General features: G+C 50.2%; 3 protein-coding genes and 1 long non-coding RNA gene across 13 annotated transcripts; 2 read left to right on the top strand and 2 right to left on the bottom strand.

Moving 5' to 3' along the window:
• Window positions 1-47672: 47672 nt before the first annotated feature.
• Window positions 47673-48511, bottom strand: LOC146295757 (uncharacterized). The gene is made up of 3 exons (XR_014753326.1): window positions 48483-48511; window positions 48217-48359; window positions 47673-47960 (listed from the first exon to the last, which is right to left on the bottom strand). It is a non-coding gene; the product is annotated as an uncharacterized LOC146295757 (long non-coding RNA).
• A 947-nt stretch (window positions 48512-49458) lies between these two features.
• eomesa (eomesodermin homolog a) lies at window positions 49459-53139 on the top strand. Its single transcript, XM_084696872.1, has 6 exons — window positions 49459-50165; window positions 50562-50716; window positions 51213-51334; window positions 51586-51744; window positions 51889-51950; window positions 52381-53139. The coding sequence occupies exons 1-6, from the start codon at window positions 49459-49461 to the stop codon at window positions 53132-53134; spliced, it is 1959 nt and encodes a 652-aa protein (XP_084552998.1). The 3' UTR covers window positions 53135-53139.
• Window positions 53140-60613: 7474 nt separating this feature from the next.
• Window positions 60614-102642, top strand: LOC146295755 (sodium bicarbonate cotransporter 3-like). Of its 10 annotated transcripts, none has more exons than XM_084696866.1 (26): window positions 60614-60747; window positions 76089-76170; window positions 78716-78859; window positions 79279-79417; window positions 79598-79758; window positions 80243-80431; window positions 82220-82591; window positions 85695-85810; window positions 87192-87349; window positions 89222-89309; window positions 89493-89639; window positions 90128-90234; window positions 92528-92702; window positions 93304-93437; window positions 93883-94128; window positions 94333-94438; window positions 94747-94908; window positions 95062-95175; window positions 95482-95643; window positions 95937-96188; window positions 96362-96430; window positions 96567-96740; window positions 97007-97144; window positions 97651-97787; window positions 99213-99320; window positions 100179-102642. In XM_084696866.1, exons 1-26 carry the CDS (start codon window positions 60688-60690, stop codon window positions 100261-100263), a joined length of 3825 nt encoding a protein of 1274 aa, XP_084552992.1. In that variant the 5' UTR covers window positions 60614-60687; the 3' UTR covers window positions 100264-102642. The 10 variants fall into 10 exon arrangements, with proteins under 10 accessions (XP_084552992.1, XP_084552993.1, XP_084552991.1 ...); XM_084696867.1 differs by lacking the exon at window positions 60614-60747 and adding an exon at window positions 68195-68400; XM_084696865.1 differs by lacking the exon at window positions 60614-60747 and adding an exon at window positions 75186-75976 and having other exon boundaries at window positions 80243-80392.
• Window positions 102643-102732: 90 nt separating this feature from the next.
• herpud2 (HERPUD family member 2) lies at window positions 102733-108361 on the bottom strand. The gene is made up of 9 exons (XM_084696874.1): window positions 108148-108361; window positions 107250-107537; window positions 106059-106136; window positions 105472-105588; window positions 105145-105290; window positions 104678-104803; window positions 104233-104529; window positions 104001-104112; window positions 102733-103654 (listed from the first exon to the last, which is right to left on the bottom strand). The coding sequence occupies exons 2-9, from the start codon at window positions 107388-107390 to the stop codon at window positions 103484-103486; spliced, it is 1188 nt and encodes a 395-aa protein (XP_084553000.1). The 5' UTR covers window positions 107391-107537; window positions 108148-108361; the 3' UTR covers window positions 102733-103483.
• Between the last annotated feature and the right edge of the window lie 34300 nt (window positions 108362-142661).

Below are 142661 nucleotides of genomic sequence, written 5' to 3'. Positions count from 1 at the left end.
AGAGGCGTCTGTGGAGGGCGAGAGCTCTTGGAGGAGGTGTGGACCCCCTGGCTTCTTCTCTGGGCCTCCCTATCCAGCACAGACAACAGCAAGTGGCCAAAATGAACTGAAACATTAGCAGAAACGCTTGGGTAAAAACAGGAACAGAGATGAACAGACAGAGGGAGAGAGAGACAGGGAGAGAGAGAGAGAAATATATGTAACTTGGAAGTTCTGTTCAATGTGATCTGAGGATTGCCGTAGCCTTGTGGGGATCCTCTCTGTTTCTCATCACACTTTTAAAGACAACCGCACACGTTGAGAGAACACTTTCTAATCACCGCACGCCGTACACGTTGAGAGAACACTTTCCAAAATCACCGCACACGTTGAGAAAACACTTTCTAATCACCGCACGGCGCTCACGGAACAAACCCCGCGTAGGGACAGCAATCGCACCATCCCCTCCGCAGCATCCCCCGGGAAGGTGTAGTCTTGAGGATGTGCTGGGGAGAAGGAGAGCGATCCGGGGGAGGTGGCAGACGGCCCTCCAGGCCTAAGGAGCCTCTTCCTCAGGGACACCTGGGTGCTTCAGATCAATACCCAGACCTCCTCACGGCGGCCCTGCAGCCCCTGTCCCCCGGCCCTCTGAGCGACCCCCGTCCTCTCCATGCCTCCCTCCCTGCCTCCCTCTCTCCCTCCATCCCTTCTTGCCTCCTTCTCTCCCTCCCTGCTTCCCTCTCTTCCTCTCTCCCTCCCTGCCTCCCTCTCTCCCTGCCTCCCTCTCTCCCTCCCTGCCTCCCTCTCTCCCTGCCTCCCTCTCTGCCTCTCCCTCCCTGCCTCCCTCTCTCCCTGCCTCCCTCTATTCCTCCCTCCCTCCCTGCCTGCCTCCCTCCCTGCCTCCCTCCCTGCCTCCCTCTATTCCTCCCTCTCTCCCTCCCTGCCTCCCTCCCTCCCTCCCTGCCTCTCTCGCTCCCTCTCTCCCTCCCTGCCTCTCTCCCTGCCTCCCTCAGAGTAGAGGAGCAGGGTGGCGTGTGTATCTTCCTGTGGTGTTGAAGAGGCCAGACAAGGAGTGCGGTGGAAGCATCTGCTTCTTACCGGAGGGGTGAAAGGGTTTTTGTGGGTTGTTTTTTTTTTACTGCTGAGGTTTAAGTGTGTCGCATCAAACCCCTGTTTAGTTTAGTGGCAGTTGGCATGTGAAGGTATTTAAAGCTTGACGACGACGAGGGTGTAATGACGACACGCTGGCGACAGAGACTCCTTCTCCTCCAGCCGGGCCCTCTAAACACCTCATCAGTCGCCACACCTACGATCAGCAAGATTTGTGTGTCTTCTCAAATCCCCCAGGCGTGGGTCAACACCGGAGGAGGAGGAGGAGAAAACCAAGGAGAGGAGAGAGGCAGCTGGAGGGGTCCTGGATGGAAGATTAGGGTGAGTGCAGAGGGGGGGGGGGAGAGAAAAGAGGCGCACAGAAAGCGACAGAATCCCAGCAGGGGGCAACCCACAGCTTGGAGGGTCCCAGTCCAGTTGGAGGTGATGGTTGTGTTGTGTGCCTGAGTTTGTGTGTGTGTGTGTGTGTGTGTGTGCCTCACTCAGCCTGATGTTTGTCTTTGTGCATACACTACATGCCTGTCTGTTTATTTACGTGTGTGTGCTGAATATGCAGTGTGTGTATTATTGTGTACTTCTTTGTGTGGTTATGTAAGCTTTTGTGTCTGAGCGTGTGTGTGTGTGCCCCTGTGGATGGAGCGTGTGTGTGTGATTAAAAGCTAGCCTGATTGGTGGAGAGGGAAGGGTGGGTGTGAGAGGCATTGATTGGCCCCAACTGGTCCCAGTGCTGTTGGTAGAACTTTGGCTCAGTCTCCCTGAAAAGAATCATTAGAATGTGACAAAACTGCCGGGGGCCAAACTGGCCTCGCACAATGATCAATCCAGCAGGCTGGATTGAAAAGGGGAAGAGAGGGGGGAGGGGGGGGGGGACACAGGGAGCGGGGGAGAAGGTTGCATCAGGAGACCATACAAGCACCCCTGCTGCTTTAATTACTGCCATGTCCGCCTCCCTATTATTAGCAGGTCTGTGGTGTGCTGGCTGCTGTGGGGCCCTGCTCAATGCTGCAGAGGAGAAAAGGAGACGAGAGAGAGGAAAGGATATAGAGAGGGAGAGAGGGAAGGATGATGGAAGGGGAGAGAGAGAGAGAGAGAGAGACAAACCGGGGTGCTCATTAGCGAATGGTAATCGGCGGGCGAGAGGTTGGGTACTCACCTCACAAAACGCCACATGTCAATTTGTCCCCTTCCATTCATGGCCTCGGGTCATTCTCCCCGCGCCCTCGCGCTCCCTTGTTCAGGAGAAGAGGGCGGAGCCTCGTGGGGGAAAACACTGAGGGGAGAGGTAAACAGTCAGGCACGTCAAGGGGCTCCTGTTTCAGGGCTGCAGGCAGGGTCATGGGGGGGGGGGTAACGGGTCAGCTTGGCCCCACATTAAACCATCACGCTTCAATCGGACTTTAGTGGTCGGAGTTCTCGCTGCTGATGGACTACAGGCTTGAGGGGACTGGAGGGACATGGAAAGAGAATCATGACACTCTGGTCTTCTACAGTGCAGGCTTTCACTTCCAAACGCTTGAAATAAATCCTGAAATATGGAACAGAAACTTTGGAAGAATCGGTCAGGTGGTACTAGATCAACTGTTCAATCACCACTTTCAAGGTTTTAACTAGATCAAATGACCAAATCCAGATTTTTGGGGTTTGGCCGAAATACCGAATCCATTGGTTAAGATTCGGCCAAACCAAATACCGAAACCTCTTCTCCCATCCTCAGTCCATTAACACAGTATACACGTCAATGAAGTAAACAATGTCCACTGCAGGATATTCTATTTTTTTAAATGTTTTACCATATGCCTATCTCAAGATCCAATTAATATCCAAGATATTAGCCTTTTACATGTAGTCATTTAGCAGACGCTCTTATCCAGAGCTTTTAGATTTCTTGAATTTCTTTCAGATGTTTTACATGCAGATGTTTTAACAGCGGGGATGTTGTGTATTGTTTAGGGTCCTTGCCGCCACGAGACAAATCAGCATTGCAAATTGAACATGTAGCTCGACTTGAATCGCCTTCTTTTGACTGAAAGTACTGCCAAACAACACTTTTTCTGCTCACCATTTTCACTTTCATTTAGCCTACTGCATTGAATGGTCCACCTATGTAAACACCTTCCCGTAATCAACGGCGGCGTCTTTATGTCGACCAGCGTAGTGCAAGGTTCGAGTTCGGTGGAACATTTTTTGAAGGTTCGGCCGAAACCGAGCCCTGTCAAAAAGCCCAATATTCGGCCAAATCCAAAAGTGAATCCTGGATTCGGTGCATCCCTAGTTTCAACTATGGTTTCTGTGTTCCTTTGAAGCATCACTTCCTGTGTCCTAGAGCATCGCTTCCTGTGTCCTAGAGCATCGCTTCCTGTGTCTTAGAGCATCGCTTCCTGTGTCCTAGAGCAGCGCTTCCTGTGTCCTACAGCATCGCTTCCTGTGTCCTAGAGCATCGCTTCCTGTGTCCTACAGCATCGCTTCCTGTGTCCTACAGCATCACTTCCTGTGTCCTACAGCATCGCTTCCTGTGTCCTACAGCATCGCTTCCTGTGTCCTACGGCATCGCTTCCTGTGACCTACAGAGTTACTTCCTGTGTCCTACAGCATCGCTTCCTGTGTCCTACAGAGTTACTTCCTGTGTCTTACAGCCCACACTGCCTTACACCTGACAAATCAGCAGCTAGCGCATGCTTCAATGGAGACGGAATATTGAACGCACCCAAAGCCAATTCCATCTCAGCTGATTAGGAGGGGGAGGGGGGTTCCCTCTCTGTCTCATATTCAAAAGTCAAATCGGATCCCCCCCCTCCCCCCCAGTCCAGTGGTATTCCGTGCTCCGCCTCCATCTTACTGTGAGATGATCTTCGTCTTCCAGTGGATTAGAGGGAGAGTCATCACATGAGACAACAGCAGTCTGCCCTCCCTGGAGACTCCCTCTCCTCCAGCCTCGTCTGCCTCTCTGTCCATCCATCCATCTCTTGATACTGCATACACTTGATACATACATGCACTCCTCTCCCTCCCTCCCGGCTTCCCTGCCTGTCTGAGCCGCGAGGTACAGAAGCTGTAATCTAATCCATATTTCAATCAGAGGCATCGTGTCAAATGAAACACTCAATATTCCTCGGCTCTCGTCCGGTCCTCGTCATCATCGCCTGGTCCCTCAAGGCCAGTGTATTTGTTCAACAAGTCAAGTTATCCATACTCGCGCTACATAGCCGTGTTTGTGTACCTTGGTTCTCAAGCCATACTTGAACAGTTTAAGACCCCAAAAAGATACAAAACAAATCATATCAACAGATGGAATAACCTCTTATTTTTATATCACAGATGTTTTTTTGCTTTTTTAGTTTGTTTGTGTGGCGTGTTTGTGTGTTTGGCTGTCTGTTGTGGTTTAGGAAAGTCTTCTTAAACAGGAAGTTAGGTTACAGCCCACTTTCACAGCCCGGCAACAAGGCTTCATGCTCTGCTCACAGCCCGGCAACAAGGCTTCATGCTCTGCTCACAGCCCGGCAACAAGGCTTCATGCTCTGCTTTCAGAGCAGGCCCTTTCCTCTGCTCAGGGGATGGTATAGCTCTTCAACAGTCTACCAAATGTCTTAAAATAAATTCATACCATCTGTAAATTGTCTCAGTTTTTTTGTATATTTACTTTTGAAACTACATTACTTAAATCGTTCATACAATCTAAAAAAAAGCATTTGATTAATCTTGTTTTTTTTCTTCCTGTATTTACTTAAGAGATCAGATCTCTTAAATAGCTTGAACGCAAGTCAAGTCTCCATAAAAGTTGAGTAAAGCTATGGGGGTTCACAGGTTAGGTGGATGTGTCTGTGAGGTGGCACAAAGCTGCCCTTCCCAGACCACCTCATTAGAAGCAGGTAGAACGGTCTGGATCTGCATCTCTCACCGCCTTCACACCTCACTCTCCTCATTGCACAGCTGATAACAAGGTTTAATTAGCATGAAGCTGAAAGTGGTAAAATATGTCAGGAAGTACTTAGCCTGCCGGCTATTTAGCATATCTGAGTTTTACTGACTATCACTGTGAAATTTCCATTTGACCAATTATACGCAGTTCGCGTTCTTGTGGAGCTCACTCTCCCAGGCTGTCGACACCCCCTCGACCAGCCGCCCCCCTCCACCCCCCCCCCCTCCATCCCTCAGTCCACCAGGTCCACCTTCAGCAGAGTCGTGTCTGTAAATTGACCGAAGTGAGCGAGTGAGAAGATGAGGAGATGGATATGGAGGACTAGGTGTTACCAGACCCACACACACATACACACACACACCTGCCTCTACAGCCTAACCTTCCACACACTCATCCTACAGGCTCACACATGCCCACATGTCCAGCCATGATCCCCCACCACCATCCCCCCCTCTCTCTCCCACACTTAAGCCCAGCAGAGCAGCTCGGCCCTGGCTTAATAGGCTAACCATCAGGGGTGCTTCTGGGCCTGGGGGGGGGGGGGAGTGTGACCAGCACATCTTCCTCATCTGACATTTAAATCCACAGGTATCGCCGGCCTTCTCCTGGGCTGATGGGTAATAGGAAACTGCTGTCAGGTCCAGTGTTGTATTATCAAGCTGCTGCCATCCACAGCCTACCATTCTGTTATCTCTGGGTCTCTTTTGTATGTTACATGTGTCCTGTTTGCACACACAGTCAGGAAGTGGCACCCCTCACAGAGATCGCAGCTCAAGCTGAGTGTTAGCCACATAACTCAAGTCATGTCTGGAGTTTGTTTTTTCTTTTTTCTTTTTCACAGAAGCTAAAAGAGAAAGAGAGAACCTTACAGACCGATTATGACCCTTGTATTTAGCTGTACTGGAAGAGGCAGAATCTGGACTCTAATCTATGACGTCCGCAGGGAAAGGGATCGGGCTCGCTCATTCTGCCTCCTGCGTTGTGGCAGCACAGCCACAGTGCTTCAACTCTCTCCCCCATGTCTCCAACCCTGGCAGGCACACTTGGTTCAGCCTGCCAGGGAACCGGCTTGGAGTCTGGGGCATTGTAGGCCCAGGAGGCTGGTCTGGGCCCTGAAGGCTTGGTCAGGGGTTGGGAGGGGGTGGAGGGTGGATACGGGCCAGTCCTGGGCAGGGCCCGGTGCCAGGGTCTCCCAGCAGGGGGTTCCCCTTTCTGGGAGGCAGGGAGACCTCCCCCTGGGGGCCCAGCTTGGTGCTGGGGACGCTTGGTCAGTGCAAGACAAGTCCATCTGCCCTGCTAGCTCCGCTAACGCTAACCCCACCCCTCCCAACACAGCCACCCTCTCCGCCCTCCATCCTCCACCCACAAGACCGGTTTCCACCGTATGGAAATTTCCCCATGCCTGCCCGACCTGACACACTTGGTTCACCTTCAGCAGTGCTGGGTTGGTGAGGGGGGGCAGGCCTGCTGGGCGCCACCCTGCTGCAGGGCAGGCCTGGCTGGCTGAAGTCAATGGGGAGGGCAGGGGAGGAAATGGAAAACAAATGCACCCTCCGATGATGAGAAATTAATTTTGTTTCTTGAAAAACTGCAGACTGTGCAATGAATGTCTTTTCTTTTTTCTTCAACAAGAGATGTTTGTTTCTCATGCAGGGTCTCTTTCTATTCTTTGTAGTTGCTGGGCACGATGAAGTGAGAGAGAGTAAACACAAGACGCATGAACAGCGTGTCTTTGGTGTGGGATTGTGTGGGTGGGTGTCGAGGAGGGAGAGAGTTGGGGGTTTCCATGTCGACGAGTCAAGCTCTGTCGCATGGCCACCTTCAGAAAATAAAGTTTTCAGAAAAAAAAGAAAAAAAAAAACGTTCAGTTCATGTGAACCAGGCATTCTTAAGAACGTTCTTCATGCTGACTGCCTGATTGGCAACCAGGGCCTAACCCTAACCCAACCAGGGCCTAACCCTAACCCAACCAGGGCCTAACCCTAACCCAACCAGGGCCTAACCCTAACCCTAACCAGGGCCTAACCCTAAACCTAACCCTAACCCAACCAGGGCCTAACCCAACCAGGGCCTAACCCAACCAGGGCCTAACCCTAACCCAACCAGGGCCTAACCCAACCAGGGCCCTGGTGTTAGAGACCCCTGCATTCCCTCAAACCAGGAATAAAATAAACGTTAACGGTTTGTTTAGTAGGATGCTTAACCGTAGGACTGTTTAAAATAACATCTTCAGAGTGTTTCCCTTTTTATGGGTGGTGTTTTCTGTCAGTTGCGCTGAACCAGGGTATTATAATCTGTTCAGTCTCCGCTACACTGAAGTGTCAAACACAACTTCAGAGAAATGAGGAAGCCGAACTCTTAAAAGAGAAGTTCTGAGGAGGTTAGCGGAATTTGATCTTTTTATGGTTTCGTAACTGGTCTGCCAGGCCTTATATTTTAAAGTGCTAGCACCCCGTATTTGAACCCTCCTCACAAACCCTGTGGGTTACAGGTTAACTGTAAAAACACACAAACACTTGCTTCGAAACCATTGAAAGTGTTTCAAAATTGTCATTTAAGATTAAGGAAGGTTAGAGATTCTATAACAATAATCTTAAAATACACTAACCCACTAACGCCAGACAGAATGTGTTGTGCACACTTGCACACACACCAACAAACACACACCAACACACACACACACCAACACACAGGCACATGCTCGACATTCTGATTGAGGTCAGACAGAAAAGGAATGGCTAATTATTATGGTGAGAAAGTTGCAGCTCTTGGGTCAGTTGTACAGATCACATAAAATAAAATGTATTTGTATAGACCTTTTCACAAGCAATGTTAGTCAGGCAGACATGCAGGTAGACAGACGTGCAGACCAACAAAGAGGCAGACAGAGAGACACATACAGACACATGCAGGTAGACAGACGTGCAGACCATCAAAGAGGCAGGCAGACAGACATGCAGGTAGACAGACGTCCAGACCATCAAAGAGGCAGGCAGACAGACATGCAGGTAGACAGACGTGCAGACCAACAAAGAGGCAGACAGACAGACACATGCAGACAGACATGCAGGCTATTGTGTTTCCCAGGCTGCCGTTTCTCAATGTGCTGAATGAGGAGCAGTCGTGGCCTCTGCACAGCCCCAGCTGGCAGCCACTGATGGGATCTCAGGGAGTGTGTGTGTGTGTGTGTGTGTGTGTGGAGGGGTTAATAGGGGGCCCTTCAAGGCACATTCCCGTTCTCCGTCGTCTCCTGCCAGTGGCCATCACCGAGCGTCTGTGCCGCGCGCCCACGAGCGAGCTCATTAACGCCGGCAAATGAGATGGGCGTCCGTGTTCCCGGGCCAGGGCCATGCGGCTAAATGGCTGGCCTCAATGGGGCCTGCGTTCTGTAATCACCGCCGCTCTGTCCCACAATGGAGCCTTTATGGCCGCTGAAAGCGATTTCATTTCCCCGCGTTTGTCTGTTAGCGGGGTGTGTTGTTCGGATGCAGCGGCGAGAGGAGGCTGTCAATGGTCGAGCACGCTCGTGTGTTTGTGTGAGAGGACGGCAATTGGTTGGAAGATAATGGCTGCTCAAACACACCATTGAGCAAGTGTTGGTTAGACGGTTGTGTTTGATGCAAAGCTGGTGGGTGTTAACCTATGTGAAGACTCCGCACCACACATGATCCACGTGACCTAGAGATCCTCTCATCACACGCTCACGCAGACACACTCTCACATAGACACACATGTTCTCACACACACACACATCTATGTAAACACAGGCATCCAGGCACGCACACTTAATTCACACATGCACACGCATGTAAATACAAACCTGGTTAGACCCACACAGAAGAACGTTCACACAGCCTCGTCCTGTGTACCAAACATCAGGGTTCTGTCCAGATTAGTATGTGTCTGGTTGTGTGTGTGTGGTGTGTACGTGTGTGTGTGTGTGTGAGGGTGTCTGGTTGTGTGTGTGTGTGTGTGTGTCCCATCGCTGGGCTTGAGGCAGGAACAGGGCTGACGATTTATCTCTCTCGATCTTCCACTGTACCTGAGGTGTGAAAGCTGCTCTGTTCAGAACAAAAAGTACGACCAAGTCAAGAACCTTTATGATGCTGTTGTTTCCTCTGGGGGGTGTGTGTGTGGGGGGGGGGGGTTTGGGGGCGTATGCAGTATGGAGTATGGAACAGCCAACAGCTGTGCGCTGCATCTCTGTGGCCCTAAGCTAGGCTAGGCATGGCTCAAACCACCCTGCCTTTTCGATCTCCAAATTCTCTAATAACAAAACGAATGCCATGTTATCAAATGAACATCTGTATTTTTCATTGCGGATGTCGTGTCTGAATTTCTGCTCTTTTTTATTTTTTCGTGTTTGAGTGTGTCTGTTTTGTAGAGGGGAGGAGGGGGTGAGTTTGACAGTGACAAAAAAAAAGAAGGAGAATATTCTGGTCCCTGAGTAGCATTTGTTAGGCTTTTAATTAATGGGAGAGAAGCAGTCACACACTGATTGAGGTGTTGGCGCCACGTGTTTCCTCTGGTATAGAAGCGCTCCCTAAGCGCGGTGGGGGGAGACGGGGAGGGAGGGAGGGTGGGGGAGGTACTGTGATTTCTCTCTGTCTCCATAAATGTAAATTTTGTTTCTGTCTGCTTTCCCTGACGCAACTTTTTAGAAAAAGCGTCACCTGATATAACGTGGGGAAAAAAGGGTGAGGATTGAAAATTGTGCAAAATTTGTATATACAGATAAAAGTGTGGTTTAGTGGTGATAAACTTGCAAATAGGTCATAAAGGATTACATAATTACATCAAATAATTTTGTTTCGTTTTTTCAAGACGATAGAACTACACTGATCTTTTCCATTTATTTGATGGAAGCGGCCTCCTCCCTCTTTGTCCTGCTCAGCCCCGGCCTGTCAGGATTCAGAGTGTTTGGTGTGTAATGTACCAGAAGTGTCTGGAGCATAATACCAGCTCCCTCGTAAAGTCCGAGGTGCCACGTATGTCCTGAGGCTCTGCTCCTACCCATCCCACTGGACCTCCCTCCCTCCCCCAGGCCTGCTCCCTCCCTCCCCCAGGCCTGCTCCCTCCCTCCCCCAGGCTTGCTCCCTCCCTCCCCCAGGCTTGCTCCCTCCCTCCCCCAGGCCTGCTCCCTCCCTCCCCCAGGCCTGCTCCCTCCCTCCCCCAGGCCTGCTCCCTCCCTCCCCCAGGCCTACTCCCTCCCTCCCCCAGGCCTGCTCCCTCCCTCCCCCCAGGCCTGCTCCCTCCCTCCCCCAGGCCTGCTCCCTCCCTCCCCCAGGCCTACTCCCTCCCTCCCCCAGGCCTACTCCCTCCCTCCCCCAGGCCTGCTCCCTCCCTCCCCCCAGGCCTGCTCCCTCCCTCCCCCAGGCCTGCTCCCTCCCTCCCCCAGGCCTACTCCCTCCCTCCCCCAGGCCTGCTCCCTCCCTCCCCCCAGGCCTGCTCCCTCCCTCCCCCAGGCCTGCTCCCTCCCTCCCCCAGGCCTACTCCCTCACTCCCCCAGGCCTACTCCCTCCCTCCCCCAGGCCTGCTCCCTCCCTCCCCCCAGGCCTGCTCCCTCCCTCCCCCAGGCCTGCTCCCTCCCTCCCCCAGGCCTGCTCCCTCCCTCCCCCAGGCCTGCTTCCTCCCTCCCCCAGGCCTGCTCCCTCCATCCCCCAGGCCTGCTCCCTCCCTCCCCCAGGCCTGCTCCCTCCCTCCCCCAGGCCTGCTCCCTCCATCCCCCAGGCCTGCTCCCTCCCCCCTCTCCCTCTCCTGGCTGGTGCAGTTGACCCCCCCTCTCCCCAGGTGTCTGTAGAAGGAGCTCACCCACCCAGCACTAACGGAGTAGGGGCGGGCTCTGTTGCTCCGCGCCCCCCCCTCCTCCCTGCTTCTGTCCCAGTCCAGCCCTATCCCCAGTCCAGCCCTATCCCCAGCCCTAACCCCAGCCCTATCCCCAGTCTAGTCCTAACCCCAGCCCTAACCCCAACCCCAGCCCAGTCCTCCTCTATCAGCCAGCAACACAAAAATACCATAAAGTAAAAGAGACTTACAGAGAGAGACTGAGTGAAAAGGAGATGAGAGAGAGAGAGAGAGAGAGAGAGAGAGAGAGAGGGAGAGAGATGAAGAGAGATGAAGAGAGAGGGAGAGGTCTTAAGAGTGCGTCCAGGTCGGTGAGTGTGCCCGTGCATTCACAGGTCCAGGAGATTGGGAGGTGAGAAGCCAGGGTCAGGCTTCGACACGACTCCTCCACTCTCATTTGGAGATTCTCATTTTCGGTTCTGGATTCGAGGGTAAGAAATCGTACCTGTGAGAAGCCCTGAGGCAGAACAGGAAGATGTGTGGAAGAATCTGTTCACCCCTGCAGCCCCCGGGCCCAGCCTCAGCCTCAGCCCCAGCCCCAGCCTCAGCCTCAGCCTCAGTTTGTCTTTTCATGTTGGATTTTTTTTTTTTGTATCTTCTAAAAATGGTTATCGTTGTCTCTTTTCAGACTGAACTCATCAGAGCAGAAACACGTCAGCAACTCCATCCTGTAGCTGCAAGTCAGATGTCTAATGACCACACGCACATTCACTTAGTAACTACCATCCCCAGGTTCAGTTGTTACACTTTCCTCCCCTCTCTTAACCTCCCCTCACTTTCCCTCTCCTCCCCTCCCCACTCCTCCCCTCACTTTCCCTCTCCCACCCTCCCCTCCCCACTCCTCCCCACTCCTCCCCTCCCCTCCCACTCCTCCCCTCCCCACTTCTCCCCACTCCTCCCCTCTCCTCCCCTCCCCTCTCACTCCTCCCCTCCTCTCTCCTCCCCTCCCCACTCCTCCCCTCTCCTCCCCTCCCACTCCTCCCCTCTCCTCCCCTCCCCACTCCTCCCCTCCCCAGTCCTCCCCACTCCTCCCCTCCCCACTCCTCCTCTCTCCTCCCCTCCCCTCTCCTCCCCTCCCCACTCCTCCCCTCTCCTCCCCTCCCACTCCTCCCCTCTCCTCCCCTCCCCACTCCTCTCCTCCCCTCCCACTCCTCCCCTCCCCTCTCCTCTCCTCTCCTCTCCTCTCCCTCCCCTCCCACTCCTCCCCTCTCCTCCCCTCCCCTCTCCTCCCCTCCCCACTCCTCCCCTCCCCACTCCTCTCCTCCCCTCCCACTCCTCCCCTCTCCTACCCTCCCCTCTCCTCCCCTCCCCACTCCTCCCCTCTCCTCCCCTCCCACTCCTCCCCTCTCCTCCCCTCCCCTCTCCTCCCCTCCCCACTCCTCCCCTCCCCACTCCTCCCCTCTCCTCCCCTCCCCTTTTTTTTTTCTTCTAAAAATGGTTATCGTTGTCTCTTTTCAGACTGAACTCATCAGAGCAGAAACACGTCAGCAACTCCATCCTGTAGCTGCAAGCCAGATGTCTAATGACCACACTCCTCCCCTCTCCCCTCTCCTCTCCTCTCCTCTCCTCTCCTCCCCTCCCCTCCCCACTCCTCCCCTCCTCCCCTCCCCTCCCCTCTCCTCCCCTCCCCTCCCCTCTCCTCTCCTCCCCTCTCCTCCACTCTCCTCCCCTCTCCTTCCTCCAGTGCCCTGGGCAGTCAGGTTAGCCCGTCTGAGAGACAGTCATGACCTTTTCCTGTCAAGTCCTTGTCATCCCAACACACCGAGGTGACAAAGGCCCTGGGCCGGCTCTCGTTAGCTCAGGGTAGATCACACACACACACACTCACACACACATGCGTGCACATACGCATTCAAACACACACAAGCACATAGTCTCACACACAAACACAGTTATGTGTCACAATCATTCAGATAAAGTAGAGTAAACAGGTGAGTGTGTGACAGTGTATCATCTGGTTCATTACATTGTGACATCACTGTATGGATTCTAACAGGATGTCATGTGTGTTCTATGATTATAATGGTGAATCTCCAGTAGTCTTTGACTTGACGGCATTTATATAAAATCACTTCTCTTTCTTGTTTTTGATTTTCTCTTATTGTGATGGCGTGCGTACGTACTGTACAAAAGCTTGTTTCCCAACACCTCTCTAGGTACCAGGGGAATGTGTGTGTGTGTGTGTGTGTGTGAGAGAGAGACATCCTGATTCCTCTCAGCTCTCCTGCAGCAGGACTCAGTCAAGCAGACGGTCTTCCAGCCTCCTCAGAGAACACCTTGTACCCCCCCCCCCCCCCGCCCCCCCGCCCCCCCGCCCCACACGCAGACAGAGACACAGACAGACACACACACAGGCATTTATGGACACAAATCACACCCACCAACACAAAGGCAGGCACACACACACACACCCCACGTTGACCCCCCCACTCCTCCTCACACACACACACACCCCACGTTGCCCCCCCCACTCCTCCTCACACACACACACACCCCCCTGAGGATGGCAGTGGTAGTGAGCAGGATGTTGAGACCATACTTGTATTGTCAGAGGACCTGGGGCCACTTACCTCCACTTGAACATTTAGTGCCGTCAGGCTGGGTCCTGACAGAGAATAGCACTATAGGGTCACCCATGAATTGCTATTTCTAGTCCGGGGTAAACACTCTGCTTTGTAGGGATTAGCTGTCCCTGTGTGCGCCACTCTGGCTCAGTCTCTGGATTTGGTTTCTTTACTTTTGTTTTTCCATGAATGTTCGTCTGTGATTTGATTTTTATTCATCATCATCATCATCATCAAAAAAAAAAAAGTCTGGTGGAGATTTCCCAGAGACGTTGTGAGTGTTCATACTGTCTCGCAAAAGAGCGAAACGCTTCTGATGTTCTGATATCAGAAAGGAAAGAAGATGTTCTTTAAAGGCAGTTTTTTGTGAGATTGTGTGTGTCCTTGATGCCTACCCTTGACACATGATGCCTACCCTTCTCTTGTTCATGTTTGATACACAGTAAAGGTTTGGTACTGGTAGCCATTGAGTAAGCCCTATTTGAGACTGGCCAAACAACTGTCTGTGTGTGTTGTGTGTTGGTGTGTGTGTGTTGGTGTGTGTGTGTTGGTGTGTGTGTGTGGTTGCGTGCATTTTAATAAGAAGGTGTTGACTCTGATGTCCAAAGCTCACCTGTGGGGAATCCCTGTCACGGTGTGTGTGTGTGTGTGTGTGTGTGTGTGTGTGTGTCACATTGGGAAACACATATCTGTGCACCACAGTGCAACATCTGCCAGAGGCTGTGGCTGTTTATGACAGCCACTGTGTGATCTGGAGACGACACGGAGAGGAATCAGCACACTCTCTCTCTCACACACACAAACACACACACACACACTCATGTGTACACCTGCACCTTATCCTGCCTCCTCTGTGGTTGTTACAGTGTGTGTGTTTTTTCCGTTGTTGTGATCTTGTGAGAATCTGAGTCGTCGTGTGCATGGTGTACAGTGTGTGGTGTCTGTGTGTGTGTGACAGGGAAAGAGAGAGGGGGGGAGAGAGGGGGGAGAGAGAGGGAGAGAGAAAGGGGGGGAGAGAGAGAGGGGGGAGAGAGAGGGAGAGAGAGAGGGAGAGAGAGAGGGGGGAGAGAGAGGGGGGGGAGAGGGAGAGAGAGAGGGGGGGGAGAGAGAGGGGGGGGAGAAGAGGGAGAGAGAGAGGGAGGGAGGGAGAGAGAGGGGGGAGAGAGAGAGAGAAGAGAGAGAGAGAGAGAGCGAGGGGGGGGGGAGAGAGAGAGGGGGGGGAGAGAGAGAGTGTGTACATGTGTGTGTGCGTGGTGTGGATGTGCTGGGCCTCAGCAGGTTGATATTGCTGCTGCAGGCAGGGAGTCTGGCAGTGGAACTTCAATATGAGGAACAGTGGGAGCTGGCAGGGATGGGCTTAGCAGAGTTAAACCCTGACCAGCCCTGCGCGGTGACCAGCCAACACACACACACACACACACTAGTGTAGTCGGGCTGGCATCTCTCCTCCCTCCCTCTGGGTCGGGGGTCGTTGTGTCACCATGTTGCCTGTCAACTCAGGATCTACAAAATAACCCTTAATTCATTGACACGTTTGGTCACGTTCCACATTTCAGAGGTAGAATTGACCTGTTTCTCAACACTGTGTGATATATAACACGTAGTACATAATTATATAGTTTGTCTTCATTCAAAGATTTTTTTTTATTATAATATTGGGGGAAAATTACATTTTAATTAAATATTGATTTATCAGATTTGAAGGATAATCTGCCCTCCACTCCAAATAGTGTTTCTGTTTACAAGTGAAAGCTAACATCACCATTCTTCAATCTCTTTGCTTTCACATCTTTTCACCTATTTTACACACTGAGACCCCCTCCCTCCCCAACACACACACAGCCCTCGTTTACCTTCCATACGGATCTCTTTCTCTCCTCTCTCCCTCTCTCCCTCTCTCTCCTCCCTCTCCTCTCTCTCCTCTCTCTCTCCCTCTCTCTCTCCTCCCTCTCTCCCTCTCTCTCTGTTCTCTCCCAAGGTTGCCCCCCCCTCACTAGTCCAGGGCCACAATAATGACTTAACAGATGGGTTTGTTAGAAGTCTGCTAGAGAGTGTGGGAGGGCAGGACAGCCGGGGGAGAGGGGGGGAGAAAGTGGAAGTGAGGCAGGTATGGGGCAGGCAGAAAGGGAGGAATATATGGAGGCAGGGCAGGGAGGGGGGCAGGGCAGGGAGGCAGGGCAGGGAGAGGGGCAGGGCAGGGAGGCAGGGCAGGGAGGCAGGGCAGGGAGGGGGGCAGGGCAGGGAGGCAGGGCAGGGAGAGGGGCAGGGCAGGGAGGCAGGGCAGGGAGAGGGGCAGGGCAGGGAGGCAGGGCAGGGAGGGGGGCAGGGAGGCAGGGCAGGGCAGCCACCATCACATCCTCATCACAGCCCTGCGTGATCGTAGTGTTTGAGCCGTGTGTGGAGCCCCCCGTGACAGAGCCCCCCGTGACAGAGCCCCCGTGACAGGGCCCCCTGTGACAGGGCCCCCCGTGACAGAGCCCCCGTGACAGGGCTCCCGTGACAGAGCCCCCCGTGACAGAGCCCCCCATGACAGGGCCCCCGTGACAGAGCCCCCGTGACAGGGCCCCCGTGACAGAGCCCCCGTGACAGAGCCCCCCGTGACAGGGCCCCCCGTGACAGGGCCCCTCGTGACAGAGCCCCCCGTGACAGAGCCCCCGTGACAGAGCCCCCTTGACAGGGCCCCCGTGACAGAGCCCCCGTGACAGAGCCCCCTTGACAGAGCCCCCCGTGACAGAGCCCCCGTGACAGAGCCCCCCGTGACAGAGCCCCCGTGACAGAGCCCCCGTGACAGGGCCCCCCGTGACAGAGCCCCCGTGACAGGGCCCCCCGTGACAGAGCCCCGTGACAGAGCCCCCGTGACAGAGCCCCCCGTGACAGAGCCCCCGTGACAGAGCCCCCCGTGACAGAGCCCCCTTGACAGAGCCCCCCGTGACAGAGCCCCCGTGACAGAGCCCCCCGTGACAGAGCCCCCGTGACAGAGCCCCCCATGACAGAGCCCCCGTGACAGGGCCCCCCGTGACAGAGCCCCCGTGACAGTGCCCCCGTGACAGGGCCCCCCGTGACAGAGCCCCCCGTGACAGAGCCCCCGTGACAGTGCCCCCTGTGACAGGGCCCCCCGTGACAGAGCCCCCCGTGACAGAGCCCTCCTTGACAGGGCCCCCCGTGACAGAGCCCCGTGACAGAGCCCCCGTGACAGAGCCCCCCGTGACAGAGCCCCCGTGACAGAGCCCCCCGTGACAGAGCCCCCTTGACAGAGCCCCCGTGACAGAGCCCCCGTGACAGGGCCCCCTGTGACAGGCCCCCCCGTGACAGAGCCCCGTGACAGAGCCCCCCTTGACAGGGCCCCCCGTGACAGGGCCCCCCGTGGCAGGGCCCCCCGTGACAGAGCCCCGTCCATGGCTGCTGTGCTAATGAGCATGTGTTGGCCGCTTCGTCACCTGAGTGGCGCAGGACGTCATCTGCCGCTCTCCGAGCCTCCATTCAGAGGGCTGTTACCCTCGAGGGGGGGGGGGGCTGGGGGGATAATGGAGGGGGGTCGGGAGGCGGGACGGGGTGGTTTCTTGAGGGTGGGGTGGGGTCTTTTGTCCCTCTTACCCCAGGTGCCAGGGTTCGCTCGTTAGTGTGCCCCAGACTGTGTGTGTGTGTGTGTGTGCTCTGTGTGTGTGCGCTCTGTGTGTGTGTGTGCTCTGTGTGTGTGCGCTCTGTGTGTGTGTGTGTGCTCTGTGTGTGTGAGCTCGTGTGCGTGTCAGCGCCGAAGCAAAACCCCTACTGATCACAGAACAATATGTGATCCATCAGATCACACAGAGAGCTTGTTACTCAGAGTGACCCTCACTGCACCGCTCGTTAAATGTTGATGCTCAGTTCATCTCGACTGGTTGATTCACTGAACGAATCATTGGCAGGAACAGAGCAGGCTTTGTGTACTAAGTGAGGCCAATGAGGATGAAACAGAAATTTAATGATTTGTTTAAATCAAAACCAAATTGGCCTTGGGTAATCTGCAGTTAAATGACATTAGGAGTGGCATTAAGCAAAGAGCTGTGATTTTAAAGAGGACGTGACAGCGAGAAAGACTTCCTGATGCTGGAATTTTCAAGCTTTGATTACATCTTATACCTGGGTGTAGGTGTATCTGGATGGAGGTGTATCTGGGTGGGGGTGTATCTGGGTGTATGTGGGTGTGGATGTGGCTGCTGCAGTCTCCAGGCATGATGGCAGGCCTGGGGGGGTTAATCTAACACGTCTCCAGCCTGTTGGATGAGTCCTTCACGGTCTCTCACCTCCACAAACCTCAGCCAGGGATCCTCCTCTCCCCCTCTCTCCTCTCCCCCCTCTTTCCTCCCCCCCCCCCCCTCTTGTCCTCCCCTCCAGAGGACATCCAAGCCTGGACCTGGCCTCCCTGGTCAACTCTGCACACAGAGAGAGAGAGACAGAGAGAGAGACAGAGAGACAGAGAGAGAGAGACAGAGAGAGAGACAGAGAGAGAGAGAGAGAGAGAGAGAGAGAGAGACAGAGAGAGAGACAGAGAGAGAGAGAGAGAGAGAGAGAGAGAGAGAGAGAGAGAGAGACAGAGAGAGAGACAGAGAGAGAGACAGAGAGAGAGAGAGAGAGAGAGAGAGAGAGAGAGAGAGACAGAGAGAGAGACAGAGAGAGAGAGAGAGAGAGAGAGAGAGAGAGACAGAGAGAGAGACAGAGAGAGAGAGGGAGAGAGAGAGAGAGAGAGACAGAGAGAGAGACAGAGAGAGAGAGAGAGAGAGAGAGAGAGAGACAGAGAGAGAGACAGAGAGAGAGAGGGAGAGAGAGAGAGAGAGAGACAGAGAGAGAGACAGAGAGAGAGACAGAGAGAGAGAGAGAGAGAGACAGAGAGACAGAGAGAGAGAGAGACAGAGACACACAGAGAGAGAGAGAGAGAGACAGAGAGAGAGAGAGAGACAGAGAGAGAGAGAGATAGAGAGAGACAGAGAGACAGAGAGAGACAGTGAGAGGGAGAAGATGGGGGCAAGGGGGAGAAAGAGAAAGAAAGAGAACGGGGGGATAAATTGAGAGAACGAAAGGGGAGAGACAGAGTATGTGGTGGGGGAGAGAGAGGGGGAGAGAGAGAGGGGTCCAGCTCCCAGATCTCCTGGGGATCCTGGCTGGACTTCCAGAAAGCATTAGGTTCTCATGTTCTGTCTGTGTTCCAGGAGGGAACCCAGGGGATCCTGGTCACACTACAGCCCTCACAGTGGAGAATGTCTCTCTCTCTTTCTCTCTCTCTCTCTGTGTGTCTCTGTCTCTCTCTCTCTCTCTCTCTCTCTCTCTCTCTGTCTCTCTCTCTCTCTTTCTCTCTGTGTGTCTCTGTCTCTCTCTCTCTCTCTCTTTCTCTCTGTGTGTCTCTGTCTCTCCGCTCTGTCTTGATCTCTCCCTCGCTCTTTCTCTCTCTTTTAAGAAAGGAAATCAGATTTACCGTGTTCAGGGATTCTCTTCATGTTTAGAAAGTATGAGCCTGTCTGTGAGTTAGCCTCTCTGTGTGTGTGTGTGTGTGTGTGTGTGTGTGTCTCAGCTCATTTCCTGCAAAGGATAGCCTCCTCACACACTTCTCATCCATGTTCATAATCCTCTTACCCTGTCATTCTAACCCAGGGCAATGCTGTGTGTGTGTGTGTGTGTGTGTGTGTTGACACCCCACATCCCCACCTCACTTCACCCTGCGAGGCCTGGCCTCCGGCCGAGCTACCAAGACCCTCCTCCCCTCCTCCCCTCCTCCCCTCCTCCCCCTCCTCCCCTCCTCCCCTCCTCCCCTCCTCCCCTCCTCCCCCTCCTCCCCTCCTCCCCTCCTCCCCCTCCTCCCCTCCCCCTCCTCCCCTCCTCCCCTCCTCCCCTCCTCCCCTCCTCCCCCTCCTCCCCCTCTCCTCCCCCTCCTCCCCTCCTCCCCCTCCTCCCTCCCCTCCCCTCCTCCCCTCCTCCCCTCCCCTCCTCCCCCTCCTCCCCTCTTCCCCCTCTCTGTCTGAAGATGCTAGCCAGCCTGTGATCACTCTGCCCCGGCCAGGGGCGGATGAGGGGCCTGGGAGAGGAGGGGGAGGAGGGGGAGGAGGGGGAGGAGGGAGAGGAGGAGGGGGAGGAGGGGTAGGAGGAGGAGGAGGAGGAGGAGGAGGAGGAGGAGGGGGAGGGGGAGGAGGAGGAGGAGGAGGAGGAGCAGGAGGGGGAGGAGGAGGAGGAGGAGGAGGAGGAGGAGGAGGAGGAGGAGGAGGAGGAGGAGGAGGGGAGGAGGAGGAGGAGGGGGGTGGTCAGCGTCCTGGGGGAGGCTCCAGGTATCCTGACACTGACAAGATGATACATCCACCTTCTCCTCTTCCATCTCTTCCTCCTCCTCCCTGTCCTCTTCCTCCAAGCCCAGAGCGTCTCTCACAAACACTCACCATATCCACCTTTCGGCCCTCCTGACAAAAGGAGGTGGAGGGATGAAGATCACACTCCTCTCCTCCATCCCTCCTTCTCCTCAGCCGCGTACGACACACACGTTTACACCGAGGTCCAATCGCCCTGACAGCATTACCCCCCCCCTCCTTCCATGCCCCCTCCTCATCTACGTCAACCCCAAACCACTCCTTTCCTGTCCTTCTGTTTTCATACCTCCATCCATCCCTTTCCCTTTCTCTCCCTACTTCCCTCCATCCCTCCTTCATCCCTTCCCTTCTTTTCCTACCTCCCTCCCTCTCTGTCTCTCTCTCCCTCTCTCTGTCTGTCTCTCTCTCTCTCCCTCTCTCTCCCTCCCTCCGTCCCTCCCACCCCCTCAATGACAGTCTCCTGGTAATGGGGGTCTTTGTTGTTGTTGGCGCGGGCGCTGTGGTTTGTCAGGACGCATTTCCTGCGTGCAGACTGAGCGCATGCTGCTGCGTGGCAATCTGGCCTCACTTCTCAGGCAGCTAAACCCTTTGACACTGTGCTTTTTAATTAAAATTACATTATGATTAATCAGGCAGAAGTGGATGGGGGTGGGGGGTGGGGTGGGTCTGCCCTCCTCTTCGCCCCCCCGCCCCCCCCCCCCCCCCGCCCCCCCCAGTGTGTTGCAGGCAGGTTTGATTAGGGCCTGTGACGGACCCTGCTCACTGCCAGGCCGCTAAAGATGTGCTGGCAGATGCAGTGGCACAAGCAGCTTGGGCAACCCCAGGGGGGAGGGGGGAGGGGGGAGGGAGGGGGGAGGGGGGAGGGGGAGGGGGGAGGGGGGAGGAGGGGCAGAGAGAAAGGAAGTTAAGGGGGGAGGGGAGGGAGTGAAGGAGGTGGGTGAGACGGTAAGGGCAGGAGAGCAGAAGAGGAGGGAGAAAGAAAGAGAGAGGGAGGAAAGGAGAAAGTATGTCTGGGTGGGTGGGAGGAGAGGAGAATCGAGTCTGTAGAGGGGAAAGTCAAAGACAGAGAGAGGGAGGGAGGGAGGGAGGGAGGGAGGGAGGGAGGGAGGGAGGGCGAGGAACGAGAAGGAGGAAGAGTTAAGATGGAGAGAGAGAGTAATAAAAGAGACATAGGTCTCTCAGACAGAAACAACAGGCCCCCAGGTGACGGTATTGATCTGCAGGTCTGTTGTCTCAGAGACTGGAGAGATGGAAGGAGGGAGGAAAGGAAATGAAGATCAGTGGCTCTCTACATCAGAACAAGGCCCAAGGCAACAAGGCTGGGGGCGGGGGCCGGGGGGCATGTGCGGAGCAGGGAACAGAACAGGAGAGCACGGTGTAGCAACGTCTCTGGAGCTCTGGGTCACACTGAAACTAGCATGTTCTAAACATGTCTGGAGAGGAGGAGGAGAGGGAGGAAGGTAGGAGAGATGGAGGAGAGAGGAGGAGGAGAGGGAGGAAGGTAAGAGAGATGGAGGAGAGAGGAGAAAGGAGGAAGGTAGGAGAGATGGAGGAGAGAGGAGAGAGGAGGAAGGTAGGAGAGATGGAGGAGAGAGGAGAGAGGAGAGGGAGGAAGGTAGGAGAGATGGAGGACAGAGGAGAGAGGAGAGGGGAGGAAGGTAGGAGAGATGGAGGAGAGAGGAGAGGGGAGGAAGGTAGGAGAGATGGAGGAGAGAGGAGAGGGGAGGAAGGTAGGAGAGATGGAGGAGAGAGGAGACAGGAGACAGGAGAGGATCATACCAGGATGGCCTGTTGAGTGATTCAAGTCAGTCAGTACTGAAACAGCAACAATGACCACATCAGGCCATCACTATGAACCAGCACTGACCATGACTGGGTGTTCAAATATCATCTATATCTGTATTTTATATGGACAATTTGTAGTACAATGTATGCTTCATGTTTGGCTACCCGCAATGTTTGTGGATATCTCGGTGTTATGATCAGTGACCTATGCACTTTTGTAAAGCTCTCTCTTGGAAGTCGCTTTGGATAAAAGCGTCTGCTAAATGAATACATGTAAATGTAGTTTTTTCTGTTCTATTCCTCTGTCTGCAAACCTTGGGTGTGAGAATGGTGCTATGTAACTTCACAGTGATTCTGATTATTCTGATTATTGTTAGCATCATGGCTGGGCCTGCCTGTCAGCGTGTCCCAGATCAGAGCTGATGCTCCTGATCGGACAGGCCTCATTAGCCATCACGGGGTCAAACGCCTCTTAGCAGCTCACCTACCACACAATGACATGCATGGGAATGAGACTGACAAGGCTGGGGGGGGGTGGGAGCGAGGTGTAGGGGGTTATGGGTGTGTGTGGGGGGCTGGAGGTGGGGGATGGAGGGGGGGTTGGAAGAGCGGGGGGGTGGAGGAGGGGATGGTGGGGGTGGAGGAGGGGATGGTGGGGGTGGAGGAGGGGATGGGGGGGTGGAGGAGGGGATGGTGGGGGTGGAGGAGGGGATGGGGGGGTGGAGGAGGGGATGGTGGGGGTGGAGGAGGGGATGGTGGGGGTGGAGGAGGGGATGGGGGGGTGGAGGAGGGGATGGTGGGGGTGGAGGAGGGGATGGTGTCGTCTGTGAACAGGGTTAAGCAGGCGTTAGCGAGCATGTCGCCAACGCTCACAGGGATGCGATAGGGTGTGTCCTGATTGGAGGGGACAGGGTGTGTCCTGATTGGAGGGGAAATGAGGAAAGGTCAGAGATGGAGCGATGCACATGACCATGCCACTCAACCCTGAACCAAACCCTAAATTCAACCTTGAACTCAACCCTGAAGGGCCCATGTGAGGCCTGCCTTGTCGCACTGACAGAACAGCTGCTTTATCAGGAGGGAAAGGTGAGATAGTGTCTGAATTCGTCACGCAGCCTGTGTGTGTGTGCATGCGTGTGTGTGTGTGTGTGTGTACATGTGTATGTATGCACGCATGCATTTGTGTGTGTGTGTGGTGTGTTGGCATGGTGACCTAGGTCTCAGGGCACTCTAAAGCAGCTTGACCCATCGGTGAACCCTGTTGCCCAGACGATCCATACGTATCATATCCCCCCTCCCTCCCTCCCTCCCCTGTCTGGACTAATGCAGGGAGGCGTGAAACACCACGTAATGCTCAATCACAGCAGGGCAGGGCGGAGAGACATCAGGGGCGACAGCACTGGGCTGGGGGGACGGGGGGACGGGTGGAGAGGGTTGGTGGAGGGGGGGTGGAGGGGAGAAAGACCACACTACCCTTGGGGGGAGGAAAAGGGTGGGGGTGGAAGGAGGGAGGAAGTTAAAGCCAGGGGGAGGGTGGGGGAGGAAGGGTGAAGGGCTGGGGAGTTGATATGGTAGAGAGAGTGTTGGAGGGTGTTGCAGGGTGGAAGATGATCATGGTGGATTAGCCCTGAGCAGAGTGTTGTGTTGGAGGGTTTGCAAAGTGGAAAAACAGACCACATGAAGATATAGAGAGAGATGACAGAGAGAGCGAAGGAGAGAGAGAGAGAGATGAGAGAGAGAAAGCGAAAGAGAGAGATGAAAGAGAGAGAGAGCGAAGGACAGAGAGAGAGGCTGCAACAGACGGAAGCCACACACTTGTGAAGTTAGAGGTGTGAAGTAAAAGACTTGATCATGTTTTAAAGGCAGCTTTTGGGACTGCTGTTCAGAACACAAACTCAGTTAACCCTTTACCACCCGCAGACTTCAGAGTCACAATATGGACAAACTGCAATCGCAACTCGCCTTTTATCGTCTGTCACTTCCTGCGTGTTGCTTTTAATGTTCAAATGTTTCCTGAATGTGCTGTGCAGCGTGCTGCTGGTCTGTGACCAGTGAGCTCCTACTCAGAGCCTTCTCCATGCATGCCTGCATGCCTGCATGTCTGTCTGTCTGTCTGTCTGCTTCCTCCGTATGGCCCAGACCGCAGCTACGTGTGAGACAGTACTGCAGAAGCTTGGCAGCATCGTCCACATGATGCAACCGAGAAATTAAAGTCGAAAGTCAGCAAAAATAAAAAATAAAAAGGACTAAGATCCGTTTCCTCGCTGGCAGGGCGCTGGCTGTCCTTGGCCTTGCCCTCTCTGTGGAGCCCTGCCCAGCTCACAGGCCAAGCTGCCCAATGGTCCAGCTAATCATATGCAGCGCTGGGAAGGAAGCCTATGCCAGCTCATGCCTTCTTTACCGAGACAAGGCAGGGTGAGGCAGGGTGAGGCAGGGCCAGAGTCCAGACAAAGAGGAGCCGGACAGACTCTCCTGGCACCCCCCCCTCCTCTCCAACCTGATCTGATCTACTTCCCCCACCCCCCGCCTCCAAACTGATCTGCCCCCCCTTCACACACACACACACACCAGGTCGCTGACCTGTCCGGCTGTGTGGACAGAGAGCCTGCTGACCAACACAGACACACAGCAGGGGGGCTGTGTGTGTGTGTGTGTGTGTGTGTGTGTGTGTGTGTGTGTGTGTGTGTGCGCATGCAGCAAAGATGCTGTGGTGCTCTAAAGAGGACCTTTAGGTGCTAGGTCTTTGAGTAAACAGGAAGACATCATGAGTAAGTCTATCACATACTAACACCTTCACCCACACACAAGGAAATATATTTACATAGTACTCACACAACCGGTCAAACATACTCAACATGAACAAGGTTTTCCAACCACATGAGTGACTGTGTGTGTGTGGTGTGTGTGTGTGTGTGTGTCCCTCTGGCCCTTTGTGACCTTTGACACTTCTCTTTGTCACTTCTCACTTCAGGCTGAGGACCTCGGTCAATCTCCTGAAAACAACATCACACGCCACCCTCATCCCTCCCCCCACCATCCCTCCCTCCCTCTCCTGCTCCCTCCCTTCCTCATCCCTCCCTCCTGCCCTTATTTCTTCCTTCCTCATCCCTCCCTCATCCCTTCCTCCCTCATCCCTTCCTCATCCCTCACCTCTCCAGCGTAGCTGTGGCGAAATGCTTTAACAGCCAGCCACGCCGATGACTGCCATACCCCCCCTCTTCATCCCTGCAGCCCCATGAGGAGGGGGGGGGGGGGCAGAAACACACAGATCACTTCGACTCTCCTTTTTTTTTCTTCACACTCGTCGTCCCCGCGGGAGTGTCCCTCGGCTGGCCGGTCTCTCCTCTGAGCCTGGTCTCACCTCTGTGACATGGACGCCACCCTGGCTGTCGCCTCGCGTCACCCGCGCCTCGCAGAGGGGACCCGGAGCAACGTGACAGGGCCGGGGCAGAGGTGAGGACGGCAGAAAGCTTAAGACACACTGAGCTCCGAGGCAACTCCTGGATCGTGCCAGGGTGCCCTCTTCCTCCTCCCCCTCCTCTCCTGTTCCTCCCCCTCCTACTCTCTTTCTCCTCTCTTTCTCCTCTTCCTCCTCCCCCTCCTCTCCTTTTCTCTCCTCCTCTCCTCCTCTCCTCCTCTCTCCTCCTCCTCTCTCCTCCTCCTCCTCTCCTTTTCTCTCCTCCTCTCTCCTCCTCTCCTCCTCTCCTCCTCTCCTTTTCTCTCCTCCTCTCCTCCTCTCTCCTCCTCCTCTCCTTTTCTCTCCTCCTCTCCTCCTCTCCTCCTCTCCTTTTCTCTCCTCCTCTCTCCTCCTTTTCTCTCCTCCTCTCCTCCTCTCTCCTCCTCCTCTCCTCTCTCCTCCTCCTCTCCTCTCTCCTCCTGACATTTCCCAGTGTCCATGTAAACTTTTATGCTTTCTGAAACTCGTAACCTTTACATCAGGGGTAGGCAACCCTGGTCCTCGAGGGCCGCTGTCCTGCATGTTTTAGATGTTTCCCTGCTCCAGCACACCTGATTCAAATGAATGGTCCTTATCAAGCTCTGTGGAAGCAGGGTAACAACCCTTCATTTTAATGACATTGAAACACGATAACATTGGGACGTTACCGCAGCACTTATCTATGTAATCATCCAGCCTTTGGACATTTAACCTGACGAAGCAGTGATTTGTGAACATGCTAACTCTGCTGTACTCTTCCTGATGCAGAAAACACCTTCAGCAGAGCCTCTTGAAACTGACAGATGCCGTTTGGTGACTCACGAGTGTGGGAGTTGGGGAGGTGTGAGCAGGGATTCCTGTGCCCTCCTGCCTCTTCAGTCAGTCTTCTATCAGAACTGTGGTTTGCGTGGTCTCGGTTTAGAAACTCCTTTTTGTTCATTTGCAGAAGCGAAAGGCAATCACTGCTCAGATTATGTAGCTTGGTTTAGTCATTTTTGTTCTTCAGATGGTCCTCTGTTGGGGGGTTTTCTTGCTTCTAACAGAGACATGGCATTGCATGTCCAGAAATGATTAAACACAGGCCTGCCTTTTCCTGTAAAATGTCTGTCTTTCATGACAAATCAAGAACAAGAAAAGTATGCCTTACTTTGCGTTGTCCAAAATCATCACAATCACAAAACCAACAAGTGTGGTGACAGTTTGACCAGAGATCTACCAGAGAAGGTCACAGTGTTCCAGACTGAATCTTCGGTTCTCTTCTTCAGCAGGTCAATCTCTCCAGAGAGTAACATGAGCAGAGAGCAGCTGAACTAGGCGGTATGGATGACTTCTGGATGTTTAGAATTGTTTTTAAAGCTGACCTGTGCTGCAAACCTGTTTGGCCAATCACACACCATCCCCCTGAGGCGTCTAATCTGAGGACAGCAACATCCTCTTCCTCCTCTTCCTCATCCTCTTCTTCCTCCTCACCCTCTCCCTCTCCCTCTTACCCTACCTCATTTTTCTCCTCTCCTCCTCCTCTCCCTCATTCTCCCCTCGTCTCTCTCCTCCTCCTCCTCTCCTCCTCTCCCTCTCCCTCTTACCCTACCTCATTTTTCTCCTCCTCTCCCCCTCTCCCTCATTCTCCCCTCGTCCCTCTCCTCCTCCTCTTCCTCCTCTCCTCCTCCTGTCCTCCTCCTTCTCTTCTTCAGTTGGGATGATGAACTTGTGCCCCCTGCCTCTTGTTTGACCCCCTCTGTAGAGTGCCCCCCCCCCCCCCCTCGTTCCTTCCAGCTCTTCCAACAGACTGGCTCCCGCCTGGCCGCCCCTCGCCGTCTCAGCGAAGTGCGAAAATAAGATGGCATTGGATCTATTAACACATTGAGCTGAGTGTGAGGGGGGGCGGGGGGCTATCTGAGGCACTCTCCTAAGCCCCTGTGACCACCACGAGGTCTGCCCTGCCCTGGGGCCGGGGCTGGGGCTGGGGGTGAGGCTGAGGTTGGAGGTGGGGGGGGGGCTGAGGTTAGATAGGGGTGAGGCTGGGGCTGAGGTTGGGGGTGCGTTGATGGGAGTGGGTGGGGGTGAGGGGGGTTGGGGTGAAGGGGGGTGGGGGTGAGGGGGTTGGGGTGAAGGGGGGTGGGGGTGAGGGGGTTGGGGTGAAGGGGGGTGGGGGTGAGGGGGTTGGGGTGAAGGGGGGTGGGGGTGAGGGGGTTGGGGTGAAGGGGGGTGGGGGTGAGGGGGTTGGCTGCAGGCAATTATCTGTAGCTGAGAGCTTGTGAGAGGGGGTAAGTGGTGTTGGTGTTTGTGGTAGGGGGACGCTGTATGGGGCACGCTGGGACATGTTCCCCAGAACTCTCACCACCTCATCAACAGGACCTGCATCGATTGCTGGATTGATCCTCCTCACCCGTGTGATCGATAGATACCTGTCGAGACCTGCATGTCCTGGGACAGGATGCACGGTCCCCACCCGGCCTCCTGACTCCCACACTGAATTCAGGGAGGCCTTCTGAAGACAAGAACCACGTGCTAAAAAAAGGAAAGCGACAAGACAACTGTCGTGATTCGCGGAGAAGGAAGAAGGAAGATAGAAATTCACCGACACGCTTTCGGTCAGAACATATTTTTTACAGGAAAGGTAAAATGTAAACTGCAACACAAGCTGCAATGTCTCAGATAACCTTGTTCCAATGTTGTGATGACTTTACATGTGCTCGCAACCACAGGATTATGCTCAGCAACTTGTTGGCAACAGTGAGATGTGTCTGTCTGCTGCGTGTGTACCTCGGTGAGATTGCACTCCCACATTCCCACTAGATATTTAACTATAAAAAAAATGAAATATCTCAACTTTCCATCACGCTGTCACACACACCGTGACATAACAGCAAACCAAGACAGGCATCAACTGAGGACCGGAAACCAACAGCTTCTCTTTCTCATCACTTGCTTGGGGGTTTGCTTTTATAACTGTGTTAACAAACATACATTTATAAATAATTTAATCGTTTTTATCACAGGTTCAGTAGGTTGTCTTACATTTTTGGGAGTTACGTTTAAAATTGTACGCGTTAAAATGTTTTTTAAACGTTTGTTAATAAAATATGCTTGTTTTTGTTGTTAGCTTTAATTTAACAATAACAAAAATGCTTATTAACATTTTTTGTGAACATAAAGAGCAATACAGCCACTGATGCCCCTGCATGATTTTTGCATGTGAATTTCTCTGAATTCAACTGTAAAATATCTGTGTTTGAACGTTCCACCATTCTGTCACCCCCCCACTTCTACAGCATGTGGCCATTCCCTCGCTGGAGACACTACCCAAATGGATCAAGCAAGATATTTACAGGTGTGAAAAAATTACATTTTACTAATACAGTGCGAAATTCCTTACAGCTAAGATTGCCCCTACCAATCTGCCTGCTCAGTTCAAATAGTAACTGGAGCGAGAGAAAGAGAGAGGGAGAGAGAGAGAGAGAAAGAGAGGGAGAGAAAGAGAGAGAGAGAGAGAGAGAGAGAGAGAGAGAGAGAGAGAGAGAGAGAGAGAGAGAGGAAAAAAAATAGAAACTAGGAGCGAGTCGTCTTGTTTCTTGGCTCTGTTTATTGAGAGGAGACGAGGCGTGCTCAGCACAAGTCTTAAGAGAAAGTGATAAAATATACAGCGAGAAAAGATCTCAAAGTGTCGGAAATGAGAGCGTGGAGCAGCAGCGAGGGGCGGTGGAGGATGAACGTTCAAGATGACGGCAATCTGCTTGTCCGACTTCAGGGAGGAGAAGTCCCATAAGATCAGTCATCCGATACAGGCCCTCTGATACAGGCCCTCTGATACAGGCCGTCTGATACAGGCCCTCTGATACAGGCCGTCTGATACAGGCCCTCTGATACAGGCCGTCTGATACAGGCCGTCTGATACAGGCCCTCTGATACAGGCCGTCTGATACAGGCCGTCTGATACAGGCCCTCTGATACAGGCCGTCTGATACAGGCCCTCTGATACAGGCCCTCTGATACTGGCCCTCTGTTATAGGTGAAGGAGGCATGGTGGAGGGCTGGAGGAGCAGGGCTGGCAGTTAGAGGTTTGGGGGGAGGCGTGGAGGGGACCCATGTTCAGCACTAAACCCTGAACTAAAGAGATGGCGACAGAAGTGGTGGGAGGTAAAGAGGGGGAGGGAGAGAGGGGAGGGAGAGGGGGGGAAGTAAGGGGGGGAGAGTAGGGAGGGAGAGGGTACAGGACTGTTGGTACGAGACCAGACCACGTGGCCAGGCCTAGTGAGATGGCTCTGAGCCCAGACTGAAGGGCACAGGGCCGGACCTGGCTGCCAGGCGGTCCTGGGGATGGCAGCCTGGACAGGGTCGTCAGCCTGGGGCTAGCTGGCCCGCGCCAACGCCACACCCACCCCAGGTGATCTCAGACAGAAATATACGAGTACCTGCTACCAAAAGTGATTAAAAAAAAACATTTTTTAAACGGATTGGAAAAAAAAATTCTCGGCTGATTTAAACCAAACGCCAAAAAAAGGATTCCCAAATGAGAAATATTTGTCCTTTGTGAAGAAAACGTGTTGAACAGATTTGTAGCTAGCACGCCCTCCAGGAGCAGCTCTTAGAAACCTCTTTGAAAACTCTTCTTTCTCTCTTTCTTTCTCTCTTTCTGTCACCTCCAGCTGTATTTGTGCGTTTATTCCTCCTTTTCTTTCTTTATTTTATCTTTCCTTTCTTCCCTTCCTCTCCCAGCATTCAGGGTCCCTGTGGCCCAGCCCTGCCATGTGGTGACAGGGCGAGGATACCCCCTAATTAATGGACGCAATCTCGAAGCCCTCGACCAGCCTTACATCTCTTTTAATGAAGGGATTAGAGCGCCGCATTAAAATGTATTTAACCCGCAGCAGTAGTTCTGTTTCAATAAGTATTAAACAGCCCATTAAATGGAGTGGGGGGCTCAATTAGGGCAGACAAAGACTAACACGTTGAATGTGAACTGAGGGGGGGGGGGGGGGGGTAGGGGTATGCCGTTTCCATTTAGCATCTGCCTAAACAGCTCCTGGTGTGCTGGAGGAGAGAGAGGAGGAAGGGAGGGAGGGAGGGAGGGAGGGAGGGAGGGAGGGAGGGAGGGAGGGAGGGAGGGAGGGAGGGAGGGAGGGAGGGAGGGAGGGAGGGAGGGAGGGAGGGAGGGAGGGAGGGAGGGAGGGAGGGAGGGAGGGAGGGAGGGAGGGAGGGAGGGAGGGAGGGAGGATGCAGCCTGAGGCCATGGCACTGGGACAGCCATGGTTCTGACAGAGGTCAGCATGACCTGACAGAGGTCTTCCTCCTGCATCACACACCAGAGAGAGGTCTTCCTCCTGCATCACACACCAGAGAGAGGTCTTCCTCCTGCATCACACACCAGAGAGAGGTCTTCCTCCTGCATCACACACCAGAGAGAGGTCTTCCTCCTGCATCACACACCAGAGAGAGGTCTTCCTCCTGCATCACACACCAGAGAGAGGTCTTCCTCCTGCATCACACACCAGAGAGAGGTCTTCCTCCTGCATCACACACCAGAGAGAGGTCTTCCTCCTGCATCACACACCAGAGAGAGGTCTTCCTCCTGCATCACACACCAGAGAGAGGTCTTCCTCCTGCATCACACACCAGAGAGAGGTCTTCCTCCTGCATCACACACCAGAGAGAGGTCTTCCTCCTGCATCACACACCAGAGAGAGGTCTTCCTCCTGCATCACACACCAGAGAGAGGTCTTCCTCCTGCATCACACACCAGAGAGAGGTCTTCCTCCTGCATCACACACCAGAGAGAGGTCTTCCTCCTGCATCACACACCAGAGAGAGGTCTTCCTCCTGCATCACACACCAGAGAGAGGTCTTCCTCCTGCATCACACACCAGAGAGAGGTCTTCCTCCTGCATCACACACCAGAGAGAGGTCTTCCTCCTGCATCACACACCAGAGAGAGGTCTTCCTCCTGCATCACACACCAGAGAGAGGTCTTCCTCCTGCATCACACACCAGAGAGAGGTCTTCCTCCTGCATCACACACCAGAGAGAGGTCTTCCTCCTGCATCACACACCAGAGAGAGGTCTTCCTCCTGCATCACACACCAGAGAGAGGTCTTCCTCCTGCATCACACACCAGAGAGAGGTCTTCCTCCTGCATCACACACCAGAGAGAGGTCTTCCTCCTGCATCACACACCAGAGAGAGGTCTTCCTCCTGCATCACACACCAGAGAGAGGTCTTCCTCCTGCATCACACACCAGAGAGAGGTCTTCCTCCTGCATCACACACCAGAGAGAGGTCTTCCTCCTGCATCACACACCAGAGAGAGGTCTTCCTCCTGCATCACACACCAGAGAGAGGTCTTCCTCCTGCATCACACACCAGAGAGAGGTCTTCCTCCTGCATCACACACCAGAGAGAGGTCTTCCTCCTGCATCACACACCAGAGAGAGGTCTTCCTCCTGCATCACACACCAGAGAGAGGTCTTCCTCCTGCATCACACACCAGAGAGAGGTCTTCCTCCTGCATCACACACCAGAGAGAGGTCTTCCTCCTGCATCACACACCAGAGAGAGGTCTTCCTCCTGCATCACACACCAGAGAGAGGTCTTCCTCCTGCATCACACACCAGAGAGAGGTCTTCCTCCTGCATCACACACCAGAGAGAGGTCTTCCTCCTGCATCACACACCAGAGAGAGGTCTTCCTCCTGCATCACACACCAGAGAGAGGTCTTCCTCCTGCATCACACACCAGAGAGAGGTCTTCCTCCTGCATCACACACCAGAGAGAGGTCTTCCTCCTGCATCACACACCAGAGAGAGGTCTTCCTCCTGCATCACACACCAGAGAGAGGTCTTCCTCCTGCATCACACACCAGAGAGAGGTCTTCCTCCTGCATCACACACCAGAGAGAGGTCTTCCTCCTGCATCACACACCAGAGAGAGGTCTTCCTCCTGCATCACACACCAGAGAGAGGTCTTCCTCCTGCATCACACACCAGAGAGAGGTCTTCCTCCTGCATCACACACCAGAGAGAGGTCTTCCTCCTGCATCACACACCAGAGAGAGGTCTTCCTCCTGCATCACACACCAGAGAGAGGTCTTCCTCCTGCATCACACACCAGAGAGAGGTCTTCCTCCTGCATCACACACCAGAGAGAGGTCTTCCTCCTGCATCACACACCAGAGAGAGGTCTTCCTCCTGCATCACACACCAGAGAGAGGTCTTCCTCCTGCATCACACACCAGAGAGAGGTCTTCCTCCTGCATCACACACCAGAGAGAGGTCTTCCTCCTGCATCACACACCAGAGAGAGGTCTTCCTCCTGCATCACACACCAGAGAGAGGTCTTCCTCCTGCATAACACACCAGAGAGAGGTCTTCCTCTGCATCACACACCAGAGAGAGGTCTTCCTCCTGCATCACACACCAGAGAGAGGTCTTCCTCCTGCATCACACACCAGAGAGAGGTCTTCCTCCTGCATCACACACCAGAGAGAGGTCTTCCTCCTGCATCACACACCAGAGAGAGGTCTTCCTCCTGCATCACACACCAGAGAGAGGTCTTCCTCCTGCATCACACACCAGAGAGAGGTCTTCCTCCTGCATCACACACCAGAGAGAGGTCTTCCTCCTGCATCACACACCAGAGAGAGGTCTTCCTCCTGCATCACACACCAGAGAGAGGTCTTCCTCCTGCATCACACACCAGAGAGAGGTCTTCCTCCTGCATCACACACCAGAGAGAGGTCTTCCTCCTGCATCACACACCAGAGAGAGGTCTTCCTCCTGCATCACACACCAGAGAGAGGTCTTCCTCCTGCATCACACACCAGAGAGAGGTCTTCCTCCTGCATCACACACCAGAGAGAGGTCTTCCTCCTGCATCACACACCAGAGAGAGGTCTTCCTCCTGCATCACACACCAGAGAGAGGTCTTCCTCCTGCATCACACACCAGAGAGAGGTCTTCCTCCTGCATAACACACCAGAGAGAGGTCTTCCTCCTGCATAACACACCTCAGAGTCACTCTCAACATCTCTGATCCCTGATCGTTTTCACCTTAATGTTTTGAGGAAGAAAAAAAAAGAAAAGAAAATCCTCTTGAAACATGTCCACACCACATGGAAGTCTCAAAGTCTCCAGAAATCTCAAAATCTATTTTCTAAGTTGTTGGTTTCAGAAGAAGAAAAAACCAACAATAACAAAAAAAAACAACAATCCCTTCTCCGACGGCCATGCCAGAGCCCCCGCTGAACAATGCTGCTATTGTTCACTTGGAAAGCAAAACTGGCGTGGGTTTATCAATTTTCTCTTCTTTCGCCCACCGTACATTTGTTTGTGGCGTGGCGAGGGTCCATCTTGGGCCCAGCAGGTTGTCCGAGGCGCGTGGCAGATCCTAAATTAGCCCCAGTCAACGGCAGGCTCTCTCCTGCTCCTCCTCCAGAGGGCCTGGCTCCAAAAGCTGCAGCCCAGATAAACACCTTTGTCTCCCTCTGTGTGACGAGTCGGAACTACTCTCTCTCTTTCTCTTTCTCTTTCTGTCTTTCTCTCTTTCTTTTTCTCATTTATTTTCTCCTTCTCTCTCTCCTTCTCCCTTGAAACGATGGTCCAGCATAGAAGTACGTTCTGTAGTTATGCAGTTCTGTTGTATTGTTTGCTCACCCCTGAACGATAAATAGATTTCCTGTGTAACAGAGTCAGCGGTAGAGCAGGGCGTTAATTGGCCCCTTGACTACTGAGCTCTCTACCACGTTGAGTTGGAGGTGAAATACATTTCCCATCACATGCCATTACCCCCTCATGGGTACAGAATGTGGGGCAACAGTTTTCAGGGGCATGCCTCACAGCTGTGAGCCTGTCTCTGAGCGGGATCCGGGGAGACAGGAAGTCACAGGGACAGACAGGAAGTCACAGGGACAGACAGGAAGTCACAGAGACAGACAGGAAGTCACAGGGACAGACAGGAAGTCACAGAGACAGACAGGAAGTCACCGGGACAGACAGGAAGTAACAGGGACAGACAGGAAGTCACAGGGACAGACAGGAAGTCACAGAGACAGACAGGAAGTCACAGAGCCATACAAGCAGAACATGCCTCTCCTAAACGGACACCATGAAAGCACGACCACGAAGCTTCACTCCGGATTATCTGGGGAAAGCTTCAGCCTTGGGGGCCAGCTGACGCACGGAGAGCGACAGAGATCCGCTTTTACCCGGGATGAGAGTGACACCTAACAGGGGAACTGAATTAGAAGGGTTATGGTTCAGCAAACATTGCTCAGATGGCTGCGAGTCATAATTCCTGTCTGGTTTGCTAGTTCTTTGTCTGATCTACTCAACGCCACCCGGTTTGTTAACCATGGTCAGGGAGCACCAACACAACATTTCCAAATCACAGCTTCTGAGAAAATGTTTGCTTTTTTTGGCTGCTTTTCTTGGAGAAATAAAAAGGAATATTAGGACCCGACGGCCCTAATATTTACATGGCTGTTTCAACACACCAGTGTTGTAAACATGTCTGATCCTCCTTGTAGCTGTGAAGGGAAGGTTAGGGAGCCAACGCGAGCCCCTCCCCTCCGGCTACCGGGCACAGCGGCGCTCTCCAGGGAGCGCTGGCGTCCTGCCAGGACCGCGGTACACCCTCACCCCCCCACCCTCCCGTCGCCAGCGTACTTTGCACCCTGGTCTCGGCACGCGGAGGTGCCCCCAGCCTGTTGATCCTGTGAGAAGAGAGAGGGGGGAGGGCAGAGAGACAGCAATGTTCCAAGAGAGAAAAAGGTTGAAAGGGAGAGAGCACCCCTGTAGCATGTAGCCTGCTGCAGTGTCAGGGTTTACAGGTTCCACCACACTCACGTCACTGCTCACGTTTCTCTCTCTTTCTCCCTCTCTCTCTCTCTCTCTCTCTCTCTCTCTCTCTCTCTCTCTCTCTCTCTTTCTTTCTCCCTCTCTCTCTCTCTCTCTCTCTCTCTCTCTCTCTCTCCTCTCTCTCTCTCTCTCTCTCTCTCTCTCCCCTTCTCTCAGGCGTGGCATCATGACGTAGTGGACTGGTGTAAAGTGGATAAACCTAGTGACCTGGTTGCCAGGGTGTTGAAGGGGGAGGGAGGGAGAGGGAGGTTATAACTGTTACTGTTAACAAGCTAACCCAACTTGTCCTGACCCAGCTAGGGGAGGTGTGTGAGGGCTCTAGGAGCTAGCAGAGAAGGTGTGTGAGGGGTGAGGCCGGCTGGGAAGCCAGGCGACAGCTGACCAGTCAGGGAACCTTCTCCAGGTGTATCCAGGATGGAACACTGTGACCTTGCTGTGTACTGTGCACCTCCGGCAGTTGTCGAAAGGTCATAGGTCAACTCAGCCCCGCGCGTGCTTGGATCGCCACGCCGACAGATCCGCCGAGCGGCGTCGGAGGGCGAAGGAGCGAGGGGGGGGGGGGGGGGGGCGCTGGTGGTTGAACTCCGGCAAAGTTGAAGTGGCCAGAGCCAAGACGTAGGCCTCAGCTGCTCCGGAGAGGAGCCAATGCGTGGTGAAGGCCCTGCGAGCGCTGACTGGAGCCCCAGCCTGTTGGAGAGAGCTCGGAGAAAGTGCAGACAGCTTGGGAGGTGATAATGAATGCCGGGGACTGCTAACCAGACCCAGGCACAGCCTGGCAGACTCCTGCCCCTCCTGCCCGCGTGAAATGTGAAAGATCAACCGGTTGGGGAGACCAGACGGGGAACACACACACACACGTAAGTACAGTGCACACACACACACACACGGGCGTACATACATACATACAGACACAAGCGCATATGTACAGTACACACGTACATATGTGCAGCACAGACACACACAGTACACACACTACACACACAGTAAACACACTACGCACTACGCACATGCATGCTACACACACACACACACTGCACACACACTACACACACAGTACACAAACACACACACACGCTGTGGACTGGGTGACTCCTGGTGTCAGGTTCTGCCGTCTCCAGAACAGCCAAGGCGTGGAGCTTGACTTGGGATGATTCAGCCCCCCTGCTGGGCTGCTTATGACTCCTGCAGGTGTTGCTCTCCAGACTCCAGAAGGACTCAGATAATTAAAGGAACAGTTCGCTCGCCATCCCAAATGGGGACTCTGTGTTACAGACGTGGTGTGTCTTGATGTGAGCTTCGGTGTCGATCAGATGAGGCATTAAAGAACGTTGATGAAACTGTCTTGATGTCTCTGAGGCTCAACTCTTTTAAGTGACATATTTTTCTTTCTGGGGCTGAAGTGTGAGATCATGTGAGGTTTCTAAATAAAAATGTAACTTATAAAAAACACTAGTTATGGTGTGGGGGTGGGCGTTGATTGCTAGGATTTTTTTTTAAAACGATAATGACTTCAAATATATTTTTTTTAATAGGGGAATATGAATTCCAGATTCTGTTTGGTTCATCCTGACAGCAGCTATGGACTCTGGTCAGAATGAGACGCTGATAAGGATCCTGGTGAGACAATCAAACATCTAACATAACATCTCTGCAAGGTTTTGTCTGTTCTGACAATGTGCAAAGAAGCTATAAATGTGTTTCACCTCATACAGTATCCAGCTGCATACAATGAATCACATTAATATGAATATTCATGCTTGTTTCCGAGCAAACATGCTTTGCATATAGACTATCAAGACTGGGAAAGGAAGGTGATTTCAAGATGATATAACTGCTTTGCCATCTGTGAGTTTTTTACCATTACGTGCATTTATGCTATCGATGCTTTCAGATGGCATTTTGATGAGAACAAATGTGTGAAAACAAACTAAACTAAATACGTGTTTTGATTGGTTCACGTGTGTGGTGTTTTGATTGGTTCATGTGTGTGGAGAAAGTTTTTTAAAATTAATTCATAAAGTAGTACTTTATGATTGACTGAAAACTATTACAAGTCTTAATAATTTAGGTCACTGCATTTAGGTCACTGCGTTTACTGCTTTGCTAACAGTTCCTTGTTAGCAAGTTTCTGCTTTTCCCTGTTGGTCTTCAGGTACAAAATGTGATTTATTTGCCGCGGCTATCTCCCCTCTGAAACATGTATGGTATTCATGAGTAACTTGAACCTCATTACATGCTCTTTGCACGCTGTCTGTAGATGTATCTATTCATTAGCTTCAAAAGGGTGTCATGTGTATGAATTATGCTAACAGGAGCTAATTAGCAGATGCAAATGAGGTTTAGTCAAAAATTGTTCTGAACAGACAGAAGAGAAAACTCCATGGGATAGTTGTGGTGCGACAGCTCTCCAACAGCCCCCTCGCTGGGCACCAAATGTGATGGTTCACCCCTGCTGCTGGTCTTTACAGGAGAGCGGACCGAACCATAACCAGAGACACGGGGTGGGCCAGAACCCGCTTCTCTTGAACCCGGAACTCTCTTCTGGCTCGGCATCCATTTCCGTTTGTTGCAAACCGACGCAGCCACATTCCCACGCCGACCGGGAGCCAGCGAAACTGCGGAGCATCTTGTCCGTTGATCAAAGTTCTTGCCCACCCCCTTCTCTCACCCCTCTTCACCCCCTCCTCCTCCTCAGCCGTCCAACAAACGGAAAAATGTCACAACAAGCTGATGGATCGCCGGAATCCGGCGTTAGGAGGACTCACCAATATCAGCCTCCCACAGACTCCTGCCATTGTGACATCAGTGGCCCCAGGCTGTGCTGGAGCTGGCAGGGCCGGGGCGCAGGCCGTCTGGACACTGTAGGGAGGGCAGCCAGCAGAATGCTGCTGGGGCAGGGGCACACACTCCTCTTCCTGCTCAGGGAACCAGGGCTCTCTCTCTCTCTCTGTCTCTCTCTCTCTCTCTCTCTCTGTCTCTCTCTCTCTCTCTCTCCCTCTCTCCCTCTCTGTCTGTCTGTCTTCTTCTCTCTCTCTCTCTCGCTCTCTCTCTCTCTCTGTCTCTCTCTCTGTCTCTCTGTCTCTCTCTCTGTCTCTCTGTCTCTCTCTCTCTCTCTCTCTGTCTCTCTCTCCCTCTCTGTCTGTCTGTCTTCTTCTCTGTCTCTCTGTCTCTCCCTCTCTGTCTGTCTCTCTGTCTTTCTCTCTCTCTGTCTGTCTCGCTCTCTGTCTCTCTCCCTCTCTGTCTGTCTTCTTCTCTCTCTCTCTCTCTCTCTCTCTCTCTCTCTCTCTCTCTCTCTCTCTCTCTCTCTCTCTCTCCCTCTCTCCCTCTCTGTCTGTCTGTCTTCTTCTCTGTCTCTCTGTCTCTCTGTCTCTCTCTCTCTCCCTCTCTGTCTGTCTCTCTGTCTTTCTCTCTCTCTGTCTGTCTCGCTCTCTGTCTCTCTGTCTCTCTGTCTCTCTCTCTCCCTCTCTGTCTGTCTCTCTGTCTTTCTCTCTCTCTCTCTGTCTCTCTCTCTCTCTCTCTCTCTCTCTCTCTCTCTCTCTCTCTCTCTCTCTCTTTAAAGCCAGGCAGAGAGCACAGAGCGGAGCGGAGCTGGCATCGGTTAGTCATGTCTGACACTGCCCTTGCTCTGACCCTCAAGCTCTGTGGCTCTGCCAGGATCAGAGGGGTCAGTTGTGCTGGGGGGGCAGGAAGGAGGGGGGCAGAGGGGGCCGGGGAGTTTAGGTTTTTACATTTCAGGTAGAATAAAATGTCTCACACTGTCTGAATAACCGACCAACTGAATCACTTGGATGTGTTCAGTTGCATGTCCTGTTTACTTGGGACAGGTCGAAAACCTCTCGATCTGAATCATTGTGCGACTGAAGCTAGAAGTAGCCTCTTCCCTCCTTCACACACGCACACACACACACACACACCTCGTGGCAGCACTGACTCACGAGCACTGAGATAGGGGAGGGCACCATGTCCACAAGTCCCCCCTCAGCTCACGCCCCTCCTCCGTGCCCGCCCACATCAAACCACAGCTCAGCCCAAATGTCAAGCTCAGGGAGCTACTGGGCTCCAGCAGCCTAAACGATAGCTGCCGGTCGCAGACCACAGAGAGCTGCACCTCCAAACTGCAAACGTTTTGTTCTCTGCTGGTTTGTGTCTCCCAAGGGGGGCTGCTTCAGAGACGGTCACACGCACCAGACTCGCACAGACACCAGGCTGTTTCCATGCCTCTTTTTGTCTTTGGTTTTTTCGTCTCGTGGTTTTTTTTTACTTTCAGTTGGAGGTCTCCACAACAACACCTCCCACTCACATACACACACATACACACACACACGTATGCACACGCATGCATGCACACATTCACATACTTGCCTGGGGCTCCCCTTTTCCCCTCCTCCACACTGGAGGTGTGACTGCTAGGTTTGCTAGTGTGGAGGTGTGGAGGTTTGGTTCTCTGCACCCCAGTCAGAAGGAACCAGCCAGTCCTGTCAGCTTGTCAGCTTGTCCCTCTATGACTGGAAGGAAAGGGGAATAGTTTACCCAAGGAGGCCCACTCTCTCAGCCTCGACACGTTCATTTGAAAGTTTTTTTATTTAGTCGTTTTTTCATTTAGTCGTTTTTTCATTTAGTCGTTTTTTCATTTAGTCGTTTTTTCATTTAGTCGTTTTTTCATTTAGTCGTTTTTTCATTTAGTCGTTTTTTCATTTAGTCGTTTTTTCATTTAGTCGTTTTTTCATTTAGTCGTTTTTTCATTTAGTCGTTTTTTCATTTAGTCGTTTTTTCATTTAGTCGTTTTTTCATTTAGTCGTTTTTTCATTTAGTCATTTAGCAGACGCTCTTATCCAGAGCGACTTGCAGTAAGTACAGGGACATTCCCCTGAGGCGAGTAGGGTGAAGTGCCTTGCCCAAGGACACAACGTCATTTTGCATGACCGGGAAACAAACCGGCAACCTTACTAGCCTGATTCCCTAAACGCTCAGCCATTTGACCCGTTGTTTTTACAAATATGTCGGCATACAACAGATTGTTGAGACAGAATCCGAAGCATTAGAACCGGGTCTGTGTCCAATGAGGCCAGGCTGTCTAGCAAGGGCCAGAGCCATCACATAAACCTCTCGCAGGAAGTAGGCTCTCTCTCTCTTTCTCTCTCCCTCTCTCTCTCTCTCTCTTTGACAACCCTCTATCTTTCTCCACCTCTCTTTATCTCTCTCTCTCTCTCCTCACCCCTCCTCCCTCCTCTCCCTCCAGACAGACAGAATGTGGGCTCCATGTGTCTGGTCCACCATCACATCTGACCTGTTAGCACAGACGGACTCGCTAACCACCCGGCAGACCCTTCAACACAGCGAGGCTGCCTTCCCACAATTCCCCAGCGAGGTCCGGGGGCACTGTGGTGCCTGCCCCTCCTCACCACCGTCCAGGGGAGTCCAGCTAGCGTGTCTGTCTGCCTACCTGTCTGTCTGCCTACCTGTCTGTCTGCCTACCTGTCCCTCACACCTCTCCTACTGACCTGCTGTCTGTCAGCTCTGTCTTCGTCTTACTGGGACAGACCCTGTGGTGGAGAACACACTCTCCCTCTCCTCCCCCACCCTCTCCCTCTCCTTCCCCACCCTCTCCTCCCTCTCCCTCTCCTCCTCCACCCTCTCCCTCTCCTGCCCCACCCTCTCCCTCTCCTCCCCCACCCTCTCCCTCTCCTCCCCCACCCTCTCCCTCTCCTCCCCCACCCTCTCCTCCTCCACCCTCTCCCTCTCCTCTTCCTCCCCCACCCTCTCCCTCTCCTCCCCCATCCTCTCCCTCTCCTCCCCCACCCTCTCCTTCTCCTCCTCCTCCCCTACCGTCTCCCTCTCCTCCCCCACCCTCTCCTCCTCCGCCTCCTCCCCCACCCTCTCCCTCTCCTCCCCCACCCCTCTCCCTCTCCTCCCCCACCCTCTCCCTCTCCTCCCCCACCGTCTCCCTCTCCTCCTCCACCCTCTCCCTCTCCTCCCCCACCCTCTCCTTCTCCTCCTCCCCCACCGTCTCCCTCTCCTCCTCCACCCTCTCCCTCTCCACCCTCTCCACCCTCTCCCTCTCCTCCCCCACCCTCTCCTCCTCCGCCTCCTCCCCCACCCTCTCCCTCTCCTCCCCCACCCTCTCCCTCTCCTCCCCCACCGTCTCCCACTCCTCCTCCACCGTCTCCCTCTCCTCCTCCACCGTCTCCCTCTCCTCCTCCACCGTCTCCCTCTCCTCCTCCACCCTCTCCCTCTCCTCCCCCACCGTCTCCCTCTTCTCCTCCACCCTCTCCCTCTCCTCCCACAGCTCTCCAGGCCACCAGGGGAAGACCCAGGGGGAAGATGGGCAGGTCTCTTCACGAGGCTCCCCCGTGCGTGTGGGTCCCTGCTGTTCCGGAACATGCCAGACTCTGCGCTTTGGCTCCAGAGCCTCGAAAGCCCATCTGATGTGGGGTATCCATCTGACTAACCGCCCCCCCTGCCCCCCCTCCCCGGCCCCCCGGCCCCCCTCGGCCCCCCCCAGCCAGCCTGCTGGAGGGACAGTACAGCCCAGGATCATCCAGATTGTTGTAGACCATTTACATGTAAATACAGAGACAAGGCCTGCACCATCGGCTCAATATTGAAGGGTCCTGTAGCACACAGGTCCATGACTGTATGCATATATATGTGTTGTGTGTGTGTGGTGTGTGTGTGTGGTGTATGTGTGTGTGTGTGTGGCTCCATCCGGTACATCTAAATCAGGCAGCTGCCAAATTGCAGGGAATGTTTTAATACAGTAGCATTCTGTAGTCTCCTAATTGCATCTCAGCGGCACTGGATGCCTTCCTTCGTTACCATGGAGGCGAATCATTAGGTGGTGGATGATGGGCTGAAGGGAAGAGAGGACAGATTTGGGTTGTGACTGTATCAAAAACATTCCGAATGGATTTTTCAAGTGTGATCAGCGGTCCTGTGTGGTTAACACCTTCGCTTTGATTCACTTAGAACTGCGTCGGAAGGCCATGTCTCGCTTTCTGAGTGCCGTTCTCTCCCCTCCTACTCTTCTCTCCCCTCCTCTCCCCTCCTCTCCCCTCCTCCTCTCCCCTCCTCTCCCCTCCTCTCCCCTTCTCTCCCCTCCTCTCCCCTCCTCCTCTCCCCTCCTCTCCCCTCCTCCTCTCCCCTCCTCTCCCCTCCTCTCCCCTCCTCTCCCCTCCTCTGCCCTCCTCCTCTCCCCTCCTCTCCCCTCCTCCTCTCCCCTCCTCTCCCCTCCTCCTCTCCCCTCCTTTCCCCTCCTCTCCCCTTCTCTCCCCTCCTCTCCCCTCCTCTGCCCTCCTACTCTTCTCTCACCTCCTACTCTTCTCTCCCCTTCTCTCCCCTCCTTCTCTCCCCTCCTCTCCCCTCCTTCTCTCCCCTCCTCTCCCCTCCTTCTCTCCCCTCCTCTCCCCCCAGGGAGGGATGGAGGTCTCTGGGTAACTGGTGCAGCTCACCATGGGGTCATCCTTGAGCCATTAAACATGTCTACAGCCCTACATCTTTCCCTCCCTCCCTCCCTCTCTCCCTCTCTCCCTCTCTCCCTCTCTCCCTCTCTCCCTCTCTCCCTCCCTCCCTCCCTCCCTCCCTCCCTCCCTCCCTCCCTCCCTCCCTCCCTCCCTCCCTCCCTCCCTCCCTCCCTCCCTCCCTCCCTCCCTCTCTCCCTCTCTCTGTCTCTCTCTGTCTCTGTCTCTGTCTCTCTGCCTCCCTCCCCGCAGCATATGCCACAGCAGGCAGCGAGGGCTTTCCTGCTTGTTCCTCTAGAAGCTTTCATACCAGGAGAGAGAAGTGTTAAAACTCTACATTCTCACTTCTGACTCACTGATTTAAGCACACTGAGGCAGGCAGGCAGACAGGCAGGCAGACAGGCAGACGGGCAGGCAGGCAGGCAGGCAGGCAGACAGACAGACAGTTAGACAGACAGACAGACGGGCAGGCAGACGGGCAGGCAGACAGTCAGACGGGCAGGCAGACAGACAGACAGACAGACAGACACACAGTTAGACAAACAGACAGACACACAGTAAGACAAACAGACAGACAGACAGACAGACAGACAGACAGGCAGGCAGGCAGGCAGGCAGGCAGGCAGGCAGGCAGGCAGGCAGACAGACAGTTAGACAGACAGATAGACAGACAGGCAGACGAGCAGACCCCGTGATGGACAGGGGGATGGCCAGGAGCTGAACACTCCAGCGGTGTAAATCTGTTTGTGTTCTCTGTCTGAACAGAAGAGAAGAAAGGGCCTGAAATGCAGTTTCTGAGTCAGGGCTGACGATGTGATAAAAGCCCACCTTGTTGGTCCGTAATAGTGCTCGTGGGGTGAGGATGTACTCCCCTGTCTTGGTGAATGTGGCTCACTGAAGTGCAAGGCCGTTGTGTATCCTCCCTCCCTCCCCCCTTTCTCCTTCCCTCCCCTCTCCCTCCCCCAGCCAGAACAGTAGAAGGGCTTGATGCAGAGTCAATACAACTCTCCAACCCCCTCCACACACACACACACACAAACACACACACACCACTACCCTTCCGCCTCACGTTTCACGGAACACATCCATCCAGCCAACGCTGTCAAACTTTTAGCACCTGCCATTGGGCTCTGCCCGTGCTGTCGATTCCTCTGGCATTTCTGCGGGCCAGGATGGAGGGAGAAATGGGTCAACAAAGGTTGATGTTCTAGTGGGGATGAGGGTGACTTGAAGGCCAGGCTGCCAGAATACACTTTGATGTCATAAGCCACATGGTTTTTTTTTCTACCCATGATTCCTTAAGAGCGGGAGAGAGAGGATAGATGGCCAAAGGTGTTAAAACCAGGATTTTACCGGAACCTAGAAACTAGCCACGATTTCTTCAGGGTGAAAAGTCCTGCCTTAACATAAACAGATTTTTCGAACGTCAACATCCTTTTAGCTACAGAAAACAAAACCTCACCCAAACCAATCAACACCATCGTACGCCGTGAGTCTGTTGTTGGGGCCAGCCGTGGGACCCTACCTGTTACAGGTGTGTGTGTGTGAGGGGGGGGGGGGGGGGGCGGGGCAGACAAGGTAGCAGAGGGACACAGTCAGTTCACAGGCAAACATTTCGTTTCATCGCTTCATTTGATACACATATTATCTGCTTTCTGAGGGGTGCCAAAAAAAAAAAGTGAATTCTAAAAATCGAAATCCCGTCTACGAGAAACGCACAACCTTCACCGTGATCCGGCGCGTCACCTTGTCCTGGGTCACCCTTCCCTGGAGACTCAGACGACACCTCTGTAATCCAAAAATCATGTCACCTTGCCTCCGGGAATCTGCTCCAGTCTGCCTGCATGGTCCTCCTATCCCCATCTCCATACGTGGCCTCAGACTCCGTGGGCCTGCAGAATACGTGGCCACAGTGGATTAGCATTGCCCTCTGAAATACCCGCATCAGTGTATGAAGGCTACAGATGCATGATTTGATCATCAGACAGCCGCAGATACATGAAATAATCCTTCTCTCATATTAGGCACACACACACACGCATACACACACACATGCACACACACACGTAGACGGGTGTGCACGAGCACACACACACACATATTGAGAAGCTTATCTATTGAACCATGAGTAGCATTCCCTTGATATTATGCATTCAGGTGTGTGTGTGTGTGTGTGTGTGTGTGTGTGTGTGTGTGTGTGTGTGTGTGTGTGTGTGTGTGTGTGTGTGTGTGTGTGTGTGTGTGTGTGTGTGTATTGAGTATTCTCTGGGCTGCCTTGCTGGGCTAAGATGCATTGGGGAAAATTTCTATTACAAGATCATTTCACCACCAAAGTCGCATTTGAAATTACATACATAACAAATAGGAATCCTACATTATAAATGTAATCAAAAAATGCTATTGAAAAAAATGTATGTATTTCTCATGTTTTATGAAGGAACGAGGCAAGACATTTAAATCACCGCTGTTTCAAATAGGACAAAAGAAAAAGCTAAACATTGATGAAAGCAATATGCCCCCAAATCTAAATTCATGAAACGTGTCTCTATCTCTGAAGACAGCGGCGTGCCTGTAACATTAGACTGGCCTTGCGTGAAGAGTTTGCCTTTGATTCAATGTTTGTTATGCACGCATACTGGAAAATATACTGAGGGGGCATCCTTGATACATTTGCGAGATAAATTCTTTACAATAAAAATGCTCGGGAGGAAGATGATGATTTGCGGAGGAAGCCTGTGTTCGGGATGGCGCGCGGTGCCGTTGGTTCTTTTCCCAGCACCTTTCTCGCCAGGGGTCTTGGTTACAAACATCACTAATGAGACTTGCGTTATTAATCCTTGCAATGGGGTACATGAATTCACTCCCGAGCAAAGGCTTGAGCAGCCGGCTTGGTCCATAAAACCTGGAATGTATTCCTTTCATGTGCTCTGTTGATTATCTACTCTGACAACAATATGGTGGGACTTCCCTTCCCCTGTCGCGCAGACCTTGGCCTCGGGCCATTGAAGGTCATCTTAGACATACTTTGACTTTTATGGGTGGTCAAAGAACACGCTGACAGGTCAGAACGGCAGCTCCTTTACGAGTGGACCCAAACATCCACCTCATTTGGAATTAGTTTATTTATCGCTGCTTTGTAAATCACATTTATTTTGTTTTCTACTTTCAAACGGCATCCGCGGCTTTGTGGTCATTCTGGAAAACTAACAAACTCCAAGCCATGCCCATTAAAATTATAGCTTTGGCATTTTATTGTTTGTTTTATCGAGTTTTTTCTCGCCACATGCATGCAGTCATCTGTGAAACATAGCTGTAAAGTATAATGATCGGTTGTGAAATAATTCATGTAAATTTGAATTTTACTATATTCCTGAACTGGTTTCTGATGCTGGGTGCCATCTCGTGCGGTCAGGCAGCAATACTCGATCAATATTATAGTGTTTGACACAAGTATTACCTCTCAGTTGACATAATTACGTATAATTGCATAGATTTCTTATGCATTTATTTTAATTTACCGATTATACTCCGACTCATAAAGCGCACGGTATGGAGAGGTTAGATTAACGAGGTGTTGACAGCGTTCAGCTGAGAAATGGCGAGGCGTCCCTTTAATACCGAGACGCCGCTGCCGGCCGTGTTGAACTTGTCCCTCTCCCAGTGGCCTCGGAGCCGGGTTAGCTACCTTCCACCAAACCACACGAGCAGGGGGATCTGGAGGAAAATACCGCTGGATAGCTGCTCTGAAACGCTGTGACACTTTACTGTCACGTCTGGTCTGATTGTGGGAGTGTGACGTGACAGTCGCAGGGCGCGAGCTTGCCTGCTACACACCATCACTATATGCTTGTGATCAGAATGAGTCTGAATGATGTTTGGCCGCGTTTAAAGGTGTGTCTGCCCCGTTGGCTATATGTTCCCGCGCTGTGTCACATTACCAAAGTAAACCATCATTTCCAGATCCACAATAACACGGCAGATTAGTAGCCTTAATGTTGTGATTGTCCTGTCACTTCACCCCCACCCCCCCCACCCCAAAGTCTCGTGGGTTGGGCAGTCCCCTATGAGTTCACCAGACAGCAGTCTGAAAGCAAAGTATTGATTTGTGAGTTACCCTGTTTCCCCTATCAGCACCCCCCCCCCCCCCCCCTACCCTGGTCTGGCTGGCAAATGTCATCGTTTTGTAAGTTCCCCTGTAGAATTCAGTGTTTGGTGAAGAGGAGTGAAAGAGAGAGAGGTGGGGTAAGGGTGGGGGTGGGGCAGATAAATTCATGACGGATTTAGTGTTTAATGCATCAAACCTTACGAACAGAGGTGACGGAATACTCTCGCGGGCGGAGGGGGTCCGTTCTTGACTGACATCTCGCGCCACACGTAGATTTTTGTCCCCAAACGGTCGGGCGACCAGCTTTTCTTTCACCTTCCGTGCCACAAACCAATCTGCTTCCAGCCGTGATCTCTCCCTCTGAGTTTCACAGACTCTTATCCCCTTAAATTCACCTCCCAAATCACCCTCAGACACACCACAGCTTCTCTCTTTCTATCGCGCGCACACACTCACACCTATTCTTCACGTGTATCGAACATTTAAGGACATCAATGTTATAGGAGATAATTACCGACAGTCTGTTTTCAGCATTGGCTTTACATTAAAAGGCAGAAGGTGATTTTTCTTCCCCTCAACACTGTATTGCAGGATAATGGGATTAGACGAGCCAGAATGGGAGTGTGATGTGGCTTGTTGAAGGTAGGATTAACAACACACACACACACACACACACACACACACACACACACACACACACACACACACACACACACACACACACACACACACACACACACACGCACACACACACACACACACACACGCACACACACACGACACACACACACACGCACACGCACACACACGCACACACACACGCACACTCGAAACACACATAATGACTATTCCTGCTTGGGGTATGTCAGTCTCATATTCATGCAATTTGCCGTTGAAGGATTTATTGTAGATTTTGTTCTTTCTTTCTGAACTTAATAATTGAGCTTCATTGTTTAAAAGGGGTTTGGGGGCACAATTGTATGCTTTCCGAGTTTAACCACTAGAGGGCACCATCCTTCTGGTGACTTGGTCAAATAAACTTATAACTGCTACAAATACCTCAGTGCATGTGTCCTATTTTATCTTTTGAGCAAAAAAACGAACTAACCCTTAATAATAATACTAATAATAATAATAATAATGAATGCAGGAGCCTGTAATATGGATCCGTGTGATTTATATTAGGTTCTCTCTGCGTTTGTGTGCGTATGTGTGTATGTGGTCTCTAGAAGGGTTGAACTATTTTAATTAAGTGAAGTTTTTTTACACTCCTTTTTCCATTCAGGCCTTTGTGTCTTCAACATTTTCACAGCAAATGGCACTTATTAGCCAAAACAATTTCAGTACACATTACAGACATTGTTGTTGAACTAAAGCCTTTTTAATGGTATTTCTCAGTGTAAAAATAAATAAAAATAAATTCCATGTGGCCATATTCGATGTCCCTGTAGTATTTTGGTATCACCGACGCGTGCGGGTGATATGGATTCGGTAATGCCGCTACTCTCTAGCTGTCGCTTCGTTCTTCATCACCGGTTACCTCAAACGGAAAAATAATTGGCCGTTTTCCCTTGAAGAACAGCAATCCTGTGGGAATTTAAACCATTTATTATTTGCACATACAGGATCTATCAGTTTGAGAAAAACTATCATATGTTACATTAAATTGCCTTTTGCCTTTTTATATTGGGTAGACCATATTAGCTTCAGAAATGTCCATGTTAGGCCTATTATGAATTACATGTTTATTCATTTGTAAAAACGATTACCCATGTCTACAGTGCTGGTCTACTTGATTTAATACTCAACTTAATATCTATTTGAATTTAATTAAATTATTTACATGGTTATTTTTGAACGTCAGACAAGCATTATGAAGCAAAAAATTACTCTGAACCCACGGGAAGATCCCTCCGCAGGTGACACTTTCACACTTTTCGGTTTCCTTTTCAAGAGTTTTGTTTAAAGGCTTTACCGCACACGCTACTGTAAGTAGATTATTTGTTACACTTCTCAGAACAGTAACTGTCTTTTAATTTGAAGAGCATGTATTGTAGCCTACACAGTTAATTTTAAATAGTTTACCGTTAAATTAAATACGGTATTGACCTCAACGTGAACTAACGCGTATTCACGATATAGTTTGTCTGAAGCGTTTCTTAGTTCGAGATACCGGCAGAAGGGAAGAGAATAGACACCGACCAATCAAGGTATTCAAACCGACAGGAGAACATCGCAGTTTAGCGCACGTGCCGACTGATTGTGGCTGTGTAATTGTTTGGGGGGGGTGGGGGGTGAACAACATCTTCAAAGAAACAAGGTTTTAGCCTGATGTTCTTGTAAATTCGTGTGACTGCCCAATGGCCTTATGCGCAATGAGGCGCAAACTATAAAATGCTTGTTACCCTTTTTAAAGGATTCAATAATCCAAAATACTGAAAACTTTAAAATTGAAACAAGAGCAGTCGCCTCTTGACTAATCTGGTAGGCTCTTTGCTTGAGAAGAGTAAGCTACTTGTCCTTATCCGTATTTGAGTCAAACTGTTAAAAATTTATTGATTAATCCTAACCCTCACCCCCCAATTCTAATCACACAAATGTTATCGAAGCAAATTAAGAAAATGCTAAAATATAAATTAACGTTGCCTATGTGGGCCTATAACTACCACAACATTATATGGCTGTTTGAATAAATTATTGGAAAGTGGTTGTTCAAATACCGTTGGAAGTCGGTGCAAATTTAAAAACGGTAGCCTACTATATGTCGATTCTACCTAATTGAATTATTGCAACGAGTTCAACCACGGAACATGAAAAGGGCTGTATTCCATGGCTCCACAAGGACTCCTCCCCTGACGCTTGCAGTGAGTTGGGTGTGTGAATAAGTCGATCATATATAAGAGCCCTCGAACAATCCAGGAGCAGATCATCATCGCAGCTGAGGAAATCCGTAGGTACATCTGAGAAGGTCAACATTGGTTAGACACGGGACATACGCGAAGAGGACACAGATACCGGGGCGCCAACTGTGTTGCGTCTTGGTTACGATTGTCTTCAAATTGGTACTTTTGACAGTTGATAAATAATGCAGTTGGAGAGTATTCTTCCCAGCACTGCCATCAGTTTACCCAAGACGTTTTATAATCTCTCGTCGTCAGACAGCGCCAATAACAGCCCGGGGTCATCGCAGATTGAATACCAAGAAGTGGAACGGACGGAATCTGAATCGATTAACGGTCCCAAGAAATATTTGAGCGGAGCGGAAAACGCCATGATGGGTGAGGGCGAAGGAGACACCTTTACCGGGACTAAATCAGGCCCTGATGGAAGAAAAGGCTCACCGGTACTAGGCGAGGATGACCTGGCGAGTGGCCGGCGGTACAACATAGACGAACTCGGTTCTGATAGGTATTTCATATCGTCGTCTCAGACGAACTCCGATGTGGCAAATCCGTGTTCCATCTTCCCTTACGCAGGACAGACGGGTACAGTGTACAGTGGGTCAAACGGATCCAGATACCCTGCCTCTCTCCATTACGGATCCGTCCTGCCGCCGACCGGTTTTTCATCCTCCGTGTGCTCCAGTCGGAGTCAGTTTGGCAGTGGGTATCAGTTCGGCCAGGGTCCAGGTTGCCTGTACCCCTCATATCCGGGAACGGGTTCGAGCATTGGCTCCATGTCTCTACCGGGTTCGGCGGCGGGAGCGAGGGCTCAAGTTTATCTTTGCAACCGGCCCCTGTGGCTCAAGTTTCACCGACACCAGACGGAAATGATCATTACCAAACAGGGCAGGTGAGAAAAATCTACAATAAGATATGTTTAGTTGTGTTGCGTAATGTTTTGGCATGTGGGAGGTTAAACATCTTTTTATTGTTCAACTTTTCACATTTGCACGTTACGCACGTCCCTTGAGGACAGCAGAGTTTTGTATATATCCTAATGGCGCACAAATGTGTGGATTGTTCTAAAACACAAAGATGCACCTGAATAGTTCGTATGTGTGATATTTAACCGATATAGGCCTAAATTATTTGTTTATCATGTTGACATGAACATGTAGGCAATTCCTTCCCATTTTGAATCTCACATGTGATCGTATGCAATGAACAAATAAATACATGGAGCTGTGTGTTGCGAACTGTGAAAACGTTTATCAGACGTAAAATTTACCGTTTCATTTATTTTCAGGCGGATGTTTCCATTCCTCAGTTTCAACATTACGGGACTGAATCTAACGGCACATTACAACGTATTTGTGGAAGTTGTCTTGGCCGATCCAAACCATTGGCGATTTCAAGGAGGAAAGTGGGTCACCTGTGGGAAAGCGGACAACAATATGCAAGGTGAGCGATGGCCGCTGTGCTTGTTGGACATAGACACACTCGAGTGTCATCAGAATTACGCATGCCGTTTAAAGGATTTAAGCAATGAATTGCGTTTTCCGATAGGCCTACAATATTTGGGAAGAATAGTTATTTTCAGAAAGAATTAAGGATTAGGCTGTGCATGATATTATAGCTCACGCCTCAATGTGTTCACGTCACTGACATTGTAAAATGTGTTAAAGTAAAAGTAATTTCTAGTTCTTATTAATGAAGGCCCACACGGCAAATTTCATGGCAGAAAATTTACTGATCGGTGTCAGCGTGAACACAATTATAAATAGGCTGTTTTCGTTTTAATAAATCTATATATATTTAATCATTAAACAGGTTATTTATATTAAGCATTGTGATCTCCGAAACAAAGTCTAAATAGTTTTCTCGAGAATCACTGCTTTAGGGTATCAGAGTAAAGGCATGTGTCAGTTACATCGCATCTTTTTTTCCTATCGATCAGGTAACAAGATGTATGTCCATCCTGAATCCCCGAACACCGGAGCTCATTGGATGAGGCAGGAGATCTCCTTCGGCAAGCTAAAGCTCACCAACAACAAAGGAGCAAACAATAACAACACGCAGGTAAGGCCCACCACCGCCCGCGCAGTCTGAATCACAAACGAACTGTTTAACTATAGTACGTGTCAACGAAAAAACTAATATTACCTTTAGTATATGAGCCAAACTTTATAAACGCTGTCTTAACTCATTTTAATTAGCATATTTTATTTTGAATTAATCTGAAAAGAGGCAGGACTAACTCTACTCTCTTCATAAAAGCTTCAGCAGTGTAATCACAAGTTTCTGTCCTTGTTTTTTCTGCTTTTTTTCAGATGATTGTCTTGCAGTCGCTGCACAAATACCAGCCAAGGCTGCACATTGTAGAAGTGACTGAAGATGGAGTGGAAGACATGAGTGCAGAAGCCAAGACCCAGACCTTCACCTTCCCCGAGAACCAGTTCATAGCCGTCACTGCCTACCAGAACACAGATGTAAGCTACTCCAACTGTCAATACTGGTTATCCTGGTACACGTGCAAGCCTTCTCTTGGCTCATCTGTAAAATATTGCAGTCTGCTAAACATTGTTACTTCGATCTTGAGTTTTCATTCTTCTTCCTGTTTGTCCCTTTCTCAGATCACACAGCTCAAGATCGACCACAACCCGTTTGCTAAAGGCTTCAGGGACAATTACGACTCGTAAGTTGACAGATATGCAATTCCTGCACAAACCACGCACCCGTGGTTTTGATTAGTATTTTTGTTTCTGGGTATCTTGGTTTACCATCAGAATCAGAAGGGATTTTATTCGCGATGAATGTTTGCACAAACAAGAAATGTACTTTGGCAGGGAGGTGCATACATTAAACATATAGGAATATTGAAACTTAAATATGTGGACTAACTATACAAAAGGAGCAAAGTCTAGCTAATACTAAGGGGGGTCTAGCTAATACTAAGGAGAATAAAATAAAATATAAAATAAAAGTAGTCATAATTTACAATCTAACCTAAAAAAAATCAAATAAAATGTTGACAACGTATTTTTCTTACGCCGTGACTCATCATCATCTCTCTTGTTTTTTCTTTATCGCTCTTTATTTCTCTTGTCTATTTCCCTCCTCTTCAGGATGTACACAGCCCCAGAGAGTGACCGCCTCACACCGTCCCCCACAGACTCCCCCCGCTCCCACCAGATTGTGCCGGGGGCGCGCTACGCCATGCAGCCCTTCTTCCAAGACCAGTTCGTCAACAACCTCCCCCAGAACCGCTTCTACACGGGCGAGCGGGCCGTGCCCCAGACCAACGGGTTGCTGTCTCCCCAGGGCGAGGACGCCGCGGCCGCCTCCGCCCAGCGCTGGTTCGTCACACCGGTCCAGCAGACGGGCTCCAACAAGCTGGACCTGTCCTACGACAACGACTACTCCACCAGCAGCCTACTGTCTTACGGCATCAAGCCCCTCCCCTTGCAGAGTCCCCACGGCCTCAGCTACTATCCCGACTCCGCCTTCGCATCCATGGCCGCTGGCTGGGGCACCAGGGGGCCCTACCAGCGCAAGATGACCACAGGCCTCCCCTGGTCCCCCCGGCCTAGCCCCCCGGCCTTCCAGGACGACCAGCTGTCTGGGAAGGACAAGCTGGCGGAAGAGACGCCCACAGCCTCTTCCTCATCCTGGGGAGACACAGCTCACTCACTCAAGTCGGTGGACTCCAGCGACTCTGGGGTCTACTCTATGGTGTGCAAGAGGCGCAGGATGTCTCCAGGAGGGTCCAGCACGGAAAACTCCCCGACTATCAAGTGTGAAGACTTGACCAGCGAGGAGTTCAACAAAGACACCAATCCCAAAGGCATGGGTTACTATGCCTTTTACACAAGCCCCTAAAAGAATGTCCGTATTTATTATTGGAGTCAGGGTTGAAGGGGGTGGTGGGGGGGGGGGGGGGGTTAACATCTCATTCCTTTTTTGGAGGGTTTTTAAATATGATTTTAGTTCTCAAGCTACTCCCTCCCCCCCCTCCTCCTACCAAATGCCTTTTTATTAACTTATGTCTGAAGTTGCCATAGGTCTGCTATCAAGCCAGCCACACAGGTTTTTACCCCATCCCCCTGAATACACCCGAGCATTGTGAGGAGTTGTTGTTTTTGAAGCATGTCCCTAGTTTCTTACTTTTATCATCTTTGTTTTATTTTTTTATTTTTTTTTACAAATGTGATTTTTATTTAAGGTCGTTTTGTTGTACAGTATTTGTGCACTTTAGAACGTGATGTATCTTGTACAAATTGTCTTCATGGAGTTGTTATGAAATGGGTAATAAAAACGAGCTTTTCATAAAGCAAGCGTCTATTGTCTTAAATTGTGATTACTTGATGTGAAGATGTCTTTGCATATCAAAATGTGTTTTAATCTAAGTCTAACGAATGATTACGGAGTTAATTTAAAAACGTATTTAAGATCGAACACATTTAAACAGCAAAGTAGGCCTATTTCATTTGATGGTAGCCTAATCCAAACTCTAATCCAAAAACATATACGTTGGCAAATGTCAGCTATTTCGTTTTGCTTATTTGCTGTAGCTATCGAAACAGTCATGCTCAAAATGCGGCGCAGATTAGTACACCCAAACCTTGAAGTTTGGGCTATCCTTGTTGAATGCTGTTTACGAACAATAATTTGCGGTTGTGAATTTCATGGCATAAATAACCAGAGCGCCTGTATTTTATGGAGACATTATAAAAATGTTTATAAAATAAATACTTTAAGTAGGCTAGATAAACACGTCTTGATTACATTTGTCCCTTTAGGCCCTATCTTAGTAGGATATACGTTGACATTGTTACAAAATAAGATTGCATTACGATACAATAACGGATCTAGGTAAGTCAATGTAAACAACAAAATACACATTTTACAAAAAACATTATTACCATTATTGTGGTTGCCTTTTATTAATAAAGTAACTATTAACTAGTGTTCAAAATGTTAATAAATTTACCAATATGCTAAATTCTAGCGATAAAAAAAAGAACGGGACTCAAATGGAACATCTCAACGTTCTGACACAAGTTAACAGCGCTCTCTCGTAAAGGCCCTGGCACATCGAACTATTTTAACATCCTGTACATTAATGCAAGGACGATGCCTAGCATTTGATGCCCAAAAATGCTTGCGTATGAGCCTGAACTGAGAAGTCATAACATTCACTGCTCTCTCCTTCCTCTCATTAGTAAAAACACTTTGAATTCGCCCCATCGATGATTCCCATTTGGATTGATTTAAATACCCCAGAATTCTAATTAATTCTGTTGTCAGACTCCTTGACAGAAAGTGAAGAGTCTGACTAACTCCAATTAACACCTTCTAACGAGCTAGATTTCTGATTGCTCTGGCCTCTCAGGAAAGCTGTAAGGAACAGGCCCATGGGGGGGGGGGGGGGAGTTGGAGAAGAGAGCTAAAAATGTACCCCGCATGCTCTGTGTTTGCGTCAGCGAATCATGTTCCGGAGCTTCAGCCGAGGACAGCGTATCTGCTCCAACCTCCTACCCACCACGAAGCCTGAGAAGCCGCGAAGCATAGCAACAGCTATCTGTCCCTCTGGAAGCTTGACATATCAGTTAGCCAGGGGACCACCCGTGCACACAAACAGCCCACTTGTCACTGTTTTATCTTGAAGGAGAACCGTTTACAGTATCATGTTCGTCTCTATCTTGGGTGGTGTTGAATACTTGTTATAGCCTGTAGCCTTAGTGTCGTGGGACTTGGTTTACCAACTGAAATCGTGAATTTGTTTTGAGTTCCGTTCTTCTTGCAGACAGCATAGGAATGCGTCTTTTGTGGTCGTGGGCCTACTTAGGAACAATTGGCATGGTTTTGACGCAGCACCTTTGTTGAAAAGGTGTCAAACACAACGTGTGGTTGTGCCTGCATTTATTTATAAACCTCACACATAAAACGACGTGAGAGAGCGGTGAGGGAAAAAAAGGGAGGGGACCTAAAAACAGCGACGTTTGCTCTGTGGCGTTCATGCTACATCACAAGGCCAGCGTCCATCTTGTATCGAGACACATCCACGCCACACTTCAGTGTAGCCTATGCACTTCCCTAATCGTTCTATGTTCGTTTACTTAACGGATTTCTTCCAAGAAGAAAAAAAAATACAATGTGGAGCCCAGGGAGGCATGACAAGTGAAAACTCATAAAACAAGTCGATAGACTGGCTGTGCACCGTTCCCAAGCATTCATGCAAAAACGACAGTAATCAATAGACACCTCAACAGCATGCTCCGAAAAATCAAACCGCGTCGACCGGGAGAGGGGAACAATGGCGTGACACCGGCGACAGGCAGGAGAGGAAGCATCGACTCGAACTCTCAACAGCCTCTGTTGTTGACATTGGTGACCTAAAGTCGTTGGAACACACTGAAGTCTGTGCCTGTGTCAGTGAACATTATTTTTTTTATTTTTTTTACAGAAATCCATCCCCGACGGAGTTACAGCCGGTAGGGTAGACTTAGGCCTACGTAGTAGCCTATAACGTAATCATTTAGAGGAAGTTTTTTTTATCAACAGTGACATAGAGGGCGGGATAGTTGAACATGCGACTTCTTCATCTGCAGTCAGACATTCTAACCACTGAGCTATACCCAGGGCCGCCCATAAGGGGGGGAAGGGGGGAAAGCATTCTGGGGCCCACCCGTGGTGCCAGCAATAATCATGTTCGTTCTAAATATTTTAAGAAATTATAACCAATTTTATTTTGAACTGAAATACTCACCATTACTTAAAAAAACAAACATAAACATTGTATTGTTGCTTTAGTAAAATGTAGCCTGTTTCATAATCCTCTCCTAATGGTGAGTCGTTTTTTGTTTAGCGATGTCATTTATTGATCAAAGGTTAAGCTAATACTAATGTCAGAGTAGACTACATTTCGTTGCTATGATAGGACCTGTTCAGAAATCGGGATATCAGAGAAGAGAAACAGGAGAGAGCTAGCAAGGGCATTACCCCCAAATAAAAGTAATAAACATTTGTTTCCAGTCAACTTCGAAAGATGCTCCCAGCCAGACTGCAGAGACGAGCAGGAGTAGCCACGACGCTAGCCAAGAGGAAGCTAGTTTGAGCAAAGCTGACACTGAGAAAGTGCATGTTCTGCATTGCTCCTATTGCTCTGAGAATATTCTGCACTTTACCCTAACCACTTAACTGTGGTAAGAGGAGAAAGGTCCTTCAGTAAACTCAAAATCATAAAAATGCGCTCCACAATGAGCCAGGAGAGGCTCAATCACAATACTTGCCATTGAGTGTGAAATGGCCAAATAAATTGACTTCAAATAGCCTACATTATAAAAGACTTTGCATCCAGAAAGACAAAGAAGATGGCTGTATAACAGGCAGAGATGAAGGCAGGTAAATTGCATTTCATACGAGAAAATGTGGTGTGAGTGTAGCAGATCTCAGTGTGTCAAATTGTTATTTTTATGTGTGTGTGTGTGTGTGTGTCTGGCCCGGCGCCACACAAGTTGTTAAGGCCTCTCAGTTATATTCATTAAACTTTATGTTTAAGTTTTATGTATAAAGATGTATTTGTTTTGCTATAATGTAGCTCCCATCGCTGAGTAAGTCTCTCTCAGTTTACATATGTTTTATGTAGGAGAGAGAGAGCACACACGTGCATGCGTTAATATAAGTAAAGACCTATTAGGGGGGGCCCATTCACTGGACCTTTTCAGGGGCCTAGCCATTTCTAAGGGCAGCCCTGTATACCATTCCGGGTTTCGCTTATCCCCTGGTACTGACCCCTGGGTGCCGGTGTGGCGAAGACTAGCGTCTTCAGATGAGCGCCCGGGGCTATGTCGTCAGCTCCGCTGTCCAGTCACACACTATCACTGCTCTCACCACGTCAACACGGCCAAAGGCTGCCTGTTTCTGGGTCAGTGTGTTGTCTCTTCCCCTGGATGAAAAGTCACCGAAGGATGAAAAACATTAATAGCGGTTGTGAAGATTCTGTAAAGGATATTCACTCTTTGTGAACATACTTTGTGTTTAAAAATTTAACTGTCAAAGTTATCACGCAACTGATCTTTGCGTGATTACGGAGCATTTGGTTGGCTAGCATTCGGTACAATAGGGGAATGTAAGTGCTAAGCCATTCCTTGCAAAGCCTTGCAATATAATCTATAATTTTAAGAATAATTCTAACATAAATAAAAAAAACACTTCCATAAGAAAGAAATATGACATGCACTGTTGTTCATCGTCTTTCACACACCGCACGTTTTCCAGTTCAGGGTTCCAAACTGTTATTATCGCATCATCGTATCATCAGTTCTACAATCCTCCGCCTCAAGAAACCAAATATAAACATATAACCAGATAAGGAGACTCGATAAGGAGATGGTTTCCCCAGGCCTGTTTCCTGTTTAGGCCCCTCAGCAGCATGCAGGACCGAGCCTGCTCTTCTAGCTTTGGAGGGTGTGAGAGAGAACATGTTGATGCTAGCTACACTTTCAGTTACAAGGCGCCTGTTTCTGGTACAGGGTGTTAAGTGTTAGCAGAAGATGTGGAGGTGAAACGGCGGGGCGGTCAGGGAGGATGGGTGGATTGATGGGTGGGGGTGTCAGGGAGGATGGGTGGGTGGTAGTGTCAAGGGCTGCTGTCCTCCTCGGCCTCCACAACGCGAGGCCCAACTCGACGACGCGTCACTAATCTTGGAGCGCAAGGGAAGACAGCCAAGAGGAGGAAGAGGGTTTGTCTACCGTGCTGCACTTAACAGTGCATTGATTTCCAACCCTGATGTTTATTCCCAGGAGGGGTTGAAATGCCCCTCTTCTGGTTCCCCCCCCCCCCAGCTTTGGTCCCCTTGGCCCCCGCTTACCCCCTTGGCCCCCCTCGGCCCTCCTCTCCTGTGTCCATGTGGATGGATCAGGCAGGGGCAGACCTCCCTGCTCCCTCCTCCCTACCTTTCTCCCCTCCGCCAGGCAACCCTAGGGAGCGCAGTGAGGCTCTGGAGCCAGGGACCAGGGAGGAAGGAGCAGGGAGGAGGGAGCAGGGAGGAGGGAGCAGGGAGGAGGGAGCAGGGAGGAGGGAGCAGGGACCAGGGAGGAAGGAGCAGGGAGGAGGGAGCAGGGAGGAGGGAGCAGGGAGGAGGGAGCAGGGAGGAGGGAGCAGGGAGGAGGGAGCAGGGACCAGGGAGGAAGGAGCAGGGAGGAGGGAGCAGGGAGGAGGGAGCAGGGAGGAGGGAGCAGGGAGGAGGGAGCAGGGAGGAGGGAGCAGGGAGGAGGGAGCAGGGAGGAGGGAGCAGGGAGGAGGGGATGTCTGCAGGGGACCAGGTCAGGAGGCAGCTGAGTGGAAATGATCTGTGGTCAAAATCAATGCATTGGCACTTTGGATGAGCGCAGCGACAGATTTGGGAATGTCTCGTAACCCCCCTCCCTCCGCCCTGCTACCCCCCCCCCCCCTCCGCCCTTCTACCCCCACACTCCTCCCCCTCTCCCCCTCTCCCACCCACTCTCCCCCTTCTCCATCAGTGTCGCAAGAAAGCTTCACCACTGGAGAAAAACAACATCCACCATCCCTGTGGGGAGAAGGAGACTCTTTACGTCTCCACCGCCTCGGGCAGAAAACACGACACAGTGGTCAATATTCATCTCATGGCCGTCTCATCGAACACTCAAATATGTTCCCTCTTATCGAGTGCGACTGCCAAACATCCTCAACAATCAGACAATGCCTTGAGTGCCTGAACAGTCAGAGAAACCAGGCCTGACAGAGTGTATCACAAGACAAGTTTGCCCCTCTCGGTCTTTGTCATGCCAGCACTGGCAGATCCAAGGTGTGGCAGCTGCAACCCAGCAAGAAAGGTTTGCCAACCCTATCTACCCATGTCCTAGTATATAGATGTTAGTAGATTGTATTCAATAATATTAATATGATTATTATTGGCGTTAGTTAAACTACAATGTTATAATCATTGATGGTGGGATCAGGTCACACAACTCCTCCATGCCTTCATGCCACCCTAACTGCCCCCTTCTACCCCCTACAACTACACCCTGCCACCCCCTTGCCCCTAGAGCCCCCCCTGCTTGTCAGTTGTGTCTCAGCGAGAGAGGACCTGATTGGATTCTTCGCCACATCATGGTGCAACAGTCAACTTCTCACGAGCCGTCAGATCTGGCCGCTCAGGAACAGGCTGTGATCACGTGTGTCTATCAGAGGCTTCAGATGAACTCCCCACTTGCGTTCTGTGGGTGCTTGATTCCAGAGACGCACTCTAAGCGTTTCTCCGATTACTAATAGGCTCTCACTGTCTATAAGACTCGGGGTACAATTAAGAGGTGATAGTTTGATCTCCCACCTCACTGTGCTATTTCTGAGATGCAGTGTGATGAAGCCTTTTGGGGAGAGCTCTATTTAAAGGTAGGCTCCCATGAACTGTTAAAAGGCATATGTCTGTAGCCTGAACTTGCCTGTTTAATTCAGCACACTTCTGAGAAGTTCTGAGAGAATGTATTGACACTTGTGTAGTTGCACACAAATTGAATAAGGTGGCTTTGGTGAACAGTCTCTCTGAGTGTATATACATATAGACATATACATACATACATTTATTCATATATATATATATGAATATCAAAAATCTCTTCCAAGTTTTTATGACTGCTGTTATTGAACAGCATGGTGTTAAGGTGAAAGCAATGTATACTGTTGCTAATGCTTTGAAAACCAAGCAATACAGAGGTCTTACTATCTACACAGATAATATAAACGACTGTGCGATTACCAATTAGGATAAAAATGCATCTGGTTTTTGGTCCCATTTTAGTTCACACTTGAGTTAGTAGTGTTACCTTGTGAGTCTCCGTGGTCTGTTTTATGAAATGGTACTGTGCTGCCACTTGGCGGCTAGAATTAAACACGACAGCATATTTATCTTTGCATGCAACAAATTGTTAAATTTAAAGTCCCAAAAACGAACCATAATAATAGGCTACGTAGTGGTAGTTGTAAACGTAGTAGGTAGCTTACTTAAAAATACTTTAGAAAGATACACGTCTTTGAGGGACAAGGACTCAATAGAGACTATTCAGATCGCTAACAATGTACGGGAATGAATCAGTACAGTGACTAACACTGTACTTTCCTCTTGCTGTTCGGTAATTTACATTTCGGATACCGCGGGTGCCGGTTTGAAGACTCGCTGCTTTCACAAAGCCAGCTTCTTGAGACCACGTTTGCACCGCCCATTTGACGTGTAATTGGTTTGGTAAAAAAACGACTTAATTTCTAGTGATGCTCAACGCTGTCAATCAAGAAGTAGGCGTCTCCTAGTCGCACTGTTGCAAGGCACATCAAGTTCTTTCTTGGAAGTGCTACCCGCAACCTCTGCCACCAGTTTAAGTGAGCAAGACAGAGAAGTTGGAGTCACCGGTGAAATGGCCTGCACAATCCAGCACTCGGTCTCGCTGGAACAGAGTAGACCCCTTTTGAGTACAGTAAGTTGGACCAGGTAGATGTATTGTTCTTTGTATTCGCAATCTCGCTCTGTCAAGCCGGTGTCATCCTCCCTCACATTGGGATGGAGGTAGAGATGCTGACACCAACCTCGACTGGACATGCGGCGGGAAAACAACCGGTTAACGACATAGCGAGAGCCTCGAGACCTACGTTTTTTTTTTTTGCGAGTTGTTGCTTTTGGCAACGTGAACTTTGTGATGTATTAGTATGTTGTTTAGCTAGCCAGGGAGCTACTCGCGTACTCAACCTGTCTTTCTCGCCCGTGCATCATCACCGCTCCAGGTGACGGTCCATTCCCGTCAGGTACTACCGTACCGGAATCATCGACAACCAAACGATGACTTCTCGTTTTCAGTCATAGCAATTAACTTTTGTTGTCAGGCAGCGGATATATGAATGTTTATTATCGTTGTCGTTGGTAATCAGTAATCTCGCAGTCATTTTTATCGGCTTGTGCCACACTTCTTTTGCCTACACGGTGCTGTACGTATAAGTTAGCAAGCCTCTCTTAACTTACAGTTAAGGACAGGTGGGGCTTAGTTGCTGTAAATTTACATTGTTATCACAGTATTATCCAAACATACCACCATCATTGTGAGTCTACAGAAGTCTGAGCCTGCAGTAGGCCTAACCTACTTTTTTTTACCTCATAACATCAAAGTGTGGAGATGGATAACTCTGGCAGCCTGGACGAAATAAGACTCTAGTCCTCTTTCGGTCTGAAGAATGTTTTGGGAGTGCCTTGTGTGGTTATATACCCCTTGTCTAAAGTGCTTCCTGTTTGTTGGGTGTTATTTGGTTTTGGACTAGGTTAGTTACAGTAAATTAGCTAGCCGACAGAAAGTGACAACAGCAACAGTACGACCTACAAAGTACCGTTCTGACACAATGCTGGAGACTTCTGAGGTTGCCTACTAATTTCACAAAGTACAGTGGCAGTCTTTTTAAAGGGCAACGATCTTGTCCTTTGGGTAGAGAGAGTGCTTGTGTGTGCGTGTGTGGGTGTGTGAATGTGTGTTTGTGTGTGTGTGAGAGAGAGGGTATGTGATGTGTGTGTGTGAGTGGGTGGGTGGGTAGAAACCTGACCCTTGGTTTTTCAGCCCAGTGAGTTCCTTACATCCCTGCAGTGCATCCAGTCAGGGCCTAACTTCACTAGGACACAGTAACCCTCAGAAAAACAACTGCCTTAATAGGTCATGTTTAATAAAGGCTGCTTTCTCCGATGATGTCTTTGTACAAGAGCCCCCTCTCCTCTGGTCTGGAAGAAAGCTTGTTTGTTCTCCTGTCTGTGATGTCTATCCAGGACCTGGGAATCCTACTAAAGATACTCTGTTTTGCCTTTTCAGACAGTCACAGTTAGAGACAGACAGGAGATGTATGGGAGATAGAGAGGGAAAGACATGCTGAAATGTTCAGAGCCGGAATCGTACCCGGGCCGCTTCTTGTGGGCATCAGCCCGTGTGCTACCTGGAGTCCCAAACCACCTCCTCTGCAATGTGGTTCAGTCACTGGCTGTCTACCTTCAGAGCTGTCCCTAAATGCGCTGTCTACCTTCAGAGCTGTCCCTAAAGGGCTGTCTACCTTCAGAGCTGTCCCTAAAGGGGCTGTCTACCTTCAGAGCTGTCCCTAAAGGGGCTGTCTACCTTCAGAGCTGTCCCTAAAGGGGCTGTCTACCTTCAGAGCTGTCCCTAAAGGGGCTGTCTACCTTCAGAGCTGTCCCTCAAGGGGCTGTCTACCTTCAGAGCTGTCCCTAAAGTGGCTCTCCAGGAATGTAGTGATGTCATCAGGTCCCGGGGTCAGAAGCCCAATATAAACCGTCTCCTCGGCCATATTTAACGCTGCACGGTGACCTCTAACCTTCTTTGTGGTCCGCGTGATCCTACCCAAATGTATTTACGGCGTGTATGGTGAGCCGTATAAGACCAGGGTTGTGTGTACAGCCCGCTGCGTGTACAGTAAGCCTAACGGTATTAAGAGTGTTCACTCTGGTGTTGTTGTTCGGCCGTGTCGACGTGGAACAGCACCCCGGCGTTTCCCCAGGAAATGCGACGCTTTCCCACCAGGTCTTGTTGGTCTTCCAGCCTCCCTCCTTGGCTTCGCTGTGTTAGCCTGTGTGTGCTCTCCCATAAAGAGCCTGCAAGTTGGGGCAGGTCTGTCCCGCCTCAGGTCCCGGGGGGGGGGGACTGTACCTCCCGGTAGGAAGACAGAGAGGCACGGTACCTTTTAGGACTCGAGCGGATGCTTGTAACCAAAGCGTCGTGTATGAATAGTGCATGGGGCAGCTCACAGGATGAGTGCGTGTACCATCTGAGGTGAGGCCTTCTCGCGGTGGCTTGGGTTCAAATCCGGCAACAAACAGTTTCCCCAGTTAATTATTGTATTATAATCCCTGAAATGGAAACAAATATCCTGAGATGAAATATAAATAATACTTAGTAATTTCGGAAATAATACAATAGCTGACTCGACTACCCTGTACTTCCACACATGATCTGGAGCCTGATCTTCTTACTAAGCCTGATTATCAACAGCCAGGCCAGCTAGCCGATCCCAGAGCAACTGTAAGGTCTGAGACGCGCCAGGTCTTAGCACAGGAAACAGGCTCTCTGACCTTGTCTAGTTAAAGCAGTGAGTCTGGAGGAAGACATTGTCAACATGCTTGATGTTGAGTCACAGAGATCTTCCACTGTAGAGGTCTGTCAATGGCTTTATTCAGCTCTGTATTAAATCAAAGCTTAGGACAGAAATGGGGCCTTCCTGTGCAGGATACATGAGCCTTGTGATGATCTGTCAGAATTCAGCTAAAGGACAGTGTCCGCTGGCTCAATGGAGTGATTGTTTTCTTGCCGTCAAACAGTCCCAGAGTTTAGGTGGATTGTGCCCTGCCGAAGTACACTCTGTAGTCAGTTACAGGCTTTTATTAGCTTTGAAAGTGTTTTTCCACCCGTAGTGGGCATTAGGCTTACTACCAAGAATGTGAAAAATTGTCCTATTGTGTTCTCATTTTGGCTTTTCTTTTGTCTGGCCTTTGTTATTGACTTATGGAGAACAAATGCTCTAATTAGATTTCCTTCATGAGATATTAAATGGGGTGTTTGGACTATTATACTAGCCTGACGTTGTCATACTCATAATTCTAGTCAGAATATGTGTCTGATAACTCTCCGTTGGGCTGTGACTATGGGGCGTGTTTCAACCGAACTCTTTAAACAAAGGCCTCTTCGCTCAATTGGATAGACCTACAACTAATCAGAGCAACGTAATATGTTGTTTTTTGAAAACAAATTCAACCCAAGCGCTTTTTGGTGATGTGGTTGATTACGCTACTGTTGATCATCTGTCCATCATCGTATAGTGGGATTCAGGTGGCTGAGTGGGTAGAGCATCGGGCTAGTAATCTGAAGGTTGCCAGTTCGATTCCCGGCCGGTGCACATTGTGTCCTTGGGCAAGGCATGTCACCCTACTTGCCTCAGGGAGAATGTCCCTGTACTTACTGTAAGTCGCTCTGGATAAGAGCGTCTGCTAAATGACTAAATGTAAATGTATAAAGCCCGCCCTGACAATTTCATTGGTCCGCCCAGCTCCTGTTTGGACATACCCAAACGTGCCCCCCCAGACCCAACTTCCCGACCAAATTTTTTTGTGGGCGGGGATACGTTGGGCTGGCAGCCAGGCTACTATTATACAAAGCTAAGCGCTCTTAAATCTTTTAAGTTTTAAAAAGAGGCTGAGATTTGCGATGCGGTTTGGTCAAGTTAGGACAAGTGGGCTTTGACACAAAACGGATCAAACAACTTGGCGGCGGCTGTGGCTCAGGGGGTAGAGAGGGTTGTCTGTTAATCGCAAGGTTGGCGGTTCGATTCCCGACTCCTCCAGGCCATGTGCCGAAGTATCCTTGAGCAAGACTCTGAACCCCAAGTTGCTCCCGATGGGCAGGCCGGCACCTTGCATGGTAGCTCGCTGCCATTGGTATGTGTGAGTGTGAGTATGAATGGTTGAATGAGAGGCAAACATTGTAAAGCGCTTTGAGTGCCGCTAAGGAAGAAAAGCGCTATATAATGCAGTCCATTTACCATTTACTCTTCTGTCACTTTTATATTTGCCATTTTAGATATTTAGCATACTGTACAAATACTGCATCTAGAAAGTATCAAGGATCAGAAGAGCGTAGTTATTACAGTATTTCGAGTAGTCAAAGTCAAGGAACGCTCTTTAGAATATTTTCCAGGGATAGAGCAAAGCAACCACATCTCAGCAACCAAGGCACAACCGTAACGTCTCAGCTACAATATTACAGTTATGGTATCCGAACGTCAACGTCAAACAACCACCCCTGACATCCAGGAGCATGTGTGGTGCTCATCTCAGTTTCCCCAGGCTGGGGCTGTCTCTCCTGGGAGGATTAGCAGGGTGATCCACTTAAAGGGAGCCTGATGGCCCTCAATGTGGTGAATGGGAATCCTGGGCACTAATCCGTGAGGAGTAGCTGCCACTGCTGGGTTCTGGGGTTGCGTGTTGTCAGGAGTGAGGATCATGTCGCTGTGTGGGCTCTTGTTTAGCTTCTAGCTGGCTTCTCTCGGCTAGCCTCTGCTAGCTGACCTCTGCTAGCTGGCCTCTCCTAGCTCCTAGCTGGCTTCTCTCAGCTTGTCTCTGCTAGCTGACCTCTGCTAGCTAGCCTCTGCTAGCTGGCCTCTCCTAGCTCCTAGCTGGCTTCTCTCAGCTAGCCTCTGCTAGCTGGCCTCTGCTAGCTGGCCTCTGCTAGCTGGCCTCTGCTAGCTGGCCTCTGCTAGCTGGCCTCTGCTAGCTGGCCTCTGCTAGCTGGCCTCTGCTAGCTGACCTCTGCTAGCTAGCCTCTGCTAGCTGGCCTCTCCTAGCTCCTAGCTGGCTACTCTCAGCTAGCCTCTGCTAGCTGGCCTCTCCTAGCTGGCCTCTTCTAGCTGGCCTCTCCTAGCTAGGGTATCCAGCGCTCCCACAGGACACTAGCCTCACTGTCCATCACACTGAGCTAGAAGACCTTCTCCGGCCCCCTGTGTAGATGTGTCTGAGTAATCCGGTGCCCTGGTGCTAGTTTGGGATGGGTAATCCTGTTTAGGGTGACAGTGATGTCCCTGCATCCTGGCTCGCTCTCCTCCAGACCAATATTCAGAGAGACGTTCCTGAGACCTTCAAAACGATGTGCGGCTGTCGGAGTTGAGATCTTATTACTGCACTGTGGTTGGAATGTTATGTTGCACTGTGTCTGGTACCTGAGATGTGGTTACTCTGCACTGTGTCTGGTACCTGAGATGTGGTTACTTTGCACTGTGTCTGTTAAATTGACCACTAAAATACCAAAATAACTATGCACTTCTGATCCTTGATTTCCTGCTGTACTTTCAAAGTGGGCTACTAACTGTCTCACATTTTGAATGTCCTTTTGGATAAAAGCGTCTTCTAAATAAATAAAACAGAACCTGGCCCCTACTGCCCTGTCAATATGACTGCGTTTGTGTCAATATTACTGCGTTTGACTAATGAGGATCAATTGGTGGTCATTCCCAATCCAATCACCTCATCCATTAGTAACTAGGTAGCAGGTCATGGATGCTCCTCTCACAAAGATCACTGTGCCCTTACTTGACAGAACAACGAACATTGGAATATAGAACACAGTAACTCTCCTCTCTCAGACTCAGGAGTAGAACACTACGTTAGAATTCCACACTTCAGAACAGAACATAGAATTGACTTCAGAACGTAATTAGTTCTAGAACCGGACTGCCAGACTGCCTGCCTGGAGGTTCTGTTGGCTAATCTAATCTAATCACGGCTCTGATAAAACCCACCTGCAGATACCGGGGCTGCTCTTCAGCCCTCTTAAACTCTGCTAATCTGGTTAGATTCTGGATTAGCGTACCTGAGGGGATCGTTGTAAGGCGCATGCCCGACATGTGACTGACTGGAACTGGGGCCTCTTGTAAGACAACAAACTAATCTGACCGGAAGATTTCCTTTTAAACCTAGTTGCTAGTACAGTTGTTAAGCAGTTTGCCAGGATAATTGCAGTGGTCGTCTAAACTAGTGAATGCTTATAGAATCCTCAGTGCAGCAAAGCCTTTTTGCTGTTCAGCCACAGTTTCATGTGTGTCGATAAGAGCAGGGAGGATGTGAGACACAATCATGTGCAGTTTTTCCCACTAGAGGGCGCCCTTCTCCTCGGTGTGGACACAGCAAACGTACTGAGTTGGTTTGAGGATCTCTCTCATTTTTATTCTCCATGTGTGACAGTCGCTATCTTGTACCTGCAAAGGATAAGACAACTAGTACTAGTTTAGTTTACATACTAGTTTAGAGTCACAAATTAGGGCAAGGATAGCTCAAACAATAGCAGTAACGCCAGCATAAGTTCTAGAGCCAGTAAAGATAAGATTATAGACTGTAACAATGTAAAATATTATAAATATATAAGGTAGAAGTGCCGATGGATAGTGTATACAATTTTGCTGCTGTATATTGAATGGACAGGAAGTGTCTATAGCATTGAGGTGACCCCTGGCAATCCTCTTTCATTCTTTTTAATAATAATCTTTTACTAACTCATTTTAAAATACAATTATGTTAATGCCCCTGGAAGTGTTTGTAATGGGCCAGACAGAGGAGGTATTCAGCCTGTTAGTCGCGACCCGAGAGAGGATTACCAGGTGTTGACAAGGAGACACCAGGACATAGCGACCTTGAGAAGACGATAAAGATCACAGATGTGACAGAATCTTTAGAGGTGAAGGAACTTGATGAATGCATGGCTGCCTGTTCAGTCCCATTCTCTACAACCTTCTGAACATGCCCATGAATATCTATCCATATGTGTGGGAGGGTGGGGGGGAGGGAGGGGGTGTGTGTATTATTATATGGTATTTGGTGGGTGGGTGTGACCTGAATGTTTGGTGTGTGTCCTGTATGCATGTAGGGGAGTGTGTGTGCCTGTGTGTGTGTGTGTGTGTGTCTGTGACAGAAAGGTAGAGAGAAAGGTCTTGGCTAAAGACGAATGAAAAATTCATGGTGGCGGGGGATTGGCTGCTGAGACACAAGCAGGCTGATGGGGCAGGACTCTCTCTCTCTCTCTCTTCCTCTCTCTTCCTCTCTTCTCTCTCTCTCTCTCTCTCTCTCTCCCTCTCTATTTCCTCTCTCCCTTCCTCTCTTCTCTCTCTCTCCCTCTCTATTTCCTCTCTCCCTCCCTCTCTTCTCTCTCTATCCCTCTCTCTTTCCTCTCTCCCTCCTCTCTCTCCCTCCATCTGTCCCACTCCTTCCTCTTTCTCTCCCTTTTTCTGTATCTCTACCTCTCTGTCCCCCCCCCCACACACACACACACTCCTCCCCTCTCCCTCTCTCTCTCTCTTCATATAAACACAGCAGAGCAGAGAGACACATCCCAGTGTTCTGGAACCTCAGCCAGATCCCAGTCACACACGCTCACACACACACACGTACGTACGCTCCTGCACTCGTGTGAGCGTTTCTCTCTCTCTCACACACGCACATACAGACACCCGGAGCGGGGAGATAGCAGAGGGACAGAGAGCCGGCTAGCGTCTCAGCCGCTGATGGTTCTTCCCTGATGGAGTGTTACACCGAAGGAGAGCATGTTCGCACGGTAGGACATGTGTGTGTGTGCCTGCGTCCTGCTCGCGTGTGAATAGGAGTGGTCGAGGAAGTGGCAGCAACGAGGGAGGTAGGGAATCATAAAGGAGGGAGGGAGCTGGGGAGAGAGAAGGAGGTGGGGAGAGAGAAGGAGGGAGGAATGGGGAGGTGGGGAGAGGGAAGGAGGAATGGGGAGGAGGGAGCTGGGGAGAGAGAAGGAGGGAGGGAGGAATGGGGAGGAGGTAAGTGGGAGAGAGAGAAGGAGGGAGGAATGGGGAGGAGGGAGGTGGGGAGAGAGAGAAGGAGGGAGGGAGGAATGGGGAGGAGGGAGGTGGGGAGAGAGAAGGAGGGAGGAATGGGGAGGAGGGAGGTGGGGAGAGAGAGAAGGAGGGAGGAATGGGGAGGAGGGAGGTGGGGAGAGAGAAGGTGAGGACTAGACTGTTGACAAGGAAAACCCTTCTTCCTGCTGTTGGAGAGTGCTGAGGAAGGAGAGGAAACGATGTTCAGAGAGATATGGCTGCCTGGAGGGTGGAGAGAGACAGAGAGACAGAGAGAGAGGGGAAGAGAGAGAGAGAGGGGAAGAGAGAGAGAGAGAGAGAGAGAGAGAGAGAGAGAGAGAGAGAGAGAGAGAGAGAGAGAGAGAGAGAGAGAGAGAGAGAGAGAGAGAGACGGAGAGAGAGACGGAGAGAGAGACGGAGAGAGAGACGGAGAGAGAGACGGAGAGAGACACGGAGAGAGACACGGAGAGAGACACGGAGAGAGAGACGGAGAGAGAGACGGAGAGAGAGACAGAGAGGGGAAAATGGGGCATCAGAGATGAATGAATCAAAACAATAGAGAGGAAGCTGTAGTGGTAAAACATCTTATTTCCTGGGTGGGGAGTGGATCTGTCAGGCTGGGTGAAAGATACCACTGACAGGTTGCCCCAGAGGAGGACAGGAAGGGGGCGAGGAGAGGCGTGAGGGGGGTGGCCCCCTGGTATTACGGGGCAGGTGCACATAAAAGGAGAGGAAAATGTTTGTTGGAGGTGCGGGGCATGGCTTCCATCTGTTTCTCTGTTCCCTCCAAGCTGTCGGTGGTATTTGTGTCTTGGTCGTCTCAAGTCGTGTGGTGTGACACAGTCCCTCTCTCCCCCCCTCTCTGTCTCCCTCTCTCTCTGTCTCTCTCTGTCCCTCTCTGTCTCTCTCTCTGTCTCCCTCTCTCTCTGTCTCCCTCTCTCTTTGTCTCTCTCTCTCTCTGTCTCTCTCTCTCTGTCTCCCTCTCTCTTTGTCTCCCTCTCTCTCTGTCTCTCTCTGTCCCTCTGTCTCTCTCTCCCTCTCTGTTTCTCTGTCTCTCTCTGTCTCTCTGACAGTCTGTCTAACACTCCTATTTTCTTTCTCCCTCTCTCTGTAGATGTTTCTCTCACATGTACACATACACACAGTCTACTTCTCACATTCTCACACACGTTCTCTCTGTCTGGTACTCGTTGTCTCTCTTACACTCACATGTATGAGTACACGCAGCGTAACCAATCAGGCGTCTGGTGTTTGGAGCTGGAACGTGACCTGCTCTGGCCCGGGGCCCAGGAACCGGCCTGGAATAGAGGACACCTGGCTGGCTGGTTCACTGGCTGGCTGGTTTGCTGGCTGACTGACTGTCTGAGTTGCAGGATGGCTGGCTTGCTGGCTGGCTGGTTGGTTGATTGGCTGGCTGGTTCACTGGTTGGTTGACTGGTTCACTAGCTGACTGGTTCATTAGCTAACTGGTTGGTTGGCTGGCTGGTTGGTTCACTGTTGGTTGGCTGGTTCACTACTAGCTGACTGGTTCACTAGCTGACTGGTTGGCTGGCTGGTTCAGTAGCTGACTGGTTGGCAGGCTGACTGGTTGGTTGGTTGATTGGCTGGCTGGTTCACTGGTTGGCTGGCTGGTTCACTAGCTGACTGGTTCACTAGCTGACTGGTTGGTTGATTGGCTGGCTGGTTCAGTGGTTGGTTGGCTGGTTCACTAGCTGACTGGTTCACTAACTGACTTGTTGGTTGATTGGCTGGCTGGTTCAGTGGTTGGTTGGTTGGCTGGTTCACTAACTGACTGGTTAGTTGATTGGCTGGCTTGTTCACTAGCTGACTGGTTCACTAACTGACTGGTTGGTTGATTGGTTGGTTGGCTGGTTCACTTCTAGCTGACTGGTTCACTAGCTGACTGGTTCACTAGCTGATTGGTTGGTTGGCTGGTTCACTGGTTGGTTGGCTGGTTCACTAGCTGACTGGTTGGTTGGCTGGCTGGTTCACTGGTTGGTTGGCTGTCTGGCTAAGGACCATTATAGAGACCCTGTGCTGTGACTTGCCTGTATCTGGTGTCTGATTCTCACACAGCTGTCGGTCTGGTTTATGAATTATTCAGCCTGGTCCTCTGGGTGGAGCACAAAGAACCAAGCAGCTTACCCCTAGACTTAGTCAGCCAGCCAGTCAACCAGTCGGTCAGCCTGCTAATCAACCAGCCAACCAGTCAGCCAGTCAACCAGTCAACCAGGGTAAAAGTGATGCTGTGTGTAGACTAAAGGACATCTACAGGGAACTGGATCAAACTGGGTCAATGGATTGTTGCTTTTACACTAACCAGGAGCCTTAGACAGAACCAAACAGGGCTTGGGCTAGCTTGGTGTCTGGCATTCAGGCCCTATGGTGAGTGGTTTGTTGTGGTAGTGATAACAGTCTGTGTGTCAGGCTAGACAGGCAGACCAGGAGGAGGACGAGGGGAAGGGGGGAGAAGGGAGGTGAAGCATGGATGTTTTGTTTGCAATGGGAGGCTGCCAACCGCAGCTATGCCCCTAGACTCCCCTCCACACCTCTACCCCTCCACCTCCCCCTGCTGCCCTCCCTACCCCTCCAACTCACTCCAGCCCAGCTTACCACCCACCCCTCTAACAACCCCCCACACCTCTACTGCTCCACCCCTCCACAACCCACCCCAGCCAACCCCAGCACTTAGAGCAAGGCGGATGAGTTTAGCTGGGAACGACTTATCCCTCATCACAGTCCAGACATGCCTTCCACTCTGCTACATTTGTGTGTGTGTGAATGCAAATGTGTGTCTATTCGTGTGTGTGTGTGGGGGGGGGGCAGGAGCACAGTATGTTGGTCCTCCCGTCATCCCTCCCTGGTCCATGTGTTTAGGGTTCAGGCAGTTCGCTTACCAAGAGGTGACCCCCCTGTCACCACCCCCACTGATGTCACTTGCTGGTGTCACCGGAGTCAGGCACTCCCCCCCCCCCCCCCCCCCCCCCGTGTCCAGACCTGCCACAGCTGTGCATGACCAACCTGCTCTAGGGAGAGAGAGAGTGTGTGTGTTTGTGTATGAATGTCTGTGTGGGTGTGCCAGGGGGTATTTTACGGTGGTGCCTGGGGCAGGTTGCCTCATGCGTGGGGCAGGTTGGGACGGAGGAAAGGGAACCAGCCCCGACACGTGGACTTGCTGCTCCTCACCTGGCACCCGTGAAGATCAACACGTAAACAACCCTACATGTAAACAGGTCAGAGGAAGTGAGAGAGACATTAAGAAATACCGTAGCCAAGCTAGCAGCTAGCCATCTCAGTCAGCCAACTAGCCAGCCAACCAACCAGTAGGCCCAATTTCATTGGTTCACCCATGACTTACTGCTAGGAAGAAAACTGTGTGGTTCTGAAATATCTATTTCCTGACTCACCTCTGCCCCCCCCTCTCTCTTTACACAATCGACTAACTCAATCTCTCTTTTTCTTTCCCTCTTTCTTTTTCTCCCCTTTCTTCCCACTGCTCTCTCTCTCTCTCTCTCTCTCTCTCTCTCTGTGTCTCTCTCTCTCTCTTTCTCTTTCTCTCTCTTTCTTACTGTCCTTTTCTCTTTCTATCTCTTCTCTCCACCCTCTCTCTCATTATCATTCCCCCATCAAGACACCGCTGTCAGAGTGCAGAGCTTATTATCATGCAAATCCTCCAGCAGAGAAAGAGAAGGGGAGAGAGAGAGGGGGAGAGAGAGAGAGGGGGAGAGAGAGAGAGAGAGGGGGAGAGAGAGAGAGACAGAGAGACAGAGAAGGAGGGGAAGAGAGACAGGAGGGGGCAGAGAATGCGGAAGGGAGAGAAAAGGTGATAGAGAGGAGGGGAGAGAGGAGAACGGAGGGAAGGAGAAAGAAAATGAGATGGGGGAGAGGGAGACAGAGAAAGGGAGAGAGAGAGAGACAGAAAGGGGGAGGGGGAAGGAGAGAAAAGGAAAGATGTTATCATCTCATCTTTCAAGGTGGTATTTCACCAGAGGCAAGATCATGGTAATGTAATGCATGGACCAGAATCTCAATGTCATTACGGGACAGTTGTTTCTTGGTCGCACTACTTGACTGATCATATTGGCTGGTTCAGTTTGACAAACACGGTTATTAAACTAGCTCTGCGTGCTAAATGTTTACTGTATAGCTAGATACACTTTTGACAGGGAAGGAAGTATATTGATTCACAGATTTTTTTGGGAAAATATTTTTCCAACCTTTCTAACCGTTTCTATCACACAACACAAACGTTTCTAGTAAAAAAAGAAAAATTGAAACTTGAAAATTAAAACTAGAAACAACAAAAAAGTTTCTAGTTTTCCCCCAAAATCTATTTTTTCTTAAATATTTTTCTTGTTGCTAACTGCCTTGCTCCATAGTAGTTTCGTAGACTAGCTTAAGTTTGTTGTGCGTCGTAGCCAGGAATTGGAAAAAAAGCAGCGCAATGACAATAATATTGATCATGCCACTAAATACAGATTAAAACTAAAGTAACAAGCCTGGCTTGAAAATGTAAGAAGTAGAAAGTACAGATATTTGTGTACAAAATTTAAGGAGTGACAGTTAAAAGTTGTCTGAAAAATAAATAGTGAAGTAATGATACCAGAAAAATCTACTTGAATACAATAACAAAGTATTTGTACTTTGTTACTTCCTATCTCAGGTTCCTTGGAGAACAGGCCTACTGAAGACAGTGTGTGTGTGTGTGTGTGTGTTCAAGTGTGTGACAGGAAGAGAAAGAAAGAGAGGGAGTTAGAGATGGAGGTTTGTATGGCACAACAGAAAGTGGCTGTAGAAAGACCTTGATGTTTTTGTTATGGGCTGTGAGTGGGTTGTGATGAGAGCACAGGAAGTGAACTGTTTTGGGTGTTCATTGGCGGAGCTGCATCCTCTCATTGTGATTGGTCGCTATGCTCAGTAGGATGTGTTGGAGGTCAGACCGGATAGAACCTATCCTTCGACATCCTTGTCCATCCTTCCGTCCCTCCACCGCTGTGTCCCTCCATCACTCCCTTTCCTCCATCCTTAACAACCTAACCTATCACTCTACCTCTCCTTTCACTGCCCAGCAGCAAGCCTTTTCACTCTCTCTGATTGGTGGCTGTAATTCAACCTCTCGCCCAATGGGTGACGACGCTGCTGTGCTACAGCCCTGCCCCTCCCCAGTCGAGGCCTTGCGTGTCTGTTGTCGCTGAGTGACTGAGGAGTGCTATGAGGAAGTGAAGATTGGCCTGGCTGTGTTTGCTGGGATCCCACGCTGCACCCGCCGGATGTTACGAAGCTACAGTTGACTTCTCTCCACAGTGCGGAACGTGGGGGGAGTGTGTCTCTGGTCTTCTATGTTCTCCATAGGTCCTCAATGATGTGTCTTGGTCGGGGGTGGGTGGAGGGGGGTATGGAGGACTATCAAGGGGAGTGTGAAGCAGTAATGAGAGTGTAGTTGTGGGTCCTTTGCTCTGTACCGGTGGGGAAAGGGGGGAGGCTGGAGAGCTGGAGTAGTGGATGTTCCGGTCTAGTCTAACCTCCAGCAGGGAGGCAGTGGGCAGACAAGCCCCCAGTGAGGCTTAGGTCTCCTGGGCTCCTTTGTTAGAGAAGATGGAATCCTGGTCACGCATGGACTGGTAATAGTGAGTGTGAGTCTGGTCCGTTACTCTCCTCCACTCACTTAGCCACCCCTCCTCCCCTCCACACCCCTTACTCTGTTACCCTCCCCTCCTCTTCCCTCCACACCCCTCACTCTCTTACCCTCCCCTCCCTCCCCCTCCATTCCGCTATGCTCCCCTCCCCTCTGTCTGAGAAATGTCTGTCTGTCTGTCTGCATTTTAATTTGTTATTCCCTCCAGCAGATAGGGCATGGTTTGGCAAGGCTATTGCATATCTTGACACCAGGCTGTTCTAACGAGAGGTCATATCTCTTCGATGGCGACTTATGCTTTGATGTCGGACGATTCCTTTAATTAAAGTTTTGACCGATCATTACGCTACATACTGCAGAAGTCAGGGATAGGACTAGGGCTGGAGATCATAGCATTACTCTGTAAGTAGCCAGTAAGGCTGCAGTAAAGCATGTCACATGACTGTTCAGCTCCTATATCAAACACTAGACAACTAATCCCAGAGATAAACCGTGTCTAGATTACACTATATCTGACATCACACCACCTGCAAGACGCTTTAATAGCTGAACACTTGATTTGTTAGTGCGTCATTTTCCCAGGGTGCTTTGCGGCGGTCCCGTCGTGGGTGGAGTAGGGAACTGGACCCTAACCAAGGATTACTGATCCGTTTCCTGGCATATGTTGAGCAGCTTGCTACCACCTCTCGAACACGATCCCTCCCTCCCTCCCTCCCTCCCTCCCTCCCTCCCTCCCTCCCTCCCTCCCTCCCTCCCTCCCTCCCTCCCTCCCTCCCTCCCTCCCTCCCTCCCTCCCTCCCTCCCTCCCTCCCTCCCTCCCTCTCTCTCTCTCTCTCTCTCTCTCTCTCTCTCTCTCTCTCTCTCCCTCCCAAAACTATCTTTCTTTCACCCTGCCCTCTCTTCACACACACATTCTCTCTCTTCACACACACATTGTCTCTCTCTTCACACACACATTGTCTCTCTCTCTCACATGAGACAGAACTCCTGGTCTGCTGGTAAAGTGCTAGCCTTGATCAGAGTCAGATGGCCTGGTTAGTGAGTGTGTTCAGTCAGAGGTCATGTGTGTGTTCAGTCAGATGTTGTGTGTGTAACTTCAGTCAGATGTTGTGTCTGTGTTCAGTCACACTGTCCTAACTGGATGCGACGCGAGCAACGGGACGCGAGCGACGCGACTAAAAGCAGTTTGATTGCCTTGTTTTCTGTTGGAATGTCCTAAGTGGGCGCGAGCGACGCGATGCTGCGCGGCGCGACGTTTTGGCTGAGCTTTTTGTTGGACGCCCTGTTTCTATTTATTTGTAGTCGCTTGCGTTGAAAGCTCTGTAGCACATTAGGTCATATTAACGTGGTTACAGTACACAACGTGACAGAAGTGATTTTGACGGATTCAGTGTGGCCAGAGAGCGTCCGATGCTACGTGACAGTCGTGTGCTCGCATCTAGTTAGGACACGGTGTCAGATGTTGTGTCTGTGTTCAATCAGATCTTGTGTGTGTTCAGTCAGAAGAGACGGATATCCGTGCTCCAATCCCAGATATAGAAGGGGCTGCCTTTCAAATGTTTTTACTGGCCACAGCGACATACTTGACTCCATTACACTGGCTGTGCCACGTTGTAGAACTCTGGCTGTTTCAAGGTTCTAGAACACTAGCTGTGCCAAGGTTCCAAACACTCTGGGTGAGCTTTGACGCAATACAGACCATGAGTGGTGATGTGGAGGCCTAGAGTTTACTAGACGGTGCATTTTCTCTCTCTCTCATCCCCCCTCTGTCTCTCTCTCCTCTCCTAGGGTCTGGATGAAGAGGTGATCGTAGATCTTGGGAAGACCAGCTCCACCACCCACACCAACTATGAGGAGGAGGAGCTGGAGAGTAAGTCAACCCTCCTGCCCTCTCTCTCTCTCTCTCTCTCTCTCTCTCTCAGTGGTATAGACAACATATAACGTATAGTTGACCCTTACAACCCTCTTTACTACATCAAAGATATCTTCTGTCCTGGACAGTCCTGGTGTGCCTGCCTGTGTTCCCCCCTGTCTTGCACACACACACACACACACACACACACACACACAGGGAGAAGCTGTGTACAGGAGGAACAGGTGCGGATGGTTTGCTTTCCCTGTGGGGCCTTGCTCGCCTGTAGCTCTGAACACACGCACTCAAGCACACACACTACACTACACACACACCATAAGGTAGAATAATATCCACAGCTCAGTCAGGATCATGTTCAGCCACTTCCTGTTTGAGCTGTCACTCAAACGGTCCAGCCTTAAAAGAGACAACACACAGCATGTCTAAACATAATCAGTCTGTTATGTTTAAACCTGACGGTGCTCCAGACAGCTGTCTGTTTCCTCTGCAGCAGGTCTGTGTGGATCAAAGCACTCAGGAGACGGCCTTCTCCGAATTTAAACATTGCTTCCCTGGATGATCCTGGCTAGCATACAGTGCTCTGAGGGATTACACAGAGATTAGCCGGCAACCTAGCTAGAGGTTTGTCAGGTGACTTATCTGGCTGTGCTAGATTAGTACATTTACACACACACACACACACTGTATATTACCCATAGGATTTTGCAAACACCTGTGATTGTGTAATAGCTAGGCATTAAGTATAACAACTCACAATATCCTGCTTCCCATCCTGGCTTATGATTGGTCAGGGGCCTGTATGGTAGTGTACATGGAAGCTTCTGATTGGTCAGGTTAGTGTCAGGTACTGCATAGTACTGTGGGCACCATGTTTGTTTTGGAAGCTTAATCAGTGTTGAGTGTATCTAGTGAGCAAGTGTTTATTGATGCTGTTTGTTGTGTCTCTGGGGAGAGGAGAGGGGGAGAGGATGGGGGGGGGATGGGGGGGAGAAAAGGGAGGGGGGAGAGAGGGGAGGGGGGAGAGAGGAGAGGAGGGGAGGATGGGAAGGGGAGAGGATGGAGGAGGAGAGGGGTAAGAGAAGGGAGGGGGAGACAGGAGGAGGGGAAGAGAGGAGGAGGGGAAGAGAGGAGGAGGCGGAGGAGGAGGAGGAGAGGGGGAAGAGAAGGGAGGGGGGAGAGAGGAGGGGATTTAAGGATGTGTGAAGCTGCTTCAGGCTGAGGCAGGAGCATTATTAACACTTGTCCCTCTCTCTTTCACCCAGTATCTCTCTCTCTTTCCCTCCCTTTCTCCAGTCTTTTCCCTTGGCAGTGTCTAAATGGCATTATTTATATTTTCCACGCCTTCACCATCCTTCATGTCTCTCTCTTTCCCTGTCTCTCTATTTCCCCGTCTCTCTATTTCCCTGTCTCTCTCTTTCCATGTCTCTCTCTTCCCTGTCTCTCTATTTCTCTCTCTCGTCTGTTGGTCTCCCATCTGTTTGGCTGAGCGTTTCTCCTCCGCTCCCCAGAGGCCTGCGTCATGTTTGGATTAGTTTTCTTCCAGAATTCCCGGTAAATCAAAGACAAATGACTCATCCTTGTCAAGTGACTATTGGCTCAGAAAGTGGGCCACTTGCTTGTTTGAAGCCGGAACCAGCAGAATACTCGCAATTACCTACAAGGGACGTGGATTATTTTTGTACATAGAATGTGCTTATTCCACCAGTAGTCTATTTGTTGAAGATATAAACAACGACAAGGAGTGGTATATCGCCGAAATTGTGCCGTGGTCGAGTGTCGTCGACCAGCACAAATTATTTGGCCATCCATCAGTTTTCTCGGTAGGCGGCATCCAGTTGAACTGTCTGTCGGGATGGGAGGTTGGGCGCGTTTTTGCAGGTTGCGACAACTGAAAGTGTTTGCCAATATGGCGACTTTTCACCTTACCGAGCGAGGAAAAATCTATCTAGCGACTATAGTGACAAAATCTTGCGACTTTCTGCTACTTTGGCAATCTCCGTTTTCAAAATAACTAACTGTACTTCCGTATTGTCCAAGTCCCCCCATCCCCCAACCGGAAACGAGTTAGCTCAATGTTAGCCAGTTTTCCCACGAAAAATGTTCAAGCTTATTTACGTTTTTTGTTGCATACTTACGTTTTTGTAGCATATCTGCATGTTTGCATCATGATTCCAGCGCAGATATGGCAAGTGACAATGTCGGCATAATTGTTTGAATCAGCATGTTTCAAAGACTTTTCTTTATTACTGAAATGCTAGCTAGCTAACGAGCAGCAAGACAATATAACGTGGACATTTTATTTTCAGTAGAAATGCAGTCAATTGTATCTATCTCTATCTGTTAATGAATTTACACGTTTTCTGACAATGTGGATGCGCAGTAATATCTAGTCAAACTGTGGAAAGCTGTATCCGTGGTATACTGTCAATATGACTTAGCGCTAGTCATTTGCTAGATTGCGAGGTTGGAAGTAACCGTTGTAAAAAATGAACGTGAATTCACGGCTCTTCTCTGTCTCCCCCCCCCCCCCCCCCCCCATCAGGTCACAGGGCAGTGTACGTGGGCGTCCATGTTCCGCTGGGACGTGAGAGCAAACGCCGCCATCGCCACCGAGGCCACAAACACCACAGGAAAAGGCGGGACAAAGACTCGGACCGGGAGGACGGGCGGGAGTCCCCCACATACGGTAACGTCTTCACCGTACCCTGCCGTCTGGTCACACACTGCTGTTACAGCACCTTCTGTTACTGCAATACAAACTACTCTCACTCCTTTCGCAGTGCTTTAGTTCCTAGCTAGGGCATGTAATTTATCCTAGCTAGTACTTCTCCTGCATCCTAGCCAGCACATCTGCTACATCCTAGCCAGCACATATATTGCCTTCAACAGTAATGCATCTAGGCTGTGTGCTAGCATCCTGTTCATCAAATATTTTCATCCTCTCATCTCCTACTCTTCTTTCAATCCTTTGTCAACCCTCCTCGTTCCTTTCTCCCCTTCTTCATCCCTCCTTCCCTCTATTCCTCCCTCCCCTCTCCTTCCACCTTCCTTATCTCCTCATCTCCTTTCCTCCCCCCTCCCTGACCTATCCCTCCCTCCCTCCAGACACCCCGTCCCAGCGGGTGCAGTTCATCCTGGGGACGGAGGATGACGACCAAGAGCACGTCCCTCACGACCTGTTCACTGAGCTGGACGAGCTGTCCTGCAGAGACGGCCGCGCCACCGAGTGGAAGGAGACCGCCAGGTCAGGCTCACACACACACACGCACACACACACGTGCCCGCTCACTTACACACTCAAACATATACTCGCACACACACACACACACGTGCGAACACACACACACACTACCGTACCTGTGTGTCTATGTGTGTGTGTTAACCTGTGTGTGTGTGTTAACCTGTGTGTTTGTGTGGTGTGCAGGTGGCTGAAGTTCGAGGAGGATGTGGAGGATGGAGGAGAGAGGTGGAGCAAGCCCTACGTGGCCACGCTCTCCCTCCACAGCCTGTTTGAGCTGCGCAGCTGCATCCTGAACGGCACCGTCATGCTGGACATGAGGGCCAACAGCATCGAGGACATCGCAGGTACGCCATCATCTCTCTGTTATCTCTCCGTTATCTCTCTGTCCCTTTGTTAACATCTCTGTCCCTCTGTTATCTCTCTGTTATCTCTGTCCCCTGTTATCTCTGTTATCTCTCTGTCCCTCTGTTATCTCTATGTCCCTCTGTTATCTCTATGTAATCTCTATGTCCCTCTGTTATCTCCCTGGTATCTCTCTGTCCCTCTGTTATCTCTCTGTTATCTCCCTGTTATCTCTGTCTGTCCCTCTGTTACCTCCCTGTTATCTTTTTGTCCGTTGTGTTTGTGAATATGAGTCAGTGCTCTAGTTTATAAATGTACAATTTACTACTTTACATGACTTCTGCACTGCTTGTTATCAGATGTGCCTGAAGCCTAACATTCCTGTGTGTACTCGTGTGTCTGGATGGGATTCTGTATGCTTGAGTGTTTGTATATGTGTGTGTGCGCATGTGTGTGCGTGTGTGTGTGTGCGTGTGTGTGTGTCAGACATGCTGATAGACAGCATGGTGGCGTCGGGGCAGCTGTTGAAGCAGCAGAAGGACAAGGTGCGTGAGGCCATGCTGAAGAGACACCAGCACCAGAACGAGAGGAAGCTCAGCAACCGCATCCCTCTGGTGCGCTCCATCGCTGACATAGGCAAGAAACACTCCGACCCGCTCTTGCTCGACCGCCACGGTGAGATCACAGGCGCCACGCTCGCATTTCTGTTTCTGCACACCAGGGGGCGGTGTGGGGGGGTGGGGAGGTGTTGGGAAGGAGGGAGACGTAGACGGGTGATGAAGGAGGTGTAGAGGGGGAGGTGGTGGGGGGAGGTGTAGAGGGGGAGGTGGTGGGGGTAGGTGATGGAGGAGGTGTAGAGGGTGAGGTGGTGGGGGGAGGTGATGGAGGAGGTGTAGAGGGGGAGGTGATGGAGGAAGTGTAGAGGGGGAGGTGGTGGGGGGAGGTGATGGAGGAGGTGTAGAGGGGGAGGTGGTGGGGGGAGGTGATGGAGGAGGTGTAGAGGGTGAGGTGGTGGGGGGAGGTGATGGAGGAGGTGTAGAGGGTGAGGTGGTGGGGGGAGGTGATGGAGGAGGTGTAGAGGGTGAGGAGGTGATGGAGGAGGTGTGGGGAGGAAGGAGGGGGGCGGAGGGGTGAAGGAGGGTCAGGAGTTTGTTCCCATAATGCCGCTCTGTTGATGTTCCTGCTCCGAGCCAAGCCTCGGTCTGCAGGTGCTGCAGCCAAGCCTGGTCTGCAGCACGCAGTGAGGGAGTCAGAGGAATGGAGAGGGGAGAAACTGTGGTAGCCGTCCAGCCCGGAGCAGTGAAAGAGAAATGTGTGCATGTGGCGCTAGCATGTCTGGCTAACACAGGCTTCTACTGAGCATGCTCACAGGAAGGGGTTTACTGTGTGTGTGCCAGGCTGGTCCTGGGCCCTGGTCCTGGGTCCTGTAGACAGTAAGCCTAACTGTTGAGATGTCTGTATTGATTGCGAGGCTGCTGTATGTATTTGCAGTGAAAGGTGGTTAACACAAATCAGCTGATGACATCATCAGTGATTTGGGCCTGGCTTGTTTCCACGTTTGGATTCCGTGTTGTCTTGGCGACGTTGGTTTGCGTGTAAATGAACCTGAAACACACTGTTTAGTGGAAAACTGACAGAGGGAGAGATACTATCTCTGTGTTTGTGGTTGTGTGTGATGCACTGTCACTAAACTCCTTCTCCAGTCCTCCTTACCCTCATGCAAGCCTTTCTACCCAGAATGCACTCTGATCCAATCTGCGTGTGATTGGCGGCCTGTTGGTAAATGGGACAACCTGATTGGCCTGTGCAGACCCTTCCTTTTCCCCCACCCAATCACGCTCGTCTCTCCTGTCTCGTCTCCTGCACACAGCCTTGCACCCCCGCTCACCCCCCTGCAAGCACCCTGCAGTCTCTCTCTCTCTGTCTCTGTCTCTCTTTCTCTCTCTGTTTCTCTCTCTCTTTGTTTCTCTCTCTGTCTTTGTTTCTCTCTCTCTGTTTCTCTCTTTTTTTCCTGACCTCTTTGGTCCCTGCCACCCACACAAACCTCTGGGTCTGGTAGAACCTCTCTTTAATATCCTCCTGTGTGTTTTCCCTCTCTCCATCTCATCCCTCTCTCCTCCTCTCCTTTACCTCCCTCCCTCCCTCCCTTCTGTCTCCCTCCCTACTCTCTCTCCCTCCCTACTCTCTCTCCCTCCCCCCTCTCTCCCTCCCTACTCCCTCTCTCCCCTCCTCTCTCCTTCCCTCTCTCTCCCTCCCCTCTCCCTCTTTCCCTCCCTACTCTCTCCCTCCCCTCTCCCCCCCCCCCTCCTCTTTCCCTCCCTCTCTCTCCCTCCCCTCTCTCCTTCTCCCTCTCTCTCTCCCTCCCCTCTCTCCCTCTCTCTCCCTCTCCCCTCTCCCTCCTCTATCTCCCTCCCTCCTCTCTCTCTCCCCCCCTCCCTCCTCCTTCTCTGCTCCGTGGATCAGGAGAGGGCTTGTCCTCGTCCCGTCTCTCTCTCCAGAAGCCGGGAGCGTCCTCCTCGGTGTCCAGCCTGTCCCAGAGACGGGAGTCCCGGGTCTCCATGCTCCTGCACCACCTCCTGCCCTCCTCCTCCACCACCCCCGGGGGGGCCTCCCCTAGCCACTCCCCCTTTGCCACCCCCCAGAGCACCCCGCCCTCCGCCCGCCGCTCCCACAGCCCCCCTCACGGGCCCCCCCCGCCCATCCCAGAGGTGGTGGTCTCACCCCCGGAGGACGAGGCCCCTCTCCGCGCCGCAGAGGAGGAGGGAGAGGGGGCGGAGCCAGCGACGCGGACGGCGGCGTCCCAGAGCCCGGCGCTCCAGCTGCTGCCGCTAGAAGGCAAATATCTGTGTAGCCTGCCAGTGTGAGTCACGGCTTGAGGAGAGAGCACTAGCACTGACATGGTGGCTGTACCCTCCCTGCTCCACCCCTTCACCCCTCCACCCCTTCACCCCTCCACCCCACTCCTCCAGTACAGGCATGGTGGCTGTACCCTCCCTGCTCCACCCCTTCACCCCTCCACCCCCCCTCCACCCCACTCCTCCAGTACAGGCATGGTGGATGTACCCTCCCTGCTCCACCCCCTACCCCTCCACCCCCTACCCCTCCACCCCTCTCCTCCAGTACAGGCATGGTGGGCTGTACCCTCCCTGCTCCACCCTTTCCCCCCCCCCATCACCCCACTCCTCCAGCACAGGCATGGACAACACATACTGTACACTAGAGCCCGACCAATTTATCACTGGGCCGATATTATCGGCCGATATTACGCATTTTCCAAACTATAGGTATCGGCATTATATATGCCAATACCTAACAAAAGTGGACAAAAATAAGATAATCTTACAGTCATATATCATGTAAAGACAATATTGAAGTTAAATCAATTAAATAAAAAATAAAAAAATATATATATACACATAGAAATGTATACAGATTAATGAATATTTAAAAAACTGCCAAAACACCTGTCAATCATTTTATGAGCTTTGGCGTTGCAAAGCTTGTCCACCAGAAGGCACTGTACAACGTCCCTGTTCAAAGGACTTGTAGTTTAATATCTTAAATTTGTATTTTTATACATTTTATTTATCAGAACTTTAATATATTTTGATGTTCCTCTGTTTTCTTGTGACAATAAAACAAAAAAGTGTATTTTTAAACTGCATTATCATATTATTTTAGTGAGGACTTACAAATAACTAATGTTATGGAAATATGTTTGTTTTGTTACGCATTTCTGGATAAAAAAAATATATCGGCCGATATATCGGAATATCGGATTTTTAAATCACCAAATATTCGTATCAGTACCGGTCCTTAAAAATTATTTATCGATCGGGCTCTACTGTACACCGACACACACACACAAACTGTATGTACTGTACACACACACACACTCCTTCATCCTCTTTCTCCTTCCCACCACCTGGCTTGGCTTGGCCCACACCCCTCTCCTCCTAGCTTGTGTGTGTGTGTGCGTACACAGTTCTCCATCATGCTGTATCACTTTCCCTGTTGCTCTGGTGTAGTCTTGACTCTAGTATTACCCTGCCCTGGTGTAGCCTTGACTCTAGTATTACCCTGCCCTGGTGTAGCCTTGACTCTAGTATTACCCTGCCCTGGTGTAGCCTTGACTCTAGTATTACCCTGCTCTGGTGTAGCCTTGACCCTAGTATTACCCTGCTCTGGTGTAGCCTTGACTCTAGTATTACCCTGCTCTGGTGTAGCCTTGACCCTAGTATTACCCTGCCCTGGTGTAGCCTTGACCCAATATTACCCTGCTCTGGTGTAGCCTTGACCCTAGTATTACCCTGCCCTGGTGTAGCCTTGACCCAATATTACCCTGCTCTGGTGTAGCCTTGACCCTAGTATTACCCTGCTCTGGTGTAGCCTTGACCAGCCTTTGTTCAGCTTCCTCCTCTTCTTGGTCGCCCGAGTGCAAACACACACACAGGCCTTCTGAGGATCTCTGTCCACTGCATGTCGAGTGAGTGTTTACAGGACGGCTAAATATAATATAGGCCAGGAGGAGGTCTGGGAGAGGGGGGGTGGAGGGGGGCTGGAGGGGGGGCTGGGAGAGGGGGGTGGAGGGGGGCTGGGAGAGGGGGGTGGAGGGGAGTGTCACTCACTGTGACTCTTAGTTTTTTCTCTTCCCAGACTCTGCCCCGTATTTATAGACCGAGCGCGTGTGCGTGCGTGCGTCACCAGAACCCGACACCAGACTCGTTTCAAGAGGGTGGAAAAATATGATGGGCCGAGTGGGGTTCTAGGAAACCGTCTTCAACTGGTCCCAAAGCAGGAAGTTACATCATGTGTGACATGTAGATGGAGACGAGCAGCTGGACGTCAGTTGCAGACCCAAGATGGACGCCCGGAGTTCTGCGCTGCCGCTGTTTCCTCTTAGCACCTGCCAGCGCGGAGGAGTTCTGTGACGGGGTTAGCTGAGTTTCAGTGGAGCTGTATCACCCCAGAGGGGGGGGGGGGGGAAGGGGGGAGGGGGGGCGTGGCATGTGGGAGGGTGTGACACCACTGATTAAAAGACCCGGTGGGTGAGAGAATTTCTCCAAGCTTAATCTTTCTGAATGAGGCGCGACGGGGAAGCGAGCTGTTCTGATCCAGGGGCTTTGTGGGGAATGTGAACCATGGGGCTTCTGCTCCCTGTTGGACTGGCTGGTTACTGTCTGGGTATGACCGACTGGTTCGGACCAGCCGGTTCTGTTTGATTTTGACCGACCTGTTCTGACTGGTTGGTTCTTTGTGATTCTGACCGGCTGGCTCTGACCGCCAGCTCGTGGGTGGGTGACGTTTGCGTACGTGTCATTTCCTGTCAAACTTTTAAGACGGTGCTACATCATCATCATCTCATGGACACCCCCCCCCCCACACACACACCCCATCCCACCCGTCCCCCCTCTCCTCTGAAGTGCTAGCGTTCCCCGTCCTCTGGTTGGCTAATCCCTCCGTCAGCCTCCAGCCAGGCTGGGGGTTGCTTCAACCCATGAGACACTGCTGCAGGCTAGCAGGACACCTCACTGTCCACATCAGAGTTCTGTTGGAGAATCAAAGTCAGGGTCAGAGTCCAGATCAGTCCACATCCTCTCAGTGTTGTGTCGCTGTGCAGGTGTGGAACAAACAGTCAGTCCATGCTGTGTGTAACGTGTGCAACACACCTTGTTTAACTGTTCTCTGCAGAGCCAGAGTTGAGTCTGTAAGGAAGTTGATCCAAGTCAATCAGAATAAATCAGCAATACGTTCATGTTTGTCTACAGCTGCCCATTGTACAACTGACCCTGCTTACTCCCTCCCTCTCTCACTCTCTCCGTATCCCTCCCCCCTTTCTCTCGGTCTGTGTCTCTCTCCCTCTGTCTATCTTTCACCCTCCCTCCCCCTGTCACCCTATCTCTCTGGTCTCTCTCTCTGTCCCCCTCCCCTCCCCCAGGGTCCCTGGTGTCGGCCGACTCTGTCCCCAGTCACCTGGAAGCCAACAGAACAGGAGAGAGGAGGCCATCCAAAGTTGGGGTCAGTAGAGAGAACAGCAGTGTGGACTTCAGCAAGGTAACCCTGGTTACTGACCCGCTAACCCTCCTACATCCATCCCATATCCACCCCCACCTCCACCTCCCCAACCTCCTGCCCACATCCACACCCCACATTCAGCCCCACCTCCCCAACACAAAACCTCCTGCCCACATCCACCCCCACCTCCTCCCCACCTCCCCAACCCAGAACCTCCTGCCCATATCCACACCCCACTTCCACACCCCACATTCACCCGCACCTCCACACCCCTCGACCTCCTCCCCACCTCCCCAACCCAAAACCTCCTACCCACATCCACACCTCACTTCCACACCCCACATTGACCCCCACCTCCACACCCCTCGACCTCCTCCCCACCTCCGCACCCCTCCCCCCCATACCGAGGGCCCATGAGGAGCGCTCTGAGCCATCGATGACATCACGCCCAGGTCACCTGGACCGCCATCAGAATGTCTGGTTCAGTCAGTCTGTTACTAGGAGATCACCATGCTGAGTTGTGTGCGTGTGTTACTGCATGTGTGCATGTGTTACTGCGTGTGAGTGTGTGTCACTGCAAGTGTGTATGTGTTACTGCGTGTGAGTGTGTGTCACTGCATGTGTGTATGTGTTACTGTGAAGCCTTGCCCAGAGAACCAGGATATGGCCTTCAAAACTGCACAACCTTCTTTATTGAATAACTGTGCTTGACTGAAAGTAACCCTAACCCACCTCTCCCCCACTCACACCCTGCATGGAAACATCTCATCATTTCACCCTCCATCCATGGAAAAAGTCAGCTGGTACTCACCACCCTTAAAAACTGATCTTTCTGCCAAGAAACAGCCTTTCATCCAGTGACTCACAGCAGGAAGGATATAGGATGTGTGTGTGCGTGGGCGTGTGTGTGTGTGTATTTGTGTGTGTGTATCTGTCTATATAAGAAGGAAGAGACATAATTCCCTCCTTTCAGCTTTTATAGCCTCCGCCAGTACTTTCAAACCGTTAATACAAAACACACAGTTCTCTCTCTCTCTCTCTCTCTCACTCTCTCTCTCTCTCTCTCTCTCTCTCTCTCTCTCTCTCTCTCTCTCTGTCTCTCTCTCTCTCTGTCCCTCTCTCCTTTCTCTCTCCTTTCTCTCTCCCTCTCTCCTTGCTCTCTTTCTCTGTCCCTCTTTCTCCTCTCCTCTCTCTCTCTCCTTTCTCTTTGTCTCTGTCTTCTTAGACAACCTTCCATGTGATCTAGCAGCAGCTGTCACAGGAATAGCATGTCAGGTGTGTGTACGGTATGTGTGTGTGTGTGGAGGTGTGTCTTCTGTGTGTGTGTGTGTGTATTGTGTGTGTGTGTCACAGGAGAAGCACGCTGACTGCGTTCCCCCCGGTGTGTGTTCTGACCCCCCCCCCCCCCCTGGTGTCACAGGTGGACATGAACTTCATGAAGAAGATTCCTCCAGGAGCCGAGGCGTCCAACGTGCTGGTGGGGGAGGTGGACTTCCTGGAGAGACCCATCATCGCCTTTGTACGCCTCGCCCCCGCCGTGCTCATCACCGGCCTCACTGAGGTGCCTGTGCCCACCAGGTACACACACAGTCCTCGACACACACAGTCCTCGACACACACTGCCCTCTACACACACACTGCCCTCTACACACACACAGCCCTCTACACACACACAGCCCTCTACACACACAGCCTCCTACACACACACAGCCCTCTACACACACACAGCCCTCTACACACACACAGCCCCCTACACACACACAGCCCTCTACACACACACAGCCCTCTACACACACACAGCCCTCTACACACAGCCCTCTACACACACACAGCCCTCTACACACACAGCCTCCTACACACACACAGCCCTCTACACACACACACAGCCCTCTACACACACACACAGCCCTCTACACACACACAGCCCTCTACACACACACAGCCCCCTACACACACACAGCCCTCTACACACACAGCCCTCTACACACACACATCCCTCTACACACAGCCCTCTACACACACACAGCCCTCTACACACACAGCCCACTACACACAGCCCTCTACACACACACAGCCCTCTACACACAGCCCTCTACACACACACAGCCCTCTACACACACACACAGCCCTCTACACACACACAGCCCTCTACACACACAGCCTCCTACACACACACAGCCCCCTACACACAGCCCTCTACACACACACAGCCCTCTACACAGAAAACAGCCCTCTACACACACACACAGCCCTCTACACACACACAGCCCTCTACACACACACAGCCCCCTACACACACACAGCCCTCTACACACACACAGCCCTCTACACACACACATCCCTCTACACACAGCCCTCTACACACACACAGCCCTCTACACACAGCCCTCTACACACACACAGCCCTCTACACACACACAGCCCTCTACACACACACAGCCCTCTACACACACAGCCTCCTACACACACACAGCCCCCTACACACAGCCCTCTACACACACACAGCCCTCTACACACACACAGCCCTCTACACACACACACAGCCCTCTACACACACAGCCTCCTACACACACACAGCCCTCTACACACACACAGCCCTCTACACACACACATCCCTCTACACACAGCCCTCTACACACAGCCCTCTACACACACAGCCTCCTAAACACACACAGCCCTCTACACACACAGCCCTCTACACACACACAGCCCTATACACACACACAGCCCCCTACACACACACAGCCCCCTACACACACACAGCCCTCTACACACACACAGCCCCCTACACACACACAGCCCCCTACACACACCCCTCTACACACACAGCCCCCTACACACACAGCCCTCTACACACAGCCCTCTACACACACAGCCCTCTACACACATACAGCCCTCTACACACACAGCCCCTACACACACAGCCCTCTACACACACAGCCCTCTACACACACACAGCCCTCTACACACACACAGCCCTCTACACACAGCCCACTACACACACAGCCCCCTACACACAGCCCTCTACACACAGCCCCCTACACACACAGCCCCCTACACACAGCCCACTACACACACAGCCCCCTACACACAGCCCTCTACACACACACAGCCCTCTACACACACACAGCCCCCTACACACACACAGCCCCCTACACACACACAGCCCTCTACACACACAGCCCTCTACACACACACAGCCCTCTACACACACACAGCCCCCTACACACAGCCCCCTACACGCACACAGCCCTCTACACACACACAGCCCTCTACACACATAGCCCTCTAAACACACACAGCCCTCTACACACAGCCCTCTACACACACACACTCACCACACACACCCCGCCTCCTCCCACAGTGGTTTCCCTCCCTCATCCCTGACCAGCATGTCCTCTCTAAGGCTGTCCTTTTCCTCCTCCTCTTCATCCTCCTCTTCCTCCCCAGGTTCCTGTTCCTGCTGCTGGGCCCCACAGGAAAGGGCCCCCAGTACCATGAGATAGGCCGCTCCATGGCCACGCTCATGACCGACGAGGTGTGTGTGTGTGTTTAACTACCCGCGCTTCATCTGTGAGCTTCACTCTCACCTCCTCCCCGTCCGCCCATGCACATGACCCGGTCACATGACCAGGTCACATGACCCGGTCACATGACCCGGTCACATGACCCAGTCACATGACCCAGTCACACGACCCGGTCACCTTCCGCCCTCCTGCAGATTTTCCACGACGTGGCCTACAAGGCTAAAGACCGCACAGACCTGCTGTCTGGGATCGACGAGTTCCTGGACCAGGTGACGGTGTTGCCTCCAGGGGAGTGGGACCCCACCATACGCATCGAGCCCCCCAAGAATGTCCCCTCACAGGTCAGACTCTTCATCTGATCAGATTCACCTTCAGATCCTGCTTCAAGATCACCGGACTAGAGAGGGCTTGGAGTTAGGGACGAGAGAGGGGTTAGGGACGAGAGAGGGGTTAGGGACGAGAGAGGGGTTAGGGACGAGAGAGGGGTTAGGGACGAGAGAGGGGTTAGGGACGAGAGAGGGGTTAGAGTTAGGGACGAGAGAGGGGTTAGGGACGAGAGAGGGGTTAGGGACGAGAGAGGGGTTAGGGACGAGAGAGGGCTTGGAGTTAGGGACTAGAGAGGCGTTAGGGACGAGAGAGGGGTTAGGGACTAGAGAGGGGTTAGGGACGAGAGAGGGGTTAGGGACGAGAGAGGGGTTAGGGACGAGAGAGGGGTTAGGGACGAGAGAGGGGTTAGGGACGAGAGAGGGGTTAGGGACGAGAGAGGGGTTAGGGACGAAGAGGGTTTCACAGTGAGAACCTTCTAGATCCTTCTCTCTCCCCCTGCCAGATGAAGAGGAAGAGGCCTTCTCAGCCCAACGGCTCCCTGTCTCCATCCGGGGAGCAGGAGAAGGAGGAGGAACACGAGACTGGACCAGAGCTGGAGAGAACTGGACGGTAGGTCCCCCTCTCTCCTCTCCCTCTCTCTCCTTCCCCTCTCTCCTCCTCCTCCCCCTCTCTCTCCTTCCTCTCTCTCCTCCCCCTCTCCCCTCCTCCTCCCCCTCTCTCTCCTCCCCCTCTCTCCTCCTCCTCCCCCTCTCTCTCCTCCCCCTCTCTCCTCCTCCTCCCCCTCTCTCTCCTCCCCCTCTCTGTCTTTCCCCTCTCTCCTCCTCCTCCCCCTCTCTCTCCTCCCCCTCTCCTCCTCCTTCCCCTCTCTCCTCCCCCTCTCTCCTCCTCCTCCCTCCCCCTCTCTCCTCCTCCTCCCCCTCTCTCTCCTCCCCCTCTCTCCTCCTCCTCCCCCTCTCTCCTCCTCCTCCCCCTCTCTCCTCCTCCCCCTCTCTCCTCCTCCCCCTCTCTCCTCCTCCTCCCCCTCTCTCTCCTCCCCCTCTCTCTCCTCCCCCTCTCTCCTCCTCCCCCTCTCTCCTCCTCCTCCCCCTCTCTCCTCCTCCCTCTCTCTCCTCCTCCTCCCCCTCTCTCTCCTTCCTCTCTCTCCTCCCCCTCTCCCCTCCTCCTCCCCCCTCTCTCCTCCTCCCCCTCTCTCCTCCTCCTCCCCCTCTCCTCCTTCCCCTCTCTCTCCTCCCCCTCTCTGCTCCTCCCTCCCCCTCTCTCCTCCTCCTCCCCCTCTCTCCTCCTCCCCCTCTCTCCTCCTCCCCCTCTCTCCTCCTCCTCCCCCTCTCTCTCCTCCCCCTCTCTCTCCTCCCCCTCTCTCCTCCTCCCCCTCTCTCCTCCTCCTCCCCCTCTCTCTCCTCCCCCTCTCTCCTCCTCCTCCCCCTCTCTCTCCTTCCTCTCTCTCCTCCCCCTCTCCCCTCCTCCTCCCCCTCTCTCCTCCTCCTCCCCCTCTCTCCTCCTCCTCCCCCTCTCTCCTTCCCCTCTCTCTCCTCCCCCTCTCTGCTCCTCCTCCCCCTTTCTCCTCCTCCTCCCCCTCTCTCCTCCTCCCCCTCTCTCTCCTCCTCCTCCCCCTCTCTCCTCCTCCTTCCCCTCTCTCCTCCTCCTCCCCCTCTCTCTGAATAAAATACAGAAACGCGAAGTGTCAAACTGGACAGAAGAGATGCTGTTATTAAACTCAGTATTGAAAAGGATCACACACACACACACACACATGCTGCATTATTTACCACTGTAGACCCACTCTCGTTTCTGCTGCCGCTATAAAAAGCAGCACGCTGGCAGAGAGAGAGGGGGGAGAGAGGGGGGGGAAGAGACAGAGAGAAGGGGAGAAAGAGAGAGGGGGAGTGAGGGAGTGCAAAGGAGAAAGTGTGAGAAGAGGAAGTCTAGCAGAGTGATTTTCACAGAGGGAAACATGAAGAAAAGCAGGAAACAGAGGAGAGAAAGAGACAGAATAAAAAGGAGAGACAGACAGCTGACACTGACTGCAAAGATCAGTCTGTGCCCTGTGTGTGTCTGTAGTGTGTGTGTGTCTGTAGTGTGTGTGTGTCTGTAGTGTGTGTGTCTGCAGTGTGTGTGTGTCTGCAGTGTGTGTGTCTGCAGTGTGTGTGTGTCTGCAGTGTGTGTGTGTCTGTAGTGTGTGTGTCTGCAGTGTGTGTGTGTCTGCAGTGTGTGTGTCTGTAGTGTGTGTGTCTGTAGTGTGTGTGTGTCTGCAGTGTGTGTGTCTGCAGTGTGTGTCTGTAGTGTGTGTGTCTGTAGTGTGTGTGTCTGTAGTGTGTGTGTCTGCAGTGTGTGTGTGTGTCTGCAGTGTGTGTGTCTGCAGTGTGTGTGTCTGTAGTGTGTGTGTCTGCAGTGTGTGTGTCTGTAGTGTGTGTGTGTCTGCAGTGTGTGTGTCTGCAGTGTGTGTGTCTGCAGTGTGTGTGTCTGTAGTGTGTGTGTCTGCAGTGAGTGTGTCTGCAGTGTGTGTGTCTGTAGTGTGTGCTTGTGTGAGGTACAGACCCCAGGTGACAAAGATTTTACTTGGTATCTGGGTCAGTGAACAACACAGAACATGTTGCTACTGGGTCCACCACCACCCTCAGATCAGATTAGTCCTCAGCACCTGTCGATGTTAGGCACCGGAACGCAGGCTTCCAACAGCTAGAGTAGCACTTAAAACCAGAACTTCAAACTTCAGAACCAGGCTTGGTTTTGGTCAGTCATCGTAAACACTATAGACGAGTACAGCTCAGGGGTAGAGCATTGAACCGCAGATCATGGGGTTTGCATGTTCAAATCCCCCCCCCCCCCCCCCTGGATAAAACCATCTGTTAAATGAAGACACGACCAGCATTAAACTCGCTGGATGCTAACTGGTTTATCTCAGGATCTTCGGAGGGCTGGTTCGGGATGTGAAGCGCAAGGCTCCGTTCTACTGGAGCGACCTCCGTGATGCCTTCAGCCTGCAGTGTCTGGCCTCCGTGCTGTTCCTCTACTGCGCCTGCATGTCCCCTGTCATCACCTTCGGAGGGCTGCTGGGGGAGGCCACCAAGGGAAACATAGTGAGTCTGGCTCACCCTCTCTCTCTGTGTGTCTCTCTCTGTGTGTCTCTCTCTTTGTCTCTCTCTTTGTCTCTCTCTCTCTGTCTCTCTCTCTGTCTCTCTCTGTCTCTCTCTCTCTCTCTCTCTCTCTCTTTGTCTCTCTTTCTCTCTCTCTCTCTCTCTCTGTGTGTGTCTCTCTCTGTGTGTCTCTCTCTGTGTGTCTCTCTCTTTGTCTCTCTCTTTGTCTCTCTCTCTCTCTGTCTCTCTCTCTGTCTCTCTCTGTCTCTCTCTGTCTCTCTCTCTCTCTCTGTCTCTCTCTGGGTCTCTCTCTTTGTCTCTGTCTCTATCTGTCTCTCTCGTTGTCTCTGTCTCTGTGTGTCTCTCTTTCTGTCTCTCTCTCTCTCTGTCTTTGTCTCGCTCTCTCTGTGTCTCTCTTTGTGTCTCTCTGTCTCTCAGTATCTGTGTCTCTCTCTTTGTCTCTGTCTCTCTCTGTCTCAGTCTGTTTATCTCTTTCTCCCTGTCTGTATGGTTTAGCCTCTTTCTCTCTGTCTCTCTCCCCCCCACACCCCTCCTCCTGCCCCACCCCTTCTCCTCCCCCTCCTTCTCTCCTCTCTCGTTCCAGAGTGCCATCGAGTCCTTGTTCGGGGCGTCTCTGACGGGGGTGGCGTTCTCTCTGTTTGCGGGCCAGCCCCTCACAATCCTGGGCAGCACTGGACCCGTCCTGGTCTTTGAGAAGATCCTCTTCAAGTTCTGCAGGTGAGTCCTGCTGCCAACACTGAACCTAACCTGACCCTAACCCGACACTGACCCTAACCAGACACTGACCCTAACCCGAGACTGACCTAACCCGACACTAACCCAACCCTGACCCTGACCCAACACTGACCCTGACCCAACACTGACCCTGACCCAACACTGACCCTAACCCAACACTGACCCTGACCCAACACTGACCCTAACCCAACCCTGACCCTGACCCAACCCTGACCCAACCCTGACCCTAACCCAACCCTGACCCTAACCCAACCCTGACCCAACCCTGACCCAACACTGACCCTGACCCAACCCTGACCCTGACCCAACACTGACCCTAACCCAACCCTGACCCTGACCCAACACTGACCCTAACCCAACCCTGACCCAACACTGACCCTGACCCTAACCCTGCTGTCAACCCTGTGTCTCCCCCCCCCACCCCCAGTGAATACGGCCTGTCCTACCTGTCTCTGAGGACCTGCATCGGCCTGTGGACAGCCTTCCTGTGCCTGGTCCTGGTCGCCACGGACGCCAGCTCTCTGGTGTGCTACATCACGCGCTTCACGGAGGAGGCCTTCGCCTCGCTCATCTGCCTCATCTTCATCTACGAGGCGCTGGAGAAGCTGGTGCACCTGGGGGAGCACTACCCCGTCAACACGCACAACAGCCTGGACAACCTCACCATCTACTCGTGGGTTCCTGGTCAGGGAGCAGAAAGGATGCTGGGAAATGTAGTTTTAAGGGGCGGTTGTGTTTCAGGATCTGATAGGGACTCGAATGCGTCTGTCGTGGGTTGTGTTTGTCGTTGTGGTGTGGAGTGTGTGGTGTGTGGTATGTGGAGTGTGTGTGTGTGGTCTCTGACAGATGTCTGTGATTGTGTGTGTGTGTGTTGCAGGTGTCAGTGTGCCCCACCCACCAATGCGTCAGAGCAGGCACTGCAGTCGTGGAACCAGACAGGACACACACAGAACTCCATCTCCTGGAGCAGCCTCAATGTGTCGGTGAGACACACACACACATGCATACACACACTCATACACACACACACACACACACCTATACGCACACACCCATACACACACACACATGCATACACACACCCATACACACGCACGCACACGCACACAATGTGCTCTGACCACAGCTCTGTCTATCAATCTCTATCCCCCTGTCTGTATCTCTCCTCCTCTCTCTCCCCCTCTCTCTCTCTCCCCCTCCCTCTCTCTCTCTCCCCCTCCCTCTCTCTCTCTCTCTCTCCCCCTCTCTCTCTCTCCCCCTCTCTCTCTCTCCCCCTCCCTCTCTCTCTCAGATGTGTAACTTGCTCCACGGGGAGTTTGTGGGCCCTGCCTGTGGCCACCATGGTCCCTACATTCCTGACGTGCTGTTCTGGTCCATCATCCTGTTCTTCACCACCTTCCTCCTCTCCTCCTTCCTCAAGCAGTTCAAGACCGAGAGCTACTTTCCCACCAAGGTGTGGCGTTCGCCCGCAAGCCCCTCCTGTACCTGTACCTGTGGAAGTGTGTGTGCATGAGAGTGTGTGTGTGTGTGTGTGTGTTAACGGGATTAACTAACTGACTACTGGGTCTTCTTGCCTGACTCTAATTGGGTGGGTGTGGTGATGCAGGTCCGCTCCACCATCAGTGACTTTGCCGTGTTCCTGACCATCATGATCATGGTGCTGGTGGACTACCTGATGGGCATCCCCTCTCCCAAGCTCCACGTCCCCGACCGCTTTGAGGTATTGTTTTAATTCTCAGGGGGGGAGGGAGGGGGAGGTAGAGGGAGGGAGGGAGAAGGAGAGAGGGGGGGAAGACATGCAGTAAAGGACCCAGATTCAAACCCAGCTACCGGGGAATGCATGATTTTCAGTTTTAATGTTGATATTTGTATTATTATTGTTTCATGGGTATAGCTTAGAGGTAGCAATCAAGCATATCAAGAAGTCGCAGCTTCTATACATTTTAACAGTCATATAATCTTCGGAGCCAATCCAGGTATATAAAGTGATGGTGTTAAATGAAGGGTCTCATGGTTCTCCCTCCAGCCCACCTCTAAGCACCGCGGATGGCTGATCGACCCGCTGGGGGGAAACCCCTGGTGGACAGTGCTGGTAGCGGCGCTGCCCGCGCTGCTCTGCACCATCCTCATCTTCATGGATCAGCAGATCACCGCCGTCATCGTCAACAGGAAGGAGCACAAGCTGAAGGTCAGGTCTGGGGCAGGGAAAGGTCTCAAAACACAACAACAACAAAAAGTACAATAAAAAAAAACTTTAAAAAAAACTACATTTAATCATTTAGTCAAAACTAGATATGTGAGTGTTGTGTTCAAAGGGTAGAACAAGTTTTGGTGATGTTTTACTTTATTTTTTTTAACCCCCCCCCCCCCCCCCCAAAAAAAAAAAAAAAAATCTAAAGAAATGTTGGATAAAAAAAGTTGGGAATAACAGTTTGGAAAAGCAGCTGTGCTCAGTGCCGTTTGTTTCTGTCCGTGGTACAGAAGGGCTGTGGCTACCACCTGGACCTGCTGGTGGTGGCAGTGATGCTGGGGGTCTGCTCCATCATGGGCCTGCCCTGGTTTGTAGCCGCCACCGTCCTCTCCATCTCCCACGTCAACAGCCTGAAGCTGGAGTCAGGCTGCTCCGCTCCCGGGGAGCAGCCCAAGTTCCTGGGCATCCTGGAGCAGCGCTTCACAGGGTTCATGATCTTCCTGCTCATGGGCTGCTCCGTGTTCATGACCTCCGCACTCAAGGTCAGAGGTCATTGGGAGGCCTGTTTACACAAGGCCTGTTTACCGAACCTCCGTTCAATAGTGACTTCTTACGTTGTACGACAGTGATACTTTTAGTGAAGTGATGTTTTCATGTAGTGCTATAAACTGTGCATACAAGATATATTTATAGTAGCTTTCTCTCTCCCTCTCAGTTCATCCCCATGCCAGTCCTGTACGGCGTCTTTCTCTACATGGGAGTGTCATCTCTCAAAGGCATCCAGGTGAGATTAGATTCTAGTCCGACTAGGTACAGCCACAGATCGTGATCCTCACTTCTCCCTCCTTCCTTCAATCAATCTCTCTCTTCCGTCACCTTTCCATGGGTTCCCTCTCTCCCTCTCCTTCCGCCTCCTCCAGTTATTCGACCGGATCAAGCTGTTCTGCATGCCGGCCAAGCACCAGCCCGACCTCATCTACCTGCGCTACGTGCCCCTGTGGAAAGTCCACGTGTTCACCCTGGTCCAGCTCACCTGCCTGGTGCTGCTCTGGGTCATCAAGGCCTCGTCTGCTGCCGTGGTCTTCCCTATGATGGTGAAACACTCAGAAACACACACACACACATATTCAGAAACACAAACACACTCAGAAACACACACACATATTAGAAACACTCACACACTCAGAAACACACACACTCAGAAACGCATACACTCAAAAACACACACACTCAGAAAACACTCAAATACTTAGAAACACTAAAAATAGATTGAAACCCTAGCCGCTTCGCATGCCTTGTTGCTTCCATCTTTGGGTTTGTTTCCCTGCTTGTCCTGACGAGACTCTGTGCTCTGCTGAAGGTGCTGGCTCTGGTCTTCATCCGGAAACTTCTCGACTTCTTCTTCACCAAGAGGGAGCTGAGCTGGCTGGACGACCTGATGCCTGAAAGCAAGAAGAAGAAAGAAGACGACAAGAAGAAGAAGGCGAGAGAGAAACTGGTAATGAGATCACAGCGCCACCTTGCTGTATGGGGAGGGTAGAGCACGGTGAGGGGGAGAGCGACTAACTGCAGTTCAAGAAGTCACAGGTTCAAATCCCCCTGTGAATCAAGGCCTTTGGATAGGAGTGTGACATTATTTCACCAGCAGTATCTTAGTTGGAACGCAGCAAGGCCAACAGGCTGTCTCTGCTGTTAACGGCATACTGGCTTCTTTGGCCTCTGTGGCGAGTAGCCATGGCAACATTAGTTGAAATTTGCAATCTTCTGTAGTCGAGATGTTATGGTTGTGCTGTGGTATTTCATTTTGTGGTTCCTTTGTGATACTGCACATTTTCTCTTATTGTACGTTCCTTTTATTCAAAGGAAGAAGAAGAAGGATGACTAATGTGCAACAATAACATCTCAATTGCTTACTTTCTACATGCCCTTTTTTGTGCCTCTTTAAAAAGAAAAAGAAATGTAAAGATGTCAATCAAATGTAATGAGTGTTCCTGGTGACAACAGGAGGCGGTGGCCCGGCTGGCGGTGGGGGCGGAGTCTGGTGTGGGGGAGGAGCCTGGAGTGGGGGCGGAGCCTGGGGTGAAGCTCCATTATGAAGGGAGCAACCTGTTGAAGATCCCTGTCAAGACTCATTCAGGAAGGTTTGTACCTGGCCACGCCCACAGACCTGTAGAGGAGACAGGAAGTCACACCCACACACCTGTAGAGGAGACAGGAAGTCACACACACACCTGTAGAGGAGACAGGAAGTCACACACACACCTGTAGAGGAGACAGGAAGTCATACACACACACCTGTAGAAGAGACAGGAAGTCACACACACACACCTGTAGAGGAGACAGGAAGTCACACACAGACCTGTAGAGGAGACAGGAAGTCACACACACACCTGTAGAGGAGACAGGAAGTCATACACACACCTGTAGAGGAGACAGGAAGTCATACACACACACCTGTAGAAGAGACAGGAAGTCACACACACACACCTGTAGAGAAGACAGGAAGTCACACACACACCTGTGGAGTTTGGAGTCACACACACACCTGTAGAGGAGACAGGAAGTCACACACACACACCTGTAGAGAAGACAGGAAGTCACACACACACCTGTGGAGTTTGGAGTCACACATGTCTTTATGGTAAAGATCACTGTTAGGTACTTTACTGTAAACAACAATAGTGTCTGTTTGCTGTAGAAGTGTTACTCTGGTTTCTGTAGAAGTTTCTCTACTACAACTCATTCTACCTCCTGGTCAGTGGTGTGTTGTCGATGTTTGTGGAGGTACAGATCACGCTAGCTGTGGTTTAGCTAACGTGTTTATCTTGGACAGATCGTACAGAATAGTGGCTCACACCTACCCTGAGGACGAAGAGCTGGCAGGAGTGGGTGTCTGACGTAGGCCCTTCTCTCTCCCCTCCCTCCTCCTCTCCCCCCTCCTCTCCCCCCTCCCCTCCCTCCTCCTCTCCCCCCTCCCCTCCCTCCTCCCCTCCCCTCCCTCCTCCTCTCCCCCTCCTCTCCCCTCCTCCCCTCCCTCCTCCTCTCCCCCCTCCCCTCTCCCCTCTTCTCCCCCTCCTCTCCCTCCTTAACGAGCTCTAGATAACCGCAGCCAACGCATGGCCCAAGCTGAAGCGTAACTCGGCTTTCAAGAATCGACCATTTTACATCCCACACATCACCCTGCGTGCTGTGTTATGTGGAAGGGGAAAAAATGGTCCTGGATCAAATATTTGGATGACATGTAACACTGCTTGCGAACGGTGTAAAGGCTCTAAAATGGCAGTGTTTGTTATCACTAACCTGCGGTGATCTGGCGTGGGCTCCTGGCAGGGTTGTGGAGAGACCTGCCTCCGGGTGCAGCAGTGCGGGTCCTGCAGCGCCTGATCGCAAGTCACTGCTGATCGCAGTCACTGCTGATTAGCGCCTGGCAGAAATAGTGCCTGTTGTCTTCAGTCTGTTCGTTTACCTGGAAATGTGTGTGTTGCAGCCTGTCCTGACTTCACCTCACACACTGACACGTGTGTGTGTGTGTCTGTCTGTGTGTGTGTGTCTCCATGTGCATGCAGTTGTGAACCTCCCAAAGTTAACATCTCTGATGAGATGGCCAAAAGTGTTGCGTGGAGAACAACAGTTTCTGGCAGCGACTACACCCAACCTGCCCAACGTAGCAACAGGTAGCTATGATGACCCAACCTGCCCAGTGTAGCAACAGGTAGCTATGATGACCCAACCTGCCCAGCGTAGCAACAGGTAGCTATGACGACCCAACCTGCCCAGCGTAGCAACAGGTAGCTATGACGACCAAACCTGCTCGGTGTAGCAACAGATAGCTATGACGACCCAACCTGCCCAGCGTAGCAACAGGTAGCTATGACGACCCAACCTACCCAGCGTAGCAACAGGTAGCTATGATGACCCTTTCGTGTACCCAACCTGCCCAGCGTAGCAACAGGTAGCCATGACGAGCCACACTGTACCCAACCTGCCCAGCGTAGCAACAGGTAGCCATGACGATCCTCCTAGGGGTTGTGAAGGAGTAGTCTTCTGACCTCCCATCACACAGACCCGGTCTAGAGAGTCTCCCAAACATAACATGAAGGAGAAACCGTATTCCACTGTGCCTTCACATACGCAGACGGTGATGCGGTGACATGCTGCTATTTGGGCCAGTCTTCAGTCTGCTGTTGTGGGTTCACCTGGCAAGTGTTGAGGCTGTTCGCTGCTTTCTAACCACGCTGGCACGTCTGAGCCCAGGGTGCTGGAGCAGCGTTCGCACCTGTGCGCTCCAGTCAGCAGCCCTCGGCCCTATCAGAGCTGTGGTCCCAAAGCATGGGAATGGAGTTTAACTTTAGCTTCATCATAACACCCCTGCAGACACATTCTAAGCCCCTTCACACACACACAAACACACAAAAAAAAAGAAGAAAATGTCACACCTTGACACTATTTAACTTCCATATGCCTCTCTTCTTCTTTTTTCTCCCTCTTTTTTTCTCTCCCTTTCTCCTGGTCTCCTCCCCTGCCTTCATCAGCGAGGAGAAGGTGGCGTGTGTTAGGGTGGACCTGGACCCAGAAGCAGAAGGAGGCTGCAACACGGCCATAGAGACCTTCTTGTGAAGGAGGAAGACGATACCTTTCTCTCTGCCCCCATCCCTCCCTCCCACCCCTCCATATTACCCCAGAGAGCAACAGTTGGCTAGCTAGATCTGGAGCTGGGCAGCTCGTCAGGGGGTAGGTAGGGTCTCTGTTGGAGACAATGGCTGAGCTCTGACCTCTAGTAACCCACTGTTGCATTCTGAGAAATCCCTGGCCTGTGATTGGACTGCACTGCCCACCCAAATCCCCCATTTCGGGTGCTTCAAACCCCCATGTCAGGAGTCATCTTCTCATCTTCAACCACAGATGCCAAAATAAGGGGCCACTCTAATGAGGATCTGCCGATCGTTACGGACGCTTAAACAGATATTTATTTTGAAAAGGTGTACATTTCAGTTTCAGTTCAAAGCAATATATTTGTGATTTTTTAGGAGATTTCATGTTGTTTCTTGTTTTATTTGACTCATTAGATTCAGACGTGTTCACTGGATCTCCCCCCCAACCATTTTAATATTCAGATGAAGACACTTCAAACCAGCTGCAGAAGCACACTTTATCGAAGCCATTCAAGTGGATTGTCACTTTTATCAGTGCCAACTGATTTTGCTGTATGTCAGAAGCCTGGTTCACTAGACTGCCACAAACCAACAGAATGTACACATATGCCTAACCCATAATCTCAGTCGAGTGTAAGGTGGCCAAACATGGTCTGCGGTAGAAAGATCGGTTGAGCCAAATCTTTTCACCGCTCCCTAATCACTTTGTCTCCCTCTGCTGGCTGTTCGTTTGAAAATGTCAGCGTCAAAATTGCTGCTCGCGTCAAGACGTTTTAGCCGAGGATACGTGTTTTAAACTAAATGTGACTCTTTCGATGGAACTGAATACGTTTGTTTGGTATAGAGAGCCGTCAGCGAGGTCATCCAGTTCCGGTCAGGTCGTCCCCATAGCACTTTAGCTTTTTTGCCAGTTTGTATGAACTAGAGACCTACACAGGCTTGTGTTGTGTTTGACAGTGTCTGATGTCTGAAAATAACCTGGGAACCTGCCTGGTGTGTCGCTGTGGTCCAGTGTTGACATTCAAGCCTGTCTCAAATAGTGTATATTCGTTTTATTTAATTGTAGGGATCACAATTATTTTGCTAAAATACAAAAGTAAAAAAGTTAGACTTGTTTGGAATTGTTTCAAGTGTCAGTGAACTGGGGTCACTTTCAGAACCGCTTCAAACCAATTCTGTTGCACCTGTACTTCGCGTAATTCAGTTATTACAGTATTAAGAAAGTCTTTTTATGCAGAATACTTCTATTTTACTCCAGAAATGTATCTTTGTATTCTATGAAATATATAGTTCTCATCAGCTTAGCGTGGTTCTGTGGCAGCAATAATCAACAGTGTTCAGTACCATGCTATGTGTGGATTGAGAGTTACGTGTCAAGCAAAGGTTTGAGTTTGTCAAATCGTCATTGTTTTAATGGGCATTTCAGTGTGTTGCTAACTACGGTATGAGACAAGCTTATGTGCCTTGTGAAGGCAGCACTGTGGCTTGAACTTTTACCATAAATGTATATTGTTGATGTTCAGGTACTGTAATCGCATAATGGCATCCAAACGCCAAAGACTACCCTACTTTTGGGAGTTCCTACCTGCTGTTTATACCGGTTCAAACAGGAAGTCAAACATTTATGACCGTCTTGATCTTAATGTCTTTGTGAAAGTCACATGTAAAAACATTGGTTTGGTAGATCGTGCATCATCTACCAGACCAACAACAAAACGATATATGTATATATATATGTGTGTGTATGTATATATGTATATATATATATATATGTGTATGTGTATATATATATGTGTATGTGTATATATATATATGTATATATATATATATATATATAACCAATATCAGCATTATTTATAATCTGTAGTTTTACTGTCAAGACACTGTTTTCATGTCACAGACAAAACCCAAGCCCTTCACAAATCGTCATTCTATTGATCGTTTTTAAATGCACTGTCAATGTTCACCAAATTATTCTAACTTTAAAATCACAGGTGAACAACATTTCTGTACATTAACGTGAATTTTGTTGAATACTTTTTTTCCCCTCAATGTTTTGACTCATTGCAAATGTTCATTTGATGTTTGATCTGTAATATTGGTGTGCTTGGTAGGAAGGCATCACAACATGTACAACACATGATCTTGCAGTACAATTGACTGGTGTGCACCGTACATCCAATGTGTTGATTAGGACCAGCTACTACAATGAACTCACTACTGCTGTGGGTTAAGCACTCTAGCCTACTCCAGTAGTTATTAAGGTACTGCAATGACAAGGTATAGGACAAAACCTATTTTTTTGTAACTATCGATGGAAAGCAATAAAAGTATTTCAATGTCAGACTTGTTTCTGTGTTCTTTTTCACCAATACCAGTGGCGTAATGTTTTTTACAAAAATGTTCAACTAAAAATACATTTTGAATGCGACGGTAAATTAGTCAATTATTTTATTTACTCGTCACTGGAATTAGAATCTTTAGCGGTTTAGTACAACGCTGTCATTTGGCTGTTTCTCAATGTACCGTTATGAGGTTTAAGTATGATTCAAGTGTGATTGTAGGTACTGCAGCTTAATACTGCGTAGCTTGTGGCTACTACGGTCACTGATGCTGCGTTCGCAATACATTCAGAAACTACATCTCTGCTGGTTGTTCACTACCAACACACAAGGATGTTAAAATCTGTTTAATTCAAAACTGCTTGGATGAAGTGTTTAAATGGAAGTAACTAGTTTAATGTCAACTAGTTGTCAAGTTCAATATTCCATTAATATTTTGTTTCAACAGTATTAGATAAAGACAAAACATACTATTTCTGACATAGTGGAATCTTAATGGGTTGGTATTAAACATGAACTATATTACAAACAGGTCAACCTGTCCCATATCGTCAAGGACACCTTAGCGACAGCCATTTCCTATTCTACATTGACAGAGGACAGAGGACTGCTACGAACAACAGCGGATCGTCCAATCTGCAAGGGCCCCTCGCCCACCCTGCTGTCCCACAGTTGACTTCATACAATGACGAAAAACTCTGACACACCTGCAGTGTCCCCCCCGACTGCAGTGAACGTGATTCGGTGTGTGTGTGAGTAGTGTGGTGTGTGTGTGTGTGTGATATCCGTCCCCGGTCAGCCCCAGTGCGTTGCGTCTAGCTTCAGGGCTGTGGACTTCCTGCTTCAGTTGGCAGCGTTGGCAGGCCCCTCTGGGATGAGAGACATGAAGAAGGTGATGATGAAGGACCAGGTGGAGGAGAGGAAGCCCGCGTGGGCGAGGCCGTTCGGATCCTCCGGGCCTTCCTCCCCACTCTCCCCGTCATCCTCCCCCACGCCCTCATCCATGACCCGCTCCTGCGGATCACATGAACGTGGATGAAGTTAAACTGGATGGGATGATCGTATTTGACTGTAGATCACAAGGTCGTAAGTTCAAATCCCCCCGCCCCTGCTAAATGTAGGCCTACTGATCATGTGACTTGTGTCAGGGGAAATGTTTCCCTGTTAAATTCACCACAAATATCAGCTGTTGTCGGTAATAACTTTACACTGTCATCTCAGAACAATCATACTTTCTCAAATAAAAAATAAAAAGTCCTCAAGCGTCCATCTGTGTAATTTAATGAAGGTGGGAACTCTGGCAGCCACTGGAAGTTCCCCACAGACCAGTGGGGGTGAAAGGTCAGAGGTTGTGCGGTACCATCTCTTGGAGGTCGTGGTGGAGTTCTGCTTCCATGTCGTCCTGGTGCTGCCCTTCCCCAGGGTTCTGCAGCTCGTTCTCTAGGTTGAAGGGAAACCAACCTGCCTGGTGCCTGGAGGAGAGGAGAGAAGAGGGCAGGGCAGAAAGAGAGAGAGACAGCATTAGCGAACTTTCCACAACCTGACAAAACAGAATACAGAACACTCCTCTACTTCTGAAGAGTACCACTCACAGGTAGAGCAGCACCATGGCGCCCATCACCATGACGAAGCGGCTGAAGGAAGAGTAAAAGTACACCACGCTGAGCAGGATGGCGGCGCGCGACACCGCGTACACCCAGTCCAGCCAATCACGGTTGTGTTCCTCGTCGTTCAGCACCTCCCCTCCCTGGGCATTCATCTGCACGTCCGGGTCAGCCACGCCTCGCTCCTCCTGGGGAGGCCTGTTCGGAGGATCTGATTGGCGGGGCTGGGCCGACAGCGAATCAGAAGTCGGCCTGAGATGATGAGAAGAGGTAGCCATCGCCTGGCTGGAGGGATGGAGGGGGAGAGAGTGAAAGGAAGTGAGGTAGAAGGAGGATCATGAGGTGACAGTCACTTGACTGACAAGGTCAACGTATGCTTTGTCATCATTTCCAGCACGTTTACCTTGTATTAATCCGTGATGAAAAGACTTACTAGTGCATGAGGTACTGCTGGGCATAGACCTGTTGCCACCACAGCAAGGTCATGGGGTTGTAGGTGGGGTTAAAGGTGGGGTAAGGTGGTGTGTAGGACGCAGGGCCTGGCTGACTCCACATGTAGCTGCAATATAGGATACATTCATGATGAGCTCACGCACTGAGGCCCTGATCCCTGGTCTGTCAGACTGGGGGTTTAAAGGCTCCGGAGGGAGAAGAGGGAGGCCTGCATGACTTCATTACAGATCAGAGATGATCTACAATGATAATGAGGAGAGAGAGCAACTGAGCACGTAATGAACATAAGTGTTGTGATGAGTGATATGACGGTTACCCTGCTAGGGTTCCCCATCCCTGCTCAACCATCCAGAGCACTTCTGATCCTTGATAGTTTTCTGGACTTACTAAATGCACTATTTGAAAGTGGCTCTTGATGAAAGTGTTTGCTGTGTGTCGACCACTTACCCTGGCATGAAAGCTGGGTGGCCGGGGTAGGGGGGGGCGGGGCCGGGGGCGGGGCCGGCGCGGTGTCTTAGACCGTCGTTGCTCTCTCCTGTAGAAGCTGATTGGCTCTCCTGGCTGGGGGAGGATCCTCCGGCACTCTGATTAATCTGGAATGAACAAGAAGAAAAGGTACTTTGAGAACGTCAAAGGCCACCCGTTTGTCGAGCTTGCACTCACCTGTACCTGCGGATCCCCACAGACGCGTGTGTTAATGAATACGCATGATGAAACGAGTGGCAATGACTGGTGCAATGTGACGAGATGAGGCGAGGGGGGGGGGGGACTCACGGTGCTGCTGGAGGGGGGGTCCAGGGGGGGCTTGTTATGGGGGCCGCTGGGGCGCTGGGGGGACCCAGGGGGGCTGTGGTAGGCGCACACCAGGTGAACCATGTGGTACTCATCGTGCTGAAGTCCCCAGAACCAGTGAGGAAACACATGTAATAAATACAGACATGTTACACTGATGCATGCGCATGCTGCAAATGCCCTATTCAATTGAAGTGCATAAATACTTGTTATGAGTAAGCTTATGATAAAAACAAGCACATTTGGCTGCAGGTGTAATAAGATCTTTTCACATGACAAGATTTCTTAAAATCATGTGTTGTGTACTTAAATTACGTCACTAGATAAGCACTCAATGCGAGAAACAGGTCCAACTCGATTTCAAATATAAAAACAAGACCATCACACACACAGATGATCAGCTTTCGCAGTACATTTACATGACGGTAACTTTACTTTTAACATGAGTAACAACAGAAACACAATATCGCATAAACCTTAAACATTATTATAGAGAGATATTCCCAATGATTCCAGCAGGCTGAATATGTGTGTGGCACTGATCTGGGGACAGCGACAGAGGAACACACCTTTCGGAGCACATCTTTCAGTGTCAGGTGATCCAGTAAAAGTTTTCCAGAATACACCAGCCTCTGGTCTTTGGAACTCTGCGGAAGAATTAATCACACAGATTACAGGGTGCTCCTCGACACATAGCTTAACCTACTTTCTGAGCATCTTAATCTGCTGAGCCGATATTACGAAGACCCCGTTATGGTTTAACTTTAGAACGTGTGCCTGAAGGAAATGGTCTGTAAAGACCGCAAGACAGATGCCAGTCTAGTTGATTGGATAAGTAGTGGTATTAGACATAGTGAGGTAATGACAAGGTAACAGGTCATCTTCTTGGCCTGACCTGCTGTAACCCTGTTTGGCCTATATCTTAAACAGGAACCGATGGTTGTAACCAGAACCAGAGCTGGTCACTGTGAACAGGCTTTTGTTTTCCTCGTCACTGCAAGATCTCTTCCAGTCTACTGACGTGGTGAACCTTACTGTCAGGAAGTGACATGGTAACACGGATCCATAAGATCGCTGTGGGCCAAGCGTCACTTTGTTTACAGTGATTACTTATACAACTACGCAAGAGTTACCAGCGGGACACATTCGAAAATCAGACTTGGCAATTGGGGAGAGTTAAGAAACGAACTCCCTCTGGCAGCCTGATGTCAAATCAGAATCTTGGGCCAGGTATCAAACGTTATTGAGATGACGCTTTCGTTGTCTTGCTAAAGAAAAGACCGCGTTCTTTGGCGCTTACTGCTGCAGAACAGTTAGAACTGTGCACTCGTAGTCTCTGATTTACATACACCGTTTGCTTTCTTTGGATCAAAGCAAATACAAGCTCTAATTAAGTATCCAAGGTTACTCAAAAGGTTCCTTGGTATTTCACCAGTGTACAGCGTGCTAACAAGTTTACAAATATACCAAAGCCATTCATACACTTCTAGTAAGAGGATTTAGATAAAGGCTCATAAAAACCCTTCATTCGTTGACAAAAGGCCATTGTAAAAAAATATTTCGTCAACGTCCAGGTAGATTTCCGTTCTACCGTATCTACGTCTTGTATGACAGCATTCCTAAAGATGCATGGTTCATTTTCAAAACCAGAACCCAACCCTAACACACGAGAAGAACTGTGTGAGTCATGTAATCAAGATGTAGCTTCCACGAGGAACAAGTCACTATAATCCCGCACGGGTGATGACGTTAACACTTACAGGTTTACTGGGATACACATCGGAGAGATGGGTTTTGAGTTTCTCTACAGTCCAGTTCAGAAAGCAGTTGATGGTCTGGTCATCGTACTTCTGGTTGGGTGCCTTGATGACAAGGGTAACGGGGCTGTCGACGACATCCATGTCAGACCATCTGTCAAGACGGGAATACTGTCGGTTTCTAGCACAGCTCGAGCTGCACTTCTGGAGTTTGGGTGATACTGTAGTCAGCTGCACATGCTCCACTGATGGAAGTTGTTCAGTTGACAGATTTTAAGCTCCCATCTCCACCTGTGTTAACATACAAGACGCGACATACTGTTACTGTAATTAGCTGGATAACAAAAGATACATAACCCTGTGGAAATGTGTGTACACACAAACGCAGCTACACAGTTAGCTAGCTAGGTCCATAGCATAACATCCCCGAACTGCGTTACAGTACTGTAGCATGTCGGACTGACGTTTGTGTTACGCTAGATAGTTTAGATGTGTTTGGTTTAGCGTTCAGTATGGTACAGTAAATAACATAAACAGAAGCTAGCTAGAAGAACGTCGCAATTGCAGATGACCTAGAACAAGCTAGACTACTACAGTGCTAGCCATGTGTTAGCTAGTTAGCACAAACTTGGTTGTGGAATCCGAAATTTATAACAGTGAGAGCAAATTTGATACCCAGTACGGCAACCTAAAATCACAAGATGTATACTTTAAAAACAGCTAGCCTAGGTTGGATCCCGGCCCAATGCTAACATCTGTGTCTGAAGTTGGTTCCTAGATTCTAGCGTTCAGTGCTACTACAGACAATATTAGCTTCAATCTTCTCCAATTTAAATAAAGCCAGACACATTACCAGTAGTGTACACCACATACACAACCTCTACCCCATGACAAAGCCTACCTTAGACTTCACTGAACATTATCCCCGAATAGTATGACCTTTGAGTGTCCAGTCACTACACATAATTCATCCAGCTATCTGGAGCTAAGTAGCAGCTGCAGTTGTTATTGGTTACCAGCTCGCATAGCTAGTAGCTAAATAGAGCTCCCCTCTACGGAAATGACGACATAGGAACAGCTGATCAATCACTGTGTCTGAAATGTAGGCGAAGAGAAGTTATATTTTTATGGATTCAATTTTTTGCTATGTTTTCTAGATTTAAAACGACATGATATGTGCTGACAGCTACTGAGAAACAGGCGTTCATACTTTGCGTAATACAGCGACTTCTCTTGACAATGTTTAGACTGCCATCTAGTGTAAAACCTGTAACTTGCACACAAACACACAAAAACGTTCATAGAAGCAGAATCAGCTTTATTCGCCATATAAGTGCACTCAAAGAAGCACATTACAGTGGCAGGAAAGTGCATATGATAAACATATACGAATCTTAAATATAACAACTAGAAAATGTAGTCTAAATCATTCTAAACAATACGATACCATGTAAAATATAGAATAAGATATATACTTCACTGTGGGGAACTGTCAGGGCCCTCGAGGCCCACAGAGAGGAGCTAATATATTCTAAAAATACATATATTTTAAAAGTAATCTCTTCTTATTTTATTTCATCAATTCATAATTTGACAATCTAAAGACAATGTTTCTGAAATAAAGCCCAATCCTGCCTAGTCAGTTTGTGTTGGAATGTGAAGAGTTAAATGCAAGAGAAAGCTGGATAGAATAGCCAGACAAGCCGTTAAGATCATGGGCATTCCACAAGAACAGCCATCTGATCTTTATACACAAGCAGTGGAAAGAAAATCCAACTTCATCATCCAGGATGCCTCCCAACCACTCCACCAAAGCTTTGAGCTATTACCATCAGGAAGAAGGTTCAGAGTGCCTCTCTCATTATACAACAAATCCTTAATTCCCAATGCAATACATATACAAAACTCATGCTACTGATACATCACACACACTCTGCTTTTAATCAAAAGAAAATGTTCAAACCTGGCAACATATTAGACAATAAAGCTTTTTGAATCTAGAAATGAGGGTCACTCTTGTCTATCTTCACAACTTTATCATGGAACGTGCAAGCCTGGGCCTGGGCCGGATAAGGGACAAAAGAAAACTGGGGGTATAAGGATCGGAGGCTAAAATTGAAATGTTCTCGAGACATCTCTATCTTTCTTTCTCATTCAAATGGGCAGTGTGGGGGGGCGGGGGGGGGGGTGGGGGGGGGGCAGTGTGGGCGGCCATAGTGGGCGAGATCGGTCGTGAATATGGCGGCGTTCTATTTTGGAAGTGACGTAGGTGGCATCTATGAATCGCTAACTGTATGACAAGTTCCGCCCGCTATAGAGAACGCGATCACAAGCTAATAAACTAGCTAACGTAACGTTAGCTTGTTGTTCACTTCGTAATGGAAGTCGCCAGTAGGCTAACGTTCCTGCTAGTGAGGAGGACATTGTTTCACCTTTGTTATATGCGGTTTTCAAGGTTAACTTTTAATGAGAACTTGGAGTTAATTGGCAAAGGAAGACCTACACCAGAACTTAATTTTATGCAGTAAACCAAAACTCATCAAAAGGTAGGCTATGTTATTTAAAAACTTTTCAGGCCGCCGTGCCAACTGATTTTAATCCGGCCTCTGCCACTGTTTTGTAGCCATAGCCTATACCTACTGTACTAGTATATGTTATAGTGTTGTGCAGAATGACTGGTCAATCTGTAGGCTAAATGTACCAAAGCAAGTCTTTATGCACAATTACCGTAAATCGTGCCGCAAGGGCTGGCTCAAATAGTGTGTAACGACCAACCCAATTTCATGAAGGCCTAATGCTGTGTGCGCGCTGTATCGTGTTTTTTTCCGACGAGTAATTGGGGTCAGAGGGCCAAGGTCACGGTTCTCTACTGGACTTCAGTAGCGTGTAGTAGCCCAACCCGAAATTGTGTGTGAATCAGAGGGCTTTCTTGTGGGGCTTTTAATCGACTCTGCCTTGGATGGATGAAACTGATAGACCACGCTTAAGACTGTACTCAATGTATGTTGTGTGCGTGTGTGTCTGCGTGTGTGTGTATTGGATCACTGAAGTGCCAAGCTACCTTTGCAGCTTGTCTGCTACTCAGCGTGCAGTTTCATTTCGCGACACCAGAAGGCGCTGATGATCCATCAATCAGAATCAGAATTCGGTTTATTCGCCGTGTAGGTTATACAAACATTGAATTTACTGTGGCATGGAGGTGCAAACACTAAACAAATACGAATCTTAAATTAAGTAAAAGTACAAAAGTTTAACTACTCCTAAGAACTAAACAATCTAAGAATAAAACAATTTAAATATAAAATAAGATATATATAAGAATTAGATTGAGCAGCTTGAGTGGTCAACATAGTGCAATCAGATATTGGGTTAAATAATGAATGAATGTCAGTGGGAGTCCTTGGCCTTGTTGAAGAGGCCAGTAGCAAATGGAAAGAAACTGTTCTAATGGCGTGAGGTTTTGGTCCTGATGGACAGCAGCCTTCTGCCGGAGGGGAGTAGCTGGAACAGGGAGTGTCCAGGGTGGGAGGGGTCGGCCACAATCTTCCTCGCTCGCCTCAGGGTCCTCGAGGTGTGCAGGTCCTCGAGTGTAGGCAGATTGCAGCCGATCACCTTCTCAGCAGTGCGTCCCTGTCAGAGATGAGCCCAATGAGGACGGTGTCGTCCGCAAACTTCAGAAGTTTGACAGACGGATGACTGGAGGTGCAGCTGTTGGTGTACGGGAGTCAGGTGGCTGAACGGTGAGGGAATCACGCTAGTAATCTGAAGGTGGCCAGTTCGATTCCTGGCCGAGCCAAATGACTTTGTGTCCTTGGGCAAGGCACTTCACCCTACTTGCCTCGGGGGGAATGCCCCTGTACTTACAGTAAGTCGCTCCGGATAAGAGCGTCTGCTAAATGACTAAATGTAAATGTACAGGGAGAAGAGCAGATCAAAATATTGGTTTAAACTTCACAAAGTGATTCATTTATTCAACTACAGGAAACCACAGTTGAACAGCTCTCTGGGCTTGAACTTGAAAACCCTTTGGAGAGGAAAGGATAACTGTGTTCTGTGTGAAATTGCATGAAAGCCTGACTACTACAATATACTGAAGGTCCACTCACATGGCTCTTCCGGTAATTTAATTTTTTTAACTTTCATTTACAATGTTTATAAAAGTGTATTCACGTTTTCTGTTTAGTAAGTTATAAAATGCATACATTTTTAACTGCATGTAATTGCTCTAGTGCGTACTTGCGTTGACGTGAAATCAGCAGTTCTGTGAGCAAAGTTGTCCAAAGACTAGGAAACTAAATAATGTTCTATCCCTGTCTTCCTACAACCTCCCTCGAACCAAGAAGTTGAAATACCATATGGGTTAACCAGGAACTAGGAGTGCGTTTGCCAACCGCCGTGTAAAAACCAAAGAAGAAGATATAGGTACTAGAAGTGTGGTTGCCAACCGCCATACAGAAAAAAAAATTAAGAAGAAGGAACCACGACAGGCCGGTTGCCTGGTGATTTCTCGAGCAGTGGTTCAAATGGTCGTTAGTAACTAACTAGATTAACATAACTAGATAACGATCCATTCATTTGGGTGACAAAAACTGTCCTATTACTAACCAATTTAGCCTACTCTTTGATTTGATAGGACAGTTTTTGGCACTAGGACAGTTTTTGGCACCAGAACAGTTTTTGGCACCAGAACAGTTTTTGGCACCAGAACAGTTTTTGGCACTAGGACAGTTTTTGCACTAGGACAGTTTTTGGCACCAGAACAGTTTTTGGCATGACAGTTCCCATGCATCTGTGTGAGTAGGAGAGGACATGCTCTAGATCAGTGGTTCCCAACGCTGGTCCTCAGGGACCCCCCTGTCCTGCATGATTTAGATGTTTCCCTGCTCCAACTCACCTGATTCAAATGAATGGGTCGTTATCTAGTTATGCAGAAGCCTGCTAACGACCATTCATTTGAATCAAAAGCTGTCCTTTCAAATCGTAGAGTAGGCTAAATTGGTAAGTAATAGGACAGTTTTTGGCATGACAGAACATCAAAGGGCCCAACTAAGAGGATGAACCCAGTTACCTGTGTCTCACGCTCAGAGAGGGCCCCTTGGCGTGTTGCTAAGGTAACCTCCACACTGCTTCCCCATTGGTCCATTCAGTGCACTGGCAGCGTGGCCACATCCAATTTGTTTCATTTCCTTTCTTTCTCTGTGTGAAAATCCATCTATTACCTTCTTTCACAATGAGGTATTTTTCACATGAAGGCTCAAAAAAACCCTGTTGTATGATGGGCCACTTCCTGTGCCGTGACCCACATCCGCGTTAATGTAACGATAGCAGGGGTCCGCAACAACATGAGATGTGATTGCATGCCTGGACGCAACCCAGGCTTTTTACATTAAAGCTCTGTGCGTGCTGAGAAAAGAAGAGCTAAGGAAATAGTGTTCACGCCACCATAGACAGACTATCTCAGCTGTCCACTCATGTCTAAATACGACTCAGCAATCAAGTTCAAAACAGATTATACTGGTTATGAAAGATACTGGTAGATACTAGATACTGGTTATGAAAGAGCTTACAGGCCTCTTTAGGCCAGCATCCGTTTTGCGGGGGCGGGATTTCAACCGGGTCAGAGGTCAATAAGACGGACGTCTGTAAAAGTTCCGGCCTTCCTTTCGCTCGCCAGGAAGCCCCTTACTACTGATCAGCTTGTTTTTCATGAATCAGAGGGAACATGCGCTCTGGTGTGAGATGTGCTCTCTGCTTTCATCTTCTTAGTCAATTAAAGAGCTTGTCATAAAGATGGGGGAGGAGGAGGGGGACAGTAGACATCTGCCTGTGTTTGGGAACAGCACGCATTGTACTGCTTTCTAAATGGGTTTCCTCCTCAGAACAACGCCCACTCCGTACATACGAGCTGTGGTTTTCCTGCTTACACAGGCACTCATCCCCGCCTTGAACCAATGACACGTATGCTCTCGCATCACCTGAGAACGGTTTAGAACTCAAACGGAACAGGAGAAAAGCTCCCCTGTCCAACTTTCATCCGCTTGACTCACACTGGTTTCACGTCACTCGCACTGAAAACCCAGTCCCAGCTTCCTGTGTCTCTAGCGGTTTTGCTTTCACTCGAGGTTGTCTCTCTGTGTCATGCCTTCAGACACGGTCAACGAAATAAAAAGGCCCCACGTTCAAACCGCATGAACCGGACGTGAGTGATAGGTGACACACGGGACTGTGGACATCATTTGAAAGGTCGACATTGCCTACTTTGCCAACAGTTTGACTCTGGTATGAAAATTGTCCGTTCACGTCCAGGGAATTACAAGGCCAAACCCGTCTGAAAACATTTGGTCGTATTTTAAGCTCTGGAAAATGTATTCTTTTATATATTTTTTTCTTGTTGTTTATATGTGGAAACCTAAATTGGCTGTGGACACGGCAGCCAATTTGCTCTAGATCTAGATAGGATTCCTGATGACAGTGAAACTCAAAGAAGAAAACTAAAACACTTCAATATGTCAACCCCCTCTTCAGAATCAGCTCTACAAAAATCTTTTCATCAATTTCATAGCGCATATGTCATGTGGAGGTTCAAACGAAAACAATAAAATAAAGGTTGTTTGCTTGTTTTTGAGTGGAACACATCTTCCCTGCCAGCAAATCAGACACCTTAAGGCTACACAAACTCCAATCCAACGTGACTACAGTCTCTGGCTTGACTGTGCTGTAACAGGACTGCAGAGTTGAGACCCCTGCATAGCCATTTCCTGGTGAGTCACGAGCCATGTGACATCACCATGACTAGCACTGGTGTGAAAAGTCACTGTTGGGGAGGAAGTCTTTAATTGCATCCCTGTCCTCTGGCATTGACTGTGATAAAGACTGTGATGACCAATAATGAAGCAAAGTCTTTTTTTAACATTTTAATTGCCGCCCAACGAGATGTACTCTCAAGCTGTTGTTAGGCACATTTACATTTACACTTTGTGGTTTGTTTGGCGTGCTGTGATGTGCGGGGTTTTTTGTGAGTTTTTTTTTGCTCTGACAAATTGGACCTTCTAACATAAACAGTCAGTTTACCATAGATGTGTTAAGCCTGGTTCTGAAATAAGAAAACTATTCAAAGATGATCTCTGTTGAAAAAGTTTTTACTCTGGAATCAGACTCAAGTCATATGTGGGAATTTGAGCGTAACGGTGCATGTTCGCTACAGCGGAGCGGCTTCCTACCGGGCGTCGACGCTCCCACAATGCCCTACGTGAGCGTCAACGCCCGCTTTCATTGAACATTAATTGGAAGCCGACGCTCCGCTGTAGTGAACATGCAGCTTTTGCAGACACACAGTTATGTTAGTAACACACAGTTCTTAACATACACTTGTGTCCATCTTATAGGGTTCCAGGGTTAGGGTTCCAGGGTTAGGGTTCCAGGGTTAGGGTTCCAGATTCAGCCATAAGGGCACATTTCCATCCACCGTCTCCGGCGATTGAATGCATGAAAACATTGAATATAAACACTGGGCAGGCTGACAGCACACAATTAGCTTGTTTTCACAGCTGATGAAAACTGCATTCACACGTACGTGTCTGCTGTTGTTAATGGGAACCTGGACGACCGACACACAAGACATACATTTAAGCAGTAAAACGTGGCCTAAATAAAACCAAACAGACAGGGAGACTTGATGTCCCTGACCAGGAGGAGTCAGCCTGACTAGAGTGTTCTGTGGAGAACCGGAAGTCTGACGCACTGTTGCAGAAACGGGGTGCTGGAAAACGCAGAGCCAGGTGAGCGCATTGGAATCGGGAGGGAGGGGGGGAGGGGAGGAGGAGAGGGGAGGGGAGGCAGTCTGACTGCAGACCCCCACATGCCTGTGTGACACTGCACTTCTGCTCGACGACTCTGAAACACTCCTTCGAGGTTAAAACAAAACGCATGCTGGTGCATCGCCAGAATCCACGCCCGCCCTTGCTGTTAAGCCTACAACATTACAGGGGGGGATGGGGACGGGGGGTGGGGACGGGGGATGGGGGAGGGGGATGGGGGAGGGGGGTGGGGGAGGGGGACACGTGCTCTTTGAGAGAGACTCTGGCCGGTCTCTTACGCACTCACATCCAACAAGGGCTCGGAACCAGGCAGGAGCGGCCAGCCGTCCCCATGGCAACAGGTTTCCGATCCCCAGGAGATCCATCACCGGAAGTCCAAAGTTGGAGAGAGGGAGGTAGGTAGAGAGAGATACGGAGAGAGAGAGGGAGGGAGGGAGGTAGAGAGAGATACGGAGAGAGAGAGGGAGGGAGGTAGAGAGAGATACGGAGAGAGGGAGGGCTGTAGAGAGGAAGGGAGGGAAAGAGAGAGAGACAGGTATATAGAGCTATGAAGGAAGGGAGGAGGAGAGGGAGGGAGGGAGGGAGAGAGACCACTTGCAACCGAAGTCTCCAGGTTTCTGACGGAGGGAGTTTGAGAGAAATGACAGTGCATTTTCATTTTCTCTTGATGTAAAACGTTTCCCAAGATGTCGTTATTGCTGTCTCATTACCAAGTTTGTTTCAAATGTGCATCATTTAAACATGCATCATTGCTAATCTGGAAAGGCTTCAGATGACAAGTGCGTCTGATCATCTCCTCATTCAAGACCTGAAAACAACAGGGGTTGTTTCCCCTCTCTCTTTCTCTTCTCCTCACCCCCTCTCCTCCTCTCACCTCTCACCTCTTCCTCCTCATTTCCTCCTCTCCCCCTCTTCTCCTTCTCCCTCCTTCAAACCTCAGTGCCCTATTCTCTTTACCTTCTGCCAGGAAAGAGGGGAGTGACCCTCACTGAGCATCAGACCATCCCAGTGACCCTCAGACCATCCCAGTCTACAGACTCAGACCATCCCAGTCTACAGACTCAGACCATCCCAGTCTACAGACTCAGACCATCCTAATCTACAGACTCAGACCATCCTAATCTACAGACTCAGACCATCCCAGTCTACAGACTCAGACCATCCTAATCTACAGACTCAGACCATCCTAATCTACAGACTCAGACCATCCCAGTCTACAGACTCAGACCATCCCAGTCTACAGACTCAGACCATCCCAGTCTACAGACTCAGACCATCCCAATCTACAGACTCAGACCATCCTAATCTACAGACTCAGACCATCCCAGTCTACAGACTCAGACCATCCCAGTCTACAGACTCAGACCAAACAATGTCCCAGTGGCTGGAATCGGCCCCTGTGGGGGCTGAGGACTGAGGGGTTGGAGGTGAAGAATCAGGGAATGGTGGGTGGGTCATTTTACCATGGAGCGCTATTCAAAGAGGGAGCTATTTCTGTGTTCCCCTCAGCCTGTGCAGGGTCGTGATGGTCCTCGTTCCCCCCCCCCCCCCCCCCTACCGTGGTACCACCTCGTTGGTGTTTGTGCCATCTGTTTCCACGTGTCAGGGCCTTGGAGTTATTTTTAGCCCCAAATTGGTTCCACAGATCATCATGAACCCTGCTCTGGCTTCCCATTGGGATGGCTCCAATCTGGTGTTGGCAGGGGCGTCGAGATCAAAAGTGCCCCTTATTTATTCGAATTAGCACTTTCACACGCTATAAATAACCCTGGAACCCATCCTCCGTAATGTAGACATAAGATAAATGCTTTGCCTTCTTACTTTGTACGGGCGTATTTATAAACGGACGTAGTTGCAAATAGAACGCGCGCGTGGGTCCACCCTGCGAAAAATTTTACACAACCGGGAAAAACAACGCACTCACAGAAATACGTCTCTCGAAATACACCCACTCGAAGCGATAATGTTTACAGTCAAACTTCGCAAAACTTTTTGGAAGACCAATGCTTCTTTCAGAGAGATATATGAAACTCTGAGAATTCATTATATTTACAGTTTTGTTCCGTATCCCTAATCCACTTCCCATTACTAATTACTAGAATAATGAATATTTTAACATTGTAAAAACGACTTCATAAATAATTTAAATGCCCGGGTTAAAAAGCAGGGGCTTTTAACACGAAACACGTACACTCATGGAGTCACCTTAATGCACGCTAATTAAATTAGACTAACTGGCGTGTTTCAAAGCTGTTGAAAGTAATAAATATTGCAGTTATTTTCCTAATGTCGAGGCGGTCTTCTTCACCACTGTTCAGACACTGAGTCATTGTCAACAGTGGTGCTCTTCCTTGTCATCAACACGTCTACCCACCAGGAGACCAAAATGAAACTTGGACCATTGACTGTCTGCTGTGTAGGAGGTGGTGAAAGGAGCCAACCACAGCTAGTACAACTTCCTACTGTTCGAGACTGCTGTTTCCACGGCGCTAACCACCACTTGAATGAAACTAAGGAGGTGGAGCTGTCATCATCATCAATGGGAGTCATAGGGCTGTTCATTCAGGAAAAATCATGACAAAGATGTCAGGCTTCTGAAAAAAGTGTCTTGTCTGATCCTTCGGTTTGCCATCATTTGGTGTCAGTCAATCAAGCCTTTGTTTGGTGTGCAACGTGTTGGAGACGTTCGGCACTAGAGGAGTGAAGTGAAAAGCGTGTTTTGAATTTGAAAAGGTTGCACTTTAGAAAAATGGTTGAATGGTGCGGTAGAGTGGACAATTTACGAAGCGTGTGTGTGTTTGGGGGGGGGGGGGGGTGTTGTGGCGTTTCCATGGAAACACAGTCACAGACCCCCCCTCGTGGAATTTGATCAAAATGCATTTCTGAGTACAGTCTACCATCCACCCGGGTATTGAGTTAGTGGGTGTGGCTGTACTTGCATATGAACTTACAGTACATTTATTCAGCACATTATTCATTCACCTTATGCAGGAGAAGATCTGGGATCAGAGGAGCAAGGTTCCACACCAGCAAGGTTCCACACCAGCACAGGTTCCACACCAGCAAGGTTCCACACCAGCAAGGTTCCACATGAGTCAAGGAACTGTCTGTGGTAGCTAGCTACATTGCTGAGAAGCCACATCTCAGCTGACAGCCGTGAGGGGGGGGGGACGGACTACAAGAACAATACCATCCTAATTGCTTAAATATAGTGCAACAACTTTTGCATTGAAATTTCTTCTTAAGTTTTGTGTTATTTTTTAAATTAGGTTTTTAAACGGAGGGCCAGTCAGATCAAATAACTGAAATAAATTGTATTCTGCAACCTTTTTTAACAAGCAGCATCAATAGGCTTCTGTGAACAACTATAACCTCGCCTCAAAAGAAACCATTAAATAAGTCTCTAGGTCTGGTCTATTGTATTACGACACTGAGCCATTATCATGCAGTTCCGTGAAAGGTATATTAGTTTTGCAGCGCTGCATAACTATGGAGTTATATCACAGTTCATTGTCATGTGACAGAGATGTGAGGCTTTGAATCACCACAGGGAACCTGTTCCTCAGATCAGTGCATTTAGCTTCAGCCACAACCCTGTCATTTCCCCAGCAGGACCAATCGCAAACCTGCGTCACCAGAAACACACAATCAGTGTCTAAGAGACAGGAAATGGCAGCAGATAATAATAAAAAAAATATATATATATATTCAGAAAACCATTGAAGAGAAACGCTAGACTTAGAAAGCAATGTGAGTGTTGGCAGAGCATTTAATGAAAGTGACTCTGACTCTAACTATACTGCCAGTAGCTGCAACCTTGATGCCCCCTTGCCCGGAGGCTAGACTCACGGATTCTAGGAAACACTCATGTTTTGAGGTACATTTGGCAGGTAATGTGTTGAATTCACCCCTAGGGTCGCCAAAAGGTCACAAGTTGCTATGACATCATTTGAACCGAGCTGTCAGTTGTTGTCGTCGTGGGAAACGGCCTCTGGCGAATCGTCCCTCAGAGATCAAACGATGTGCAGCGTTTGGCCTCCGTGACCCACGTTCTAATAGTGCCACCACCTCCAGTGTCACCCCCCCTCCCCCCTCCAGTCCATCCAGGGCTCTCTCTCCCTCTCCCCCCTCCAGTCCATCCAGGGCTCTCTCTCCCTCTGACCCCGGGTCCCCCCGGCCCTCACCAGCCCAGGCCCAGGCCCCGACCTACCTGACACCTACCCCTCCTGCTTCTCCAGTGCCCTCATACCTCCCTCACACCTCCCTCACACCTCCCTGCAACCACCTGGCTAATAAATGCCACCGCACGCTCCTAGCTTCCGCCAAGGCCAGACTTCCTGTTGCTGGGTGACTCTAATTGCGCTGTTGGCATTCAACACAGGGCTCCCGGAAACAGGCTGAGGCAGGGAAGGCAGAGGCACCAACAGACTCTGATTGCTAATGTCGCCCCTCGCAACCACTCATCTGCCTTTTTCAATGGTGCCGATGCTCCCATTTCTGAATGGAGAGCCCCTCCCCCCCTCCCTCCCTCCTTCCCTCTCTCCCTCCCTCCCGCCCTCGACCTCCCAGGATGCGGTGTGTTTGGCAAACATGACACCTGCACCCATTTCCTTTCTCGCAGACACCGATCAGATGTGCTTTGTGACGCAGGTCCGTGATTGGTCCTGCTGGTGAAGCGACAGGGATGTGATTGGGGCTAAACGCTGTGTCCTGATCTGAGGGGAAAGTGGTGGTTCACATTGTCCCCAGTGCTGATCATGTCACACCTTATTGTCTTCACAGTTACATACCGCCAGATTCATGTGGTCTTGAGCCAGACATGTAGAATAACATGGTTCATGTATAATAGGTTAGGTGGGGTTTTTACATTGACCTGTAGTCATTTGGCATTTACAATTAGTTATTTAGCAGACGCTCTTATCCAGAGCGACTTAAGTACAGGGACATTCTCCCCAAGTAGGGTGAAGCGCCTTGCCCAAGGACACAACGTAATTTGGCACGGCCGGGAATCGAACCAACAATCTTCTGATTAATAGCCCGACTCCCTAACCACTCAGACATCTGACCCCTACATGGCAGACACTTAAGAAAGTGATATATAGTACAGGGGCATACTTGGGTCGCTAAACCATTATTTCTTTTGTCTGCTAAGGATGGAGAAGGGCAACAGTGGACCTAACACACAGCTCTGGTGGTTTTGCTCTCAGTCCGTCCAAGACTGTCTCACATATTTACCAGACACTTCAAGGCTTTTATTTGAGCCTCTCTGAGTGTGGGTTCATGCCCATCAAGTGCAGGGGGGGGGGGCTGTGCGCTTATGATGATTGCAGTAACATGCTGTAGGCCAGAGCTTGTTTGAGCAGTCGCTCTCTGTCTCTCCCCCCTGTTCCTCTCCCCTCTGAGAGAGAGCTGCCCTGCTCCCTCCAGCAGGCTGTTCCTCTCCCCTCTGAGAGAGAGCTGCCCTGCTCCCTCCAGCAGGCTGTTCCTCTCCCCTCTGAGAGAGAGCTGCCCTGCTCCCTCCAGCAGGCTGTTCCTCTCCCCTCTGAGAGAGAGCTGCCCTGCTCCCTCCAGCAGGCTGGTCCTCTCCCCTCTGAGAGAGAGCTGCCCTGCTCCCTCCAGCAGGCTGGTCCTCTCCCCTCTGAGAGAGAGCTGCCCTGCTCCCTCCAGCAGGCTGTTCTTCTGCCCTCTGAGAGAGAGCTTCCATCCACGGGGGCTTCCCTGCTTCCGTCTCATTATCCAGCGCGGCAATCAGCGGCTCTGAGCGTTGGTTAAGTGCTCCGCGGGTCGGCTGTGCTGCTCACCTCAGGCTTGGCGCCTTCCTGATTCATAAGCTATTACGCCCACCCGTTGTTCTTGCTGTGTCTGTTAGTATGTGCATGTGACAGTGTAGTCTGTGTGATGGTATGTATGTGTATGCGTGTGGTGGTGTGCGTGCGTGTGATGGTGTGTGTGTGTGTGAGTTAGTGATTGCGTCCATAGAGGTTGTGTGTTTAACCTGATGTGTCTGTGTCGGCTTGCCTGCTTGTGCAGGGCGCACGTGGGTGTCGGCAACGTGTGTGCGTGTGTCACCGTCCATGTTAGTGTGTTTGTGTTTGTTTCATAAAGTGGAGAGGAGGAAGAGGTTGATAAGAGTCTAGCTCGTGGAGGATAACAGATCAGCCTGTGCGTAATCACTGACGTAAACCAGGACCTTCCTTCAGAGTTTCTCCTTGACCGTGGCTGGCCAGGCAGACAGGAGATCAGGCATCCTGACGGGGTGTTTGTTTATGATCAGATCCACACTGCGACATCCTCCGCCGCTGCCTGTGTTTGTCCCTCTCTGCGTGACGCTGAACCCTGTGGGGAAGGTTCTGTGTGTGTTTTAGAGCTGACACAATGCTGGAGGGACTGACACACACAGGAGTGTGGCGGGCCGTGCCATGTGCTTTGTGACAAACAGACCGCATCCAAACAATATTAAACTGTATTGTTGCAGTGTGTTTGATCGATTATCTACGGTGGCCCTGAAGTGCAAACCACACCCCTTTATATGAGCACATCCCCCAAATGAAAACACTCCCCCCGAATAAGATGACCTGCTCACCTCCCCCCAATACGAAGACACGCTCCCCCAAATGGGAAACTACTTTACATTAACTCAAAAACACTTTACATTAACTGTGAACGGAAAGGGTAGGTACTACACTTCAGCGCTAAATGGATGCAGTAATTAACAAGAAATAAGAAATTGATCGACAGAAGTACAAAATGCAATAGCCTGACAGAGTTACGTGCACCAAGACATATGTTTGGCTATTGAAGAACGCATCAAATAGTAGGATACTTAAGCAAAAGTATAAATTGCGTGTTAAACATAAAAAAAAGATAGCCAAACAAACCGCCCTGGTCCACGTAACTCTGTCATTATCATGAAGTTGATTGTTTAGGTTGGAAGAAAAGAAGAAACGTTAACAATTCAGAGTCATGACACTACTCTTTATTTTAATCATGGTCATTCCTATGAAATAATCTTAGATATGCTGTTAACATTTCACAACATTAAAATAAGTAGCCTATGCCCACCCAAAATACCCAGTTGAAGGAAGCAGGACTTTTCAGAAGAAAAAACCTAATAGTCCACGACAGAAGGACGAAATGCCATAATGGTTGTTTGGCTATTGATTTTTACGTTTAACACGCAATTTATACTTTTGACCAATTTCTTATTTCTTGTTAGTTAGCTTACTGCATCCAATCAGCGACGAAGTGTAGGACCAACCCTTTCCTTTCAGAGTTAATGTAATGTCGTTTCCCATTTGGGGGAGCGTGTCTTTGTATTGGGGGGAAGTGAGCACGTCATCCTATTTGGGGGGAGTTAACTCGTATTTGGGGGGAGTGTTTTCATTTGGGGGATGTACTCATATTAGGGGGTGTGGTTTGCACTTCAGGGCCACCGTAATTCTCTTAGAGAATACAGCACATAGAGCACTACACACTTGATGGGGAGGGAACTCATGCCCCCCCCCCCTGTCTCTCATCACTATCTCTTTGTCTCTCTCTCCATCACTCTGTCTTTGTCTCTCTCTCCATCACTCTCTGTCTTTGTCTCTCTCTCCATCACTCTGTCTTTGTCTCTCTCTCCATCACTCTCTGTCTGTGTCTCTCTCTCCATCACTCTCTCTCTTCTTCGCTCCCTTGCACTTTCTCCCTCTCTTCCATTTTTTTTCTTCTTGAACATTCCTTCCCTCGAACAGCGAGCAGTCAACTCACTCCATGCTTGTGCCCGGTCCCCCCCCCCCTATACCTCCCATCACACAGAGTCCAACAGAAGGTAAGTGGCTTGATTCAGCTACTGTACAATGGGGCTTTCCATCTCACTGCATAGCAGGCGCCCCATCAAAGTGACGTTCCCCACTTGGTGATGTGACAGGCCAGCTGCTGGAGGTGTGTGATTCTGCCTGTCAGGCCTTCCCTGCGTCAGATGTTTACCTCCCTGCCTCAACGGGCCTTCTGTTGTCCTTGTGCGTCATCAGGTGTGCCGAGGTGTGATCTATGAACCGCACCCTGCTTCAGCACAGTCGCCCACTCTCCCTCATGCAAGCGATGTTTGATGCAAGTCACCATCCTATACTTGCATGCAAATCCCCACCATCCAGGACTTCTCACATTACTCGTAATTTTTTGCAGCGGCAGACCCTTCCATACAGAGGCAGACCCTTCCATACAGAGGCAGACCCTTCCATACAGAGGCAGACCCTTCCATACAGAGGCAGACCCTTCCATACAGAGGCAGACCCTTCCATACAGAGGCAGACCCTTCCATACAGAGGCAGACCCTTCCATACAGAGGCAGACCCTTCCATACAGAGGCAGACCCTTCCATACAGAGGCAGACCCTTCCATACAGAGGCAGACCCTTCCATACAGAGGCAGACCCTTCCATACAGAGGCAGACCCTTCCATACAGAGGCAGACCCTTCCATACAGAGGCAGACCCTTCCATACAGAGGCAGACCCTTCCATACAGAGGCAGACCCTTCCATACAGAGGCAGACCCTTCCATACAGAGGCAGACCCTTCCATACAGAGGCAGACCCTGCCCTGGCACAGAGGCAGACCCTTCCATACAGAGGCAGACCCTTCCATACAGAGGCAGACCCTTCCATACAGAGGCAGACCCTTCCATACAGAGGCAGACCCTTCCATACAGAGGCAGACCCTTCCATACAGAGGCAGACCCTTCCATACAGAGGCAGACCCTTCCATACAGAGGCAGACCCTTCCATACAGAGGCAGACCCTTCCATACAGAGGCAGACCCTTCCATACAGAGGCAGACCCTTCCGTACAGAGGCAGACCCTTCCGTACAGAGGCAGACCCTTCCGTACAGAGGCAGACCCTTCCGTACAGAGGCAGACCCTTCCATACAGAGGCAGACCCTTCCATACAGAGGCAGACCCTTCCATACAGAGGCAGACCCTTCCATACAGAGGCAGACCCTTCCGAACAGAGGCAGACCCTTCCGAACAGAGGCAGACCCTTCCGAACAGAGGCAGACCTTGCCCTGGCACAGAGGCAGACCCTTCCATACAGAGGCAGACGGTCCTTCCATACAGAGGCAGACCCTTCCGTACAGAGGCAGACCCTTCCATACAGAGGCAGACCCTTCCATACAGAGGCAGACCCTTCCGAACAGAGGCAGACCTTGCCCTGGCACAGAGGCAGACCCTTCCATACAGAGGCAGACGGTCCTTCCATACAGAGGCAGACCCTTCCATACAGAGGCAGACCCTTCCGTACAGAGGCAGACCCTTCCATACAGAGGCAGACCCTTCCATACAGAGGCAGACCCTTCCGAACAGAGGCAGACCCTTCCGAACAGAGGCAGACCCTTCTGTACAGAGGCAGACCCTTCCGAACAGAGGCAGACCCTTCCGAACAGAGGCAGACCCTTCCGAACAGAGGCAGACCCTTCTGTACAGAGGCAGACCGTGCCCTGGCACAGACTCACGGGAAATAATGCTTTAATCAGAGGAGGTGGAGAAGAATTTCTTTCTGCAAATTGAAAGAGCCTGAGAGAAGCTTCCGGATTTACTTAAGACGCTCGGTACCAGTCCTCCAAGGCCCTCTAGATGGTGCAGGTGGTCCTCTTGCTACGCACTTACCAGGGTTTGCCATGTGTGTGTGTTTGGCGTGTGTGTGTGTTTGCCCATTTATGCACTCACACATTGCATTCAGGGTTTTTTCGTAGGCCACCGCACCCTCCTCCTTCAAGCAGGCGTAAGATGAACATCTAATGTTCCTCAGACCAGGCCAGCGTGAGGAGCAGAACATCTAATGTTCCTCAGACCAGGCCAGCGTGAGGAGCAGAACATCTGCCTCGTTCGTTCTGGCAAAATGTGCCAATAAAACACGCGTCCACCCTCAGTCACAGAAAGATCTTTGAAGTTGTTTGGCGAGTAATGTGTCGTCAGAAACTTTTCACAAGTCTGTTTTAGTGTTTGTTTCATTGTGTCGTTTCATCATTCGTTGGTTTGTAGTTTCATTATCGGTTTGTTGTTTTAAATTATTCTAAAATCAAGCTTGAAATAAAAACGTATGGAAACATTTTCATGAGAAAAGTGTGACTGTGACTCATCATTTCTACTTTAGAGAACTCAGTCTCTCCCCCCCCCCCTCCTGTCTCTCCCCTTCTCTTTTCTTTCTCCCTTGCGGAGACAGAAACCTGTTACCATGGCGCCCAGTCCTTCAAGAAGGCTGGCTTCCGGACGTTTCAGCAGGGGATCAGACATTATCTGGGAGGTAGACACTCTCCCTCCACAACCATTCCTTGGCACAAGTGATCCGCAGCCGCCAATTTCTCAAACCTTAAAAAATGCATGTGGAGCTGCACGGAGGCTGCCATGGACAACATGAGGGTTGTCTGTTAATCGCAAGGTTTGCGGTTCGATTCCCGACTCCTCCCATGTCATGTGCCGAAGTATCCTTGAGCAAGACTCTGAACCCCAAGTTGCCCCCACAGGGCAGGCCGGCGCCTTGCATGGCAGCTCGCTGCCGTTGGTATGTGTGAGTATGAAGGGGTGAATGAGAGGCAAACATTATAAGTAGAGGGGCCTGGGTATCACCCTGTAATCCTTCGACTCGTCTTTCGTCAGCGAGGGAAGGTCAGCGAGGAAGCGACCGAGAGGAAGCTGAAGTGAGGAGAGCTGAGTCACCACTGCGAGGGGAGGACACCGTGGTGACCAGACACCTGGACGCCCGCCATCGCTTCAGAAAAGACAAGATCAACCCAACCTTTGAGGAGAGATTCCCAGACAGTGAGTTGTCTTGCGGGGAGCGGGGGGAGGTGTCTGGGGGTGAGCGGGGGGGAAGGTGTCTGGGGGTAAGCAGGGGGAAGTGTCTGGGGGTGAGCGGGGGGGGGGTGTCTGGGGGTGAGTGGGGGGGAGGTGTCTGGGGGTGAGCGGGGGGGAGGTGTCTGGGGGTGAGCGGGGGGGAGGTGTCTGGGGGTGAGCGGGGGGGAGGTGTCTGGGGGTGAGCGGGGGGGAAGGTGTCTGGGGGTGAGCGGGGGGAGGTGTCTGGGGGTGAGCTGAGGGAGGTGTCTGGGGGTGAGCTGAGGGAGGTGTCTGGGGGTGAGCGGGGGGAGGTGTCTGGGGGTGAGCGGGGGGAGGCATCCAGGGACGGAAGACTGAGGCGTGGAAGAGAGCCTGAGCTGGAAAGATCTTTAAGACGCCTAGATAGATCCTGTAATGGGGCTATTTATGGAGGGAACATCCGTTCCTTTGTACCTGTGACCTGGCTTCTTCCTGTACGAAGACTGACAAAGTACTATCCCTGCCTGTTTCCAGACACGGAAAGACTCCAGAATAATCCTAACCACCAAGGACACTCAGGCAGGGTGGAGGCAATAGGAAATTACAGGAGCAGCAGCGCAACCATTGACTTGGCTATATTAAGGGGCCTGTAAAAAGGCAGAGGAGATAATTGGCTGGTATTGATTACAGGGAAGAGACAAGCCAGAGAGATATCCAGTTGTAACTGCTGATCGCAGTACTGGATCACAGTCATAACCTTACACAATTATAACCTGGCTAACCATATAAACTGTATATCATATCTGTATATGCAGTACATGTATATGAAATCCTTTCAGATTCATAAAGGAAATGGCATTCGGTTTGTCAACAATAATGTTCGACTACTGATGAAAAGCACGTTGACGTTGTCAAGCTGTTTTCATCATCGCCTAATTATCCCCCCTCCCCGACAACGGAAGCCATCACACCTGATATTTATCTGACCTTCACCAGGTGAGGTTCTGGACCCCTGGCATGCTACATGGCTCTCTCTGTTTCAAAGTCCACACACATAGACTCCGTCTGTCAGGACTCAGAACAGTGGCGTCACGGAAGCAGAAGCATTAGCAACTGCATTAGCATCTCTTAACGGATCGCATCGTGTCTGTAGCAAGTCTAGTGGTTATTACCAGGCAGACGCTAATGGATACTGTGGACAGGACTCACTTTTACCTTCAACACACTGATGTTTCTTCACGTACAAATGTTATAACTTTTGAGGTTGTCAAATGACTCTCTCTGACTTTCTCTGTCTCTCTCTCTCTGAGTCTCTCACACTCGCTCCGTCTTGCACTTGTGACTCTCCAAAAAGTGTCAATAAAGTCTGAATATTTGATTCCTCTGAGTCAGCCAACCCACTCCTCATCATTCATTAACCCCATTACTGGGAACTGACTCACACCCCAGACACTCTCTCTCGCACACACGCACACACATTCACGCACACAAACCCAACCATCACAGTTTCAGAGTCCACAGTCTCCACATTGTGTAGAGTATGAGCTTGTGCAGTTCAAACAGGACGCACATATGAGGTTGTGCAGTTCAAACGGGATACACATACTCACCACCTGTGGAGTCATGTCCAGCTCCAGTAAAGTACATTTCTTGGTTCCATAAAGCCAGACTAGCCTTCCGTCAGCACTTTGAATATCGAAGCCATCTTGCGTCAGAGACAGGCCCCAGAATTCATTACTTTTGATTGCATCAGCATCTCAGATCCACATGGATTAAGGGTGTCATTTAAAGTTCCTCTTCGGGTATTACGGGTACCATTATCAGATCCCTTCGATATGGTAAACATTGAAATATTCCAATAGGATTTAGGGTTTCCTTGGAGACAGCTGGTGGAGATAGCATTATCCGAGTGTGTGTGTGTGTTATCTTCAAATGTACAATTACCAGAGAAGAGCTTATTCTGTGTGTGTTCTTTGTCTACCTGTTCTATGCACAAGGTGCTCAATAGCCATCCCATCACGTATTTGGATGATGAGGACTGGTGAAACCAAGATCTAATAGTGTTTTAACTGTGTCTGTCTGGGAGAGAGAGAGAGAGAGAGAGAGAGAGAGAGAGAGAGAGAGAGAGAGAGAGAGAGAGAGAGAGAGAGAGAGAGAGAGAGAGAGAGAGAGAGAGAGAGAGAGAGAGAGAGAGAGAGAGAGAGAGAGAGAGAGAGAGAGAGAGAGAGAGAGAGAGAGAGAGAGAGAGAGAGAGAGAGAGAGAGAGAGAGAGAGAGAGAGAGAGAGAGAAAGTGAAAAAGACAGTTATATTACTACCCATCATAAACACTTGTGTGGCTGGTCTGTTTCCAGTGCCCTTTGAAAAGCTCCTGAACCTCTGTTTGAAAAATCATCTAACAACTATGCGCTGAACCCAAGAAGTGCCAATAGGCGTATTCCTCCCCGTCAGAAAATATAATTACTTTCCCAAGTGAATACATTAGCAACATAAACAGCTGCAAGCTGATTTAATTATGCTTAGTGAGTCGAAGCCTTACACCACTCCACAAGCTACTTGCTACAACACAACGAGTAAAAAAAATTGTATACATTCCTCTTTATGAACCTGATTTAAATCTTATCGAAGACTTTTACAACATACATTTACATTTCATTATTTTCTCAGAAACATTATGCATACGTCTTGCGTCACAATTTCTTTGTCATGTTAATCCAACAAGAAATAACAATCCCTCCGCATTTAACGCTGGGATGTGTGTGTGTCTGCGCACGTGTGTGTGTGTGCCCACTTGTGTATGTTTTGTATGTGTGTGTATTTGTGTGTGTTCTTGTGTGCGTTCATGTGTGTGTGTGTGTGTGGGCTCAGCAGCGCTGTGTCTCATAGAAAGCCGTGGTCGGGGCCTTGTCGCCTCAACCTGGTCTGAACCTGAACCTGGTCAGTTATCTTGATGACTCAGACGGTGTTGTGGCCGTGGCTGGGGGGGGGGGGGGGGGTCTAGGGGAGCGGTGTGGGGTACTGGTGTGTGTGTGGGGAGGGGAGGGGTCTAGGGGAGCGGTGTGGGGTACTGGTGTGTGTGTGTTGGTGTGGGGGGGGGGGGGGGGGTCAGGCAGGGTGAGGGAGGGGGGGCACCAGCAGGGGGGGCAGGCAGGGTGAGGGGGGGGGGCGGATCAGGCGGATAACCAGTTTCCCAGTTTGCTGTGTTCAGCGTTGCGCGCCGGTGTGCAGTCCCAAAACATCCCCTGAAGACGCTTTCTGATTGAGTTCATTTATCTGCCTTTCGTCTAACTGGTGTCCCATCCAGACAAGGTGCCTGCAACAGCGGGCGCGTCACCACAACGAGGTTCCACACGACGCAGGATGACTGGGGGGGGGGGGCTTCAGATTCAGATCTTCATTTGGTGGACAGACTTAGAGAGGAGAGGAGTATGCAATGTTCACAGACTCAGAGCATAGGAGTGTGAGATGTGAGTCATTCACATCAATTTAAACCATTGGGCTGCGTCAGAACTTCCGATCCCCCCAGGGCCAAAGCTCTATAAGAACAAGGGTAGAATACTTTACGTTCTTAAGCTCAAACATTCCTATCTTTCAACGTTACAGGGCTATTCAACCACTTCCGTTGCTAGGGTAAGAAAGAGTGACCTTGTATCTGGAGATACTGGGGACTGGTGAGTCATACTTCTGAAAAGAAAACTGTCTCTATATTCCCCTGCTAAGGTGTCACAGGCCAGGTTGTTTAGCAGGGTTGTCCTATTTGCTAGTGTCTTATTTAGTTCCCATCAGCTTCCGTTGTGAAAACAGTACACACCATTAGTCACTTCTGGCAAAGAATGGATTAGGTATTTTTATTTCACTTCACACGTTTCGCATCCGTTGATAGTTTTGGTCTCAGTTTTGGTTTCCGCGTGCAATCTCAGTGACGGTAGACCTAGAATAGCCTAACAATACAGCACCTCTCAGGAACACAGTCAACTGTGTCTTCCCAGACTGGGATGAGAAGAGTTGGCTGTTTTCCGAGCCACATTAACCCTGTTCAGTTCTCTTGGTGATGGTGTCATGATGCAAAAGCAAACTCATGTCCTCACTGACTTAAAATAGCACTCGTACAAAGAGGGGGGGGGCGGGGGGGGGGTGCTCTGATATGACTTGGTCCGAGTCACATTACTTTTACATTACATTTAGTCATTTAACAGACGCTCTTATCCAAAGCAACTTACAGTAAGTACAGGGACATTCCCCCCCAGGCAAGTAGGGTGAAGTGCCTTGCCCAAGGACACAACGTCATTTTGCACGGCCCGGAATCGAACCAGCAACCTTCTGATTAATAGCCCAATTCCCTAACCGCTCAGCTATCTGACCCATCTATTTTCTGTATTCATGTATTTTCTGAGAGAGACTCATTTCTCCCGCTCTCTGTACTCATACTGCTTGTGGCCCTCGGGCTCCCATCAGGAGAAGGTGGCCCAACAGGTCATCGTGCACAGGGACAGCCCTCCACCAGATCCTGGCTGACGTAGGCTTGGTGGTGGAGGAGGCTCCTCCGTCCTGGTTAAAACGCCGGCATGTCTCTACCACCCCCCCCCCCGCCCCTCCTCTGTCCTGGTTAAACAGCCGGCATGTCTCTACCACACCCCCCCCCCCCGCCCCTCCTCTGTCCTGGTTAAACAGCCGGCATGTCTCTACCACACCCCCCCCCCCCCCCCGCCCCTCCTCTGTCCTGGTTAAACAGCCGGCATGTCTCTACCACACCCCCCCCCCGCCCCTCCTCTGTCCTGGTTAAACAGCCGACATGTCTCTACCACACCCCCCCCCCCCGCCCCTCCTCTGTCCTGGTTAAACAGCCGGCATGTCTCTACCACACCCCCCCCCCCCGCCCTTCCTCTGTCCTGGTCAAACAGCCGGCATGTCTCTACCACACCCCCCCCCCCCCCGCCCCTCCTCTGTCCTGGTCAAACAGCCGGCATGTCTCTACCACACCCCCCCCCCCCCCCCCGCCCCTACTCTGTCCTGGTTAAACAGCCGGCATGTCTCTACCACACCCCCCCCCCCCCCCGCCCCTACTCTGTCCTGGTTAAACAGCCGGCATGTCTCTACCACACCCCCCCCCCCCGCCCTTCCTCTGTCCTGGTTAAACAGCCGGCATGTCTCTACCACACCCCCCCCCCCCCCGCCCCTCCTCTGTCCTGGTTAAACAGCCGGCATGTCTCTACCACACCCCCCCCCCCCCCCCGCCCCTACTCTGTCCTGGTTAAACAGCCGGCATGTCTCTACCACACCCCCCCCCCCCCCCCGCCCCTACTCTGTCCTGGTTAAACAGCCGGCATGTCTCTACCACACCCCCCCCCCGCCCCTCCTCTGTCCTGGTTAAACAGCCGGCATGTCTCTACCACACCCCCCCCCCCCGCCCCCGCCCCTCCTCTGTCCTGGTTAAACAGCCGGCATGTCTCTACCACACCCCCCCCCCCGCCCCTCCCCTGTCCTGGTTAAACAGCCGGCATGTCTCTACCACACCCCCCCCGCCCCTCCTCTGTCCCCCTGGTTGTGTTCATGGATCTGTTTCAGCCATTCCCATCGAGCCCTCGGCCAGTTGCCTCGGTGCCGGTTGCTGTTATGCAAATGCCTGCATCCTCGCACGCCCACGTTGCCAGTTTGTTCTCAGACGGTCGCTTGCCCCTCGTCCATCGTAGAGGAAGACTGGCCCACCGCCCCGGGCAGGGGCCCATCCCACTAGAGACATGAGGCCCGTGAATGCTGCTTCACTGCTGCGTGTAACCCTAACACCTTCTGTGTTGAGGGACACATCTTCTCCAGAAGGCCTTTCAGCAGTTATATTATGTATTATATTATTTTGTATTATTTATTTATTTTATTCCAGTTTATGGAAAAACATGTGTTATTGGCTGGCTTGAATAATTTTTTTGGGGGGGGAGGGGGGGGTGTATCTATGCTCAGGAACATGAGACTTTCTGTTTAACCAACTAACAACAGCACTCAGATGATCTCATAACGCAAGTATCCTCAGAGACAGGGATGCTTTTTGGGGAACAACAATTTGAAATCTTGTTTCTCTGAAATCTTGTTTCTCTGACCGTTTTTACACAGTGATGTTCTAATTGTGCCATTTGACATCATACAGTGAGACAGGAAAGGTTTTTGGTTGTAGACGGTGCCCACAGTTACTAATTTAACTCTTGTTCCCTCAGGTACTGGCTGATCTCCTCGCTCACTGGTGAACGCACCGAGCCTCACAAACACTCCCTATGTAATCACATCACTTCAAGGATGGTGCTTCTGTCAGACAATATGAAGACATTCGATAGTGTGCTTGTTAAGAATACACTTTCGCCCAAAGCGACATATGAATAGTCTGTGTAGAACAGCAGATAGCTGTATAACGAAAGATAATCAAGGATTAGAAGTTCATAGTTCAGTGTTGTGGCATGTTACTCCAAGCTTGTGGTGGAGTTACTTTGACCTCTACAAATCACATCACATATCCACCACTGCACACACACCAGACCATCTAAAGTACTCAGACAGAACAATCTGAACATTTATAGTTTTGGACTTGTGTTTTAGAATCGATGCTTTTTTAGGGAAATACCTTTTATTTTATTTTTTTGACAAGCTGTATTTTTACCATGACTACTAGCGGTCTGTTCAAAGTGTCTCATTGTGAGAGAAACTGTAGTTTCCTGTGAGGACACACTCTCTAGCTGGGAGTCTGTTGACGTATATCCACATCTCCTTTTCAAGGGGGTTCTCACTTTTAGCTCTGAATCAACCCAGTTCGGTGTTTATCGCCCCTTTTTAGAGCTCCTATTTATAAACAGACGAAATCATATCGGACTGCGTAGGCCCAGTCCCCCCAGCTTATACATGGAGTCCACGTCCATTCTGTTCACACGTACGACCAACGCCGTTAACACTGTTTACATGTATGCACATTACCACGCATGCTGTTCACACGTCATACAACTCATGTATGATGCATTTGTCCCCGTATGTGTGACACAGTATCCACAGGGGAGACCGTTCACAACATATGTGATCAACTATGATGCAGACAATCGTTGGCGTAAACGATCAATTGCGCAATCCCAGTGTCTCACAAAATCCACTGTTGTCTCGTTTTGGATCATTTACAGTTTATTAAAATGTGATCGTTTGTTGTTTGGAGGATGTGTTGATCTGTGTTTCCCCCATGCAGTGTGCACACAAGACAGTGTTTTCAACCTTTTTTAAAACAACACAAGCTTATAGCTAGACTGACAAACTCCCCATCGAAGACATTTATCAGATCAAATGTATTTGTACAGCCCTTTGTACAAGCATCGTCACAGAAGGCTTCACATATGCCCACCGAACTGCCCCTAAACCAACCTAAACGCTGGATGAAGACAAGAGAAGGAAAACTCGAAGAGGAAAACATGGAAGAAACCTTGGAAGGAGATGATCAGTGCGGGCTCCCCTCGTCCAGAGACGGTCAGAGACAGGGACAGGTGGAGACCAGAGGCTGGACACAGCCTCACATCCAGAGACTCAGCCTATCCCGCACGTGTGGGAGCCAACGCCGCCTTGCTGCGGGCAGGTTTGGTAGACCCTCCGCAGGCTGTCGGCCTGGCAGGAAGACTGATCCTTGATTGCCTGGAAGTTCCAGACGGAGCAGGCGGCACAATCAAACGATGATCAACGCTGTTAAACTCCACGCCGCTTTTCATCCCCTTACTTTCATAATAAGTCTCCCTTATCTCGACGCAATTGATGTGCACTTGGGGGGATAATTGCATCTCTTAGCCTTCACTGCTAAGATGAGTCTGTCTAACAGTTTTGTCTGTGTAATTGTTTCTCTTCACATTGTTGGTATTGATTGTAGTCTGGGTGGAGGCCCAGTCAACCACTTTGACTGGAAATCACAAAGGGTTCACTAGCTTAAACTGGAGCTTGCCTAATAACTACTCACAAGCTACTACCAACCTCGGCTGAAGATTTTTGTATTCGTACATCACATGCAGTGCGAGATCCACCATAAGGAGTGATTGTTGGGTTGCGATTAACAGGATGAAAATCATACCTCCACCCGGACAAACCCCCTCATACTCTGCTGGACCGTGTCTCTCGTAGATAAGGACGTGCCTCTATGCCATCATCATCAACCACTGCCAATCCTCCTCCTCCATGATCCCACGCGACAGACAAGATGCTCATCACAACTCCTCACAGTTCACAGTTCCTTAAAATAGCTGCTCTGTGAATCACCATGGATTCTATGGAGGGTTTGGTGCATTAGTTACTATATTTGAAGTGACAAAGAGGGTGTGAATCATGACAGACTGGGGAAGTGGTGGAGGCTTTATGAATGAAACTGTGAGTTGGTTCTGGTGTGTTCCTCCCCCTTGGTGTTTCAAGAATGCCGGCTTCTACTTGCTCTTTTTCATAATGAGCAGTTGTTTTGTTCAACTGTGTGAGCTCATAACCACACAAAAAATACTTTAAACGCATTGTTAACTAGTTGAGTCGTATTGGAAAAAGAACGTGAATTGTTTCACGCTTCAATCAGGTTCTTTTGTTTGGGTCTGTTTGTGTTATGGAACATACACAAAGCCGACACTGTTTTAGTTGCCTTTGCGGAGGAGTTTACTATGACTGGGAGGTTGAACAGAGTTTGTAAATAACTTTTTTTCTGAGCCCCGACAATTATTTTTACCAATGTGGAGAGCGTATGTGGCCGTCGACAGAAAGACAGCGTTTTTTCTTCAGAGGGCTTCGAAGTTTTTGTGCGACCGCTATTAACTTTTCAGGAAGTCGCGGGTGTTGTGACTATCGCTTGTTTTCAGCTAGCCAGCCACTCAACAGTGTTGAAGACGTCCGTTGATATAGCTAATAACTTAATACATAAATTAACCGAGAATATATCGACATACCTGTTCTTGTTTTCCCGGTCGTGACTTAATAACCTGTGGGTCCTGAGCAGTGGCGAATATCTGCTATAATTTTTTGGGGTGACAATTTTATGACATTTTCTCAAGAGCAATTACTGAGGGGGACACCAAAATTACTGCTGTAACGAATACACCTACATTGTAATAAGTTAAATGTATATTATGAATATTATTTACATTTCCTTATGTTTACAGTGATTTATTGGGGGGGGGGACAAATCATATTTTCCCAGGGAGGGGGGGGGGGGGTTGTGTCCTACCTGCCCCCCCCCCCCCCCCAGGATTTCAGCCTCTGGTCCTGAGGTTAGACCAGTTGAAAAACACTGTCCATGGTCGAACCACTTCATTTTAAGCCAATGACGTTTTTGTCTGGTTGTGCAACCAAGTACTGCTCATGTTGTTCCCCAGCTCTGGAATATTTTGAAGTAGATTGAGCCCAGTACGTACCAAACACAGCGCCATCCGGTACTGGCTACAAGGCATTAATTCATGTCTAGGCGACCGGTTCTATAACTTTGGTATGTGGGGGGGTTTTGGATTCTGAGGAGGCTTTAAACAAGCTTCATATTTGAAAAGCAGAGAAATACTCAATACGACTCAATATCGGCACTTATACATATATCACAATATTTGTCTTAACTGACGTCATTAACTAGATCATCGGATAACTTTGTCGTTCTTCAAGGGAAAACATTCACCTCAGCGGGGGAACCACACGGACTGTGAATGTATCTATTAGCCTCTGTGAATGAAACTGGTGACCTGATGCTTGGTCATGATGAACATTGACAGGACTGTGGAAGATGGACTGAAAATGTAATTGACGGTGTGGCCCTGGTAATCTGTAGGTGCTCCTTATGCTTCTCTCTCTCTCTCTCTCTCTCTCTCTCTCTCTCTCTCTCTCTCTCTCTCTCTCTCTCTCTCTCTCTCTCTCTCTCTCTCTCTAACACTCACACACTCCTGTCCTTCCCAAGGGCTATGGTCTCCACCCTCTGATTCATTTGTCTCCGTGGTGATAAATTCCAGTCCTGGTCCCGGGGGAAGAAGCAGGATGACGCTGTGTCTGGCTGTGTTTGCGATCGACGACGTCACCGCCAGCATAAGGGTTTCTTCAGACATCATTAAGGTGAAGGATGTGGATTCCATCAGAGGCTTGGAGCGGAAACTATCCCACTCAGAATTTGATCTCAGTCTCATTACCTTTAATCCCCCCCCCCCCCCTCCCCCTTCCCCTACCAGTCATCTCCACATGCTGCTGTAATAGACAGCAGGAGGGGGGCTTGTGTCGATGGTCGATGCCAATGCATCCAGAATTACTCATTACAAGGCCTTGTCTTGAATTGACCTTGGTAATGATGCATGCTGGGAAGTCCATTGATGGAAGGGGCTTCGAGTCCTGGCGACAGTGCGACCATGTGCACACACACTCGCACATACCCAGATACACACACACACACACTCTTGAACACTTACATATACACACAGCTCCACACACTCACTCACTTCCACACACACTTTGACACACACACTTCCACACATGAATGGACCCCCCGCCTCCCCAACAATGTCCAGCCCAAAGTAGCTTTCCCCTGCAGTGCGTCATGCATGGTCCTCATTATGGCTCTTGGAGACCAATCCAAGTCCCAACATTCAGCTCAATGAAAGAGTCCTGGCGTATTACACATAGCCATCAAATTCACGTCACCTTGCCTTGAAATTATGTTAAACTAAATGTGATTGATGTTGGACAAAAACATGTCAGGCTTTACGCAAGGTTACCCCTTGTCCTTCAAGTGGATTGGTTTTGCGTGTCTCTTTAACAGCTAGAAGGGGAAAATGTGCTGTTCTGAGAACTGGAGAGGGTTTGCATGTTTTCCTGGTACAGACCCGGCCATTAAACAGTTTTGTAAACAAACAATTAAAGACTGAGTGCATGGGTGTGCAGGAATATCATCCTTCTGTCTACCTTCGAAGAGGCCCTTATTTTTGTTTTGTTTTCCGGATAAGAGTGATAGGCTCTAATCTGCTAAACTGTTCGGTTTTCCAAGAGTGTAATTCCCTTTAATCAAACAGGAAGTGGTGACGTACCAACCTCTGAAGTCAGGGTAATGGAAAACCAGAAGTCCATATGGCTTTCAGAGACTATTGTGCCACTCTGAATTGGAGTAATAGATTAAGTGCATATCATTATACCAAACAAGAGAAACTTGATTCAACACAACATGTCTCCCAGCAGTGACCAGACTGGCTGCTTACCTCTGGTTCACAATGCACAGTAGGGCTGCAACGATTAGTCGACTAATGGATCTAATAATCGTAAGATTAGTCGATTATCAAAATAATCGTTTGTTGCAGCCCTAATGCACAGCAGGTCAAAAAGAAAGAGACGACAGTTTCCACAGCACAATTTGAGAATTGTAGATGTAGATGAGATAAACATGACAGGTACTCCAGTCCAGTCAGGGAATCAGCAGGATTTGGAACACTCCGTCCCAAAATCTAAATGTCTCGTTATGCAACATCGCTTGTTTCACATGTAGGAGGAGGGTAAGGGGGTGTCGCGGTTTAATCAGAGAGGGGGGACATGGTTTCTAGAAATGGGATGGAAGTCATCAGGACTGACCTTTTCTTAATTCAGAGTACAGCTACGCATGGATCCAGCCAGTTGCTCATTACGCTCTGTGATTGTATAACTGTGTTGCTGAGTCGCTCTGACAAAGGGGAATTATGGAAGCCACCTACATGTGTCCAATCGTTCAGAGGATGGCTGTTAGAGATACATTTTATTCACCAAATTAAAATGTTTGACAGCAACCTTAAAAAAAAAAAAAAAAGAAGAGAAAAAAAACACAATGTTAATTTCAGTGTTCAGCTTACATTCTCTGCCATGAACCAGGTCTGGACTGGGACTGAAAATCGGCCCGGGACTTTGAAAAGCAGACCAGCCTCTTATGCAGCGGCCGTTCAGGAAATCTCTTGACTCTCCCGACTCTTCCCTGCCGTGAAACATAATGTGAGGAACCGTTACATCAGCGGTGGACTCAGGATGTTTGAGATGGAGCGTGACCGTACAGCGATGCTCCAAGTCTCAGTGGAGGACGACAGGAAGCACGGAGGGTCGCCCTTGACGACCTGCAAGAACGTAACATGACCAGCGCCAAGTGGCAAACTCTGCCTTTCATCTACCCGTGCCTCCTTAACTCCTCTGTTAAAGGAACGTCTTCAGATCTGTTTCCGACTCTCGCACGGAGAGAAAAAAAGACATCGATCTTCAACTTTTACGTAAAAAACCCGCTCTGCTGACAATTCTCGGTGCCAGGATAGTTTCCTGTACACCAGAACCCCCAGTTGCTCCCGAGAACGTTTGTCACAGAAATACAGCAACCAAGAGAACATTGAGACAGGAAACGTTCTTGTGGGTTTAAGTTTAGATTATGTTCACCTCAGCGTTCACGTGGTTTCAGGCACAAACAGTACTGCTCTGAAAATACTCTGTTGGAACTGATGATTCAGTCTTATGTTCATGGCTGATTCGGTCTAATTTGAGGCTTCTCCAGATACACTTCAACCCAACACCTTGTGCCCATTAAGAAAGCGGCTGCCCTTATTTAATTCAATTCAACTTTATTTCGCCATGTATACAATACTAGGAATTTGATTTTTGTATACTCCATGCATCCTATAACATTACAAATAGAACAACAAGACAAAACAGAAAAATAATACAAGGACAGATAGTACCAGTTTGAGCAAAAAAATAAAATAAGAATGGAGGTAGTGCAACAATAGTAATGTTAAATAAAGTTAAATAAAGTGCCATAAAGTTCCTGTGTAAGAGCTATTTAGGAGGGTTATTGCTTGAGTCTATTCTTGCGTGTCGTAGTAGGACTATTACATACTCTCCGACCAGAAATAACCAAGAACACAGATGAAAACATTAAGGCCACGGCTGATTTGGTTTCATAATCATGTTAAATAAATATTACAATCCAATAGTTGGTTTCTACATAAAACTTCACCCACAAGGTGATTGGCTAATGAAGTTCTCCTAGCTGGTGGAGGTTTTATCCCTTAGATAAGACTGCAGCTCTTTGGGATGTGGTGCATGGGAATTGTATACAACTGTGAAATGATTATTATTATATCTGCGGAGAGAGTAACGTAAGTCGGTCGAGAGCTTTTAGGATCGATTCGCCGGATCTTTAGTGTGTTGATCGACCGGACTAAAACCACAGTAGTTACACAACAGTTGTGTAACTGTTGTGTTTTCTTGCAGTTACTGTGACAAGCCTTCTCATCGCTTCGCTGAATGTGCTGGTTTTGGAACAGAAAGAACACTAGAATGGACAAAGAGACCAGTGGTATTGACACGCACCAGCGTTGGGGATAAGGGGAGGGAATTGTACCAAATGGAGTCCTTTACAACTCAAGCACATTTAGGTAACAGGTTGAACTGTAACATTTTTTTTTGTCTGTTACGTAGTAGCCTTAGCAATATTGGAAGCAGTTATCCCTGATAACACACTACATCATGAAGAACAGCAGGTTAAAGAATTGGTCTATGGAAAGATATAACTCGTGGTCAGATGGCTGAGCGGTTAGGGAATCGGGCTAGTAATCAGAAGGTTGCCGGTTCAATTCCCGGACCTTCCAAATGACGTTGTGTCCTTGGGCAAGGCACTTCACCCTACTTGCCTCGGGGGAATGTCCCTGTACTAACTGTAAGTCGCTCTGGATAAGAGCGTCTGCTAAATGACTAAATGTAATGTAACTCAAGTGTCAGTCTTGTATGTGGACATTTTCTCCCTCGCTGACATAAGTGTACATTTACAGAGCATTTCTCGTTTTAAACGAGCATTGGATTGTGCATTTGTGTGTGTATTGTAGTGTGTGTGTTAGTCTATATTTACAGTATGTGTGTGTATTGTAGTGTGTGTGTTAGTCTGTGTGTTTACAGTATGTGTGTATGAGAAAACGGGTGAAGAAAAGAGATGAATGGAGGGGAAGAGGAGGAGGGAGGCTGTGCATCACTGAGAACAAGAGACAGGGAGAGAGGGAGAGAGAGATATAGAGGGCATTCACCACAAGAAAGAAAAAAGAGGTTTTAAGGTCAAGCGGAAGTGCTGCAGATCACCCTGTGAACCTGAGGGGGGCAGTAGCGAGCTTGAGAACGTGTCGTCTCCCATGGATTGTAAATCCTGGTTTCCGGCACAGCAGAAGAACAGGAACATTATCAAAGACTGTTTCATCTTTGACTTTCAGCACATTAGCATGCACAAAGACGGCGTTCTCACTGAGGCAAAAAAAAACAATTCAAAGAACAAGGAGAAACCTTAGACACTTATTTTCATAAATGCAAATCAATGAAGGCATGACTTGACTTCACCGGGGAGCGCTGACGAAATGTTGTGTGTCCGCAGAGCACAGACGGGATGATCATGTTGTGGGTCTATGGATGGCCGAGGGAAACAAAGCGAGTAGAAACATATTGTAAACTGAGATAGGACATCCGTTTTAGGGGGCGTAGGTGGGGAGGTATGGGGGACTGGCAGGGGAGCAGAGCTGGCTGGCTATCTGGCTGGCTATCTGGCTGGCTGGCTGGCTGGCTGACTGGCTGACTGGCTGGCTGGCTGGCTGGCTGACTGGCTGACTGGCTGGCTGGCTGGCTGACTGGCGGGCTGGCTGGCTGGCTTCAGATGTTCCCTAAACTCACAGACAGCACGAAGGGACAGATGGTTGACAACTTTCACAGACATCTGTTTTGTGTGATCAACTGAATCAATGCCCAGACTCTCCTCAGACTAGCTCACTAGACGAAACCCCTACACCTCTCTGAGCATGCTCAGAAGACCAGCAACCTCATTCTGCTCTTGCTTTTTAAGACTGAAATGCACCCCTCATGTAATTTCTGTTCTGCATATCCCATGGTCAAACGATTCTTACTGTGCATTGAGGGGACTAGTATGAGTGACCACAGTAAGTTTCATGCATGCAGCACTTTCCTAGTCAGAGTTAGCAGGGGGTGCATTTCTTGACAAGACAGAATACAGCCCTGCCCTGAAATGCATTTCCAGCCCTGCCCATGTTTCCCCTGTTAACCTGTGAGAACATTGACTTTGATGTTCATATATAGAGGTTTTAGTACTTGTCTTTTGTAGGCTGTGGGCATGTGAACCTTTGGTCTGTTTCTGTAGGGTAGGGGTGACCTCATGAGACTTATTCAAACTTCTGCATTGATTTAAGGGTGAGACTATTTATAAACCCAATCAAATGTAACGGTAATAACCCAAAGCGCAACCAGATAAACATGAATATAGTATAAAAAGAAATATAAAAAAGAATCAGAGCGTAATGAGAGTGCAATGCTGTTCTCCCGACCTGTAAATTGCGGCAAATTATATTTTGTTGTTGTCTTAGATTTGCTTTGCAGTTGTTGGTCAAGACAAAATAGTCAATTACTGGGGCCACTTTGACTTTGGATTTACGAAGAAGAATCAATTATGTTACTTTTATCTTGTCTTGGGTTATTGGATGCTAAATGGAAATAGAACGCAGAGAAAATACATGTTTCTATAACGGGCTCTGCCCAAGAAACCAATTCCCAATTTTTCAAAGCAAAATTAAGGTGAAATATACAGTGCATTATTATTGTCTTCGGAGAAGAGGTATCCTTGATTACAGGTAATTGGAGGTCATAAAGTTTAACAACCTTTCCCACCAGTCCTGGTTTATCAAATGGAGCAAATATTTTTAGTCGGTTTCATCCGAGATTCATAAAAAGGATTTTGAATCGCTTCTAAATGGCTCGGAGTTCTGATAATAAACTGTCTATTTTGAATGTTAAAGCTAGCTTTCTTATCTTCGACCTAACAACAACACACTGAGCCCAGTTCCCATGGTCCAGTTGGATGGAGTCAGGAAAACAGGAAACTTTAAAACTATCCTTCATACAGTTTTTAGACATTATAAACGATAGCATTTGTTAGTGTAGGTCATTAAGTACTGTAAGCAAGGGCATCGTTTTGGAGATTTGGTGAGGACACCCTCTATGCCTACACCAACCCCTTCTCCGCCGCTGGTTGTGGTGCGCGGCAGAGGGTGCGGTGCGTGGCAGAGGGTGCGGTGCGTGGCAGAGGGTGCGGTGCGTGGCAGAGGGTGCGGTGCGCGGCAGAGGGTGCGGTGCGCGGCAGAGGGTGCGGTGCGTGGCAGAGGGTGCGGTGCGTGGCAGAGGGTGCGGTGCGATGCAGAGGGTGCGGTGCGCGGCAGAGGGTGTGGTGCGGTGCGCGGCAGAGGGTGTGGTGCGATGCAGAGGGTGCGGTGCAATGCAGAGGGTGCGGTGCGCGGCAGAGGGTGCGGTGCGTGGCAGAGGGTGTGGTGCGTGGCAGAGGGTGCGGTGCGATGCAGAGGGTGTGGTGCGCGGCAAAGGGTGCGGTGCGCGGCAGAGGGTGCGGTGCGTGGCAGAGGGTGTTTTGGTCTCGAAGGGGACGTGCTCCTACTGTCCGGCCCTGCGCCTACGATCATGACAGAAACCAGGAACAAAGAGCTTATTCTCTTTCTATGAATGGTCAGAAAAGGATCTATCATCAGAAGGAGATCCTGGTTTGAAATCATCCTCTGAAATGGGATACATTTACTATGCAATAATAGTGTAAATAATAATGTTAGTCATACTATAATAATAGTGTAGTCATTTAGCAGAAGTTTAAAAAATATATTTTTTAATTTACTTTTTGACATTTGGAGAAAGAGAGGACGTGCAGTAAATGACTTCAGTCAGATTCGGGCCCTGCTTGGCATACTTACCCAGCAGAGCACCCCTAGCAAAGCAATGTACAGGGGGGATTTGAACCTGCAACCTCTTGATC

This window comes from Hypomesus nipponensis, chromosome 4 (genome assembly GCF_054491055.1).
Source record: "Hypomesus nipponensis isolate SF chromosome 4, ASM5449105v1, whole genome shotgun sequence".
Classification (NCBI taxonomy): Eukaryota; Metazoa; Chordata; class Actinopteri; order Osmeriformes; family Osmeridae; genus Hypomesus; species Hypomesus nipponensis.
The sequence above is the reverse complement of the archived record's forward strand: the minus strand, read 5'-3'. Positions and strand labels throughout refer to the sequence as shown.

Bases quoted from the DNA above. Each gene is read 5' to 3' on its own strand.
- eomesa (XM_084696872.1), top strand. From the start codon at position 49,459: ATGCAGTTGGAGAGTATTCTTCCCAGCACTGCCATCAGTTTACCCAAG. The intron at 50,166-50,561 runs GTGAGAAAAATC...ATTTATTTTCAG, and splicing joins ATCATTACCAAACAGGGCAG to GCGGATGTTTCCATTCCTCA. The intron at 50,717-51,212 runs GTGAGCGATGGC...CCTATCGATCAG, and splicing joins AGCGGACAACAATATGCAAG to GTAACAAGATGTATGTCCAT.
- LOC146295755 (XM_084696862.1), top strand. From the start codon at position 75,857: ATGTTTTTACTGGCCACAGCGACATACTTGACTCCATTACACTGGCTG. The intron at 94,909-95,061 runs GTGTGGCGTTCG...GTGGTGATGCAG, and splicing joins AGAGCTACTTTCCCACCAAG to GTCCGCTCCACCATCAGTGA. The intron at 95,644-95,936 runs GTCAGGTCTGGG...TCCGTGGTACAG, and splicing joins GGAAGGAGCACAAGCTGAAG to AAGGGCTGTGGCTACCACCT.
- herpud2 (XM_084696874.1), bottom strand. From the start codon at position 107,390: ATGGATGTCGTCGACAGCCCCGTTACCCTTGTCATCAAGGCACCCAAC. The intron at 106,137-107,249 runs GTAAGTGTTAAC...ATTCTTCCGCAG, and splicing joins ATGTGTATCCCAGTAAACCT to AGTTCCAAAGACCAGAGGCT. The intron at 104,530-104,677 runs GTAAGTCTTTTC...CCATCCCTCCAG, and splicing joins CAGCAGTACCTCATGCACTA to CCAGGCGATGGCTACCTCTT.